At 44.1% G+C, this 130,138-nt stretch overlaps 2 protein-coding genes across 2 annotated transcripts; one reads left to right on the top strand and one right to left on the bottom strand.

The window, feature by feature from the left end:
- Nucleotides 1-44,767: 44,767 nt before the first annotated feature.
- On the bottom strand, nucleotides 44,768-94,449 carry FBXO15 (F-box protein 15; the record flags this gene model as incomplete). The annotated part of the gene is made up of 10 exons (XM_079783967.1): nucleotides 44,768-45,037; nucleotides 48,872-48,996; nucleotides 75,247-75,389; nucleotides 76,611-76,693; nucleotides 78,052-78,178; nucleotides 80,607-80,816; nucleotides 81,349-81,591; nucleotides 84,304-84,408; nucleotides 86,947-87,057; nucleotides 94,343-94,449. 10 exons carry the CDS (start codon nucleotides 94,447-94,449, stop codon nucleotides 44,768-44,770), a joined length of 1,524 nt encoding a protein of 507 aa, XP_079640093.1.
- Nucleotides 94,450-94,547: 98 nt separating this feature from the next.
- TIMM21 (translocase of inner mitochondrial membrane 21) lies at nucleotides 94,548-99,396 on the top strand. The gene is made up of 7 exons (XM_079783312.1): nucleotides 94,548-94,674; nucleotides 94,886-95,662; nucleotides 96,847-96,909; nucleotides 97,007-97,104; nucleotides 98,616-98,689; nucleotides 98,777-98,882; nucleotides 98,981-99,396. The coding sequence occupies exons 2-7, from the start codon at nucleotides 95,368-95,370 to the stop codon at nucleotides 99,074-99,076; spliced, it is 732 nt and encodes a 243-aa protein (XP_079639438.1). The 5' UTR covers nucleotides 94,548-94,674; nucleotides 94,886-95,367; the 3' UTR covers nucleotides 99,077-99,396.
- The last annotated feature ends 30,742 nt before the right edge of the window (nucleotides 99,397-130,138 follow it).

Genomic DNA, 130,138 nt, shown 5'->3' on the forward strand with positions numbered 1-130,138 from the left:
TGAGTCAGGTCTGAGGTGTTGGATAGAGTGCATGGTGGGCTCGCCAGTGCCAGCCCTGGCAACGGGCAAGCTGCACCCGACAGTCTGTGACTGTCTGCGACATTCTCACTGGCCAAAGGGCGTTGCTTTCTCTGGTCCAAATTCCAGAGGAGCCAGTGTGGGCACCTCATCAGGCAGAGCCCTCTTCACCAGGACATTTCAGGAACAGCCAGGAGTGTACTGGACTATGTGGTCAGTGAGGCCCTGCTCACCCACGGCTGGGACTACATTCCCCAGAACCCTATTCTCTGTCCTTCCCGGTTGGTGTGGGGGACAGCTGAAATGGTTCCTCACAACCCCAACTATAGTTACCATGGGACCCAGCAACTCCATTCCTGGGCATGCCCCCAGGAGGACTGAAAACAGGGACTTGGATACCTGTATGCCAATCTTGTCACAGAATTATTCACAGTAGCCAAATGGTGTAAACAACCCACATGTCTATTGACAGGTGAATGGATACACGAAATGTGGTCAATCCACAGAATAAAATGGCATTAGCCACGAAAGGAATGAAGTACTGATAAAGACTAAGCAGTGTGCTAAGAGACAGAGCCACCCACAGAGGTCACACATTATAGGGTTCCACTGGCATGAGAATCTAGAATGGGTGAATTCCTAGAGGATGAAGTAGATTAGAGGTTCCAGGGGCTGAGGGTGGGAGTCATTGCTTCATGGTTAGAGTTTCTATCTGGGGTGAAAGAAGTTTTGGAAACAGTGGTGATGGCTATACAATGGTGTGTGAAGGAGTGTAACTAAGTTGTGCACTAAAAATAGTTGAAGTGGCCACCTTTATGTTTTATTAGTTTACCGCAATCATGAAGACAGAGAAGGGAGAACTCGCATGGGCTGGAAGATGGAAGGTAGGCAGAAACCACCACTGTGGAGATAAGGCCTTGGTGAGACAGAGGGAGAGGTGTGTCCTGGATCCAGAGGGCCTCATTCTCCAGGCAGCGGGTCGCCCTCTCTTCCTGTCTGCTGGTCCCACCACCCAATAGTGCCCTTGGCAATGGAGGCCCTCACAGGCCGTCCTCAGGGAGGCACAGAAGGTCCCCAAACGCCCAGTACTGGCTGCATTCTGGCCACCAGCCTTTGGTGGGTCCCACCAGGTCTGGCCTGTCCATGTGCAGCAGGGGAACTGGGAGCGTGACTTTCTCCGACCCTTCCAGATGGTTCCTCCCTGCCCCTCCGCAGCCAGGTGAGCTGACGCACCTACCTGACTCCTTGTTCCCAGGACATCTGCAGGGGCCCCTTCTGGCCGGTGGAAGGACCTATTCTGAGACTCACTGTCGGTTTCCCTCCATGAAGAGCACCAGACTCTCCATCCCTGACCTGGGCACTGAGCGTGGGGTACCTTCCACCGCTCTCTGCGGAGCACTTGAGTTTAGGAAGCCGTTTCCACGTGCATCTCAGCTCCACAACTGACTGGGCTGCGTTTTCATGGAAGCAAGTTACTCACCGTGCAGCGGCGGGGCGGCCCTGCTCCGGTTCCCCAGGGGTCCACTCGTTTCTCTTGAGACGCTGGGCTCAGCAGTGAGGATGCCTCCAGGTGACCCAATCGTGACTCCGCCCAAATCTCCACGCGCAGGTTTCCTGGGATCTCAGGACGAACCAACCCCCAGGACGCCTGCAAACTTAGGACGTGTTTTACAAGTGATTATTATTGAGCTCATTAGTGTTACCCTGTCTCTCTCCCACTGCTGTGATTGATTTTCAGATTCGCCCATCACGGAGCATCTGGGCACCTGCCCAGGACAGAAGTACGCTTAATTAAACTCCGAGCATCCCCACTCTCTCTCTCATGTCTCCCTGACTAATGAATCAGACGAATGTCCGGGTGGTCAGATGGCCCTGGAATCTCAGGCCATAAAAGTGCCTGAACTCCAATACGTACCTCGGACTTTAAAGTTCGCTGACGCTCCTCTACTGTGCCTTCTGCATCCCGGGACAATGACAGGCGGGGCGGATTCGCAAGGCCCACGCACTAGGGAGGGAGCTGGGTCCCAGCACCAGCTGCTGGAGAGTAGGTGAGAAGGGCTGGTGCATTAAGCCAGCTCCGCGGTGCTCCCATACAGAAGACAGTGTTTATCCTGGAGGCCACTGCCAAGGCTGAGCTGAGCTGGCACTTTGTCATGTTCCAGGTGTCCCCCAGGGCTGGATGCACACCCAGAGCTCTTGAAGGCAGCAGCACAGCCAACTTCTGTCTGAATGAGGAGCTACAGAGGCTATCAATCCGCCTCTTCCACGGCTGCCAATCTCACTGGTGGCCTAAACCTTTTGACTAGAATAGTGTTCTCAACTCGAGCCACTGTGCCCCCCACCCTGACACTGGTAATGTCTGGAGACATTTTGGGATGTCACAACGGGATGGGGGTTGCTACTGGCATCTAGTGGGCTCTGAGAATCATCCTATAGTGCCCAAGACAGCCCCACACACACAAAAAAAATGACCAAGCCAAAATGTCAATGGAACCAAGTTTGAGAAACACTTTGCTAGAAAATTCCTATGCCATACTTATTGTTCTAGAGACCCTTACAGGGTTAAAATAATTATGGTTTACTACATGCCTTCATCTGTTTTGGCTGCTATAACAAAATGTCACAGACTGGGAGGCTTATCAACAACAGAACATTATTTCTCACAGCTCTGGAGGCTCAGGGTCTGAGATCAAGTCACTGGCACATTCCAGGTTTGTGAGGGCCCCTTCCTGCCTCACAGACACTGACCTTGAGCTGTGTCTTCTAAGACTGGGAGCTCTGGGGGGTGGAGGGTATCCTTTCTCAGGACACTAGTCCTATTCATCAGGGCTCCACCCTCATAAGCTAATCACCTCCAAAGGTCCCATTTCCAAATGCCATCACATCAGGGGTTAGAATTACAACATGTGAAGGGAGGGGGGCACAGGGCACAAACATTAAGGTCATACTACTATATATTACAAGTTGACCAGTTTCGTTCTACCTTCAAACTGATTTATTCATCAGCGCAGATATAATCTCCAATGTATTGAAGGTGTTGAACCTATATTTGTCATGCATCTCTTTCATTGACATTAGGTGTTTCTTCCTGGTTTGAATGCTGGGAATCTGCTTACTATTGTGTACACAGTAGACAGAATATACCTTTTCTCCCAATCAAAGAGACCTAGCCCCCACCTTTAGGAGTGTGAAAGCATATTTGCCCATGCTCATGTGGTGTAGACAGTAAGACTATCAGCACATTGAAGTCATGATAGCTAAAGTGAGACTTCTTAGAGATGCTCGCACTTGGGCTGGACCTATAGGAAAAGTTGGGGCTGCGTAGGCAATGAGATGACAATACTGGATAATGCTGGGCACAGAAACTCTGCTAAGTGACCCGGACTCAGAGCCCAGTCCTGAAAAGCAGCAGGGCACAGGGTTCCTACCGGGAGCAAAATTTGGAAAGTGAGTTGGGAACCAGATTACAACCTGCCATGAGGCTTCGACAACTGCAGAAGATTTTTGAGCAACATATTTATAAAATGAAAGAAACATGTCACAAACCTGGCATTTTGATGGCGTGAGATTTAGAGACTAGGAGGTAAATTCAGAGACACTGTGATGCTTTGGGAGCCATGAAAAGGGTGGGATTTTGAAATTAAGTAGCAAATAAATCATACTTTTCTTGCTGTTATTATTAAGAAATGAGAGGTTACTAAAAGAAGACAAGGGAACACGGTAGGAATGAAGGTAACTTCTTTGGGAGAGGACGAAGCAGAGGAGTCTGTTTCCATTTTTGTTTGGAATTCAATAATTCAACTCTATAAAACCTGGTTCTGCCTCACATTAATGAGACTGCTCTTAATATAGTAGCTACAGTGACTTAATGATTGGCCAGTACAGTTGCTTACTCTTTAACCATTATCCTTCTTGATTCATCTATATATATCTTTTTTACCCCGTGAATTTTTTATGTTTTAATATACACTCAATGTGCATTGTTTTTCATCTAATTGTTTTAAGGCACATCGTTTTAAGCACATTCAGGCACTGTGTTAAGCATAGGGGGTAAAATGAACGTGATTTCCTTCTCTCGATAAACTTATAATCTAGTGGGAAGCGTCTATTAAACAAGTAATTATGAACATGCCTCATAGAAATATAACCATGGCAAGTTCTGTAAAGGAAATAGAATGCTCTGGCCTTGGAATAAGGAGAAAACTCCCTGAAGAAATGACATTTTGGCTGGGACTTAAGGATGAGTGGGAGTTTACCAGATTATGGAGGGTGGAGTATGACACTCAGGAAACCACATGCAAATTCCATGGCCCAGGGTGGGTTTGGTGCACTTGGGGACATAAAGAGCTCAATGTGGCCCCATAAGAGTGGGATGCATGATGACTGAGGGATAGTGACAGCAGAGAGAAAGGGCTGGGTAAGTTGGACCTTTCCCCCCACAAACAGGATCCTGAACCCCAGGTCACAACAGGCCCCTGTTGGCCTGTAGCAGGAAGAGACATAATTAGGTCTGCATTTTACAAACCATTTGCTTTCTTCAGTGCCCTTTCCCTCCCTCTGAGTATCCTGCCAGGCTCCTCAGGGACGCTCCTTCCCCTCTGATCTCAGAACCCTGCGCAAGATGCCCCTCTCTGCTGGCTGACCTCTCTCCCCTGGGACCCCCGCCCTAACCTGGCGCCAGTTCTGCCCCAATGCCCAGGCTCCCAATCCCCCTCTGCATTGCCGGCTTACCTGCAGTCCAGACCCACATTGCAACTAACCACCTGCTGCCTCCTCCTCAGTGTCTGGCTGGCACTGTAAGCTTAACACACCCAAATCTAAGCTTATCTAAACTTATCTTCTTGTTTTCCTAAAAAAGAAAAAAGAAGAAGGAAAGAATCCCCCACTCTGTTTCCAACCTCTGCTAATGGCATCACCCTCTACTCGGATGCCCTGCCCCCCCAAATGTGGGAGCCACCATCTTTCTGAGCTCCTGAAACCCATTTATAGGGAACGTGCTGTGAGACCACTCTGCCCCACCCTCTCTGTACCCCTCACCCATCCAGGCCCACAGGAGCACCCTGAGACCCAAGTTTGTCCACCTCCTGCACACATCACCATCCAGCTGTGAAGCCTCCACCTGCCTCTGGTCTTAGGACACATCTGAGCTTGGCACAAGGAACCAGGCACAGGGGGACCCCAATCCAGCTCTGAGAGACTTTCTTCTCACCAAGCCACTGCCCACATCACTGCCCTTGTCCTGCCAGGTTCACTGGTACCTGTGTCTTCTCACCTGCTGCCCCCTCCACCTCGCCGCCTCTCCCAGGGAAAGCCTGGGCTCTTCAATCCCCATCTCCTGGGGCTTCCCTGCCCTCTCCTGGTGAGCTGTGCAGTCCCTCCTCTGGGCTCCACAGTCAGCGCTGACAGAGCTCCAGTCACATCTATCACAGTGCTTTACAACTTATCTGTTTAATTGTCTATATCTATGAATGTCCCATTCCTCCTTTGAATCCTTAGGAAGTAAGAAGCCAAGGGTTTAGCCACCTGTGGGTGCACCTGTCCTGAACCCTGGCTGCACCTTGGAGCCACCTGGGACACATCTGAGACACACACCCTGCCTGGGTGTCATCGTCCCATGCACGGAGACTCTGGCTCACCGCATCAGGCAGGATGTGACTCCGAGAGGACCCCGCAGTTCCCCAGGTGATAAAGTGTCACAGGAGCTGAGACCCAGCGTGAGAAGCAGGAATTCCCACTGGCAGGGCTTCTTCCACTGAAGAACTCAGGGAGTGGAAGTGAGGGGCAGGAGCAGGAGAACACCCCACACTCACCCACTCACAGGGAGGGGGCCGGCAGCATGGGGGCCGGCAGTGTTGCAGGGACACTGGCTGGAGATGCTGCTGAGTGTCTGCAGGCTGGAATTTGCCTCGATGTGCCCAAGTCATATGGAAAAATCAGAGGTAAGAAGATGCTAGAGGTGGAAAGGCGAGGCGTGGGCAGGGGTACCTTAAATCTCCTTACACTTAACCCTTCTCCCAGGACCTACACAGGGAGGCAGGAATCACAGTTTACCCACAAGTAAACTTTTTTTTTACCCTTTGCTTTGTCAGAGGCAGAGGCAGAGGCAGAGGCAGAGAGAATCACGGGAATAAATTCCCAGACCAGGCAAATGGAATGAGGGGCCTGGAAGAGAGCAGGTCATGCAGCCAGCTGCCAGGACCCTCGAATGTGAGCACCATCCAGCCCATGCCTCCCTTCACTCTGTTGGTAATATACTTGCCTTAAAGTGCTTTAAGATCCCTCCAGACATCTGGAAGACAGGGACGGACACCCTGAGAACATCCTTTCCTCTTGTATGTTAGGTGTGGAGCATGGGTAACACACACTGCACCTGCCTGCGTGTAGGTCCTGTGATGGAACAGCCCAGGCCTAAGCTCAGCATCTGCAGCAGGACTGCCCACACGGCCGGCCACAGACACACCAGCCACGGAGACATTTGGGATCCTCACCCGGGGGAAACGTGTATGTGAGGAGAGGGTGACATTTGGGAGAGAACAAAATAGCACAACATGTAGGAAGTTGTGAGGGGAGGATTATTTCATCTCTTCCGAGAGGCTGGCTGGCCTCCAGGAGCAGCAGGCAGACCAGTTTAGAAAAGTGAAAACTAATCTGAATAGCGATGACAGGGGCTGGTATGAGGAGCCGGCCCAGCTCACTCGTTTATAGCCTCGTAAGTGGGGGAATAATTGAATCTTCCTGCAAAAATGAACATGGTGCTTAAAAAGAGATAAAATTGCATTTCTTTCCACGAGTCCTAGAACAACAACTCATATTTATGCCCTATGCGGTAGATAAACAATTATGTAACTAAAGGAAAGTACCTCATTGCTTCAAGGCCTTACAAAAGACATTTCACTCTATTCCGTGTCAGACTCCCTGAACTAGCTCCAGGCTGTGTGATCTGCTACCCCATTTTTTTAAGTCCTGAAATGATGCTGCCTCTAAAGTCAGGTTCCAAAAGGTACATTCTTTCATCAAAGGCAAAACTAGTGGGCCTTGCTTAAAGCTGGCTCGTGGGTAATGAGACACCGCCAGGTGGCCATGCACCCTGGAGGAAGAGGCCAGTAAATGCCCGGGGAGCTCACCTCCCACAGAAGCACCTGCCCATTTGGCCTCCTGTGGGCAGAGATTTGCATCTGGCCACTTTGCTGGGATGCTGTTGAGTGCTGTTCTTAGATGAATGAGAAAGAAGGTGGGTTTGTACTTGAAATTCACCCAGAACCGGACAAGTGAGGGGTCTGAGCTAATGTCCCCATCCGTCTGTCAGGAAGAGCTGTAGGTGACTTCACAGAGAGCAGCAGGCCAGCATGAACCTGTCTAATCTGACTGGCTTCCCTGTTGGAGTAGGTCTCTCCTTTCTTATCCACTGCCATAGATGATGATAGATGATAGATAGATAGATAGATAGATAGATAGATAGATAGATAGATAGATAGAAGATAGATAATTGATTGCTATACATTGGTAAATATAAATACATCTAGACAGGAACTATTTCTCAACTCTGTGTTGAGAAGTGTATCCCTATGTCCAACCATGGTACCCAATATATGTTACATTTGAAAATCTTTAGTGACAGGAAGAAAGGCAGGAAGGAAGGAAGCAAGGAATAAGGGAAGAAGGAAGAATGAATGAAAGGATGCCACTCAAACTTAACAGCATAACTAAATAGGCTGCAGTCCTGTGAAACAAGGCATAAAATCAAGGGGGGAAGTCCAGGAGAGTTCCTTGTCTTAAATAACAGTTTAGCACCATGATTAAAAATGCGCTTTGTGAAGACAGGCTGACTGGGCTTAACTGTTTTCTACATTTACTAGCTACTTATGTTTTCCATGCTTCAGTTTCCTCATCTGAACCATATGAGGTTCAGTAGCAACTTCAGATTATAGTAGCAACTCCCTCCTATAAATTAAATGAGCTAAAGCATACCAGGTAATGAGCACATACTCTTCGCCATATTCCATACAGGTGATAACACATACTGTACTCCATACTCCATACAGGTGATGGCAAGTCCTCTGTACCATACCCCATACAGGTGATGGAAAGTACTCCACACAATACTCCATACAGGTGATGACACACACTCTACACCTTACTCCATACAGATGATGACACTAACCATATTCTGTACCAGGTAATCACACATACCCTACAGCACACTCCATACAGATGATGTGCTAAGTTTGGAGATGCAAATTGATGGTTCCCTGATCTTGCAGATTTTGGTCTTGTGTGGAGTAAAGGTGTTTTGGTCTTGTGTGGAGCACAGCTGTCTGAAGGAAAAGCACAGCTGTGTGAAGCACAATTGACTTGTGTACCCTAAGGAAAGACTCGAACACAGTGAGAGTCTCTAGTCTGGAGGGTCAGAGAAGGTTTTCCTGAAGAGGTGACACATGAGCTGAGAAGAGTGAACGAAGTGAGAAAGGGAAGAGTTTTCCCTCCAGGAGTCAGAGCTAGCACCGGTCCTAAAAGCCAGGCAGCTTTGTGGATGACACTTCAGGACATTGGGGCAACCACCACCCTGGTGGGGGAAGCAGGAAGACAGGGGAAGTAGGCATAGACTATGCAAGCTATGTTGATACTTTTTCCATATTTACAAATAAGGGGAAAGGGCTCCGAAGTTTTAAGCAAGTTGTGACTGTTTCCCTGCACAGAATGGAAAAGAAGAGGGAAAAATTACCTATGTGGCCCAGTGGTGAATGGAGAGGAAACTGGACAGAGGTGCTAGACAACTGTTACCAAGAACCAAAGAATTGTAAATGGAACTCAGATTTAGTGTAAAACTACCGAATAAAGAGAAAAATATTAAGGGGTTTCCTGTCACATTCATCACACTCTTTAGTGCTTCAAGCTTGGATCTCAAGTCTGTCTGAAGGTCAATGTAATGTATAAGGCCTGCCAATCCTGAAGCCCCACTTATCACCTTAATGAGCTTCACTGTGTCCAATTTGGTTTAACTGCTATACAGGGACCATTTTTCTTTTAGGGGCTTCTTGTGTCAGTTATTCCAATCAAATATATCATCTCTTGCTTACTTGGGGGATTATCTCTACGTATTAGAATGTGCTTAGGATTTGTATTAATAAATGCTCACTGTGCGTATTATTTCCTTACTCACATTTAATTAACACTCCCAGGTATCATCAACGTTTGCTCCACTTTCTGTCACTGCTGTTTGCTCTACTTTGGGGAAAGCCATCCATTTGTTTATTTCCTCCATTAGCCACCTGAGAACCCGCTGGAGGGGGACGCCTGAGAGAAAAAAAAGTACCTTCTACATATTATGGTTTCCGTTTTTCTGCCATTTCCTTGCCCTTCATTCATCTCGTATTCTGCCCTTCAAAATACCCATGTCCATTGATCCCAAAAGAGAAAGAACTCATAAACATTCATCTGTTTTCTAAAGCTTCCTCCCCGCACCTATCCTGAAGTCCGTCCTCACACTGATTTCCTGTCAAGAAATCTCCTCCACTACATTTTCAGAACAAATGAAGATACACAGACTTCTTTTTTCCCTTCTTTTCTGTCTTTCTTTTGTTGGCCCTAAATAGAAGTAAAAAAATATATTCATTTAAGAACATCAAAACCAAAATATGCAACTTATAATGTAAGGCTGGCCACTAAAACTAAGGATTTTGTGCCCAGATGGTGTGATTTAGCATTGACCCATGCACCAAGAAGTCACCAGTTTTGTTCTTGGTCAGGGCATATGCCAGGGTTGTGGGCTCAATCCCCATTAGGAGATGTGCAGGAGGCAGCTGATCAATGATTCCCTCTCATCAATGTTTTATCTCTCTATTCCTCTCCCTTACTCTCTCTCTAAAAAAATCAATAAAAACATGTTTGTTTGTTTGTTTTTTAATTTAAATTAGCCACTTGGTCACATGGAGATGATTCTTTTCAGCCAATACCGGTGTAAGAACCCGCAATAAGACTCAGCTTCTGGAATCTCATTCTCTGGCTTGAAGACCCAGCTTCAGCAATCACAAAGTGTTACTTAGCCGATTTGAGCTTTATTTTCTTCATGTGTAAGATGGGAAATGATTAGAGTAGCTTCCTGTGTATTGCAGAACGTATCCTGGCCCTGGGCCAGGTTTGGCCCCTGCCCTCAGCTCCCAGGAGGGATCTCTGGGCTCTCGGGATGTCCTGCCTGGCGGAGCACTCGGTGTGGTATTAGAAAAGCACATGAGTGCTGAAGGAAAAGCAGCTGTGTGAATCATTAGCTAGCTCACAAGTAATGCTACTCCTGAAATCTGTGTATTTGGTGGGGGAAATGCCCCTTAAGTTAAAGACTAAACTTGGAACAACTGCAGGTAGAAAGGTTGGTAATTCCGTAATCACAGACCAGTCACAAGATGTGTGTGATCAAGAGCTCTGGGTAATTGAGTGCCCATCACTGTCACCTATCATCTCCTCGGAAGGCCATTACCCGCGCGGGTCCAGCTCCCTGCTAAAATCCTGTGTGTGACCCTTGGGGCCTGACCAGAGGAAACTGCCAAATGCCCTGAGCTGTAACCCTCCGTTCTCTCTTTTCGGATCCCTGGGGCCCATCACTGCACTGGGCACTATGACACTATGACACTATGAGTGTTTAGGTGGAAGTTGCAGTCCACCCCCTCCCTCCTCCCCTGCCCGGCCTGCATCACAGAGTGTAAAGTCCCAGCAGGGATTCAAAGCACTTTTGCATGAGATGTCTAAATACATGAAAGGGAAGAAGATCACAAAGTACCAACTGAATGGTCCTGACACGAGTTCAAGTTCAGCATGAGCTGAAACTCGTATCTAAAGTAGATTTGTGCCTCTGAGTCTATGGAGAACGGGACCCCACAAGGTGGTGGCAGGAAAGGCATCTGCGTAGTTCTGAAACCCCTCCCAAAGTCAATGCCCCTTCAGGATGCAACAGCCTCTGGTGCGGAGGCAGAACCCCCACCCTTGGAACAGATCCAGACACCCAATCTCCACACCACAGAGCAGACAGCATTTGGAAAGGTGTCAAAGTGTATCATTAAAATGACAGCCTAAGAGGTTTTGTAGCAACCACATAAAAGGCAAGATAAAAGTTTATTGAGACTATTAAACTTCATGGTGAGAATGGAACAAGTGCATAAAACAAGCGAAGTGGAGGAAGGCCTGCCTGCTCAGGGGCTGAGACGAGGACGGAGCGATGGTGGCCAAAGCTCCCTCTCCCATGTTGGAATAGGAAGAAACCAGCAATTATTAGAGAATGACCTGGTAGAATAAGGAACCACTGTCTTAAAGCAACAGATCTCACTACATTTTAAGTCGGAGCACCCTCTGACTTAGTTATCAATGACCTGTTGAGGGCACAGGATGGGCAAGGTGTTGAACTGTCATAAGTGACCTCACAGTGTGGCAGAAAGAGACCACGGTAAATCAGAATACCAACCCTGCATCATTACTCTTTTTCCACCTGATCACTCAGCATAAACTGACTTCACAACACACAGGAACGTAACCTCAGGAGTCTAATTACCACTCATGAATAATCACTGAGTGGTTAATTCATTACAGAATTGAGGTTCTCTTTGATTCTCATCATGTATAAATTATGTTATTGCAGATTTATTAGTAAATCATTCATAGTTCTCCAGGTTGAGCCAAGTAATTACCATCCACGTACTTTGTGGCCCTAAAGTCAAGCACTAGGGTAGTGGTTGTTTTTTTTTTGTACAACATTTAACTTCTACAGTCACATCAGCCCCTGCTGTCTCCTATTTCACAACTAACAAGTTCACAGAATGAAAATAATCATTATTTGACCCAAAAAGTCAATTATAGGACTAACAAAGCATAAACAAAGTCTAAATTTTAAGTGAAATTCTGAATCTGGGGCGGGGGGGGGGGGGTGATATGCAGATGATCTTAACCAAGGCGAAAAGCCCCACTGGACCAGAATTGTTGGGTGTCTTCTTATTCCACCAATGCCTGTGCTGAAGCAATCACATCTACTAGTCCATAAAGAGGTTGATGCACAAGAGTGTGGAAGCCATGCTCAGAAATCAGAAGGGGCTAGATTGAAAAGGTGCCCAAACCCTCCTATCGGTGACAAAGAAGGCGGCTCTCTTATTAACCCTCTAAAGAATAAGAAGGATAGGCCAATAACTCAAGAAGGCCTTTCCAGCCATGACTCTGGAAACTACAATTCCAATAGGTTAATGAGAGAATTTGTCTTTACAAAGTGGGTCACACAGTCCTGGAGTCTGCAACTGAAAGGATCTCCCTGTTGGTAATGTTGTTGTGTATCTCCATTCTGCCTTTTGTCTCTCCTTCTGTCTTACACCCCCTGGTGCAGGTTATTGAGCATCTAATGAGAGTCTAGGGAGAACCAAGTGCTCTGTAACACCCTTGGGTCATTCAGGTCTTTGTGGATTTGCTGTGTACTCTTGCATTTAGACATCTCTTCCTCCCTTACTGTTTGGGTTCTGAGCTCTTAAACCTGTAGATTCCCTTTCCCGAAGTCATTGTCCTCTGAATCCATAAGTTTGACTTCTTTTTTCAGATGTGGGAACTTTTCTAGGCAGAACTCTGTTTCTCCCAGTCTATTCTTTCACTTACAAACAACTCTATTCCTGGACTCTCTCCTTTTCCCAGAATCATTTTCTAGTATCTTCTAATGGTATGTCACTGAGAAGCAAATTTCATTTCAGCCTTGCTGACTATATCTCCAGGGAAACATAGTAGGATTCATTGGGGGTATCATTTGGGGAAATATTTGCAAGTGCCTGGGTGCCATTAGACCAGCCCATGGATGGGTCCTTCTGGCTCAGGCAGACCCCTGAGCCAATCAACTATGGCCACAGTAGCTGCTGGGCTTGCCCATTTAACAAAACATAATTACAAAAATAGCAAAAATAATAATGATGATAATAATCATAACACAATTTTAAAATAAATGAGCCACTACTAAAAAATTCATTGTATGTGTGGCAGGTTCGAAGCTTGGTGCACTCAGCCTTGGCCTGCCCAGCAAACAGGTTATGTGCCAGGCTCCCCAGAAGGAGAATTTTACAGAGAGCATGGTCCCTGCCCTCAGGAGGCTCCACACCCCTGAGTTTACCAATCTAATAATTTTCTATTTATTAATGAGGAGAGATGGCTATAAATTCATATTCATCCACATTCCTAACTTGTAAATGTACCAACAGATGCTGATTAAAACCATCTGTCTTCATTTGTGTCAGGATCCATGAAAATTATAATTAATCTCCCAGTCTTATTTCTCAGAATTTGTCCTAAGAAAGGACATATTATCATTTCTACCAAGATACAGTTTCTTACTACCTAAATGTCCCTTCCTGTTCTTTTATGTGGACCCAGTCTCCAAGGCCCAGACCAAACTTCCTCTTCTCTGAAACCGCCAGTACAGATAGTCTTCTTCTCTAAACTTTGCTAACATGGATTTTCGTGTAATGAATTCACTAGTCATCTTTTCATGTGATTATATCTTACCATGCCTATTGGAGTATAAAATTCTTAATGACAATAAGCATCAAATATATCCTTCCACAGTATACAGCATAATATTTTACTACGCTAATAGCTATGTGTTGAATGTTTGTCTCCAACCCCCACAAAAAAAATCTTATGTTGAAGCCCCTAAACCCAACATGATGGTATTAGGAAATGGGACCTTGGATGAGGTCATGTGGTTGGGCCCCTCTGATGAGATTAATGCCCTTATAAGAGAGCAGAAAGCTTCTCTCTCACCCTACCTCCACCCTCCCACCTTCAATCCAACCCACTCTGGCACCATCTACAAGTCAGGAAGGGGGGCCTCACTAGAACCCAACCACACTGACACCCTCATCTCAACTTCTAGCTTTTCAAACAGTGAGAAATAAATTCCTGCTTCTTAAGCCATACAGGCTATGGTGCTAAATAAATAAATAAATAAATAAATAAATAAATAAATAAATAAGATTGTTAGTTAATTGAATTAATTAAGAGGAATCTAGGGCCATCAGCAGTTGTATATGATGGTTAGTAATAACAGGATAGACCTAGACAGATCAGAGTTCAGTCTTGGCTCTGCAACTTACCAGTTCTGTGACCTTGGGCAACTTAACCCCTTTAATCATTTCTATAATAGTGGAATAATAATGTCTATTTAAAGGGTCGTTTTGAAGATTACAGAGATATTAACATTTTTTAAGATGCTACCAGCTACCTACTCAATATTTATTCTCTATTTTCTTACTGGCAAAGTCCCAATTTTGTTCAGTGAAACTAGACACTCAAGTAAAACACTCATATTTTCACATACTCAGTTCTAGCCAGTAGCTTGCTAGATATTTCTAATTTTTTTTTCTGAAATAGACGGTTCTCATTTCTTCTTTCTCTCATTTCCTCCTCATCCTCCTCCTTCTTTCATCTTTTTCTCAGTCTTCATGTCTTGCTCTTCCTGCTGGAATGTGCATGTGAGATTGGAGGAAGTACAGCTATCTAATCACCATGAAAGGTCATGAAATAATTAATGATAATTATCATTAATTTGTGGAAGGATATATTTGATGCTTATTGTCACCATGCACCAGGTACTGTTCTCAGTGCCTCAGGGAGCACAAGAGACCAACATGGAGCTTACATTCTAGAAGTGGGCGGCAATGATAAAATGGAATAAGTAAATTAGATAGTAAAAAGTTAGATCTGGGAAAATGGGGAGAAAAAGAGTAAGAAAAACATTGGAAGTGGGTATAGGGATAGCAGCAAAAATAGTGAGATAAGGGTGAACCTCACCCAGAAGGTGATTTTAGGTGAAACACTTAGAATAAATGAGGGAGACATGCCAATGTTTGGGTGAAGAGCACAGGCAAGGAGAAGAGCCAGTCATGGCCGTGGGGGTGAGTGGGGGGGGGGGGGACGTGGGGGAGAGGTTGGTGTCCCTAGAGGACATCAAATAGGCCAGTATGCCTGGGAAAGGGCACAGGTAATGGGTTGCAGGGATGCAAGGACCATATCTTACAGGGTGGCAGGCCACTAAAATAACTTTGGCTTTTGTTCTGAATGACATAAAGAGCCATTAGAAAGTTTTGAGCAGGGGAGTGCCATATGCAACTTAGGTTTCTAAAAGATCATTTCAACTACTACATTTTGAATAACAATAGGGAGGCAGAGTAGGGGGGAAGAAAGGGCTCTTGTAATATTCAGGAAAAAATAAATCATGGTTGATTGGACCATTGTGGTGTCAATGGAGTAACTAAAAAGTAGCTTGATACTGGTTATATTTTTAAAATAAAGTCAATAGGATTTCCTGAGATGTTGGATGTATACTGTGAGAGGAGCATCAAGAATAACTCTTCTGAAGGTATAGCCAAAAAAGCTCCAAAGATAAGGCAAACTAAGGGAAGCGGGTTTGCGGGAGACAAAATAGCAAGAATGTAGTTTTGTAAATGTTGGGAAGGAATAATCTATTAGACATCAGAAGGGCAATGTTGTATCGGCACTCAGGTGTTCGGGAAGAGGTATACATTTGGGAGTCACCACACGTAAACTATAATCAGGAAGTTGTCATGGGAGTGGGTCTAAACAGAGGACCTGGGTTGGAAGACAGTATAGAGGAAGGAGAAGAGCAAAGAGGCTGAGGAGGAACCAATGAGGAAGTGGAAAAACCAAGTGTGATGGGTAAAGTATGTCCAGACGAAGGAGGTGAACAGTTGTGTCAAATGCTACTGAGAGGTCAAGTAGGATGGTGCCTCAGAGTCGACCACTACACTTAGCAATGTGGCAGTCACTGTTGCTCCCCACAGGAACAGTTTTGACGGAGTCGTGGATGGGATAAGAGAATGAGAGGGGAGGGGTTGTCAACAGTGAGGATAGACCACTCTTTCAAGTTTTGTTCCAAAGAGAAGAACACAATGGGTCAGTAGTTGGTGGGGGAGTTAGATCAAGAGAAGTTTTCTGGTTTATTGATTTAAGAATGGAGAAATATCATGCTTGTATTTCAATGGGAATGATCAGTTTCAGAAGGAAACTTGGATAATGTTGAAGAGAGGAGAGAATTTCTGGAGTGATGTCGTCTTTGGGTAAATGAGAGGGATGGAACCCCAAACAGGAACTAGATTTTGCTAAAAGCATGAATAATCCATCTACAGAGGTGGTTCTCCACCCTTCCCACAGGCAGAATCACTGAAGGGCATGTAGAAACCCAGATGCTGGCCTCACTTCCAGAGTTTTTGATTCATTCATTCTGGGATGGGGCCCTAGATTTTACTTTTCTGGGTGATGGTGCTGCAGCTGGTCCAAGGACCCCACCTTGAGAAGCACAAATAGTGATAGATTAGGAGACAAAGTGCATGTGTGTGCCTGGGTAGATGTGGAATAGGCAATCTGTGGAGATGATTGTCAGAGTTCTTCAATTTTCTAAGTGAATTAAGAAGCAAAGTCATGATCTAAGAGGGAGTAGGGGCCCAAGGTATCAGAAGTGAAAGGAAAAAGCAAAGGGTGTGAGATAAATCAAAGCCACATGCTGACAGTGCCAGCACAAAAAGTCAGAAGTCTGGACCTTCAATGGCATGGTGTCTCCATACTAGTCTTTAGCTGCCAACTCTAGACTTCTCGTTCATATGAGAAAAGTAAACTCTCATCTGGTAACTTTCCATTGTACGTAGCCTGATGAAACACCTGATATTACAATGAAAGGTTACATCACAGTACCTGGAACAGTAAGTGCTTTACATCTTACTTGCTGTGGTCTGTAATGTTGTTAACATGGACTGCTACAGAGAAGCTGCCCAGCATAGTTCTGAACAAAGACAAGTCACTTCATAATAATTTGGAGGGTCTGAGATTTTTATCCTTCTTAGAAGCAATAAGCTGTCCTGTCACTGTTTCAGGGAAGCTGGCAGAAGATCCAAGACTTCGGGGTCAGAGATAAAGGACTCAGTGCTTACTGCAAAAGCCAGAGCTTCCTGTTCTCATTGGTTGCCCATGCTCTCCCCACCCCCTGTCCCATATGGATGACAAAGCAGGCCCAGATGATTTCCTGCACATAGAATGGTTGCATAACAGGAAAGAAACCCAAGGCTCAGCACTTTTTGACCAAACAGCAAACATTGCAACAAACAGCAGACAAGCCAGTCCCCTGCCCCTGATGCTGTGGTTGCCTACACCTCCCAGGTGATTCACTCCAGAAATGGAGATGAGTCAGCCTTGCAGCCCAGCGTATTCAGCAAAGTACAGGGACTTGGGACTCTTGGCCAACTGCCTCCCCCAACACTCTCTCAAATGTAAATTATTTTAATATTATCACATTATATACTCCAGAAACCACCAGATATTGAGGCCTATCTGGCCAAACTGCAGTTATGGGATTTGTTTATGAACTAAGTTTGGAAGTACAGCAACATTAAGATATTGGCAAGAGATGTACACTTCTTCAAGGGGCTGAGTTCTCACCAATAATCTTCTGCTCACTGAAGCCTAGGACGCAGCTCTACGCTTGACATTGAATTATCTGCAGCATTCACTAAGTTGTATTTCAGCCAAGTGCTGGCCTTTCAGAAAAGACTTCGAAGGCACTTCTGCTGAGTCAGGACACACTAAATGTGCCATTCGATGTTCAACTTGTTCCTGGTTGTTTATGAAGATTTCTGAGAAAAGTACACAGTGCTAAACGATATTATGGCCAGTATAAAATGTCAGTGAGGAAAAAAGTCAGTGAGGCTTAGAAATAAAAGACACCGTCAGCTTTCACACTCAGAGCCAAGCCCAGTAGAATGTGTAGTGCTGAATCATAAGAGAAATCCTATTATTTTTCCCCTAATATTTGTCCCCAGTAAAATGTATAGCAATTTCAAGAAATACCTCCCAAGCCCTATGGAAAAGACTAAACAGTTCCCAGAAATGGGAATAAATGATGTGTTGATAAAGCATAATCTTTCATTCTTGAACCTACTGTGTATGTGAAAAATAAATTAACTTATTAATGATTATCATAAGTATGTAAAAATGAATGGTGACAGAAAAATGGAAGGAGAATAGCATTTGGAGCAAAATTTAAAGAAATGTCATCATGGAAATACAGTAGTGGGTGGATGAGTCAGGATTCAACCAGAGAGCAAAATCAGTAGGATATATACATAACAGAGTGTTGACTTAAGCAATTGTTGGCACTGGCTAAGAAGCCTGAAGCCCAGGGGACAGGGAGGATCACCAATGGGCTGGACCCCATGAGCATGAGCTGAAGTTCTCAGACACAGGCAGGCAGGTGAACAGGAAGTATCAGAGCTATCTGGACCCTGCACCTGCAAACTGACTTTGGGGAGAGCCCGGCTCTTCTTCCATAGGGTTCCCAATGAGATCAGGAGATCTCAATGGACTGGATTTCCCTCTTAAGCACTGGTAAAGGACTTGTATACCTATAATATACAGAAAATGTCAAGAGCGCAATAATAAAAGGAGAAACAACCCAACTTTTTAAATAGCAGACTTGAACAGATATTGTACCAAAAATAAAGATATATGAATGGCCAATATATGACTAGAATCTCACTCATCAGCAAGGAAGTGCAAATTAAAACCACAAGACACCACTGCCAGGCACTACAGTGATTAGAATGAGACACTGACATCATCTGGTGCTGGGAGAATGCGGAGTCACCTGCTCTGATGCACTTCTGGTGGGGGCGGACCACGGGACAACCCCTTTGAAACTATTTCACAGTTTCTTATAAAGTTAAACATACACTTACCATATAGGTCCAACAATTCTACTTCTTGGTATTTACTCAAAAGGAAAAAAAACATATATCCACAAAAAGACTTGTATGTGAATGTTCATAGTAGATGTATTCATCATAGCTCCAAACTGGTAACAAGCCAAAAGTCCATCAACATGTGAGTGCATAAACAATGGCATTCCATTCAGTTATTAAAATATATATTAATATATATATATATATATATATGTATATATATATATATATATATATATATACACACACACACACACACACACACACACACACACACACACACACACTAGTGACCCGGTGCAATGAAATTCGTGCACGGGGGGGGGGGGTGTCCCTCAGCCCAGCCTGCACCCTTTCCAATCTGGGACCCCCTCAGACATCTGCCAGTTTAGGCCCAATCCAGGATCTGGCCTAAACCAGCAGTCGGACATCCCTCTCGCAATCTGGGACTGCTGGCTCCTAACCACTCGCCTACCTGCCTGCCTGCCTGATCACCCCTAACCACTCTGCCTGCAGGCCTGGTCACCCCCAACTGCCACTCCCACCGGCCTTCTTGCCCCCAACTGCCCCCCCACCAGCCTTCTTGCCCCCAACTGGCCCCCCCTGCCAGCCTGCTCGCCCCCAACTCCCCCTCCCACCCCCGGCGGCCTAATCACCCCCAACTGCCCTCCCCTCCTGGCCTGATCACCCCTAACCGCCTCTGACTTGGCCCCACCACCATGGCTTTGTCCGGAAGGTCTCCCAGTCTAATTAGCATATTACCCTTTTATTAGTGTGTGTGTGTGTGTGTGTGTGTGTGTGTGTCTGTGTGTGTATATATATATATATATATATATATATATATATATATATATATATATTACTGATACATGCAACATGGTGAATCTCACAGGCATTGTTAAACGAAGTCATACACAAGTATTACACACAGTGTTAGCAAAGTCACACACACTTGTTAAACAAAATCATGCATACTGTATGTACTATATGATTCCATTTAGATGGAGCTTTATAATTAGACAAACTAAGCTATGGTGATAGAAATGTCAACAGTGGTGGCTTCAGGTTGGGGTATCAGTAGGCTGGAGAGAAACACATGAAAATGTCCTGGGTCAATGGAAATATCTTATTTGCTGATAGAATGATGTCAAAATTTCTCAACCTTACACTTAAAAATCTGTAGTTTTTATTATATACAAATCATACTTTTTATAAAAATGAAAATAGCTGCAGCACTTTTGTATTTTGTAGGTTTGGTTAATGATCTCTGGCTTGCCCACAACTTGACTTAAAATTTTAAAACCACACACAGAAAACATTTACAAGCTCACAAATAAGTGACCTTATTTGGTACTTATAGATTCCTTACTCATTCTCCTGACTGCATCTTTTTTTGTTTTGTTTTGGCTGCTAGTCATATAAGTAGGAAAATGTATTAATGTCAAATTTATGGGGAGGCTGAGTATGTATTAATATGACGCATCCATTATGTATAGATCACATATTATATACCAGGTGGCTTCATAACATTTCTTCTTATGAAATGATGATGCTGTTAATCCACTGCCAGTAGGACGTGTCTCCTCAATAACAGTACACATTAGTCCCTTTCATTTGTATAAAGTTGTGAGTAGACAACCAGGCTGCGTGCAGAGCAAGTAAGAACATAACCAACAAAGAGTGCAACAAAGGTGACCATATACATCCTAACTATTCCTTCTGCCTCAGGGTAGTTAGGCACAAATGATAGTTCACTTCAATGTCTAGAAGGTTTTTCCTCCCACATTTAGCTTCTCAGAATGTAGAGACAGCATCAATATAATCAATTTTCCCTGACAGACCTGTCTTTATGCACACTGGACCACTTTCACTCACACACAGGCAGTACACCTTTGACCCCAATGTCAGTAGGTGTTCAATTGTATTATTTTTGCAAATATTCATATTAAAGTGATACATTAGCTCTACGCATTGAGATAGTTTATTATTCTTTCAATGTGGATTGTATATGCAAAATTTTATTGAGAATTGCTATATCTTTTTTGTATGTATACTTGACCCAGACTTTTCCTTTGGTATAAGTTAATTTTTTTTCCTGTCATGTTTTACCGTCCAACTTATAAGAACTCTGGTTTTTATTCTCTCTCCCTTTTTCTCTGCCATCCTCCAGAATTGTTTGTGTCCTCACCTAAAGACTGTCAAGTATTTCTGAGCTATTCAATCTTGAAAGCTGAAGTAAAATTTCTTGTCAATCTAACCCCTCAGCTCAAGATCTCCTGAAGATTATTTTCCTTTGAGACAAAAAGGAAGAAGATTCCTGACTACCAAAAAGAGTTCCTCATGCTCAACATGAAACATCCTGCAGACAATGTGTGTCAAGGTTGCTGAAAAGTTATCTGAAAAAGGAAGTAGAAAATGTCTTTCCCTTACTGCACACTCTCTGCTAGCCCTGCCCTTCCTCTAAATGGCAGGTACACTGGGTATAATATTCCACTTGTCACTGTATTTGAACAGAAATCCAGAGAGACACCACAAAAAGCCATGTGTCTTATCGATCATCCTGAAGATAGTTATGATAACATGGCCATCATATAAAGTTTCACTCCATTAATGCTGAAATAAATGAGCTTGTCTTCGTTTCAGGCATCTGAAAATCCTCTGCAATAAAGTTCTATTGACTTGAGCTGCATAAATAGTCTGCAATAATAAAAATTAAGCAGGCAAGACCAGTAGACCTGCAGTTTTTCATTCTGGAAGTCCTATTGCCATATTCAGTGAGTGTGTCTGCCTTGTGCTAGTTGACTATTGTAGATATGCACATAAAATACATGCTTTCAAGATTCCACCCAGGTATGTTATATATACACAGTTCGCTGCCATATAAAAATGAGTTTACTGGAAAAGCATTCTTAAGTCCATCACGCATGTCGCAAGGTACAATTATCTCATCTGGCCTCATTACCTAAGCCTTCATGTGCAAGACCAAGAAGTCAATGGTCTAAGATATGCTTTTGTAAGAGAAAGAATTAAAATGTTTTCTCAATATTGAGCATAGAGAAAAAACAAAAGTAAGTAGTGCCCTTCTGAATAGTAATGACTCAAATGAGTGTTGTCAACTTTCGAAGAAAAATCAACTGATTCTTTGTACATTATGCATGTTGTAAGATAAAAATATTCTGAATGCTGAAAACTTGCTATTATCCTCAGATTATCAATTATCTTCAATTATAACTGAATGTGTCAACCATAATTAATTTACTTCATGTGCAACAAGATGTTCCTATGCCAGGAACCATGCTCAGTTGTGGAGAAACAGATAAGGTAGAATTCTGTCCTAATGACTTCACCATCTAACAGTAACAGCAAATGAGCCTGGAGATCATAGCAAAAGCACTCAAGGCTGCACTAGGTCCACTGTGGGCACAGGGGAAGAAGAACCAGCCCTTGGGATGAGAAGTACCACTCGGAGCTTGTCTTGCAGAATTTTATTTGGCAAACTGGGGGGTGGAATGACAGGAAAGGGAAGAACATGGCATAGGCCAGGGAGGTGCCAAAGCTGTTGTCCTTAGGGAATAGCTGAGGGTTCAGAGTGGCTGAAGCTGAGCAGGGGCGGGCCGGGGGCTCTGAGATGGGGAGACAGAAAAAGCCACACTTGCCATCCCTCCATTAAGTAGGATATGAAGTCACTTCCAAGATCTAAAACTATATTCCTGGAACTGCAATTTACATCTCTGTGACTATTCTGTAACTACCAATTTGTACTTCTTAATTATTTCATCTTTTTCACCCACTCTCCAACCTCCAGCCCTCTGGCACCTTCAGTCTGTTCTCTGTATCTGAGTCTATTTCTATTGTGTTTGTTTGTTTGTTTGTTTGTTTGTTTGTTTGTTTTCTTTATATTCCACATATAAGTGAAATCAAAAGGTATTTGTCATTCTCTGGCTGGCTTATTTCACTTAGTATAATACCCTCTAGGTCCATCCAAGCTGTCGAAAATGGTAAGGACTCCTTCTATTTTAAGGCCAAGTAGTATTAGTCAATAATATTATAATAACTATGTATGGGGCCAGGTAGGCACTTGAAATATTGGGGGACCACTCTGTAAAGTAGATGACTATCTAACATTATGCTTCACACCTGAAACTGATACAGAATAATATTGAATGTAAACTGTAATTAAAAAAATTTTAAAAATATCTAAAACTATACAGAGTCGAGAGGAACCAAGATGGCGGCAAAGTTAAACAACTAAACTGCCGCCTCACACAACAATTTCAAAAATACAACTAAAAAACAAAACGTCTACCACCCAGAACCATGGGAAAGCTGGCTGAGTGGTAGATTTATAACTAAGAAGAGAAGGGAGCGCAAACGCTGGAGAGCTGAGGTACGGAGGCATGCGTGAAGCGGGCTGGCGGTGGGCAACTGGGCGCGCGGCTTTTCTACAAACAGAAGGGAGACAAACTCCCAATCACTCTGAACTCCAGTTTCTGGGGACACGCGGGGGACCCAGACACCTACGGGGAGAAGCTGGACTCTCGGCCATCGGTCAGAGAGTGAGAGTGACTTTTCTGCAGAGGTGCGCCCAGCAATCAGGGTTTGCTGCGCTGGAGTGCGGGACACGGGGACTTGGAAACGCGGAAAGGCAGAGACGGCTGAAGGCAGCCATGGCCGTTGGCCACGCCCAGCCTAGTGACGCCCTGAGACCCCACCCCGCACATTCTACAAACCCACCCAGGCTCCACACAGCGGCTTTTACATTTAAATGGCCTGTTCTATGGCAGCTCAACCAAATTAACTGCAGCTCCAGTCAGACTGCTCCAAAACCGCCCAAGCAAAGAGGAGAAAACTGTAGCTCTTGCTGTAGCTCCTGCTGGGAGGCCTCAGACCTGCACCCCATTGGAGATCCAGACACTAGAGTATCTAGTGGTCAGTGTGGACGACACCAGATTTCAACCACTCTCATAAGGGACACATTCAAGAGGCAGACTCAGTGAGCACCAAAGCCCTACTGTGTCTCCAGCACAGCAATTCTTCCATTATAGACACAGCAGGTCCTCACAGCCAATTGGCCTGGAGGTGAATTCCTCCCTGCGTACCAACAGCAATCAGGGCTTTTAACTACACCAAGACTTTCCACTCAGCCCACAAAGGGGTGTACCAAGAGCGACCACCTAGAGTGATTGGGGAAGCTGAGCTACCAGCCCCTATAGGTCACTGACCACACAAAGCCACTCCATCAACACAGGGAGGCAGCCAAAATGAGGAAACACTGAAGTATGTCACGAGTAGGAGAGATGGAGGAAAGCAAACTAATGGACGACACAGTGTTCAGAACCACATTTATAAGGTTACTCAAGAATCTTCTAAAAACCACTGAGAAACTTGAAGAGACCTTCAAGGACCTTAATGAGAATACCAAAAAAATGGAAAAGGACCAGTCAGAAATTATGCATACACTGTCTGAAATAAAGAATATACAGACACTCAACTGTAGACCACCATCCCCGAAGAGTCAAACCAAAGATCTGGAATATGAGGAAGAAAAAAACACCCAACCAGAGAGGCGGAAAGAAAGAAGAATCCAAAAGTGTGAGGATAGCGTAAGGAGCCTCTGGGATGGCTTTAAGCGTACCAATATCCAAATTTTTGGGGTGCCAGAAGAAGAGAGAGAGCAAGATACTGAAAACCTATTTGAAGAAATAATGACAGAAAACTTCCCCCACCTGGTGAAAGAAATAGACTTACAAGTTCAGGAAGCGTACAGAACCCCAAACAAGAGGAATCCAAAGAGGACCACACCAAGACACATCATAATTAAAATGCCAAGGGCAAAAGACAAAGGGAGAATCTTACAAGCAGCAAGAGAAAAACAGTTAGTTACCTACAAGGGAGCACCCATACAACTGTCAGCTAATTTCTCAACAGAAACTATGCAGGCCAGACGGGAATGGCAAGAAATATTCAAAGTGATGAATAGCAAGAACCTACAACCAAGACTACTCTACCCAGCAAAGTTATCATTCAGAATTGAAGGGCAGATAAAGAGCTTCACAGATAAGAAAAAGCTAAAGGAGTTCATCACCACCAAACCAGTATTATATGAAATGCTGAAAGGTATTCTTTAAAAAGAGGAAAAAGAAGAAAAAAGTAAAGATAAAAATTATGAACAACAAATACATATCTATCAATAAGTGATCCTAAAAATCAAGTGAATTAAAAATCTGAGGAACAGAATAAACTGGTGAACATAATAGAAGCAGAGGCATAGAATGGGAGTGGATTGATAATTCTCAGGGGGAAAGGGGTGTCTGTGTGGGGGGTACGGGAAGAGTCTGGACAAAAATCATACACCTATGGATAAGGACAAAGGGGGGGAGGTAAGGGCAGAGGGGGGGTGGGAACCGGGTGGTGGGGAGATATGGGGGGGAAAAAGGAGAAACAATTGTAATAATCTGAACAATAAAGATTTATTAAAAAAAATAAAAAAATAATAATTGAAAAACCAAAAAAATTTTTTAAAAAATAAAACTATACAGAGTCTCCTGGATGAGTAACCACTTAGCACCCTACTTTCAATTAACCATAAAGTAAACATGTGCTCAAGGGTCTAGATCAGTGGTCGGCAAACTGCAGCTCACAAGCCACATGCGGCTCGCGAGCCGCGGTTTGCCGCTCTGTTGACTAATGAGTTTGCCAACCACTGGTAGACTAAATGTTACCGTGTAGTTGGAAGCTGTGAGGATTAGGCAATTGTGTCATATTGTGTGCAAAGAGGTAAAGGGTAGTATATGACAGTGGTCGGCAAACTCATTAGTCAACAAAGCAGCAAACTGCGGCTCGCGAGCCGCAGTTTACCGACCACTGGTCTAGATGAATTGCAGTAACCCAACACCAAAGATACCTTGTAAATGCAACAACTGCTGATCTGCTTTGCTTCCAACCTGTTTCCTGTTAGTCTCTAAGGAATGACCAATTCAGTGGAACAAAGAGGACTAATCAGCAATTAGATTTGGCTCTTTTTGCTTCCTGTTGTCAAACATATCCAGCAGGGAACCTCCAAGGAAATGTAACATCACAAAATCTCACCAAGGTAGTGAATTTGGGAAAAACATTGAATAATATGAATTCTTAAAACTCTGCATTTTTATTTTTAATGGTCTCAGGTACGTAAATCAACTGAAACTAGACCAGCAAAGAACTCAGAAAGTATGAGGCATGCCTACATAACAATTCTGGAGTTGCCATATGGCCCCTCCCTCTTTCCTGCCAAATTCTTCAAGGATGATCCCAAGTGTAGTCCTAGTTCCTTCTCCCACTTACTGCTTTAGTTCACCCCTGTTCCCACTGTGCTGAACCTGCTCAGAACTCACCTGCAAGTGACAAACACCAAGATCAGGGAAGCATAGAGTGCTAAGGGGACACACAGGAGAGACTCATGGGTAGGAAGGTAGTAGATGAGCTTCCAAGGGGGATGAGAGAAGTTCCCCATTGAAAACTCTTTCACTCCAAAGAAAAGAAGTAATAAGCTGAGACCTGAAAGAGAAGGAGTGGACAGATGGAGTGAGTGGTGGAAGGTGGCAGGTGCATATCCAAGGACCTTCCCAATCAAACCCCACCCATCTCTTCCAGCCTCATTTTCTCCTTATGCTCTATGTGCCTTGTAGGAGGGTACAGCTACACACAACTAGGTGTGTGATCATAGGGTTTGTTCAACATGCAAATACTGAATATATATGGGCCTGGGATCACATTGACAGATACAGTCACTTGTGAGAGAGTGAGATGATTTCACCCAAAAGTTCATCTTCATTGTAAACATTTATTTACAGGGAGGATGCAAAGAGAACTCTCTGGCATGTGGGCCCAGAACCCAAGAATCTAAGAAGAGCAGGTTTGAGAAGGCCAGGATTACAAGTGTGGGAGAAGTTGAACTTAAGATAGTTGTAATCATTGGATTAAAGACATACAATTGGCAACTGAAAATCAAGGGTCAAGAAAGCAGTCCAGGCTGAAGATGGAAGTACCCTGGGGATGGTACGGCATGTGGCAGTCTGACACTTTGGCTAAGCACCCACATATTGGCATCAGACTGAACCGGGTTCAAATCCAAGCTCCACCACCTCTTAAAAGCCTCAGTTTCTTCATCTGTAAAATGGGGATGATAGTGGAATCTAACTCAAAGAGCTTCCATAAGAATGAAATGATGATGGCCACTGTAATTTTGGGACTACTCTAGCTGAAGGGTGGAAGGCTGGTGGGAGTAATGTAGACTCGGGAGCTGAGTGGTAGCAAGTTTCCATCCTCAGCACCCCATGCCCAGAGGTCAGAGGAGAAGGTGCCCCCAGACACACTGAGCAGGTAAATGTGGGGACAGAAAATGTGTCTGCTTCACCATCATGACCCAGTACATAATAGGTTCTCAGTAAATGTTTTTCAACTGATTGATTGAAATGAACAGAAACTCCTATGAACAGAAACGTTTTGCATTTTATATGGTCCTTTATAGGCCCCAACAGGCACATGTAGATTTTAAAAAGAAAGACACCGATTTATATTTAAATCCTGGAGTCAGTAAGATAGAAAAAGTTTTGAAAGAATTTTAAAATGGTAAAGAAATTGATGCCAAGACCAAGAGCTACATATCTCTGATCCCTCCATGTGAAATCAGGCCAGAAGTATCTAAAATGAAATGCAAACCTGGTGGCTGGGAATATATCTAACATCTTCTAAGTACAAGCCATTTGGCAACTATGTCCGTGTATACATGCTCTGTGAGGCCTCCAGGACAGGGCCCTACTTACACCATCCTTTTTGGGCGCCAATACAAGATGCCACTATAGCTCTATGTGCTTTTGTTCCTGATCACCGTCACACTCTGACTGGCAGCTGGGGAAGCTCAGAACCAGGATGGACTGCGAGCCACTTATGTGTTTAATGATTGAAAGCATCAAGTAGTTTGTCCCATGCACCCCTTCCTCCAGCTTTTCCAGCACTTTCCATGCTGGTGCTCACCCAGGAGACTGGCAGGTCCAGAACCACACCTGAAGAAATGAATGCAAGGCCAGAGCTCACCCAGCTCTCCCTATTTTGAAGAACCTTATCTTGTTTTAGGTCACAGGTTCCTTTGAGGGAATAGAATGAATGTGATAGACTCTTACTACTGAAAAGTTCGCATTGACATTTATGAATATCCCACACAACACGAGGGCCTTCATGTATATCTCAAGCAAATTCCTGGATTCCCTAGAGGTCCTCAGACCCATTTTAAGGATCCACAATCCAGATTTAACCAACATTAAAAGAATGAAGGAGGGAACAAAACTTCGGGGAGAATCAGTCTAAGATCTGGGAATGAAGGTGTGAGAATTGAAGTGGCCCAGGGGTCAGGAAACCTTGTGTCCACCTCTCGATCTGCCCAGCACACCCTGGGGGGACCATAGGACTTTTAGTGTTTCTTTATCTGTAAAATAAAGCAGTTGGAATAGATGATTCCAACATCCCTTCCAGCTCCAAATCCAATGACACTCCACAGTCATCACTGAAACTTTCCTGTCAAGCCATCATTAAGTTGACAAAGTTCTCTAGGAACCACAAAAAAAAAGCTGATAAATTCTCTTACCCTTTTAGGAAAAAAATTTAACATTTCCAAAAATAAGGTGTCCCCTTAAATAGATCTCTGTCTGTCTCAGTAGGTAGCTGGAGTTGTCACTTGAGAATAAATGTAAAAGAATCAATCAATGAGCCTCATAAATATGCAAGCTCTACCTCCCACCACCTCCAGGCAGCTCTATGCAGGTCCACACAACTGGGACAACTGCTTCCGTCTGTCCATGTTGGGGAGGTGGCTGCACGCCACCAACCGTGCTGCCTGGAGTCCAGCGGTGTCAGCAACTTCAACAACAAATCCTGGCCCAAAAGGGTTCCAACTTGCCTTAAAGAAACTCTGTATGAAGTTGTGCTCCGGTGATAAATCAGAGTGGCGGTTGGGCCGCGTGTGCTGACAAGGTTGACACACTGTGCAGAAGCCACCAGCATTAACCTTTACCTGCACAGGGTCTCCGTGCTCCAGGGAAGCACATTAGGAAGCAGCCCCCTAAGGTTGCCTTTCATGGCAGCTGAACTCCGGGAGGTACCTCTCCTGGGAAAGTCTGCACCGAAGGTTTTGGCCAGCAGGGTGCGCCATACACAGCAAGTGTGAACACTTTTCAAGAATCTCTTTCCTTATACACTCTTATAAGGAAGCAAAAAGCTGTGAGCAATCCATTGTCCTAATCATAAAAGAGTCACTGCCAAATTGCCTCATGTCATGTTCTCCTTTCCTCGCGGATGTTTTGTTCAGACCAGAAGTCTAATGACTTCATTTCCACAAGCCTTCCAGTCCTAAGTCTGTGACCTTCCTTCCACATGGTCCCATCACACCACAGGGCCCGTGAGGAACACAGTTGCCTCTCACAATCACTCAGTTTTATTTCCCAAAGAGAGGGCCCAGGGAGCTGGTTGCTCACAAAACAAGCATTTGTTTTGGGGCTATTAAGGAGTTTCCATTAGAAGAAATAGACCAAGAGAGGCATCATTTTTCTAGGATGAAAGAGGAATCGTCATGCGATGCGGCCTCAGCAGAGCCCGCAGGGAACAGGTGGAGGGGAGCCGGTCCTCCTAGGGCTGCCTTTGCACGGGAAACTATTGCCATACTTAAGGCCAAGGTCAGAGCCCTGAGTCCAGGTCCTGTCTAGTCACACAAATCAAACAGTGCCCTCTCCCCCACCAGCCTTACTCTGGGACACTATGGGACTCAACTGAGTGGGTGACGAATTTTTCAGGCAATATCTATTTGGTGTCCATGGGGTCAGCACTGGGCTGGCCACAGAAGACTTAGAAACAAACTAGACACACAGGTCCTGCTGTGTTCCAGTGGAGAGAGATGGACGATGAAGACTTAAGCACATAAAGAATGAGACCAATCACCTGACAACTAGCTCAGCAAAGCAAGAGATCCTCAGAGTGTCACAGGAGTGGAGACAGACTCCTCAAAGCTGGGGCTCAGGGTCCACCTCCATCGGGTGCTGTTTGTACCAGGACCTGAGCAGCCACCTGAGAAGACCACCTCATGGAGATCTGGAAGGGGAATCCTATGTGAGGATCCATCCATCTCTCACCTCCACTCCCCAAAGGCCTGGCAGAACTGTGAAATTGGAAGAGTGAGACGCCAAACAATGTCACCCTCACCCTGCCAAATGACGGAGCAGGGAGTCCTGGTTTGTGCCTGTGGTTGCAGGACAATGTTAATAATGACACCCTCTCCCGCCCCCCTCTAACCCCACATACACAGACAGTCTTCCAAAGTACAAGTACAGTGTGCCTTGTTCTGGACCTATCTCTACCCTCCTGCCTCACCTAAACCTGCCCTCCAGATGTGACCTCAGAGAGGATCTGGTCCCACTGCTATTATGACTAGTGATGCAATGGACATGGTGTACCAATAATATCTCTTCAAGATCCTGATTCCAATTCTTTTGGATAAGTACCCAGAAGTAAGATTGCTGGATCATATGGTGGTTCATATGGCATCTGAAATGGTCAAATTCATCTAAGCAAAAAGCAGAACAGTGGTGACCAGGGGCAGGGAGAGGGAGAACTTGGGAGGTACTAATCATGGGTATAAAGTCTCAATTAAGGAAAAAGATGAAATTACAGAGATCCACTCAACAACTTTATCCCCAAATTCAACAATCATGTATGTGTTCTTACCAAAACAAAATAAAATTTAAAGAAAAAAAAAAAGGATTTGACAACTAATCCACACAAAGATGTTAAAACTAGTAATGGCAAAGCAATCTACCACTCAGATGCATATACTAAGAAAGGATTCTCAAGTAATGTAACGTGAGGACGTAGGCATGGGCGTGTAGCTTCCTGGCACTCCGCACACCCAATGAAAATACTCCTCCTGCCAGCATACTAGTAAGCATCCCCAGCAGAAGCTCACCCAGTGGGTCATTACCCCTGCTGACATGAAGCTTCTTACCCTGCCTCCTAAAGGAATTTAACCAAAGCCTCCAAAAGTTTGAACATTTTTTAAATGTGTAAGCCAGCTAGTCGATTGGTTTTTGACCAGTAGTACAAACATGGAATCTGCCAAAATTCATGGTGAATTTCAAGATCCCACACTCTTCCTATGTTCTGTGAGTGAAACATCCTTCCATACCATGTAGAAAATCTGGCTAATGTCTTTATCTTTCCTTTAAGCCCAATTATATGGAAATAAAACAAGTGTGGAGGCAGAGGGCTCTGGTGAAGAGGTAATTAATTATTCAGACTTCACCCTCTCTAAGGATAAAAGGCAGTAAATAAATCCTCGACTAAACAGACTCAGTGTCAGGGAGCCTCAAATTTATTCTAGTCTAGATTAGCAATGATTAAATCATAGTATGATCTATTTTAAAATACAGTGATTTTCAGTACTGCACATGTTTAAAACATTCCGTTTTCTCCTTCAGACTAAAACAAAGAATATAATACTTTCATTTTGGTCAAGAATAGTTCTTAGATTTTTCTTCTCCTCCACAGCTGAGAAAGAGCTTTCTTGCCTCATGTGACCTTTATTCTTTAACTCTACTGCAAGAGAATGCACATGATTTCACACACTAGAACCTTCCCATGCATTGAACGAGAATTTAAAGAGCTATCTGCGTAAATAAAGCTCAGAGATGAATTATTAATGTAGCAAACTAGAAAAGTGGGTACAACCTCCTCACCCCTCTCGATTGCTCCTCATTGCCACTTTTCTGTGGGCTGATGCCATCCCCCATGCACAGGCATAAGAGACAATGATGTGGAAAAGGAACCAGAGAGCCTTGTGTCCTGATAGCCCAGCCGTGGATGGAGCAGGATGAGGATGGGTCCTGAAACCAAGAGACAAGGGTGACTAGTAGACATGTTGCCATTGCCTGTCAGCTCCTGATTCCGAGCCTTGCCGTCCTTCACAAGCCCTCCCACCAGGATTCAGTCCCATGATGCTACTGATGTAGACAGCATTTTATATTCAGTTCCAAATATGGCTTCTCAGTAAATATGATTGAAATCATATTCATATCTATCTGATACATATGAACTAAAGAGACTAGCATTCCCCAAAGGTCTTCGTTCTGTAAATTAGAACAATGTGTAAATGCTAAGTGCAGCTCATGTTGGCATGTCCAAATATGACATGTGGCAAGCACTCACACGTGATGCCACACACTTGACATGGCCTGGGACGTCCATTGCTCTCTCCTTTCTAGCACCACAGGACCCCCACACCCCACCCTCCAAGGCTTTATATCCAGTGACCCATCCCCACTCCACATATTTGCTTTAGGCCTAATTTATGGTAAGTAGGGCAATGACATTCTATTTATATCACAACCCCATGGAAATCTCTAGTGATGTTTATATATTTAATACATAGTAAAATTAGATAGTTCATACTTTAGAATATGAATTTAATCATTCTCAACAAAACTTGTGTCCTTTTATTAAAGTCCAATGTGAAGAGCTCTCGTCTTAGTATTGCTAACAAGTAGGTAGATGCCTAGACCAAGTAGGTTCCTACCTGTCTGTCGTAGCAAAGACTTTCAGCCCCCAAAAGAGCAGCAAGTGCTTAACAATGTTATTAACCCCTGGGTTTACTACTCATTAAAGCTGCAAACTATGGCACCACAGAGAGAGAGAGCCCTGCATGGGAGAACTTAATGGGAAGTGTATGGACCGTGAGATTTTCCTCATATCGTCCTAAACATCCTTTATCCTGTGTCCAAAAGACATTCTAAGGAAAGCATATCTTATCAGAAGAAAAGCATTTCACAAAATTTAACATTCACTCAGGATAAAAACTTAATAAAGTAGGCATAGAAGAAATGTATCTCAACATATTAAAGGTCATATATGACAAGTCCACAGCTAACATCATACCCAAAGATGAAAGGATGAAAGCTTTTCCTCTAAGATCAGAAATAAGACAGGGGTGTCCACTCCCACCACTCCTATTCAACATGGTACTGGAAATCCTAGCCACAGCAATCAGGCAAGAAAATAAAAGGTATCAGAATTGGACAAAAAAGAAGTATAATTGTCTCTATTTGCAGATGACATGATTTTATATATAGAAACTCCTAAAGACTCCACCAAAAAATGATGGCTGTGGCTTCCAGAAAATGAGAGTATGGGGAGAGGGAATTGGAGTCAGGTGGTCAAAAGGTACAACTCCCAGTTATAAGATAAGTAAGTACTAAGGATGTAATGTGCAACATGACTATAGCTAACACTGTTCAACATATACTGCTGTGTGATATATAGGAAAGTTAAGAGAGTGAATCCTAAGAGTTCTCATCAACAGAAATTTTTCTTTCCTTTTTTTCTTCCTTCACTTTTTGTTATGTCTATATGAGAAAATGGATTTTAGCTCAACCTATTGTGGTAATACTTTCACAATATATGTACATTATGCTACATGCCTTAAATTATACAGTAATGTATGTCAATTATATCTCAGTAAAACTGGGAAAAACAGAATAATTCCCTACAGTAATATACATAAACCATATCAAATACAAGCATTTTATTTTTTAAATGCCCAACAAAAAAAGATTCTGCATACTTTTCTTATTAGGGTGGGCCCTAATTCAGTGTGACTAGCATTTAACAACCCATCCTGGTTCTACTGGTAGTAGTAATTGTAGTGCTAGTGATGGTGGTAGTAATAACAGTAGTAGCAGTAATAAAAGTAGTATTAGTAATAGTAGTAACAGTAACAGTGGTAGTAACAATAGTAATACTAGTAACAGTAACAGTAGTAGTAATAGTGGTAACAGTACTAGTAATAATAGTAACAGTAGTAATAATGGTAGCAGCAATGGTAGTAGTAATAGTAGAAACAATGGTAGCAATAGCAATAGTAGTAGTAAGAGTAGTAATAATAGTGGTAGAAGTTCTACTTCTAATCTGCAACTGTTTCTTAACTTTTTTGTCATAGACCTTCTTGAGAACCTTTTGAAAGCCATGGACATCCTCCTAAGTGTGGTGGACTGAGGTGCACACATATTTTTATTAAATAAATACAAATAAATATTGATAGCCTGATTATAAAATAAATGTTATAGGTTGAATTGTGTCCTCTCATAATTCCTCTGTTGAAACCCTAATACCCAGGACTTTAGAATGTGACTTTATTTGGAGAGAGGGTCTTCACAGAGATAATCAAGTTAAAATTAGGCCATTAGGGTGGGCCCCAATTCATTATGACTAATGTCCTTATAAAAAAACAATGGACACAGACACAGACAGCGGAAAAACTAAGTGCAGTTATACAGGGAGAAGACGGTCATCTACAAACCAAGGAGAGAGGCTTGGAACACATCCTTCCCTCAGAACCCTCCAGAGGAACCAACCTCATCAGGACCTTGATTTTCGACTTCTGGCCTCCAGAACTGAGACAATAAGTTCCTGTTGTCTGAGCATCCCAGTCTGTGGTACTTTGTTAGAGCAGCCTTAGCAAACAAGCACAATAACTTTGAGATCCCTTCATGTTGATATGTGGATCTGTAGTTCATTTTCACTGCTGTCTGAACATACCAAAATTTATCTGTGCATTGTTTGCTGGTGGATTGTTTCCAAAGATTTGCAGTGTTGAAGGATGCTGCTGTAAACATGGAAACGCATGCCTTTCAGTGTATAGGTACAAGAGTTTCTCTAGAATGCCCAGGACTAGAATTGCTGGATCAAAAACTAAGTGTGCCTATTATGCAGACTGTTTGGGAAATGGATGTACCTGTCTATATAGCAACTGCCAGTATATAAAGGGTTCCCTCTGCTCCTCAAACTTGCCAAAACTTAATATCATCAAATTTTTTTCATTTTTACCAATCTTCCAGGTATCAAATTGTATCACATTAGATGGATGGGTAGGTTGATGGATGGATGGAAGGATGGGTGGGTGGATGGATGGATGGATGGATGGATGGATGGATGGATGGATGGATTTACTTACTTATATTTAATATTATCATCACCATTATTTATCTTTTAATTATTTATTTTTCAACTTGTAAAAATTATGCAATATGGTTTGATGCAAATATCTTGATCTCAAAAGTTGTCAGTTTATGAAATGAGCAGAGTTCCAAATAAGAGAACCTGTTAGCAGCCTTTCCAATATTGTTCACTCCCAATGACTCCCCAAAATGTTTATGTTCATGCAAAATTATGTTTGGAGTAGTAATCACAATTACATGACACAGGCCTGAGTTGGAGATTTTATGGACAAGTACTCTCTGGTGTATTTCTAGGTCAGTGTAGTGAGTGTCCATTCATGTCTATGGCTATAAGTTTTAATTATTTTCCTAGAGATTCTTCATTAACAGTAAAATATCATATGGCCATTAGAAATCTCATTCTTTGGAGATAGTCATCTCATAGCAACCTCTTGAGGGAAGGGAACTGAAGCACACATACAGGCCTTAATTTCCCAGATGTCAATCTGCAGGTCAGTGGTGATATTTAACACAGAACCAAGCATCCATGTCCCTTTGCTGCCCCATCCAATAGATGATGCCAATTCCCTTGGTCAGCACTAGATTCCAATTCTTGATCAGAAGAAACAGCTTTACACTCTTCATCTAGTCTTCTTGATATAAACTTAAACTTATAGAATCAATATTTTAGAAATCACACTAGACCTCTCTCCCATCTTAAATATTTCAAAAACAAAAGAAATAAAATAGTGCCTTGGCCAGTGTTGATAAGTGGTTAGAGCATCAGTTGGCACACCAAAGGGTTGCAAGTTTGATTCTTGGTCAAGGGCACGTACCTGGGTTGCAGATTGGATACCTGGCTCTGGTCAGGGCACGTGCGAGAAACAACCAATCGATGTATCTCTCTCACATTGATGTTTCTCTCTCTCTCCCACTCCCCTTACCTCTGTTCCACTCTCTCTAAAAAAAAAGAAAAGAAAAAACAAAAGAAAAAAATATCCTCAGGTGAGGATTAACAAAAAAGAATAGAGAAGAAAACCACACAGCTATGTAGCAGTAGAACAAGAAACCTCCCATGGGACCACCTGTCCAATTCACACTGTTTACTGAGCAACCCAACACTACACAGTTAACATCTGTGAGAGAAAACCTTGGTTCTCTGGACAGGTCTACACAGATCTCAATAAATAGCACTTAATGATGCAGATTGAAGAATTTCACTCTAGGCAAGAAATATTACATTGCTAAAGAAATGTTTTCTGTTTGAGCAAAGAAACCTAAGAGTATAGGATCCACAGCTAACCACCAGCTAAGCCCAGTCAAGCAACAGAATCATGAGAAATAATGAATAGTTGTTGTTTTCAAGAGATAGATAACTAAGGCTTCATCCTCACACATTTCCTGTATGCATGTTTGTGTCCATATTCATAACTACTTTGTACTCTGCTTCGGCCACTGAAAAGCACTTTTTATTTTCATCAACTAGTCACTCTCCTGTCACATAAATTTTTAGTAATTCTCACCCAAGGATAATTTTTCCATTGACTTTCTTTTAGAGAGAGTGGAAGGGAGGGAGGGAGGGGAGAGAGATGCGAGAGAGATTGGTTGCCTCCTGTGTGTGCCCTGACTGGGGCAGGAGATCAAACCTGAAACCCAGGTATGTGCTCTTGACCTAGAATCGAACCCGTGACCCTTCATTTCCAATGCTCTAACCAGTGAGTAACACCGGCCAGAGGCATCATGTGACTTTTCATGGCCACACGCTCTCCCTATGTGGTTATATCGTAATTCATGTGCTGATCCTCGTATTGCTGGGAAGTTAGATGACTTCCACATCATCACTACTATATCCATAGTGAACATTCTTGTACACAAATCTGTCTGAGAATATTTCTCTACGTTCTTTGCATGAATTCTGAATATGTAATTAGAATACCCAAGGGTTAAATATTTTGTTATGGTTCTGGTCAAATTGCCTTGATCAAAAATTGTCCCAATTCCATGCCAGCTGTGGAAGAGGATGCTTATCCCTGTGCCATGATCCACCAACACCAGGTATTTTTTGTTTATTATTCTCTTCCATTTTGGTAGATGAAAATAGTTTCTCATTGTTGTTTTAATTTGCCTTCCATTATTACAGGGTTAGACCTTTCTCTGGAGTTTGAGAAGCCCATGGTCACCAGGCTCTGCTGCCTCTGCCATGTGATAATGTCATACACAATGTCATCTGACTGTCAAGGTTAAACAGACAATGCTACTGGGAAAACTGCATGGAAAGAATATTTTTAATGCATGGGTGACAGGAATAATATTATAGTGAGGCCTCAAGAGTCGCAATCAATTTTCCCGACAGAAGAACCACACGATCCATTGATTTAAAATCACAGGGATGGATGATGACATGTCCAGAGCATTTGTACCTGCCACTTATACTTGTGACCTATGTTTATAGGAAACTATAAGTCATTTCCTGGGCAAACCATTAATTGGGAAAATACATTTCAACCTGATCAAACTCCTAAAACAATTATTTTATACTATAAACTTTTAGAACAAGAACTAATTCTCAAATTCCTCTTCTACACAAGTTAATTTTTAATTAAATAAAATATGTCTAGCCCTTAACAGATGTTATAAGTGAAAAGTTACTCTTGGCACTAAAGATAAGCAATACTATAAAATCAAGAGCAGATTTGAGCATACCTCATTCATGTGAAATGAGATACAGATTTTTTTTTTAAATTACAACTCCGTCAAAACTATTTCTTCCATTTTACCTCATCTGAAATATAATAAACAGAGCATAAGAAATGTTTTAAAAGATTTAAGTACTTAAATTCAGCTCACAGTTATTATTTAGGAGAATATCACTAATATAACTTTAGAATTAAGTTGCATTTGCACATTTAGAAGAAAAGCAACTGAGTTTTCTTTCACTTTCCTCCTAACTTTCTATTTCCTTTCTTGTATCCTATTAACTATTTCCCGTTGGCTACTATTTGTTATGTATGTGCTATGTGCTGGTTATCAGGCTAAGCTCCTTGCAGACATCAGTCTTTACAGATGTTTAATAATCAGCCTGTGGGTACCATTCGCCTCAGTTGACAAATGAAGAAACTGAAAGTTAAAGAGGTTAAGAAACTTGCCCAAGTCACAAAAATGCTGTCTCCCTGAGTAGCACTATAAACTAGTGTCATCAGCTAATGCTAAATGTATCTTTAGTCCCAAATTCTCTCTGCTCCGGACCCATACATCAAACTACCTAACAGACATTGCCCCCGGAGGTTCCCACAGCACCACCGCCTAAATGACACATCAGAAAGGCAGCCATAGTCTTTTCTCATCAACCTGCCACTCACTCTCCGATCGCTGGCTGCAGATCCTCACGGCAGCTTCCTTTCCTGGCTTTTCACCCATGAACTATTTTTTCAGACACTTCATTAGTTAACCCTCAGGGACAGAGTGTCTCCCTCGGGCACAGAAAGGCCAAGACTCCTGGTGATGCAAGAGCATCACCTTGACTCCTGGCACGGGTTTTGTCCCTGTGTCAAGGCATCCTACTGCTTTGCTGAGGCGTCATGTGATTTTCATGGCCATACACTCTCCCTGTGTGGTTATATCGTAATTCATGTGCTGATCCTCGTATTGCTGGGGAAATGTCCCCAAAGAGCTCCACAAGCCCCGAATGTGTAGAGGCTATCTTAATGCTTGGAGAGGGCCTTGCAGATGAGTCTTCCTAGGAGTGGACCCTAAGGACAGAGCAGAGCGCTCTCCTCCGGCCACGTCCTAGCGGAGCGTGCTCTGTGCCAACAGCTTGGGAGTGAGTATTAACCTAAGTGAGACTTTAGTTGCTCCGGAGAGAGAAAAATGTTCCAGAAGACAGATGCTGGCCTTTGGTGCAGGCAACCTGAGTGTCACAGACCTCTGTTGCTATCAGTGTGCCCTATGTAAACATGGGAACAGCAGTACCTACACTCTGGGGATGTTGTGGAGACAAAGAGAGACAATCAATGGTTTGAAGGCACCTATACACAATCCATGATGGTTCCCACTCTCCGTTAAGCTCTATGTTGTGTATAATAATAAAGAGAATACAGGTTTCTAACGCTGCAGTCATTCCAAGCAGCAAGCTGTAAAGTCTTTACAGAGAACAAAGGGGCAGTTTCTGACTCCTGTATAATTTAAAACCAATTGTTGAAATAAAGGAGTAGGCACATTTTCAAAAGCATCTAATATGTCAGAAATGGAAGAAAACACTGAATCATCTTGAGATCTAGCCTCTGATGCAATTTCTAAGTGTTCTGATGACTCACTTTTATGGAGAAGTCAAGTTATTGTCGATATCGGCGAAGGAAATGACATCCTGTTAATGGCTTATTAATAACAATTACATTCTTCAGAAACTGATGTGGGAGACAGAATTCAATTGGTTCAAAAAGATACAACTTCAACTGTATCATTTGGATGGAAATGTTCTGGTCACACAATGTCCATAATTACTGTAATTCTCTGCCTTGTTTGAGTCTGAAATTACACTGCTGACATCCCTTTAAGTGACAAAAAGCACTTTCAACAGCCAAAGAGTTTTAGATATGGCTTGTAAGTCTCTTTTGATTGGAGGTTTGTTGGATGCAGCTGCAATATGTCTGAGTTAAGCTATGTTCCTCTGTTCTCATTCCGGCTGGAACATTTCAGTCTGTTGCTTTGATTGCAATATTGTCCACCAGGCTGGGCTTATGATTAATTCACGTTATTAAGATGATGAACATTCCTTTCAGATGGCTATTGAAAATCCACAGCAAGAACAGCCTTGAAAGTGATTTGACTGCAGACAGAGTGGAGTTCTGTACTTTTCCTTCTACAATTCAGCAACACTTGAGCAGGATGCATTTCATATCCTGCAGGTGTGTGGTTTCTTGGAGACTCTGCGAGTAGCTCGGGAGAAGAGTCACAATTGCTGAGTCCCCGGGTGGAGCACATCAATGCCCGGACAGTCACCAGCCAGATAAGCGAACTGGAAGCCCAGGTGAAAGTCAGAAGTAGGACTTTTCTAGAAAACACAGCTGAGATGTCTGCTTTGCCCACGGCTTCTTCAGAATACGACCCCCATTCTGTGTTGGGCGTGGCTCTAGGAGACAGCCAGCATTGTGCCAGAGGGGGGCACTAGACCTACGGTGGGCCTATAGGATTGGTTTTACCATTAAGTTTCAATGAAAAGTAAAAAAATAAATAAAATAAAAATTCACCTAGATTAACTTATGCTGGGTATTGACTACATCAGCGCATATAGAGGTGAGGACACACTTCACACCCAGATTCCAGTTGTTTGCCCGTGTTATGAGCGGGCAAGAGCTAAAAAGCCTGTGGGGAAAACAGTCTACAAAGCTGACAAAGCAGATGCACACGAGAAATGAGCTTCTTAGCGACAGAGTTCACAGGACATGGCCCAGCACCCCCAAAGTGCACTTCCTTCTATCATGAGCTATGAGAGAGTTATGTCATTACCATAGATCCTCATTTACCTCAAAGCCAAGAGAACTGTGAAACCCAGGTACCAAAGCCAAAGGCCACCACCATTGCTCCTTCCACCATGGATATAGTGCTGACAGGCCGAGGGGCAGCAGAGGGAGGCCTCCCCTCTCCTGACTCTAAATGACCTCACAAGGCCCTTGGCAGCTTAGGGTGAAACTGAACTAAGGCCTGAATCACATTCTTTTTTAAAAATTGGATGTTCTTTCAAGATCTCAAAATAAAATTCTTTCTTAGAATTGCTTATTCTGGATAACGCAAAAGTACAAAATTTGAAACCAGAAGATGTGGGCTCAGCTCCTGGCTTTATCACTTCCTGTCTGTGTGTGATGGGAAATTACTAAATCCCCAAGTATCTATTTTCTCCTTTAAAGTAATAGAGATGATAGTAGTATGGATCAATTGTTTCTATGTGACCTCCTTCACAAAGCCTTCTCTAATTGCCCAAGATGGAGTTGGTTGAATAGAACTCGGTTACATCTCTACAGTAACAACAGACATTTCAACACCTACTTTCATGTGTCAACTCGTCTGGGCCACGGAGTGCAAAGGCAGTTGGTCCAACAGGATTCTGGGTGTGTCTGGGAGGGTGTTTCTGGGTGAGATGGACATTTGAATCAGTGCATTCAGTAAAGCAGATTGCACTGCCCAAGGGGGTGGGCCCCTTCTAGTTGGACATGCCTTTCCTGCCTTCAAACTCAAACTGAAACATGAGCCTTTCCTGGGTCTTGAGCCTATTGGATCTGGACCAGCACCACATCATCAGTTCCTGCTTGCCAATCACAGATTTTGGGACATCTCAGCCTCCATAATCATGTGAGCCAATTCCTTATCATAAGTCTCTCTATATATTCACATGCTGTTGGTTCTGTTTCTCTGGGAAACCCTACTACAGACATTATTCTCTGTGGATATGGGTTCTCTACATCAGACTATGAGAACTAGAGTTGCAGGAATTGTTTCAAATGAGTCTTTGTAAGCACAACATCTGGCCAGAGTAAGTGCTCAATAAACATCAGATAAATTCACAACTACCTTTCAGACTGGCTTTTGTGGCTGTCAGGGGTATAAATAAAATATGTGTAAGCACTTTGAAAGTGTGTAAATCTATACAGAGATTAGATAGTTCTCCATATAAGTCCCAAAATCCATTTCTACTGGAAAAAAATCAAATCAAACTAGGACTCCAGTATTTCTAACTTCTGTTTCCTATTAATCTTGATTCATTCAAAATATAATTAACAGTTGCATGTGTATGCAGCCTTGTTCTTGGCACTGAGGACAAATGGTGCAGCCGAGGCCCCTGATCCCCTATTCCAATGGGAGGAGGGACTTTAAACAAGTAAACACGTAGACAAGATGGTCACTACTGATATGAACAGGGAGAAAGCAGCCTGGGGTCATCCCGGGAACAGGGGCTACGTGAAATTGTACCAACCTCCCCAGTAGGAGATCCCTCCATTTTTGTATTTATACAGTATCTTCTTAGTTCATTTTCCATTTTTCCCACTTCAGGAAGGAGCTTTAAGCAAACACTGCATTCATTCAAGTTAACTTTCCTAAAACAGAATCATGATGAGATCATTCGCGTGCTTAAAAATCTGTGTTCGCTTTTCCTACAAAGTATGTGCAAACAATGTATTGGCATCCAAGGCCTTCTGGAATGTGGTATGAATCTATCTGCACCTTCCCTTCCTGTTACTCTCTGGATATGCCTGCCCACTTTCTGGCTCATGGACATGCTACATCTTCCCTCAACCCATGATTTTGCTCACTCCACTCTCCAAGCAGTTTCTTCTTACTTCCTCTGACCTTTGTACCCACCCATCAGCACAGAGTCCACCTTTTAAGACCCAGATGATATGGATAATGGGTCTTTAGTACATGTTATCTGCTTAATAAGCATCAGTTCCACCCTTCCCATCTAGAAGAAAATGTCTGCTGCTCCAAGTCTTATAAGTGCTTGGTCCAAAACTCCCTTATGGCTTTTCTCTGGCTCTGCCTTGCATGATCATTTTTTAGGAACATGTCACACCTTCCATCTGGATTATTATTTCCTTGGGAGAACAAATTGTTTTATTCAACTGTGTTTTTCCTGTATTCCAGTACAAAACAGTGTTCAATAAATGTTTGCTGAATGGATGAGTCTGGTGAATAAACAAATGGCCCAGCAAGTAAAAATGAGGCAACACAGCATTTCAAAACTCACTTCTGTGAATAACTTTAAGTTGGAGATAAAAATATAATTTTTAAAAAATCAGTATAACCTAAAACAAATTTGAAACCAAATACTTAAAAACCATCTGCTTATATATATGTTACCTCCATGTGAACCCCAAGCATCCATCAACTCCCTTAAGGCTACCAGACCGCTGTACCGATTTTTCGGTAATTTCCGAATCTGCCGCTGTACTGCTTTACCTAATTTTCTGTACTTTGCCTAGTACCTATTTTCTACAATGTCTCCAAGTTCCATCTTATTCTAACCACTTGTTTGCATGTAACTAACATTTTTCTATATCACGTTGATTTTTTTCTCTTTAATGCTCAGGAGCCCAGGTATAGGGGACAGTTAGGTTCAGGGCCTCAGGTCTGGTAGGGTTAAAACATCTCTGCAGAGGATGTGTTCACAGGTTCATGCATCCAACTCTGTCCCCACTGATGTCAGACTGCATTTGTACCACTTGACTCTTTAAAGCGATAGCATTTCAGGTATTTATTTCCCTGTGAAGTAGGCTATCTGTCTGATTTACATTGTTTTACTAAAATACTATTATGGTTGCCGAATGCCATAAGTACAGCACTTTCTAATTGTAATGAATACCATGGAATTCCCACTTAAATATGTTTTCTCATTTGGGGCTCTAACCAATAAAGAAAAAAATTTATTCATACAACACCCACACACACACACATGCATCACATGCTTAAGTAGAATTACTTGTTTTCATTAAATTACTAGAGGCCCGGTGCACGAAATTTGTGCACGGGATGGGGGGTGTCCCTCAGCCCAGCCTGCACCCTCTCCAATGTGGGATCGGGCCTAAATGGGCAGTCAGACATCCCTCTCACAATCCAGGACTGCTGGCTCCCAACTGCTCACCTGCCTGCCTGCCTGCCTTCCTGATTGCCCTTAACCACTTCTGCCTGCTAGCGTGATCACCCCCTAACCACTCCCCTGCCAGCCTGATTGATGCCTAACTGCTCCCCTGCCAGCCTGTTTGTCCCCAACTGCCCTTTCCTGCAGGCTCGGTCGCCCTCAACTTCCCTCCTCTGCTGGCCTGATCACCCCTAACTGCCCTTCCCTGCAGGCTTGATCACCCCCAACTGCCCTACCTTGCAGGCCAGGTCCTTCCCAACTGCCCTCCCCTGCTGGCCTGATCACCCACAACTGCCCTCCCTTGCAGCCCTGGTCCCTCCCAACTGCCTCCCCTGCTGGCCATCTTGTAGTGGCCATCTTGTGTCCACATGGGGGCAGGATCTTTGACCACATGGGGCAGCCATCTTGTGTGTTGGAGTGATGGTCAATCTGCATATTACTCTTTTATTAGATAGGATAGAGGCCTGGTGCATGGGTGGGGGCCAGCTGGTTTGCCCTGAAGAGCATCCCAGATCAGGGTGTGGGTTCCCTTGGGACATGGGGCGGCCTGGGCGAGGGGCCTGTGGTGGTTTGCAGGCCAGCCACACCCCCTGGCAACCCAAACAGAGGCCCCTGTATCTGGAATTTATTTATCTTCTACAATTGAAACTTTGTAGCCTGGAGCGGAGCCAAGCCTTCTGCTCACTCCATGGAGGCAGCCATTTCTGTTGGGATTTATTTATCTCCTATAATTGAAACTTTGTAGCCTAGAGTGGAGGCCTAGGCCAGCCAGGGCTGCAGAAGCTTGGCTTCCTCCATCACTGGGGGCAACCCTAGCCTCCTGCTCTCTCCAGCTCCGTGGCTGCTGCCATTTTTGATGGGATTTATTTATCTTCTATTATTGAAACTTTGTAGCATTGAGTGGAGGCCTAGGCCGGCAAGGGCAGGCAGAAAGCTTGGCTTCCTCCATTGCCTGGGAAACCCAAGCCTCCCTCCTGCTTTCTGTGGCCGCAGCCATCTTGGTTGGGTTTATTTGCATATTCGCTCCTGATTGGCTTGTGGGCATAGCTTGTGGGTGTGGCTTGTGGGTATAGCAGAGGTACGGTCAATTTGCATATTACTCTTTTATTAGATAGGATAAGAGCAGAATAGAACTAAATATCTTTTCTCTTTATTTTAGATGACTTTTTCATCAAAATGTTCTATTTTCAATCCGTCAAATTTTAACTTAAATCCTTTAAAATGAATCATAATTTCAAATGTGAAATAAGAAGGCATCAAATGGACTACTGTTTTATTTTTACTTTCAATACCAAGAATAAATCTGGTTAATCCAAAATAAACTATAGCAACAATTTCCCACCTAATGCTAATATTTAGTATTGTGTTCCAAACCAGTGGTTTATTTTTGCTATGCTGAGGTAAAGAACCATGCTGACAATGAAGTATTCTTCAGTCTCCTCGATCCATACCAGCTCCATGTGCATCGTTCCTGTCGAGTCCTCATAGTCAATACAGTATGTTGGTCCCACGAAATAAGGACCATCAGAGGGGTTAGCAGAAGATTGTATGCACACTGGGGAGCTGAAACACCAAAAGGGTTTCCCATATTCATCCAAGAGAGTTACATCCATTACAGAACAACTCTACAAAAAAAAAGCACAAATATTTATACGTGTGAGGACAAAACGGCTGATTCCACCTGGCTGTCAGGTCTAATTGATAAATGTATGAAAGTGTAAGTGAAGCATACAAGAGTCAAGTGAAAGAAGAGGGAGAATGGAAAAGAACAAAATCACAGGAAGAGGGCACAGCACACACAAACAGCATGATGGAATGGGACACGTGTGTAGGACTGGAAGCTATGGGGCACGGCTAGGCTCACAGACAGAGTCACGACGACAGGGTGGGTCTGTCCACCACTGCACCTGCTCACATCACTGGTACAATCAAGGCAGGTCTGGTAAAGGAATGAGAGCAGTAAGCGGGGAGCAGGAGACCAGGACGTGGACACTGGTGGTAGTGGGCCATTGGTGGAGAGTTGGTAACAGCCCTCAGTGAGCAGTCTAGTAACTCACAGGAAAGAAGAGATGGGAGAAATATGAGACAAACTGAGCAGAAGTTAGTATCTGGACATGAGGAGGATTTGGGGAGAAGAAAGGTGCCGGGTTCAGACATACTGGATCTAAAGGGCATCACTGAACAGGGACTCAACTCTGGGGCAGGAGACAGAACTGGAGATACTGATAATTATTAATGTTATTTTATTGTCTCTTCATTGAATTTATTGGGGTGACATTGGTTAATAAAATTATACAGGCTTCAGGGATACAATTCTATAATACAACATCTGTATATTATATTGTATGTTCACTACCCCAAGTCAAGTCACCTTCCATCATTACTTATCCCCCTCCTTTACCCTCTTCTACCTCCCCCCGCTTCCCCTCTGGTAATCACCATACTGTTGTCTGTGTCTATCAGTTTGGGAGAATTTTTTGCTTAATTCCTTCACCTTTTTTACCCAGTTCCCCAACTCCCTTCCCCTCTGACAGCTGTCAGTCTATTCTCTATCTACTAATGTTATTAATGAACTAGATTTTAAATTTATTTTTAATTGTGTTAAAATACACATAACATACCCCTTTTTAAGTGTACAGTTCATTGGCATTAAGTGCATTAACACTGTTTTTGCAACCATCACCACCACCCACTTCCAGAACTCTTTTCATCTTGCAAAACTGAAATTCTTGACCAAATTCATTAAACAACTCCCAATCCCTTCCCCCAGCCCCTGACACCCAACCTTCTACTTCCTGTCTTTGTGGATATGACTACACTAGGTTACTCATATAAGTGGAATCCAATAGTATCTCCTCTTTGTGTCTGGCTTATTTCAGTTAACATCATGTCCTCAAGCCACATCCACGCTTAGCAGGTGCCAGAATTTCCTTCCTTTTTAAGGTAGAGTACTATTCCCTTGCGTGGGTATCCACTCACCTGCCAACAGACACCTAGGTTTCTTCTACCTCTTAGCTATTGTGTACAATGCTGCTAAGAACATGTGTGTACAATGTGAGCTGTATTTTTTAACATGTTCTATGTATCGGAGACTGATCCCAGCAGTTTGCATATATATTTTAATTCATTCTCAATAATCAATAATTCAATTCTCAAGACACAATGAACTGATATCAAGGGTAAACTCTTATAACACTAACCTTTTCAGACATGGCTCATTATTTGCCATAATTCATGCCCTATATTAGTGTGTTAATAATTGCAACTTAGACGCTATTATTAGAGATCAGCATGGACTGAGCGTAGATAACAGCATAATTACAATCATAGACATTAGCATATACTTGCTGTCAGAAGTCTGTACACAGCTAAATGGGTTGACAGTGCTGACCACTTGGATCTGAGGATGAGCATATCAAAGGGTCTTGACTCAAAAAAATGTATATCTTAGAGAAATGTAAATAATGCAAACATTCCAAAACTTAGGAAAAATGAGATGTGAACTGGTTCCCACTGTGGCGGAGACCTGAGTGAAGAACGGGCCCCATGAAATACCCCTGACCCCTGACTGCAAAGAAGCAGACCAGAACTGAGAGCCCTATCCATGGCAGAGGGTGCCCATTGATGTGGCCCCAGGAGCCCCTTGGAGCCTGGACCTTGGTCCTAATGCCTGTCCAGGTCCCAGAGCAGCCCCCATCAGCCTGACAGACCACGTCATTGACCCCTCTGCTTCTGGCATGACAGGGACCACAGCTCAGGGACAAGGATAAGGGCTGTCCACACTGCAGCCTCACTGAGCTGAGACCTGGAACCAGAGCCGGTAATGAGAGCTAGAAGATGTCTCTGTCTGATCTCATGGCTGGAGCTGGAATAAGCAACCATCAGCACGGCTGATTGAGGAGGGGACCATGTGTGGCCACAGCAGCTCCCAGGTAATACAGGTGGTGGGTGGTTCTGGAAGCCACCGAACCTGTCTTTACCTTCACCCTTCACAACTGAACTGCTGGTCTGGTGGTCTCTCGGTTTTCTTACTTAAAGCCTCAGCTGAACCCACAGAACAGAGATGTAGTTAGAACCGTGAGCTCAGGGGAGACATCCTGGGCAAGGCAGAGAGAAGGAAACCGGGAAGGAAAGGTCAAGGGCACAAAAGCCCATGCCCTTCAGCAGGTGACTTACTCTCTGTTTTTGCTCCCCAGCCGCCAGCTAAAGACCTGTGAGCTGGCTATCTGTGAAGCCCTGCCCTTCTCAAGCTGAGTATTCTCCAATTCCTCCATGGGCTACATACCGGCCTAGCACACAGGGTGTACATGAAACCTTCAGTAACTTCCCACAGATACGTGAACCAAAACCCAAGCTCTTTACCACGGTGTTATCCCTGCAGGAGCTGCCAACCTGCCCAGTGCCCCTGCTCTGTGCCAGTTCGTTCTGCACACAGCAGGGAGTCTTGTCTCACCCAGGACAGGCACATGCCACCCTGGCACTGGTACCAGAAGTACAATGGACCCATCTAAATCCATTTTTTACAAAATGTGTTAATCCTCTGTATATGTTTTTGGTAAGACTTCCAGACAACAGTAGGCTATGAGTAGTAAGTTTTAGAGAGTCAAAAGTTATATGTGGATTTTCAACTGCACTGGGGACTTAGCACCCTAACTTCTGCATTGTTCAAGGGTCAACTGTATTTAATGATAATTAATCCTTTTAATGTTCATTGATGATAATACTGCTCTTGGTCTCAGTCATCATCACTGATAGTTCCAACAAGGTGTCCACACATGTATGGCAGAATAAAGCTTTGTTACTGGAGGACCTCTGCATTCACAAGAGATCCATCCCACTAAATATGAACATTCTATTCGTTCCCACAAAATAAAGATGAAGAGTAGCACAAACCAGGGGCAGCCACGGGCATAAGGACCACAAAAGGAAATGAACATATGTTGGAGCATCCCTGCTCCTGCTCCTGCTCCTCCTCTCTCTCCTCCCTCTCCTCGCCGCTTCCCTGCCAACTCTCAACCACTAAATCAACTCTCCCATCTATGTGGCTAAGTTTTGATAGAGATTTAAGTTGATTTAACTGTTCAAGGAAATAGCTGTGTCCTGGACGTCATAACTGCAATAAATTTTGAATTGGTGGATGAGTAGTTAAAATGCTTTGAATCTATGTTACTGGCCTGGTCCAACCTGCAGCTCCACTCTTTCTCCTCAGAACAAATAGACCGCTGGGCTTTGAGGGGCACAGGCTGCAACCAGCACTGCGCAGCAGGGCCTCCTCCACCTCTCTCGGGGAACATTGATAAAGGCACGACCGACTGGCAGGGGCTAAAGGACATGCACACACCTTTGGCTACCGGAACAATAAGTCTAGGACTTTAAAAGCAATATCATACACATACATCAACAGACATTTTTCTTATACAGAGACCAGGGCACTTTAAGGAAAAAAAGCAGCCCCTTACCTTTATGCAGCCATCAAAGACATCAGTTCTCCAGGAAAGGCCCACTTTGCCAATCAGAGGCAGATGCTCTGTGCTATTTTGAAAATGTATCACAATGAGCTTCACATATCCATTTTCAATATATCCTGAAAAAAATGTAATGTGTTTTAAGTTACTATATACTGATGCAGGACAAGAAGTCGGGACTCTGCAGGGTTGCTGCTGCATGAAGGTTGCCTCGCAGCTAAGAACCGGAGCCCCTGGTGGAGGAAGCACTGGCATTGCTAACCCAAGTGTCTGGCTGAAAGCCAGGGCAGTGCACCTGCATCCCAGAGACAGAAAAATGTGTGGGTGCTCTGAAAAAGCAGGGAGAGGACTGGGGTGAACCTGGATACCCACCCCATCGCTGATGGAGAGACTGCTAATGAGGCAGATGAAGCTAACAGCAAGGGAAATGGAAAATGAGGATGGTGCGGTCTAAGGAAGGAGAGCCCAGAAATGGCCCAGACAGGACGATAAGTGCTGGGAGCAGAGAGAGATGATGGAGAAGTGAGGGATTGCAGAGCAGGTGAATATGGATGCGCACATAAAGTGAACACTTCTAATCATGCTCTAAATAACTCAAAATGCTTACACGTGCTACCAAGATCATGAATGAGACCAAAGGTCCTGTCCCTCCACTGACCAACTCAAATCCACCTAAGAGCAACCTGGCCACCAAGGGCCCGTCACATGCCGGGCACATGCATGATCTGATTTTCAAGGTGCTTGTGGTCAGAGAGCCTGCAGCACACCTGAGTTCCAGGTACCCACCCATTTCCTCACAGTCTGAAACACGACCGGCACACGTATCAGCACCTTCCCTGGATGAATGACTTCTGCAGAGACAGACGCCTGGACAGAGGTAACATGTGAATCATGGGGCAGAGCACATGTTCTTTGACCCTCGGCTGGTGATGTCACAGGATAAAATAAAACCAAAGCTTGGTTGCCTTGGGAGCCAAAGCCCTATTCTAGCAATTCTATACAGTGTTCTCATGCAGGTATAGCCCAAAGATGCGGACCATACTCTGCCCGCTGCCTCTTCTGTGACACAAGGTGCTCTGAGAAACAGACCCGCTTGAGGCAGGTGTTGGGGGCCCTGTGGGAGGGCGCTGTTAGCCAGGGCAGCAGGCTGCTGTGGCCTAGCCTGCTTTTGTTCCAAGGACAGAGGCTGCAAGTAATTAGCAGGAACCGCGCTTCCTCTCTCCCCCTGCCCGAGGTGTGTAGTGAGAGCCAAATGACACTGCCCTCCCAGGCAAGTCTGCTGTCACCACAGGGCTCGATGCAGCAGGCAGGAACTCTACGAAGAGTGGCCTCAGCGGAGGCACAGTAATGACAATCCGAAAGGACCAGATGTGGCTCTGCCCTGCTCTGTGTTCCTGCATGGCCGTGCGCAGAAGCGAGAGGCCTCCAGCTGGCGCAGCCGGACGTGCCGGACAGAAACGGGACTTCATTTTCCATGTGGCTCGTCCTCAGGACACTGCTGAAAATGGACCCCAACGTATAACAGCCAATAACATCTCAATGGCAATGTTGGAGCTAATGAACGTGAAGTCTGTGCAGGAGGCCAGGACTGCTGTTACTTTATCATCACCAGACACCCTCCCCTTCCCAGCCACAACTGTAATATCCACAGTATCTTAAAGGTCAGCATACTTTCTTCCAACCCTCTGTGACTGCTGTGTCCATCAGAGAAAAGAGGTAAAGCTCGTCCTACATTTAAACAATCTGCTTTGAGCTAGTCAGCAGAGGGGCAGGGCCTCTGGTCTCACTCAAGCTGTCGGTAGCATGCGTAAGGATTCTGACTTATTTAGAACATGAGCAGAGGTGTTCCCTTTATGTGTGCATCTATATTCCCCTGCTCCCCACCCCCTCACTTCTCTGGCATCTCTCTCTTTGCAATGAAGGTGTGTATGAACGTGTGTGCATATAAAGCAGGTAATAATTTTGAGTACTTGCACACCAGGTGTTAAGCACTACACCTACACTAGCATAAAATACTACTTTAAAAGAACACCTTAAAATAACACTATTAAATAGGTATTATAGTTTTCTGAATCCACAGGTGAGAAAACGTTGCAGAGAGAGGTTAACAGTACCTTACCCAAGGTCATACTGCTGGTAAGTGGTAAAGATACAATGCAAACTTGCTCTGTGTCTAGAGCCCATGTTATAATAGATTAAAATACATACAAAAAGGGGAAACAATCACTGATTAGTTTCATACTAGTTGAGTGTTTACAAAGTGGATTAAATTCTCATGAAGTTGTGCTCTTGTATTATTGCCAGGAGAGAAAATCTACAAATTAGCATAAAAATATGCAGGGGAAACATTTATGACTCCCCAAAATGTCTGGTAATTTCTCCATCTGTGAGTCCCATACTCACTCTTGCCCCTTTCCCAAGCTACCTTATCTCTAGGTTGTGAGTGACCTGGGTCCCTTCACTGTGAACTAACATGCCCTCATTGAATTCCTGTGTTCCTGAAACCATTCATAATAAATCCTAACCTTAAGCAATCAATAAGACCATGCCAAATGCAGGGAAATGCCATTCCAGCCTCACCGAAGTGGCTTTCGGTGACATGCATGCCCCAACATCACCCTGGGAGTCACAATGACCTCATTCCAACCCTACCCAGCCATTCACTGACTGTTCAGCCATGGTCAAGCTCCAAGCTGAGTTAAACAGAGATACAAATGGAGAGTACTTTATAAAGCTTTGTTCAGATCAATGGAATTAATAATAAATACTGACATTACAGTATAGATTGGTGTTTTTTTAAAAAATATATTTTATTGATTTTTTACAGAGAGGAAGGGAGAGAGATAGAGAGTTAGAAACATCAATAAGAGAGAAACATCGACCAGCTGCCTCCTGCACACCCCCTACCGGTGATGTGCCCGCAACCAATGTACATGCCCTTGACCAGAATCGAACCTGGGATCTTTCAGTCCGCAGACCGACGCTCTATCCACTGAGCCAAACCAGTTTCGGCTAGATTGTTATATAGGTTAAGTGTGCTAAGTACCTGACATGATTATCTCAACAATAATATTCCATCTAAAGGCCAGTCTACTGCCAAGCAGAAAGTAGAGATGTACCATGTTCAGGGACTATAAGGTCACTATCCTATCTAATAAAAGAGTAATATGCAGATTGACCATCACTCCAATACACAAGATGGCTGTCCCCACGTGGTCAAAGATGGCTGCCCCCATGTGGCCACAAGATGGCCACCACAAGATGGCCAGCAGGGGAGGGCAGTTGGGAGGGACCAGGCCTGCAGGGGAGGGCAGTTAGGGGCAAACAGGCTGGCAGGGGAGGGCAGTTAGGCATCAATCAGGCTGGCAGGGGAGTGGTTAGGGGGTGATCAGGCTGGCAGGCAGAAGTGGTTAGGGGCAATCAGGCAGGCAGGCAGGCGAGCAGTTGGGAGCCAGCAGTCCTGGATTGTGAGAGTGATGTCCGACTGCCCATTTAGGCCCGATCCTACCGGGATTGGGCCTAAATGGGCAGTCAGACATCCCTCGAGGGGTCCCAGATTGGAGAGGGTGCAGGCTGGGCTGAGGGACACAACCCACCCCCCATGCACGAATTTCGTGCACCAGGCCTCTAGTTGCTAAAATATCTACCTATCATCCCTGGCAGGGTAGCTCAGTTAGTTAAAATGTTGCCTCAATGTGCCAAGGTTGCAGGTTCTATCCTCAGTCAGGGTACATACAAGCAACCAATGAATATATAAATAAGTGGAACAACAAATCAATGTTTCTCTCTTTCTTTCTCTCTCTCTAAAATCAATTTTAAAAAAAAGATATCCAATCAACAAATGACAAGTGCTGGCGAGGATTCGGAGAAAAAGGAACCCTTGTACACTGCTGGTGGGAATGCAGACTGATACAGCCACTGTGGAGAACAGTATGGAGTTTCCTCAAAAAACTAAAAATGGAACTCCCATTTGACCCAGTAATCCAGTTTCTAGGAATATATCCCAAGAAACTAGAAACACCAATCAGAAAGAACATTGCACCCCTATGTTCATAGCAGTACAATTCACCATAGCTAAGATTTGGAAATAGCCCAAATGCCCATCAGCAGATGAGTGGATTAGAAAACTATGGTACATCTACACAATGGAATACTATGCTACTATAAAAAATAAGGAATTCTTACCATTTGCAGCAGCATGGATGGACCTGGAGAGCATTATGTTAAGTGAAATAAGCCAGGCAATGAAAGAAAAATACCACATGATCTCACGCATTTATGGAAAATAAAGAACATTATAACCTGATGAACCAAAAAATAGATACAGAGGCAGTAAAGCACCGAACAGACTGTCAAATTACAGCAGGAAGGCAGGGGAGTGTTGGGGAGTAGGGGAAAGAGATCAACCAAAGGAGTTGTATGCATGCATATAAGCACAACAAATGGATTCAAGACACTGGGGGGGTGAGATAAGGGCATGCAACAGGGGATAGGGAAGGCTGGGGGAAGGTCAATAGGGGAAAAACAAAGGAGATATATGTACTACTACATGTAATACTTTAAACAATAAAAAAAGATATCCAGACGAAAAAGATGGCGACCGGCAGGAAGGTAGGGAGAGAGAGAGTGTGAGTGAGGAACCCATAGAGGAGAGTGTAGATGTGTGTGGTGTGTGTGTGTGTATGAGATAGGGTCAGTTAGATTCTGCAGGTCTTCCAAGGGGCTCCCGAACAGGGCAGCCCTAGACGGCGGAGCCCCGCGCACAAAGCGGACACTTCTCGGCGGCTGGTGCGGACGCAGAGACCACGCCATCTTGGGAAACAGAGCTGCCCGAGACTCGGATCCTGGCTTCTGACACAAACCAGGACCCTGCAGCCACTGGGGACAGAGAACTGCTATCACAGCTTCAGACAAACAAACAAGAATCCAGACTTCCCGGCAGATTTCCGTGAGTCAAAGAGCCTATCCCCCTCCTCGCAGGCGCTGATAGCGCCATAGTAACTGATAGACGCGCCCCTCCCCCAAGCTGCTGAGCGCCCACAGGCGTGCGGAAAGCGCCATAGTAACTGATAGACGCGCCCCTCCCCCAAGCTGCTCACAGGCGCGCGCACAGACAGCGTCATAGTAACTGATAGACCCGCCCCTGGCCCAAGCTGCCGAGCTTTGCGCAGGGACGCGCTCCCTCTTAGGGAATTTGGCGCGCGCTCGCGCACGGGACAGAAGCAGCTCCCCGTCGGGGAAATCTGTCAGTGCGCACAGAGGGCTCCCCTTCGGGGAATTTGGGGGAATTTGGCTCGCGGGGCACAGCTCCCCCTTCGGAGATTCTTAAAAGCGTGCACAGAGGGGCTTCCCTTTGGGGAATTTGGCGCGCAGGACGGACTCCGCCCCCCTTCTGGGACTTTGGGAGAGTGCACTGAGCCGGCTCACCTTCAGGTTTTTAAGAATGTGCGCTCTAGCCGGTTTGGCTCAGTAGAGAGAGCACACACAGGACGCAGCCCCACTTCAGGGAATTTGGCACGCCGGACACAGCTGCCTGGGATCCCTGACTCACAGCGCATTCACACTAAGAGCCAGCGACCCCAATTGTTGGTGCGTGCACACACAGGGACCCTGATTCTCAACGAGAAACCGCACAAGGCAACAGAGACTTTGACACTCGAGTCTTGGTGCAGACACAGGGAAACTCTGACTCCTGGCACATGCTAAGGATCTCATTCTCGGCACATACCAACAGTGTGGTGCAGACAGGGCCCCTGATTCTAAATGTGCACACGAGACCACACGGAACACTGGGGACACTGATCCTGGGCAAGTTTGGTTCCCACCAACCAAAGACAGTCACACGTCCTAGTGTCAGAGCACTTCAGTGAAACTAGGGTGGAGCGAAGTCCCCACAGCACACGACCCAGGTCCACGCAAACAGAAGCTTGAGCTTTCTGGTAATAGCCAGAATGGGGAAACGAAATAACTCACAGAGGAAAGAAAATGTGGAGTCGCCAAGAAAGGAAATTAGTGAAAATGAAGCTTGCAACATGACCGAAAAGGAGTTCAGAGTAATGGTCATGGAATTTATACATCGGATGGATGAGAAAATCAACAACTTATGCAAGAATCAGGAAGAAATGAAAAGTGATATAGCTACAATCAAAAACACCATGGAAAGTTTCAACAGTAGATTACAAGAAGCAGAGGACCGAATTAGTGAGTTAGAAGATCAGGTACAGAAACAAGCTCAAGCTGAACAGCAATTGGAGAAAAAAATTAAAAAGCAGGAGGAAAGCCTAAGGGAGCTTTGGGACAACATGAAACGAAGTAACATGCGTATAATAGGGCTGCCAGAAGGACAAGAAGAGCAGCAGGGATTAGAAAATCTATTTGAAGAAATAATGACAGAAAACTTCCCGGATATGGGAAAGATAAAAGTTACGCAAGTAAAGAGAGTCCCAAGCAGGATCAACCCCAAAAGACCCACACCAAGACATGTCATAATTTCAATGGCAAATATAAATGATAAAGAGAGAATCCTAAAGGCGGCAAGAGAGAGACAGAGAGTTACCTACAAAGGAACACCCATCAGATTGTCAAATGATTACTCATCAGAAACACAACAAGCTAGAAGTGAATGGAAGGAGGTATACAAAGTGTTGCAAAGCAAAGGACTGAATCCAAGAATACTATATCCAGCAAGACTATCAATCAAAATTGAAGGGGAAATCAGGAGCTTTGCAGACAAAAAAAGCCTCAGGGAGTTTATCACCACCAAACCAGCAATGCAAGAATTGCTAAAGGGAATACTGTAAAAAGAAGAAATAAACAGGTAAGAAGGAATACAGACACAAAAATAGATATGACTGCAAACAAATACCTTTCAGTAATAACTTTAAATGTAAACGGACTAAATGCTCCAATCAAAAGACATCGAGTAGCTGAATGGATAAAAAAACACGACCCATATATATGCTGTCTACAAGAGACCCACCTCAGAACAAGAGACTCACACAGATTGAAAGTGAAGGGATGGAAAAATATCTTTCAGGCAAATGGAAATGAAAAAAAAGCTGGGGTAGCAATACTTATATCTGACAAAATAGACCTCAAAGTAAATGCCATAACAAGAGATAAGGAAGGCCACTTCATAATACTAAAGGGAGAAATCCAACAAGAAGAAATAATTCTGGTAAACATATACGCTCCCAATATAGGAGCACCCAAATACATAAAAAAACTCCTGGAGGATATCAAGGGAGAGATTAATAGCAACACAATCATAGTAGGAGACTTTAATACCCCACTATCACCACTGGACAAATCCTCTAAACAAAAAATCAGCAAAGAAACAGCAATCCTAAATGACTCACTAGACCAGATGGAATTAATTGACATCTTCAGAACATTTCACCCCAAAGCCACAGAATATACATTCTTCTCAAGTGCACATGGGTCATTTTCAAAGATAGACCATATGCTGGGTCACAGGCAAAGTCTCTTCAAATTCAAGAAGATAGAAATTATATCAAGCATCTTCTCAGATCACAGTGGCATAAAACTGGAAATCAACTACAATAAATACAATCCAAAGAAATCAAACACATGGAGACTAAACAGCATGCTATTAAACAAGGACTGGGTCACCAGAGAGATCAAGGAAGAAATAAAAAACATCATGGCAACAAATGACAATGAAAACACAACAATCCAAAATCTATGGGACACAGCGAAAGCAGTCTTGAGAGGGAAGTTCATAGCTCTACAGGCCTATTGCAAAAAACAAGAAACAATGGTAATAAATTACTTAACCCTACAACTCAAAGAGCTAGAAAAAGAGCAGCAAGAAAAGCCCAGTGTAACCAGAAGGAAGGAAATAACAAAGATCAGAGCGGAGATAAATGACATAGAGACCAAAGAAACAATACATAAGATCAACAAAACCAAGAGCTGGTTCTTTGAAAGGATAAACAAGATTGATGGACCTCTAGCCAGGCTCACCAAGAAGCAAAGAGAGAGGACCCAAATAAACAAAATCAGAAATGAAAGAGGTGAAATAACAACAGACCCCGCTGAGATACAAAGGATTGTTACAAAATACTACGAACAACTCTATTCCAACAAACTGGACAATCTGGAGGAAATGGACATATTCCTAGAAAAATATAACCTTCCAAAAATCAATCAAGAAGAATCTAAACAGCTCAATAGGCCAATAACTATGGACGAAATTGAAGCAGTCATCAAAAAGCTTCCAGCAAACAAAAGCCCGGGGCCAGATGGCTTCACAGGAGAGTTTTACCAAACATTCAAGGAAGAACTAAAACCTATCCTCCTCAGACTATTCCAAAAAATTCAAGTGGAAGGAACACTTCCAAGCTCCTTCTATGAAGCCAGCATCACCCTAATACCAAAACCAGATAAAGACAACACAATGAAAGAGAATTACAGACCAATATCCCTCATGAACATAGATGCCAAAATCCTCAACAAAATTCTAGCAAATCGGCTCCAGCAGTACATCAGAAAGATCATACACCATGACCAAGTAGGATTTATCCCAGGAATGCAAGGATGGTACAATATCCGCAAATCAATAAACGTGATACATCACATAAACAAATTGAAAGATAAAAATCACATAGTCATATCAATTGATGCAGAAAAAGCATTTGACAAAATCCAACACCCTTTCTTGATAAAAGCTCTCAACAAGGTGGGAATAGACGGCTCATACCTCAACATAATAAAAGCTATATATGATAAACCCACAGCAAACATCATACTCAATGGACAAAAACTAAAGACATTTCCCCTAAGAACAGGAACAAGACAGGGATGCCCACTCTCACCACTCCTGTTTGACATAGTACTGGAAGTATTAGCCATTGCAATTAGACAAGAAGAAGAAATAAAAGGCATCCAGATTGGAAAAGAACAAGTAAAGCTGTCTTTATTTGCAGACGACATGATATTGTACATAAAAAATCCGAAAGACTCCGTCAAAAAACTCATAGACTTAATAAATGAATTCGGCAATGTAGCAGGATACAAAATTAACGCCAAGAAATCTATGGCCTTTCTATACACCAATAGTGAACTTACAGACAGAGAGACTAAAAAGGCAATCCCATTTACCATCGCACCAAAAAAATTAAGATACCTAGGAATAAACTTAACTAAGGAGGTAAAAGACCTATACACGGAAAACTACAGGACACTGAAAAAAGAGATAGAGGAAGACGTAAACAGATGGAAGAACATACCATGTTCATGGATTGGTAGAATCAACATCATTAAAATGTCCATACTACCCAAAGCAATCTATAGATTCAATGCACTCCCCATTAAAATACCAACGGCATATTTCACAGACCTTGAAAGAACTCTCCAAAAATTCATCTGGAATAAAAAAAGACCCCGAATAGCCACAGCAATCCTGAGAAAGAAGAATAAAGTAGGAGGGATCTCAATACCAGATTTCAAGCTGTATTACAAAGCCACTGTTCTCAAAACAGCCTGGTACTGGCACAAGAACAGACATATAGATCAATGGAACAGAATAGAGAATCCAGATATTGACCCAAACCACTATGCTCAATTAATATTTGACAAAGGAGGCATGAACATACAATGGAATAAAGACAGTCTCTTCAATAAATGGTGTTGGGAAAATTGGACAGATACATGCAAAAAAATGAAGCTTGATCACCAACTTACGCCATACACAAAAATAAACTCAAAATGGATACAGGACTTAAACATAAGACGGGAAACCATAAAAATACTAGAGCAATCCACAGGCAGCAAAATGTCAGACATATGCCAAAAGAAATTCTTCACTGACACTGCCCCTAGGGCAATGGAAGCTAAAGAGAAAATTAACAAATGGGACTACATCAAAATAAAAAGCTTTTTCACAGCAAAAGAAACCATCAACAAAACAACAAGAAGGCCCACTGCATGGGAGAACATATTTGCAAATGGCATCACTGATAAAGGTTTAATCTCCAACATCTACAGGCAGCTTATACAACTTAATAAAAGGAAGATAAATGATCCAATAAAAAAATGGGCAACAGACCTAAATAGAATCTTTTCAAAAGAAGACAGAAGGAAGGCCAAGAGACACATGAAAACATGCTCAACGTCACTAATTATCCGAGAGATGCAAATCAAAACAACAATGCGGTACCATCTCACACCTGTCAGAATGGCTATCATCAACAAATCAACAAACGACAAGTGTTGGCGAGGATGCGGAGAAAAAGGAACCCTCGTGCACTGCTGGTGGGATTGCAGACTGGTGCAGCCACTGTGGAGAACAGTATGGAGTTTCCTCAAAAAACTGAAAATGGAACTCCCATTTGACCCAGTAATCCCACTCCTGGGAATATATCCGAAGAAACTAGAAACACCAATTAGAAAGGATATATGCACCCCTATGTTCATAGCAGCGCAATTCACCATAGCTAAGATTTGGAAACAGCCTAGGTGCCCGTCAGCAGATGACTGGATCAGAAAACTGTGGTACATCTACACAATGGAATACTATGCTGCCATAAAAAAGAAGGAATTCTCATCATTTGCAGCAACCTGGGAGGAATTGGAGAACATTATGTTAAGTGAAATAAGTCAGTCAATGAAAGAAAAATACCACATGATCTCACTCATTTATGGATAATAAAGAACATTATAAACTTGAACAAAAAGATAGATACAGAGACAGTAAAGCATCAAACAGACTGTCAAATTACAAGGGGAAGGTTAGGGAGAGGTGGGGGAGATAAGAGATCAATCAAAGGACTTGTATGCATGCATATAAGCATAACCAATGGATGCAAAACTCTGGGGGGTGGGGGCATATATGGGAGTGGGGTGTGGGGAGGGCAATGGTAAGATATGTACACATATAATACCTTAATAAAAAAATTGGAAAAAAAAAAAAAAAAAAAGATATCCAGTTATCCAAATTGATCTATAGACTTAATGCAATCCCAATCATAATCCCAGCAGGCATTTTAATAGATAATTTGTAAATAATCAATATATATAAGTAAATAAAATTTGACAAGCTGATTCTAAAATTTATATGGAAATGTTAAGGACCTAAAATAGCCACACAACCTTGAAAATAAGAAAAAACTTGACTTCAAGATTGACTATAGAGCTACAGCAATCAAGGTAGTATGGTGTTGCTATAAAGACACACAAATAGATCAACAGAATAGAAGAGATGGTTCCAGAAATAGACCTAACACTTTATAAGCAATTGATTTCTGACAAAAACATCAAACTAATCCAATGAGAAAAGAAAGTCTTTTCACAAAAAAACAACTTGCTATCCCTCTGAGAAAATAAAATGAACCTTAACCCATACCTCATCTGTTACTCAAAAATTAATTAGGATGGATCATAGCCCTGAATGTAAAAGCTAAAATCAAAATACAGCCAGAAGGAAAGAAAGAATATCTCCATAACCTGACGTATGAAAAGTTTTAAGACAGAAAAAGAAAGCAACAACCACAAAATAAAAAATGGATCAATGAGATTTCATCAAAATAAGAAATTTCTGGTCACTAAAAGATATTAACAAAATAAATAAGCAAGCCATTGATTGGGAGAAAGTATTTGCAAAACATGTATCAGAAAAAGTACTGGTATCCAGAATATGTAAAGAACTCCTACAATTCAGGAATAAAGAAAAAACAACTCATTATTTTTATAAAGGCAAAAGATTTAAGAGATCTTCAAAAAGAAGATATGCAAATGACTAATAAGCACATTAAAAAGTACTTAACACTACTGGCCATCAGAAAATGCAAATCAAAACCACCATGAGCTACCATTACTACCACACAGGAGAACAGCTACAATTTAAAAGACTAATGACATCAAATGTTGGTCAGGATATAGAGCAACCAGAACATTTGATGAGAGGAGTATAAGATAGTGCAATCATTCAAAAAAAAACAAAAAAAAAAAACTTGGCATTCTTATACATAAAATTTTCTTACACATTAAAAAAAAGTCTGGTATCTACACTAATAAAAGAGAAACATGCAAATTAATCATCACTCCCCTACGCCAAGCCATGCCCACCAGCCAGGCAAGAGCGAGTATGCAAATTAACCCAACCAAGATGGTGGCCGGCCACAGAGCTGGAGCAAGCAGGAAGCTTGGGTTGCCCCTGGCGATGGAGGAAGCCAAGCTTCCGGCCCAGCCCTGGCCTCCACTCAAGGCTATAATGTTTCAATTATAGAAGATAAATAAATCCTAGATACTTGCTTCCAGTCAGCCCTGGCCTCCGCTCAAGAAGGCGCTGAAAAAAAAAAAAGAAAAAGAAAAAAAGGAGGGGCTGGGACCTTGGGTCGCTGGGGGGTGATCAGGCCAGGATGGGATGGCAAGGGCCGTTGGAAGTAAGCAGACCAGCAGGAGGGCTAGTTGGGAGTGAGCAGGCCGTCAATGGGGGGCAGTTGGAGGTGATCAGGACAGCAGGGGAGGGGGCAATTTGGAGTGAGCAGGCCAGCAGGGGGGAAGTTGGGGGTGAGCAGGCCAGTGGGGAGGGAAGGTGGAGGCGAGCAGGCCAGCAGGGAGGCAGTTGGGGGCAAGCAGGTCAGCAGGGTGGGCAGTTAGGGGTGATCAGGCTGGCGGCAGGGCATTTGGGGGCAAGCAGGCCGGTGGCGGGGGGCAGTTGGGGGTGAGCAGGCCAGCAGGCAGAGTGGTTAGGGGCAATCAGGCAGGCAGGCAGGCGAGTGGCTGGAGCCAGCAGTCCGTGATTGTGAGTGGGATGTCCGACTGCCGGTTTAGGCCCAAGCCCTGTAAACCGGCAGTAGGACATCCTTCGAGGGGTCCCAGATTGGAGAGGGTGCAGGCCAGGCTGAGGAACACCCCCCTGCCCCGAAACCCCGCCCCCCATGCACGAATTTTGTGCACTGGGCCACTAGTTCTTATACATAAAAAAAATTTGGCAATTTTTAATACATAAATCTACTCTAAGACCCAAAAATTCCAAGCCCTAAGTACTTAACCAAAAGAAATGAAAACATATGTCAAAAGAAAGTCTTCACCAGAATTCTATAGCAGCTTTATTCATAACTAGAGGCCCGATGCACGAAATTCGTGCAAAGGGCTTGGCCCTCGCAGCTGTGGTGGCTTGCCTTGGCCCTCGCAGCCCTGGCTTCATCTGGAAGGTTGTCCGGAATGTTGTCTGGAAGGTCGTTCGGCCATCCAGTCTAGTTAGCATATTACGCTTTTATTATTATAGATAGCCCAAAGCAGAAAACAACCCAAATTTCGTGTCCATCAACAGGAAAACGGGCCCTAGCCAGTTTGGCTCAGTGGACAGAGCGCTGACCTACAGACTGAAGGGTCCCGGATTCAATTATAGTCAAGGGCATATATCCAGGTGGTGGGCTTGATTCCTGGTAGGGGGCGTGCAGCAGGTAGCCAATCAATGATTCTCTCACATTATTGATGTTTCTCTATCTCCCTCTCCCTTCCTCTCTGAAAAATGAATAAAAATATATTTTAAAACAAACAAAAAAAAACACAGGTAAGCAAATTGTGGCACAATCAGTGGACTACTATTCATCAGTAGGCTAATAATACTTGCAACAGCACAGACAAAACTCAAAGGCATTTTGCTGAAAGGAAGAATCTAGATACAAAGGAACATAGTAAAAGAACCCAGAAACAAGAGCACACCCTGTGTGATGCATTTATATGAAGTTCTAGAACAAGCAGAATAATCCAGGGTGAAAAACCAGAAATATGTCTGTGCAAGTTCTTGTACTCTTTTAATTTTTCCTAAATTGGAAATTAGATCAAAATAAAAAGTTACAAAACAAACAGCACTCAATACAAATGAGCTGCTAGCTGTGCTGGCCTTCCTGGGAGGGCCCCTCTGCTCCCTGCACTGGCTGCCCCTTCTGCATCCAAACTGTGACCCTGGCCAAGCCTCAGATCTGGGTCCTCACATCTCAGTCACCCCCGCGGCTGGTAGCACCCTTCCACCTACACTGATCTGGTCCTGTTCTAAACCCCTGCTCGCACTGAAATGTCCTCAATTGTTGCTGTATCTTAGATCTGATTCCTCAAATAACCCACTGTCTTTGGGAATAAAGGTCACGTCTTCTATGGGCATTCATAGAACCTTCTAATATCATTTCTCAACTATAATTAGAGTTCATCTTGCCTCTTAAAAGGTGGAAAGTAAAGAATTTTGGGAAGAGAAACTGGCAGACTTAGTGATTTTCCTAAGGCAAATAGAAAAAATAGATAAGGGAGTTAAGTCAGATCAGAACTCCCTGAGTAGGAAAATCAGAACACGGTTAACTAAGCAGAGAAACCTGATGAGGTAAAAACTAAATGAGATGGGACCCTAGCCCACAACCTCAGGTAAGTATACACAAAGAAATGAAACAGACATCCATAGCAACTCTCCGGGTAAAGATTTATCAGGAGACCCTATAAACTCAAAAATATTTGCCACAGAGTATTAACAATTTAAAGCAGCAGAGACCTGATGCTACAGAGGAACAATGAATAACAAGACAGTATAATCATTACAGTCTAATGATCACACAGAGTTGGCACTAACTCTCAAGGACAGGAAATCTTTAGTGTCCCTGTTCCCTGTTAGGTCTCTAACATAAATCTCCTCAAGGCATGTCCACATCTTCTCTCTCTTTCTCCGCTAATTGTTTTCAGATACCTGTTATTTTCCAAACCCCTGATCCACATGAAATTTAAGTAGCTATTTATAAACATAGATAGTGGAATATCAAAAGAGAGAAGGTCTCTGAACATGAGAAGGATCAGAACTCTCACTCCCTTTTTTGGTTGCTATATAAGTTACAAGAGTCAAATGAATTAAAGAGATTGAAAAAGTAAAACTTATAATTATTTATGAAATTTCCTTCCCCAGCTCAGGCCTGGTAGATATGATGGCATCAATAAATCTCCTATAAACTTTTGAGCCACAGGTCTCTACTACTTTCATATTAAGTAGGGTCCTAACAGGCCACATTTGTCAGTCATATTGTTCCTGATATGGTGACAATTAACTTGATTTTACAAAGAACAAATTATGTACTGAGACTCTTTAAAAATTCACTGTTCATTAATTCAATAGTGTTTGAAAATAGCTTTTTCTAATGATGTATTTAAAGGTTTAGAGTGGTATTTTCAGTTTTATTTCCCTGGCATGCCTTTGGACCAATTTTCTCAGTCCAGTCCATTTGAGTATAAATTACTTTTTTTCTAGACTAGCTTTCCAAAGACATTTAAGGGGAAAGTATATGGTTAGTTGTTTCTGCTTCTCTTCCAATGTTCCTGAGAAACACGTCCAGGTCAGCCTCATGCTTCAGAGGGCAGCTAGAAGCTGGGCTCAGAATAAAGCATCCTGCTCATCTGGCCACAGGGCTGAGTCAGGGCTGAGTTTGTGACCTGACCAAAGCCAAGGAGATGCAGTGAGGCTGGAGATGGTGGGAAAGCTACTCTTGGTAATGGCAGCCCCAATGGACACACATTTGTAATTTTCCCTAAGGAACTGCTGCTCATTTAAAAAGTTAAAAAATCAATGTCAAGGTGAGCAGTGTTGTAGTTATCCATGGAGGGAAGCCCAGGACATCAGGAAAGGGATTCTGTGAGGCTACAAAGGATGAGACGCTGACAGGATAGCCAAGACTGTGTACACAGGAAAGTGAAGCCAAGAAGAGGTCAAAGTCCTGGAACAATAAGAAACCCTAACAGTTCAGTAGAAGTGAGGCACAGGAATCATGGAGGACAAGACATTTGTGATCTGAGAAGCGGCTCTCAGCTCAACATGCTGGGGATCTAGAGTCCTAACACCAAATAATTCACAATGGGGCAAAGATGAGAAGACCCATTACTTATGTTCCTTATTACACTTATCTTTCTCAAACTACTTGTTTTAAGTAAGAGATTCTATTTCCACAATCACCTTAATAAATATCTTTGAAAAAGCAACAAAATCTTATTTCAATCTCTTTGAAAACAAAATAAAAACTCACATTCTTTTAAATGATTAAAAGAACTCAAATCCCCAAAGAGAAAGAGCAAATCAAACTTTGAGGCCAAATCTGAAGCAGAAATCCGAGTCCAGAAATGCAGGGAGATGAAAAGGGCTCCCCTGATGGTTTCCAGAGGCACGAGGCTCCTCCACACACGTCCTGGGTCACAGCAGAGCCAGCTCAGGGCCCAGCCTGTGAGCTGCAAAGGCCCCCAGCCTAATGCTCTGCTGTTGCCATATTGGATTCCTGATGTTGGACATTCTGACAAGGAGTCCACAGCTGCATGTCACACAGGGCTCCGCAAATCATGCCCTCCCTGAGGAGCTCTGACAGAATGCATGGGTAGCTGGGCTCTCCATTCTGTGAGTGGTGATATGTAATGCTGATATTTTATACTGGGTCACCAAATTTACAAAGCAGGGAAAATGTACTAACAACCATTGATGAAGATGCTCTAAGGAATTATCTGTTCTAATTTTTCTAGGTAATCACCACCCAGACAGGACTGTACTACTTCTAATGCCTTCCTGTTATGATAAGTGCTTAGGGAACATAAGCCGACCTAGAAACACAAAAAGTAATTAGTATCAAGGAATAAATGGAACAAAAAATAGTCATCTATTTTGGGAACCAATAAAAATGAGATCGCATAATATATGCAAAAAAATATCTGAAACAAACCTTAAAGAGAGATTTTATGGGCTTATCAGGTTCTGGTGCTAAAGAGTTGAATAACTCCATGTTTTTGGTAGGAAAAAAGAAGTTTCTAGGACCCATAACTTATTTTATCCCCTCAACGTTTCCTGTTATGCCTTAAAGAGTAAGCATTGAATATTTAATCAGTATTTTAATGAGAAACATATTGCAAAAACTCTACAGGATATAGAACAAATTTAACAAACAGCTAATAGAAACATAATCTAAAAGAATTTACTCACAGGGGCAACACGAAAAGGAAGTATCAATGTGCAGAGAAAGGTGCAGGACCTACATAAGGAACATTTCTCCCAACTTAAATAGATAGTCCAAAACCCTAAATAAAAATAGATCAATTCCTTCCAAATTAATGTACACATTTAATACAAATCTGATCAAAATGCAAATGAGATATTTTTTAATCTGCCCAAGTAATTATTAAATACATCTAAAAGAATAAATGGATGGAAATAACTAAGAAGTATTTGATAAAAGCTCATTAGTAAGAAATCTTATGTTTGGGGGGATCATATATTTTCATAACAAAATACACAAGTAAAGCTTGAAACATCTTGCCAAGGAGCGGGGGGAGAGGGGGGCAGGGAGGACACATGCAGAAGGGGCCCTGGTCCTCCACCACAGAAAGAGAGAGAGACCTAAGAGGGGCAGGCATGTGAACCTATAGGCTGGACAAAATTTTTATGTTAATCAAAGGAAGCACAGGTTTACATACAATTCAAAATACCTTTGAGAGATCCAAAACAATATAGACCAAATCAAAAGGCAACAGAAAAAAATGAAGAAAATATTTGCAAAGAACATAACTCATATAAGTCCTGTAAACATTTAAAACAATGGAATTTATCAAACAAAAATTCAGGTAGAAAAGAAATGTAAAAAAGAAAATACTCAGGAATAAACCAAGGAGGTAAAGACCTATACTCAGAAAATTATAAGATACTTAAGAAAGAAATTGAGGAAGAAACAAATAAGTGAAAACATATACCATGTTCATGGGTAGCAAAAATTAACATCATTAAAATGTCCACACTACCCAAAGCAATCTATAGATTCAATGCAATTCCTAGCAAGATACCAATGGTGTATTTCACACAACTAGAACAAATATTCCAAAAATTTATATGGAACCATAAACAACTCCAAATAGCCAAAGCAATCTTGAGAAAGAAGAACAAGTTGGAGATATCACTGATTTGAAAGAATATATGCACCTCCATATTCACCACAGCATTATTTACAACTAGTAGCCCATTTGCAGGAAAAATTCTGCAAGCAGCCGCTGTGGCCGCATGCACTGCTGCTGCCGCCGCTGTTGCGGCCGCCATGCCTGCACCGGCGCGCCTCTACCACCCACCCCACTCCGCCCCACTCCGCCCCCCCCCCCCGCCCGGGCTTTCCCTCTGGCAGCCATCTTGCTTTCCGCTTTTCCTCCGTCTTCCTTCTAAGTTGTCTTCAGTCTTCACTCCTCCCTCCCTCAGCGTATGCAAATTAACCGCCATCTTTGTTGGGTGATTTGCATATGCACCCTGATTGGCTGGTGGGCGTGGCTTTGGATGATGGGCGTGGCTTGGGCATAGCGAAGGTGCGGTTAATTTGCATATTACTATTTTATTAGGTAGGATAGCCAAGATCAGGAAACAGCTCGAATGTCCATTAGGAGATGAGTAGATAAAAAAGCTGTGGTACATTTACACAATGAAATATTACTCAGCTATAAAAAAGGAAATATCACCCTTTGCATGGATAGACCTGGAGAGTATTAAGTGAAGTAAGTCAATCAAAGAAAGATAAATACCATAAGATTTCACTTATATGTGGAATCTAATGAACAAAATAAACTAACAAACAAAATAGAAACAGACTCACAGATACAGAGAACAGACTGACAACTGTCAGAGGGGAGGAGATTTCAGGGCTGGGTTAAGGAGGTGAAGGTATTATGAAAAAAAAAAAACAACTCATAGACACAGCAGTATGGGGATTACTAGAGAGGAAGGGGGGTAGGGGAAGGTAGAAGAGGGTATAGGAGTGGATAAATGATGATGGAATGAAACTTGAATTGGGGTGGTGAACATACAATACAACATACAGATAATGTATTATAGACCAATGTCACCCCAATAAATTCAACAAAATAGAAGAAACATGGGAGAAGAAAAAAGAAAAGAAATGTAACCTGACTGGCATGGCTCAGTGGTTGAGCATCGACCTATGAACCAGGTGGTCAAGGTTCGATTCCCAGTCAGGTCACATGCCTGGGTTTTAGGCTCAATCCCCAGTAGGGGGCATGCAGGAGGCAGCCGATCAATGATTCTCTCTTATCATTGACTAGAGCCGTGGTCGGCAAACTGCGGCTTGTGAGCCACATGCGGCTCTTTGGCCCCTTGAGTGTGGCTCTACCACAAAATACCATGGCCTGGGCGAGTCTATTTTGAAGAAGTGGCGTTAGAAGAAGTTTAAGTTTAAAAATTTTGGCTCTCAAAAGAAATTTCAATCATTGTACTGTTGATATTTGGCTCTGTTGACTAATGAGTTTGCCAACCACTGGACTAGAGGCCCGGTGCATGGGGGTGGAGGGGTCCCTCAGCCCAGTCTGCACCCTCTCGCAATCCGGGACCACTGGCTCCTAACGGCTCACCTGCCTGACTGATCGTGCCTAACCACTCTGCCTGCCTCCCTGATCACCCTTAATTGCTTGCCTGCCTGCTTGATTGCCCCTAATCATTCTGCCTGCCTGCCTGATTGTCCCTAACTGCTCGCCTGTCTGCCTGCCTGATCGCCCCTAACCACTCTGCCTCCCTGCCTGATAACCCCTAAACATTCGCCTGCCTGCATGATCACCCCTAACTGCTCGCCTGCCTGCCTGATCACCCCTAACCGCCTCTGCCTCAGCCCCCGCTGCCGCGGCTTCATCAGGAAGGATGGCTGGAATGATGTCCGGAAGGTCGTTCGGCTGTCTGGTCTAATTAGTATATTATGTTTTTATTATTTTAGATGTTTCTATCTCTCTCACCCTCTCCCTTCCTCTCTGAAATCAATAAAAATATTTTTTAAAGGAAAGAAATGTAAAAATCAGGACAACAGCAGCAACACATGCGAAGCATCCTGGAGGCAACCCTTACTACATCACCCTCTTCCACCAGGAACCTTGTAAGTGAGGTCCTGATGTTACCACATTCTGCAGGCAAGGACACTGAGGACCAGGGCCACACACCCATGAGAGGCAGTACTGAAGCTGGATCCTACAAAGATGCCCCCTAAACAGCCGGCTGATGGCAGCCCATAAACCTCTGCTGTGGTCAATCATTTTTTTAAATAGTCAACCTAATATTCAAGACATGCAAATTTAAATCAGATGTCCCTTTCACCTCTCAAATCATCAAAGATTTTTCAAAGTAATGCTCATGATAATAGCACTATAATCATGAAAAATGGAGACCTAAACGCCCAACATTAGGATAACAGGTCAATCAATCATGATAAAACCAAACAATGGAATGTCATACAACTTTTCAAAATCAAATTTTCAAGGACTATTAGGTGACATGGGAAACTGCTCACAAGGCAATTGCGAGGGGAAGAAGTGGGTTGTTCACACAATGTGGTCCACAAGTACATATCTGAAAATGGACCAAAACATAAACAGTTGCCCTTGGGTGATTTTTATTTGCTTTTTTATAACTCCTATATACAAATTCAAACCACATAGTAAGACATTAGCTGTTAAATGCATTTTTATAGCAATGCAGATAAAAAGTCAAAAGACAGAAGCAGCTCACTTTATTACTTAAAACTCTGTTTCCTTGGCTTCTTGGCATCACTCCCTCTTGGTCCTGATGACAAGAATAAGTACACTGTACTGTGCAACACATTTTTCCTTCAGCTTCTGAGAATTGGTAATCATTAGCTTGACACAAAGATCAAAAAATACACATTCCTTCACACTTGGCATTGCTGATCACACCCTTTTTCAAGCTCTATTTGCACTTCAAAGACACTGGACAGCTTCCTGCCTGCTCTTTCACTGGCTGTGCCATTCCCACATCTGTGTGTTCATGGACCTTATGCAGAAAGGAGTTCACACAGCAGGCCCAAGCTGCCTGTCCTTAGAAAGGCCTGCTTGCCAGGGTGGCCCTTGCTGGTGTCTGGGAACTTGGATCCATTCCTAAGTGGCAAGTGTGGCTCACTGCACCTGACTGGTTTGTACCACAATGTGGTTTATGCTTAATGTCACTTTCCTTCCAGGAGTCTGGAAGTTTGGTAGTGCCAGGCAGAGGGTGCCTACGTGACAAAACCCCAGTAAAAACCCTGGGCCAGGCCTGGCCAGTGTGGCTCAGTGGTTGAGCATTGACTTATGAACCAGGAGGTCACAGTTCAATTCCCAGTCAGGGCACATGCCCAGGTTGTGGGCTTGATCCCCAGTGAGAGGCATGCAGGAGGCAGCCAATCGATGGTTCTTTCTCATCATTGATATTTCTATCTCTCTCTCCCTCTCCCTTCCTCTCTGAAATTAATTCTTTTTAAATTTAAAAACCCTGGGCCAGGCTGAGTCTTCAACGAGCATCTCAGGTGGCTAACATGTCACATGTGTTCTCACATCTCATTCCAGGGAAATAAGCAGATCCTGTGTGAGTCCTCGGGAAGTGGGCTCCTGAGGGCTCACCCGGTTTCCTCTGACATCGCCCCCTGCACCTTCTCTCTCACTGATTTTGCCCAGTGCCCTACTGCTGTAATAAATTGTAGCCAATGACACAACTGTATCCTGAGCCGGGGGCTGGTCTTGGGGACCCAATGCCAACAGTCCATCCACATTTCCAAAAGCACAGAAAACAAAATGTAAACAGACAACCCCACCAGGTGTGTTTGCAAGCTTCCCTTAGTTTTCATTTACAAATTCCTCCTTCAATATTTCCTGTCTGCTTCTCCTCCCCTCCCTCTTGCCCAGGCGTCCTCAAACTATGGCCCGCGGGCCACATGCGGGTGTTTTTGCCGTTTTGTTTTTTTTACTTCAAAATAAGATTATGTGCAGTGTGCATAGGAATTTGTTCACAGTTTTTTTTAAACTATAGTCCGGCCCTCCAACAGTCTGAGGGACAGTGAACTGGCCCCCTGTTTAAAAAGTTTGAGGATCCCTGCTCTTGCCTCTCATTAATTGAATTCAGGTGGCAAATATTTCTTCACCTAAACTTCCTTTCAGCCTCATTTTAGTGGCAACACACAAAGAACAGTTAGCAAAATGCACAGGTTTAGGGATCATAAATTCCCCTTGAAGAGAGATTATTGGGATCCTTCTACAAAGACTCTTCATGCAGCCATAACTGGTCAGGTAGCAGAATACATAGGAGTACAAAGAGGAAACACCCCAGGTCTTGGGGGAGGACTAAGCAAAGGTGCAAGGACAAACAGTCAAATGAATCTTAGGGGAGAGAAGAAAGGACAGGGAACCTTTTTATCCACCATCAGAGGTAGAAAAGCCTGTTCCTGGACACAGTGGCCGGCTGAGGGGGACACTGTCAGGTGGTCAGGAGATCTGTTAGGAAATGAGGACCTGACACACACACACACACACACACACACACACACACACACATGCGGGTCGTGCAGGTGGTCCCCAGCCGGGGAACTGAACCCACTAGCCCAATGCTGAAGTCTAAGGCAAGAGCCTCAGTTACAGGCTCAGGTGTACAAGGACAGCACCGGCCACAGGGATGCTGGCCTCTGAGTGTCTCCCACTGGGTCAGATCAACGCCATTCACCACTTCCCTCAGAACTGTCCAGGAATCCTGAGAGCCACTTCCCCACCCATGTGCCTGGCACCTGGCTCAGCAGGCTCCCTTGCCCCTGCCTTGTGGAGGGCAAGCAGGCTGTGTCTGCCACACATCTGTCCCCCTGAGCTGTGCACAGTCCCTGCATTCAATAGCTGGTTGTTGATGAATGATTTCCTGCCATTCCCTGCAGACAGCTACCTTGGAGCCAGCCAGGTTTCTCACAGCTCACTGGTGACAAACAACAGACAGTGCCACCTCAATTCCAGAAACATGATGCTAAACTGTTTCTCCTTGACAGAGAGAAAGTGTTCTTTAAAAACAGGGGCAAAGTGCTGTCGTGCCCAACTGCGCTGGCAGAGCCAGGGTTTGCTAAATATGCCACATGGAACTACAAAAGACTGCCGAAGACACTCCAGTTGTACTTTTCTAACCATGGAAGTGACTCTGATGACAACAGCGCCCTCTGCTGGAGCCTGACCATAAAACCACATGCCAAGAAAACACACCTCAATCTCCTGTCAAGTCTTAGGGTGAAAAAGTGTTTTTATTGTGAAGACAGCAGACAAAGGTGAATTATCCCCATCTTGGTTTCCATTGTACTTCATTTTGCTTAGCACCCTGTGTGTCATAACAACATCTAACATTCTCAGAGGTTTATCAGCATTAACAGAAAGACTGCCAGTTCAATTATCCAGTCAGGGCACATGCCCGAGATTGAGGGCTTGATCCCCAGTGGGGCGATCAATGTTTTGCTCCCACGTCTGTATTTCTCTCTTTCTCTCCCTCTCCTTTCCTCCCTCTCTAGAAATCAACAGAAATATTTCTTTTGATTTTTTAAAAAAACTAATCTAGAAATAGAAACACCTTAACTTTTAAGAATATATTTCAAAAACCTAGAACATACTTAGGAATAAAACATTTTATTAACGTAATATCCCCATTAAGTTGGGAATACAAAATAGTGCAACCTTATCAAGGGGGATTTACAAGTGTCTCTCAAAAATATATGTGCATTCACCCTTTGACCTAGCATCCTATTTCTAAGAAAGGCTCCCCAAGGCAAGCTGGCAGACTATGAAGGGAAGTGTGAACAAGGCCGGTCCCTATACCACTATGTGTAACAGCAACAACTGGGGACCACCGAGAGAAACAATCAGCACAACCCTACACTGCTGTTTCATTTTATTCTCAATGTACCTGTTTTAAAAGAGCACAAGAAAGATCTCTCTCTCGTGCTGAAGAATAATCTGCAGAATATATTATTAATTGGGGGGAAAGCAAGGAACTTAAAAGGGAGTAAGGTGCTCCATTTTTTAAAAAACTGGGAGAAATATGGATGTATTTATGTACAGCATTATATATTCAAGAGAAACATTTAAAGAATAAGCCAAAAACTACTATAAAGGATCACCTCTGGAGGGAGAGAAAGAATAGGGGTCAAGGGGCAAGGTACCTGTAAACCTTACTGAACCACCTTGTTTTAGACTTTCAACTTTGGAACCATGTAAATGTGGTAATTTTTTTCATGTAGAAAAATAGCAAAACAATTTTGAAAAATAAAAAAATCAACTGAAACAAATCACTAATTGCATATCAAAGTGGTAGCACACCAATGCAGAGAAAGATTACTTTAGGTGACTTAATTTTATATCTCTAGCATAATATATCTTAAGCATATGAAGGACCGACCACAAGGAAATCCTTAATTTAGAGAGTATTCAATAGGTTCATTATTAACAACATCAGTTTTGTTCTCTTGAAATTATTATATATTGTGATGTTGTTTATAACAGACTTTCAGCCTAAGAAAAAATATGCAAATATATAATCTAAGAAGTTCATTAAAAGCTTCTAAGATATTTAATTTAAATAAATGTGTAACTTATTTCTTCACATTATAAAATCTACAAACTTCTTAGCTCTGTCTATTGAAAACCCTAAAAGGAATGAAAACCCCAGAGTACCATGCAGCTCTAGGATCCAGACTATGGTCTCTAAATACCAGTGTAGCATGACTAAAAGGAACCAGGGCACCTACTCATTCCAGACTGGGCAAGAAACAGATGAGATGAGCCTGAGCAATCTTGTCATATTAGAATGCAATCAATGCCGAAACCGGTTTGGCTCGGTGGATAGAGCGTCGGCCTGCAGACTGAAGGGTCCCAGGTTCGATTCTGGTCAAGGGCATGTACCTTGGTTGCAGGCACATCCCCAGTGGGGAGTGTGCAGGAGGCAGCTGATCGATGTTTCTAACTCTCTATCCCTCTCCCTTCCTCTCTGTAAAAAATCAATAAAATATATATATATATATATATATATATATATATATATATATATATATATATATAAAAGAATGCAATCAAGCTGTCAAGGATGACCAGAGCCATGTTTAAAAAAAAAAAAAAAAAAACAGGATCAGAGCACAGTAATAATTAAAAGAATAATGACTGCAAGTAGATTAAAATACATAAATGACATTTTTTAACAATTCCTCCAAAAAAAACCTTACAAGTCATCTTTGAAGACTACTGGAACATTAACTCACTATTCCGTAAATTAATAAGGAGAAAGAATCAAGCATGTTCCCTGCCTTTCCTATATTAACATATATCATGTTAACTAAGTGGTTGATAAGAGAAAATTCTCCTTTACAGAAGAATCCTAGCTAATAGATATAGAAAGAACACTACAAGTAGGGAATCATCATTTTACAATCACTAATATAAGTAAGTGAATATAGGTTCCCATTACTTGGTAAACCATTTGGTAACTATCATGGAGAAAGTCATAATAAAAAGACTAGTCTGAGAATTCCCTGAACCCACTGATTATTCTTAATATAATTAATATTTAGAAAAGCAGATACTACATCCTTCTGATAAATTCAATATGAAGTACAGAGCATCATCTAGGAAGGATTCTTGCAAAAAAAAAGAAAAAAGAAAGAAAAACCTAAATCTTACCAGATAGAGAAACGTGTTAATACTAGAAGCAACCATCCAAAATGCAGAAATTGTATAGACAAACAATAGATTCCATTTCTTCAACAAATAAATGGCATGAAAAGGGGGATGGATTGCCATATATCATAAGGGACTGAAGAAGCACAGTGACCAAATGCGTAGATATAAATGGGTTTAAGGAGGGAAAACACATCACACTAGCACTAGTCAAAATAAAGCTGGAATGTTTGTGTTTATCAGGTGCAATAGATTTCAGAACAAAACTATCGCCCAGAATAAAGAAGTTTGCCTCATAAATGATAAAAAGGCCCATTAGTCAAGAGGACATAACAGTCTTCAATGCCTATGAATGAAATAACAGAGCTTCAGATTAGAAGTAGCCAGAATGGAGAGAGCATCAATGAGAAATACACAAATCACAATTATAGTTGGAGATTTCAATATTCCTTTCTCCATAACTGCAAGACCAGCAGGCAGAAAATCAGCAAGGATGCAGTAGACTTCAGCACTCTCGACAACCTTTTCCTGATCCTGACACTGATGACATACCACCCAACCAGAACATACATTCTCCCTCAGGACAAGTGGAGCGTGTGCCAACATAGTCTGTATTCTGAGCCATAAAATAAGTCTCATTGAAGTTAAAAGAGGGAATGCGGTGAGGCAAACGATAAGGAAACTACCAGCAGAGAGGATGAGTGGAGGATGTTCAGGAGGAAGAGGAAAAGGAAGGTGGAGACAGAGCCAGAGCTAAAGAGATCAGATCTGCCTGGGCCATTCACCAGTCCTCAGGTGACACAGGGGTCTGGAAGGGTGAAGTGGCCAGGTAGGATACAAAACTGGGTCCCATGTACTCCCCAACCTTTTCTTTTCAAACTGCAACAGAAACTCAGTGTCACCTTGCTTGGTAAAGAGATTGCGAAATGTGCTGCACAGGTAGAAGGTCCCGCTGCTGTGTAAGTCCACGTGGAGCTGATAGCCATGCAGCCCGTACTCAGGACTGTCATCCAAAATGGGGATGTGAGGAGGCAGCTCATAGGGGCTAAAAAGCAAAACAAAACACACACAAATTTGTCAATACCAGAGAGAAAGTGCTTGAATTGAAAATACTCTTTAAAAAACTAGCATACATTCAAAGCACCAGTCCTATCAATTCCCTGCAGGAACCCCAATAACCTCCAACACCAGGAACTCCATGCCCCCTACTCCTCCTACCAACTTCTATAAGGGCAGACAGAGCCCTAGCCAGTTTGGGTCAATAGACAGAGCATCGGCCCCTGGACTAAAGGGTCCTTGGGCAGGAGGCAGCCACTCTGATGTATCTCTCTCATATCAATGTTTTTCTGTCTGTGTCTCTCCCCTTCCTGTCCACTCTCTAAAAATCAATGGGAAAAAAAATAATAATAAAAAATAAAAAAATCAATGGGAACATATCCTTGGGTGAGGATTAACACACACACACACACACACCACACACACACACACACACACACACACACACACACACACACACACACACACACACACACACACACACGCGCGCGCAGACAAAGACAGGCAGAGATGTGATCTCCATAGGGATCCACAGACCACCCATGGCAACAACTCTGCTCCTCAGTGGCTCAGCACTGTGCTCACGCCCCGTGTTAAAGCACCTGCGCACCTACAACTACACCTACAACAGCCCCACAGGTTAGGGACCTGGGCAGAAGACCCAGAGCCACAATGAGCAAAGTTTTCTTCAATACGAGAAACAGTACTACATAGGTAACAAAAGCACTCGGAAGCTTTTCAGGGAATACTTGGAAGTGAGACATCTGTAGCGAAATGGAAAACATGTTCCCTACCTGAACACCCTCACATGCATTGAAAGGCCTGCATTGCAGAGACCAAGCAAGCACCTGCACGCCGGACTCAGCCAGCAACCCTGGGTCTACGAGCCTCCCAAGGTATGAGAGCTCACGTTAGTGCAGAGTATGAGGCACCAGGACATACTGCGTCTTTCAGCAGTGTAGGTACCTGCCCTATAAATAATGTTCTACAAGGCGCAAAATCCTTAACCCAGAACAGATAAAGCAAATGTGCACTCATGAATAATCCAATTATCTCAGTAACAGCTCAGTAATTATGCCTGTGGGCTTATGTCTGCTGATTAAGAACAGAATATCTTTGTAGCTATTCTCAGAATACTAAGATGGTATCAACTTGTAAATTGTTTGTGTTGACTTTACAAAAACTAAATGCACAATGGACGGATACGTACAGGGTGGCCGAGCCCAATGTGCTCTTCTCCACGAGGTGATGGAAATGCAGATTTGCCATGACGAACGCCAGTTCTTCTGCTCTCTGAAACATTAATTAGTAAGATCACACTTTCAGCTAAAATGTTTTAATCTTTCCCAAGGTCATGGTGAAGTTCACAGCGCATCACCTTGCAGACAAAGGTAGACCCTCAACTGTAAGCTGACCTCGGGCTGAGGCTCTGTTAGTGCTACCATCTAGTAAGAGGAATGTGTCACATGGACAGCAGGACCACGACTCACCCAGACACACAGAGCATGCAGTAAAAGGAGGCTCATCCTTATATTTGTGAAATAGCAAAATACTGTACTATACATGGTAACTGTGGAAACAGGTCTTGTTAGTTCCAGGTTGTCTCAAGCTCTTTGCAAAAATAAAGACGATTCCAGGAATCACAAGATCAATTCCACAAATACCTAACGTTCATGGCATGGCCTTCCTCTCTCTAGTACCTGCTTAGCTGGACAAACCTAGTGGGGATGGTTAGATTCCAGCTCTTCACTTGTCCATCAGGTTAGGGACCCAGAAAATGGGACTGTACAAGGAACTGACACCCATTCCTCCCCAAACTCACAGGTGTCACTGCCTGGTGAAGGTGACCCAGTGGCCAGACAGAGGCCAGACAGAGGCCAATTGGATCAACCAGAGTCCTGTAACTCCACAGGCCCACAGAGATAGGTGGATTCCAGTCAGGAAAACTGCAGCCCTGCCCCCAGGTGCCTCACCCAGAGTCAGGGAGGGAGAGACTCTGAAGCCAGGCAGGTTGGGAAGAGAAAGAGGTAGCAGAGAGAGACACTGGAGGCAGGTCCTGGTGAATCTGCCTAAATGGACACACACTGAGTTCTCTGAAATAAAATTTAGGACCTGCTACCTTAAAATATCCATGGGCCAAAGCCACCAAGGAACCCATGGTGAACAGGGGAACATCGCACAGATGCTTCTCATGGAAGTGAAAACAAGCCCCAAGGAGGGAGCTGGCCTTTGACCTGACTGGTGAATGAAGAAACCTCACCTAGTGGGAGGAAAGAGCCTACACCTTTCCCAGGAGGGCAGATGCACTCACTGCCACATCCACTGGGTCAGGAACACGTGGGAGTGACTCCCGGGAAAACGCACAGAGACTGACAAGAAAGGACACAGAAAAAGAGAAAGGGACGTGGATTGCCTGGAGAGGACAGGACATCCCATGATAGTAAAGGTAGTCTATTGTCTGTGAGAGAACAGAAAGGACCCTCCACAGAATCGAGGACCATTTGCTACAAAATGAAGCTGGTAAGATAGTAAAATGGAATGCAGCTCATGAGAAGTCTGAAAGGACTACACACTTGATGTCCCGCCTGTGCGAGTGAACGTGGGGTTGAGAGGGAGGGATGTCACAGCCCATGAGGCTGCTCAAGTCTTACCTTCCACAGCCCCACCAGGAGGCCTGGGTTGAGATGGAAGATCCTAACAAATCTGTCACAGCCAACCAAGGTGGAGTCGGTTAAATTACTCAGACTGTACTTTGCAACTAGAGAAGGCCATCGAGGTCTTTGGAATGCATGTCAAAGAAAGGAAAGAGAGAAGTGAGCTCTCATGTCCACGGTTTGTGATTGTTATTAGTGTACCTAAAACTGATTTGGAAGAGCATGCTAATAATGTGCATATTGCTAATTAGTGGCATGTTGAGGAGCAAGGGACACAAACAATATTATAAATCAAAAGCAAAATGGCTACACTCAAATATCTGCCCCACCCATGTTTTCCTTTCCCTCCCCCTGGCTCCTGCTGGCAGCTCCTTGGCCCCAGCAGAAGCTGAAGAATCAAGAAAGTGAGGAGAGGAAGAACCCTTTACCCAGCACTCTCACACCCAGCACATGGCCACAATCAAGTGGATTCTCAGTGCATGTTCCATCATCCAGGAAATTTTGTTAACTACAATGTCATTTCCTAACTGTTTTAGGTAACCAAGAGAAGAGGAACCTAATTTAGACCTAATCACACTGTGATAATCCTATTCTTTTCCTATCCTATAATGACCCAGGATAAAAGAGAAGTCTTAGGACATAATCAAATTAAAATACACTGGTGGTGTTTTTAAATTACAAAGTGATGCCACCTAGTATCCTAATATATAAAAAGCCAGGGGCCCGGGTCCGGGCGAGGACGTGGGCCCCTGGATCCGGGTGAGCCTGGCCCCGGGTCCGGGTGAGGACGTGGGCCCCTGGATCCAGGTGAGCCTGGCCCCGGGCCCGGGCGAGGCCGTGGGCCCCTGGACCCGGGTGAGCCTGGCCCCGGGCCCGGGCGAGGCCGTGGGCCCCTGGACCCGGGTGAGCCTGGCCCCGGGCCCGGGCGAGGCCGTGGGCCCCTGGACCCGGGTGAGCCTGGCCCCGGGCCCGGGCGAGGCCGTGGGCCCCTGGACCCGGGTGAGCCTGGCCCCGGGCCCGGGCGAGGCCGTGGGCCCCTGGACCCGGGTGAGCCTGGCCCCGGGCCCGGGCGAGGCCGTGGGCCCCTGGATCCGGGTGAGCCTGGCCCCGGGTCCGGGTGAGGCCGTGGGCCCCTGGATCCAGGTGAAGCCGTGCCCCTGGGTCCGGCCGAGACCAAACCAGAGGGAGTCGGACCTGCATTACCACCATTTGTCCACCATCCAGAGCTGAGGGGTCAGTGCCGACATGTACTCATAAGGAACTGGTGGACATTGATATTGGGTCTCAAAAGAACTGTTGGTCCAGAAAGAAACTCACTACAGACTGATTCATTTGCCTGTCAGCATAACTATTATTGCTCGTCGCACATTCAATTCTTATAAGTATATCTCTACTGACACATGATTTCGCTCATCTAGGGGAAATGATGAACAACATGGACTGATGAACAAGAACAGAACCAGAAACAAGGAGGCATCGATGGGACTATCGGGCCTCAGAGGGAGGATAGGGGAGGGTGGGGGGAGAAGGGAGAGATCAACCAAAGGTCTTGTGTGCATGCATAAGAGCCTAACCAATGGTTAAGTTCAACAGGGGGTTGGGGCAGCCATGGGGAGGGGTGTGGGATGGGAATGGGGGGATGAGGACAAATATGTGACACCTTAATCAATAAAGAAATTTAAAAAATAAAATAAAAAATAAATAAAATAAAAAAAAGCCAGGGGCCATCATGACCGAAACAACTGGACAGACAACCAAACAGCAGGCTGCTTGGGGCGACAAGGTTGGCAGGAGCGTTAGTGAGGGACGACCAAACGACTGAACAGCAGGCTGCATGGGGTGACCAGACAGGCAGGGGGGCCAGTAAAGGGTGACCAGACTGGCAGGGGGGGAAGTTGGGGGCAACCAGGCCAGTGCGGGGAGGGGGAGGGCATTGAGGGGCGACCAGACTGGCATGGGGGACAGTTAGGGGTGACCAGGCCGGCGGGGGGGGGGGGCAGTAAGGAGCGACCAAGCCAGTGGGGGGGGGAGTTGGGGGTGACCAGGCTGGTGTGGGGGGCAGTTGGGGGCAACCAGGCTGGTGAGGGGGGCAGTAAGGGGTGACCAGGCCAGCGGGGGGGGGCAGTTGGGGGTGACCCAGCTGGCGGGGGGGCGGGCAGTAAGGGGCAACCAGGCCAGCGGGGGTCAGTTGGAGGTGACCAGGCCAGCAGGGGTACAGTAAGGGATGATCAGGCCAGCAGGCAGAGGTGGTTAGGGGTTATCAGGCTGGCGGGGGGGGGGGGCAGTTAGGGGCAATCAGGCAGGCAGGCAGGTGAGCAGTTAGGAGCCAGTGGTCCCGGATTATGAGAGGGATGTCTAACTTCTGGTTTAGGCCCAATCCATGGGGTTGGGCCTAAACTGGAAGTCGGACATCCCCCGAGTGGTCCCAGATTGGAGAGGGTGCAGGCTGGGCTGAGGGGACTCCCCTCACTCGTGCACAAACTTTGTGCACCGGTCTTCTAGTTTCCATATAAGATGTTCTCACCCAAAAGTTGTGCTGAATTAGTACTTACCCATTTTTGGTGGGGGGTTTGTGCCAGTCCATCAAGACTGGTGTCACACCGCATAAGTCTAAGGTTGATAGTGTGGCCAGACTGGGCCAATTTTTGCTGTACCACACAACCATGACAGAGGAGTGGTTTATGAAAAGGTCAGCGTGCTCCATGACATGTTCTTTCCCACTTTTTTCTTTCAATATGATTACCCAACCAAGACCGGATATTCTGGAAAATAAAAGCAAGCTAACAATGTTGGCCTCATTGGAAAAAAAAAAAAATGCTAGTCTATTTCACTTATCATCTCTAAAGCATCCACTTCCCTAACACCAACATCAAAGTTCTCAGAATGTGCCCGACGTGAGTTTTCCTTGCCCCAACAGTTCTCCCTTTAAACATTTTCTCTTCACCTAAGGAATATCTGTGTTCTCAGTACTGGCGATACATAGATAAGTAATGAAATAAATAAATAAAAATCCTGCCCAGGAGAAATACCTCAGATACCTTTGCTTTACCAGAGCATAGTACTGGGTTATTTCTGCTCTTCGTAAAAACTCGAGGCCACTTGCATGGAGTAGGAAAATACTATATATTTTATACATGCACATAAACACACACAAATATCAAGAGACAGGTTCTCACAATATAAAGTGCACATATGTCCCAGGCACACAATCGTCTGCGCTCACACCATCGTTCTTCTTCAAGGTCAGCGGTGCTCATGAAAGCGCAGTGCCCGGAGCGGGAGAAGCATGCGTACCTGAGGGCCTCCTTGGTTTTGGCAGGGAGGCCCGTGTAGGGGTTGACAAGTTTGAGGACCTGAGCTAGAGCTGCTTTCACAGAGGCTATCCGTTTTGCGATATATTCCTTCTTCCAATATCCAGCTTCTTTGTCCTCAACTGACAATAAGTTCATAGACGCTACTGTCTTCTCTACTGGATCAATTCTCCAGTTACATCTCTTAGGTGAAAAGGCAGTTGAATAGATTCTGATCCAAATAAAACTGGGGGAAAGAGGGAAGAAGTGAACAGGCTAAAAGACACTGCCATTAACTGTCCTTATAATATATTAATTTGGAGATGCACAGTAATTTTTAACTTGTCTAATTCCAGCAACGTGTCCAGCTGAACACTTAAGAGTTCTGCATGTGTCGAGGTGAACTGCAGTCTGAGATAAGTGTTCTAGATTCACTAACCCAAGAAACACTTATAAAAGGCAAAGCTTGTTTCCCGGGGACAGGTTAAAATGAGTGAGTGCATGAAACTGGGATCATCCACACCACGGCCTTCCTATACCAATAACTGAGTAGGAGATTGATTAGGGAAAAATGGCAAGAAGTGTATACAGAGAGGAGATATGTATATACATACAGACACACACAGAGAAATATCAACAACAACTGTCCTGCATGTTCTTTTTGTTTTCTAAGTCTTAATTTTTCAGCAGTGAATATGTGCCGCTTGCACAGAGAAAAATGAAGAGTACTGATAACTAACAATGACAGTTACCATTTCAGAGCACTTGTGTAAGCACTGTTTCAGCACTCTATACATAAATTCATTTAATCCTTACAACAAATCCATGGGACAGCTGCTACTACTGTCCCCATTAAACAGACAGTGCAACTGAGGCCCAGACGAGCAGGGATCTGGCCCGGGTCTGTGAACGGGAGTCAGTGTGGAACCAGGACTGAATCCACGGAGCTTCCACCTGAGCTCACACTCTCAGCCCCCCGCTTCATGGCCTCTTCAATAACACCACAAAGGCACTCAAAGAAATGAAATAACTGATCCAAATACAGAAAGCTGATTAGCTGCAACACTGGAATTTAAACTCAGCTGTGACCCAGAGTCTGTGGTCCTTCGACCCCAATGGAGGCCACGAGAAGCCACAGGAGCAGCGCTGTTAGCCGGGGCCAAAGCCAGGCCAGGCAACTCTCTCCCAGCCAATGCTCTGCTTCAGGGAAGAGAAGTAAACTGCTCTTAGGGGAGACTGAGACAGAGGTTAAAATCTCTTTTTTAATGTTAAAGGTGACATTCACATCAATATTTAATTATTTGCTGATTTATGTCTCCACATTCTATTTAGTGCAGAAAGGGATGAAAAGGCTGGTAGCCAAGAGGCAGCGGGCAGAAGGCAATTCTCCTATAGACCGGAAGACCCTGGATGGCAGGAGGGCTGCAGGACACACGGGCCCAGAGGGGAATGACTGCTTCGGGCACTCAGTGACAACCACAGCAGACAGGAGCACTTCTCAGACATCTGACTTGGGAACTCGCCTCCTGGATCCAGGCATTGCATGGACATCGCAACACACTCACACAGTCAGACTCCTCCTTACACCTCTTTCTAGTTGGGGCTTTTCAGATAACTTCTCACCCCACAAAATCATTTCATGCCAAGCTTTTTGCCTTGAAGTATTTTTGTTTTCAACTCAGAAGTTTGACTCTGTTTTGTACCTGCCCTGGCACTAACACCTACAAAAATAAACACCGGCACAAAGAGGGGAAGCAGAGGGTGGAGCTCTCACACCTCCAGTGACAATGTCTACGCCTGACACTCATAGGATGGACCACTGTCCCACGCTATCTTACTCAATTTATCATCAGAGGAGCCTGAAGAGAATAAAAGCATCTTCTAGAATTAAAGTATTGTGTAGACTGATTATTTATAAAATACAAAGGTCGAGTTTAAGATGCTTTTATCAGTCTACATTCACCTCTTGATTGCAAACACTCCATCCTAATAAAATGCTATGGAGAATTTGAGGCCAAAACTTGTTTATCTAACCTCACTCCCAGTCAGACACATAAACCTTCAAATGAGTTGTTCAGAAAAGGGGGCCAATTGAATGTCAGTGTTTCCCAGAGTACTGGAAAACAAAACCCCGAGTGACGAGGCAGAGGCAGCTGATCCACGTTTCAGGGAACCATGGGGATACCGTTGTTCATGCTGTGGGCTCAATACATGAGGCAGGGAAGCAGCCCCATGGATGTTACAGGCTCTAAGAAGACCTCCTTCAAATGTGTCCCCCAGGAGTCACCAGTGTAAATGGCTACAGTATGTGCTCCTGTCCTCTCTTCAGAAGCAATGCTTGGAAAATACCCTTAACTTTCCAAAAGCATTTATTGTTTACCCATTCAATTCTTAATATATCCTTTTAATGAAGACTGACCATGACACTTATAAATATAAGTCAACTTACACAATTAAGATTATCCTTTGGAACAGAAAAATATATGAGAGTAATTTCATCAGAAGCTCATATTTTTAAAGGACAACTTCCAAGAAAGTGGTAAGGGCCCCTCCCTCTTCCTTATTCAAGATCTGCTTGCTGGCCAACAGAGCACACTACCACCATCCTGCAAACCCAGGCAGGACCAGTCAGACCCAGCCTGAAACTGTGGGAAGTCTGTGTTCTTCTCAGGACACAGCAGGTGCTCCTGGCCAGCACACCAAACGCCACCTGCTCCAATGGCCACACCAATACCAAGGTTGAGCTTTTTCAGTTCATGCAAAGAATAGTCCTTTCTTTAAGCACAGAAATGCAAATCTTTGAAAAGTATCATACAAGTACGTAAAGCATCTGAAATAGTATGCCTAAAAATACTCTTGAAATTAATATTTTTAAGTTTTAAAAAACTGGTTAAAACGACCTTACTAGTTCTCAGGACCTCCATCAAAACATAACAGAGATGGTTGGCTTTCTCCTTACTTGTCATTGGCCAGGTGATAAAAGCGCCTGTTCACACATCCTGTGCACAGCAGGGTCGTGGCATCCAGGTAGGACAGAATCTTCAGCAAGATTTCTGAAGGCAAGCTGAGAGGGTGGGAGATCAGAGAGATGGGTGTGGTACCTGAACACTACTGGCTGTTCACCTCCACAGAGAAGGCGGTAACAGACCCGTCCTGCACACAAAGCCACCCGCTTCCTCACCTTCAGTTATGTTCTCCATGGAAATGCTCTGGTTGGTACAATTCTTATGACAGACACCAACACCAAGACCCCAGGTACAAAGAGTTAATTTCCCCAGCCTTTTCATCACATTCCCACACTGGGTCACACAGCAGGATTTCACTACCTCCCCAATGAAAGCATTACTACATGGAGAGATAAATGGAAATAAAAGAAGAGACAGAATGGATGCTCAGCTATCAATAAGAAAAATACATAATTCCTACTTCTCAAAAAGAAATCTATTATAATAAAAGTATAATATGCAAATCGACTGAATGGCTGAACAGGGGAATGACCGTCCAGACACCACACTATGACACCCACTGGCACCAGGCCAGCCAAGGCAGGTGCTATGTGATTAGTCTCCACAGAGGGAGGCCCAGGCCACCAACCGGAGGGCTGTGGCAGGTGGGCAGGGCCTCCCTCTGTGGGGCGATGGATCACGGGACTCCCAGACTATGAGAGAGCACAGGCTGGGCTGAGGGACAGCACCCCCATCGCCCCGCCGAGGGCACAAATTTTGTGCACCGGGCCTCTAGTAAATAAATGAAACAAAACAAAAATTGTAAATGGAATAGGAAATATCAACGCATTTCCAACTGAGCTCTGCTGCTCAGAGCATCCCCCTTCTCTGTGGGTCCTCAGCTTGCAACTGCTTGCTCTGGGCTTCAGGGAAACACCAAGTCCCCTAAGGTTTTCTCAAGTGTCTTTTTTTTATATTTATTTATGTGCCCTATAAATATGACACTGAGATGCATCCTCAATATCCCCTGTGTTTCTATGACCTTAAGGTTCTGCAAACTCCTGTAAGCACTGGTCATGACCTTCAGCAAAGGGAGCAACAGAAGGAAGCTACAGAAGATTGTACTGGCAGATGGGCAGGGGGTGTCTCGGGATAAAGAATTGGAGGGAACAAAACGCTCTGGAAAGTTTAAAAGGGCTTGCCCATACTCTCTAATTGTGATTTTAACTATTTTAAACACTTAAATTATGATGAAAGCCAGGTTTCCAAATGTTTTATAGGGAAACAATCCCTCCTAAAATTTTGATAACACTGAGAAAGAATGATGTAGATCCTCAGAGAAAAGAGGAGTAACTGAATGAATCTTTGCTCTATTACTACATCAGATGTAGTATGACAGATTCTATTCCCAGAGTGTAGGGTTTAAAGCTAGAATTGATATCCTTAATGCTTTTTTACTTTTTGGCTTTTCATTTCTTTTTAAAAACACACTAAAAGTATATACCCTGTTAGCTGAGCTAGTTATGATAATAGTACTAACAATCAAAACTTGAAATCAGGCAACTTATGTTTTAATCTGAATTTTGCCATTTGTAGACTATGTGAGCTTCACTCCCTCCACTGTAAAATGTCTGTGATAATTCCAAGCCTTCAGGGCTCCACAATACACTTAGCATATAGCTAGCATTCTACAAATCTCAGAACAGCATGAATCCACAGGCATCTCAGCATCAATTTCAAACTGCAATTTAAAAAAAAAAAAAAAGGTTCCACAGATCTCGTTGCTGAGGCCACAGTATAGAATCCTGCTGTGGCAAAATAGGTTCCCAAAATCCTGAAAGCTAAAAAACTCAGAGACTTCCTGAACATTTAGAGCAGGGGTACAGAACCTTTTTTCTGCCAAGGCACATTTGGATATTTATTTATTTATTAATACATTTTTATTGATTTCAGAAAGGAAGGGAGAGGGAGGGAAAGAGAAACATCATCGATGAGAAAGAATCATGGATTGGCTGCCTCCTGCACGCCCCCTAATGGGGATCAAGCCTGCGACCAGCATTTGCCCTTGACCGGAATCGAACCCGGGACTCTTCGGTCCACAGGCTGACGCTCTATCCACTGAGCCAAACCGGCCAGGGCTGGATATTTATAACATCATTTGCAAATTTATCAAAATTATCAACTTAAAAATTACCCGGCTATATTTGGTCCAACATTCAATTAACTCACTCCTAATGCCTTGGCAGGGCCAGACCAAATGATTTCGTGGGCCTTATACGATCCTCAGGCCAAACATTCCCCACCCGTGAGTTAGAGGATGACACTTTAATCTTCTTCTTTTTCAAGGGTCTGTATCAATTGGAAAGTGAATAATTTTAAAGAACAGGCTTCCTTTTCAGAAGTTCCGAAAATGTTTTTTAAAAGGAAAATTAAATCAACTTATCACTTTTGGAAGTTTAGTTTCATAAAACTAGTCTAATAATGGTGGTGGAGACAGGCTGCTGACTCATATCAAACTCTCCGGGTTATAGATTCTTCCTACACAGTTCTATTGTTAGAGAGCTCAAAATAACAGCTTGGTGTGTGCAGCTTATAACTTGCTCTAATAACTCCATCCCGACAGCCTCCCAAAAAAGTGGCAGACGACTCCTCCTCACCTGTCCAGAAGCACAGGGCAGTGAGGGGAGGCCCTCCTGCGGTGCCTCTCGCACGGGGCATGCTGCCTCAGAGGGGTACTGGCTGCAGAGGGCTGGACACCTGGCCCCTTCCTGAAAGTAAACATGGAAAATTCAAATCACTACAATGCAAAGTGAACTGCCCATTCCCCACAATAGCATTTTAACGGATTCTTAAACTCCAAAGATTACTAACTGTGAAACTTCATCTCTGCAAAGAAAGGAGCGGGAAGGGGGGTGCGGGGTGGGGGGGCAGCCTTGAAGACAACCTGAGTCCTGAGTCAGGAGCCTGAAAACTGGACTTAGTCTGATGGGTCCTAAAACTAACATCGCACACTCACTCTCCTTACAGGCTGCCAGCGGCAAAGAGGTTCTATAAAATGTACTCAGTGGAAATAAAAAGGAAAAAGATAAAATGTACTAGCTGTCCAATTTCAATACTACAACAACAGAACCTGATAAAGGAAAAGAACATTAGATTTGTGCCCCAGCCCCGCCAACACCAACAGGTGCCGCAGCTCCGCTGGCCTGTGAGGGGCGATGACCGGTTCCCTCTCCAGCTTTGGCAGTCACGGCCGCAGGCAGAAGCACCACACACTCACCCACAAATGTTTTCTCACTTTAACCCCTCACATGCAATGGAATATACTTTCATTGTCCATTTTTTTATTATTTTAGTGGTAAGTAAAATAATAGTGAACTTTACCATCAATGGCTTTTAAGATTTGATGAAGTAGGGTACAATATTTTAAGCAATTAGTCCTTTTCAGAAGTTCCCAAAATGTTTTTTTAATTAAAATCAGTCCTCAAAAGCAGTAGTACTCAGTGGCAGCTGGGCAGGGATCTGAAAAGCCCAGAAAGTCTCTGAGCCCACGGCCTCCTGTTTCTAGGCAGCAGCTGGCAGAGGCCGCTCCCTGCGAATAGGCTGTTTCTCTTGGAGAGATTTGGAAGCAGCTGCTTTACCACATGCACTCCAGCTACTGACTCAGCCCCTGCCCAGCCTGCTCATTAGGAAAGGACGGAGGCCTGGAGCGTACTTACCCGTATGCTCAGTTCATCCGCATCATCACTCTGAGTCTGTACTTTGTTCACCAGCTGACCAACAGCTTAACCAACATCAGTTCTTTCCACCAAGCAGGTTGCCTGATATATTTGGACTACCGTTCAAAGAGGACATGGGCAATAATTGGGGGCAAAATGAGGGATCACAAGAACTTGGAAAGAAGGTCGGCAATGTCTATGGAAGCTGAAGAATGGAATCCACATGGACAGGTGTGAACAGAGTAAGGCCTCAACCCCCAGCACAAGCAGCACTTAGGAAGCACGGGGAGGGCACCGCCCAGGGACTCAGCATAGCCTGATGCTGAATGTGGAGACAACACACGAGATGTACACATGTCAGCAAGCACACAGATCACCTGGCCTTGCCTGTGTGCTTCTGAGCAGCACCTAGCAAGTCCTCAGTAAACATTAGCTATCATCTACATGCTGGCATCCAACTCAAGAGAGGTGGAATACCCGCCAGAATCCTTTCCAGATCCCGGAGGGTAACAGATTCACCAAGGGAAAAAATGCTGACTACCCTGCCTCTCCATTCCAGCTCCAGCGAAAATCTCCATGTGCCTTTGTCCTATGACTCTTAACCAGTGTGTGCAGGGGAAACAGGAAGCAATTAGGCTGATGCAGTGGTTCTTCACCTGTGCTCTGCAGAATAGGAAGCAGAGGGACAGAAGGCAGGGAGATGCTAATCTGGAAAGTTTAGCAATGCTTTAATCAGAGGATTCCACCTGTGCCATATATTTTTGTACTTCTGCTGAAAATTTTGTTTAAGCAAAGATTTTCACAGCAGAAAAGTTTCAACTCCACTGCCCTGGCTCTAACCCAGTAGTCAAGACGTAAAATACAATTTTCTAACTGTATTAGAAAATTCATGCACTGGAGGGTGGGTCCCTCAGCCCGGCCTGTCCCCTCTCACAGTCCGGGAGCCCTCAGGGGCGGGAGGCAACCTGGCGATCAGGGGAAGGTGACACCCTCATCACACTTCTGCTGCTGCCACTGCCAGCAGTGCAAGCCTCGACCAGCCCTGGTTACCTGAGCCTTGGGCGGCCCTGGGCGGCTGGGCAGCCGCCATCTGAGACTTGCCTGTGCCTCGGGCATCAGCTGGGCAGCCGCCATCCGAGGCTTGCCTGTGCCTCAGGCATTGGCTGGGCAATGACCATCCAAGGCTTCCCTGCGCCTCGGGCCGGCCCTGAGCAGCTGGGGCGCTGAAGGCGGGACCAGCCACACCACGCACCTGCCACCCCCGCAGCGGGGCTGAAAGGACTGGGGTACTCCGGCGGGGCCTAGGGGAGTGGGTGCCGCCATCTTTGTGATGGCATGACAGTCAATTTATATATTCCCTCTTTATTAGATAGGATTAGTTTCCTAAGGCTGCCTTAACAAAGGACCTCAAACTAGGTGGCTTAAAACAACAGAAATATATTGTCTCACAGTCCTAGAGACCAAAAGTCCAAAGTCAAGGTGCTGGGAGGGCATGCTCCCTCCAAAGGTCCTAGGGAAGAACCCTTCCTGGCCTCTTCCAGCTTCTGGTGGTTCCCTTGGCCTGTGGCAACATTCCTCCAATTCTGCTCCACCTGTACATGGCCATCTTCCGTGTGTGTGTGTGTGTGTGTGTGTGTGTGTGTGTGTTTTCTCACGTACCTTCTTACAAGGACATCACACATATTTGATTTAGGACCTATTGTCATCCAGCATGACCTCATCTTAATTAATTATGTCTGTAAAGACCCTCATATCAAATAAAGTCACATTTGAGGCTCTGGGTGGGCAAAATTTGGGGGGTGGGGCACATTATTCAACACAATATACAATTTTTTAAACTATACACTTTTTAAAATTTTTTAATTTAAGTAGTTAGTATATAATATTAGTTTCAGGTGTGATATGACATTTCTATGCCTTACAGTGTGATCATCCACCAACTCTAGTAATCACCTGTCACTATGCAAACTGATCACAATATTACCCTTTCCTTTCTTCACTCATCCCCTCACCCCCTTCCTTCTGCTAACCACCACTTTGGTTTCTCTTTCCATGAGTCTTTTTTTGTTTTGTTCATTTGTTTTCTTAGATTCCACATATAAGTGCAACATTATGGTACATTTTTAAATGATTGAAAGCATTTCTTAAGTGATTTACTATTCTTCAAAGTTCTACGTTGACCTGTATCACATATTCAAAGATAAAATACTTTCAGTCGACAAAAGTTTCTGACACCCAAGTTTCAAGTGAGAAGAACCTCTGTTGCTCCTCCGTCAAATAACACCATCTCTCAGGAGTTCCCCGCCAATGACCCATGGATCCTGCAGTGCGAAGGTGTGCCATAAAGTCTGTACACACACGCTATACGAAGACTGAGGAATGTCTCTCATTAGATTTTTTTTTTTACTTAATATTTCTGTGGTTAATAAAAAATTAAATGTATTTAAAAGCATTAATAAATTGATAACAGCTTCCTGTCATTACAGATTTCTTCATTCAAAAGATGCCAAAAGAAATAAAAACTATTCCCCTAGGCCCGTGGTCGGCAAACTGAGGCTCGCGAGCCACATGCGGCTCTTTGGCCCGTTGAGTGTGGCTCTTCCACAAAATACCACGGCCTGGGTGAGTCTATTTTGAAGAAGTGCTGTTAGAAGTTTAAGTTTAAAAAATTTGGCTCTCAAAAGAAATTTCAATCGTTGTACTGTTGATATTTGGCTCTGTTGACTAATGAGTTTGCCGACCACTACCCTAGGCCTTTCCAAGGGAACTAGAGAAAAGTAAATTAATATGATGTATTGATCCATTTCAACCTAGCAAATTAGCGAAGACCAAATATATGATGAGGGCTGGCTATGGCAGATAAGTAGGCATGCTCACTCAGGGCCTGGAGAAGAAACTGGTGCACACAGTGAGGAAAGCCAAATCTGGAAGTGTCTGTTAAGACCATTAATGGCACACACACTTTTTAAGACAGGAATTTCATTTCTAGAAATATAGCCTAAGGCAAAACAATGTGCCCTATGACTTCACTCAAGAACGTCCATCTCAAAGTTGTCTGCTGGGGAAAAATACAGGGGTTGGTTAAACTGCATGGCCTCCGTACAAGGAGCAATGTTCAGTCAGCGAAAGGGTACGTTTCCAGCACAGGTGAAAGCCTGTGAGACAGAAACAAGTTCATGATGTCCTTCCAAGTGTCCTCTCGCTCCCTCACCTCCTTCAGGCGTCTCACTGAAAACTTTAGCCAAGCTCTAAAACTCCAACCCATCCCTACACACGCACACTACACACACACACACACACACACACACTACACACACTCATACTCATATACACTCACACACATACCACACATACACACACACTTATATGTACTTACATATACACATACACTCACACTCACACACACCACACACAAACACTTTATGCCCCTTCCCTACTCTTCTCCTTAGCACATATCACCATCAAACACTATACATTTTATTTATCTCCTTGTTTACTATCCCTGGAAGGTGAGCTCCATATTGGCAAGGTGTTTTGTGTGAGTTTTATTCACTGCTGATTCTTCAGCACCCACAACATGACCAGCATGCAGAAGGCATTCAATAACTGTGTGCTTAATTAAGAACATATCAACTGAAAATACATGTTATAAGTATAAATTTTATATAATCTTATTTTTTTATTTCTCTCTTAAGAGAAAAGGTGAACACCGGTGTTAGCCAGTAATATCTGATTAACAGGATTACAAAGTTACAAAGGTTTTTGGTGATGGTTGCTTTTAAATGGGGGCTGGAGGACTGAAAGGACAGAACTCAATGTACTTTCTAACATTTCTTAATATATTGAGTGTGTAATAAATTGTGGGGTTTTTTGTTGTTTTGATTTCAAATTTGAGACACACACACACACACACACACACACACACACAAGCAGTTATGGAATCAGTCTCATAGCACAACCCTTCAGGCTGGGGCAGTGGTTCTCAAAACCTTTAACAGCATCCTGGGTACCCGGTCCCCAAGATCTAGGGCAGTGGTAGGAAAACTTATTAGTCAACAGAGCCAAATATCAACAGTACAATGATTGAAATTTGAGAGCCAAATTTTTTAAACTTAAACTTCTTCTAACACCACTTCTTCAAAATAGACTCACCCAGGCCGTGGTATTTTGTGGAAGAGCCACACTCAAGCGGCCAAAGAGCCGCATGTGGCTCGTGAGCTGCAGTTTGCCGACCACGGATCTAGGGGCATAGCTTGCAGACAGCTCAAAACTTCTTTGAAGTCTCTTATTTGATCTTAAAAATTAATGCAAATGTTGTATTCAAGTAGATAACATATCTGTGTGTGTCTTGTTATAAAAATGGGTTATACTATTTACCAGTTAAATTATTTAACACTTCCCCCCAAAGCTGCTGCATTTATTTTACATGCAGGGAAGACACTCCATGTGTTCCCCTACCCACTGGCACTTATCCACTTGAAAGTACAGCCTATTTCTTGATGTTTTCCCACAATTAAAACAGATCTCATAAGTCCCTCATTTCACAAATTAGAAAACTAAGGCATTAACTAGGCAATCACAGTGACTTGTTTGAGATACAAGCTAGAGGCCCAGAGCACTATATATAAAGACTATCTTCTCTTTTTTCCCTAAAGTGAATTTCAGATTATTTACAACCTCTAGAAATTATAATTTCATTAAATCAAACTAGGGAAATTCAAGGTCCTATAAGTTAAATTGGTCAAGAAACTCATCAATTAAAACAACTATTTTAAATAAATAAATAAAACATCGTGGGGGGGGGAACTAATTTTAGTAATAGTGGCGAAATGATTTAAAGTTCAAGCTCCCTATTTAAATCCCAGCCTTTCTCTCCTACTTCCAAGAATTTTTGCAAGCATTGTCACCATGACATTTGTCTCAAGGGTTGCGGTGTATCTACCATTACAGATATTCACTCAAGAACCAACTATTGCCATAACACTGAGGGACAGGTCCCTGCTTCAGAAACCAGAGAAAGTGAGGTGCTGGAACCCTAGGGTGGACATGGGACATAGTCCTGGAGAATCGGGAAAACAAAACTGACAAGTAGTGGAACCGGTAAGTAACAACCCTTTTTTAATGCTTAAGGGTAGACATCTGGTGTATTAGAAGGCATACATGCACAACTTTTTATATCTGTAAATCAAGAAGACTTAAAAGCAAAAAGATAATTCTCAAGAATGCAAACTGGGGGACCCTTTCCCCCTCCCCACCTGGGAGTCATTTGTTCTTCAATAAATCTCCACACCTTTGCTATACCAAAAAAAAAAAAAAAAAAAAAAAGAATGCAAACTGTCCTTAGCATTATCCTTACCCCTGGTAAACTAACTGGGATGATGGGTACAGAGCTAGGAACGCTCGGGATGAAATGAAAGGGCGTTAATACAGTACCGTGATAGCACGTTGGTACTTCTGACATACTGGCTGGCTCGTTCGCATTGGGAAAGAGCCATTACCCCTGGGCGTTAAGATCGGTAAAGCAGCTGCAGCCTTCTGCTCCCTGCCCCTTCCCCATCTCACTCCTCAAAGTTGCCTTTTCTCGGTGTGGAATAGGACCCCCCTTCAGTTCCTGGGTTCCCCAAGAGAAATGGAGGGGGACGAGTCTTTAGACGCCAGAAGGAGACCACCACAGGCCCCAGCAGGAAAACCAGCAGGATACCGTCAGGAGCTGAGCCCTGCGGGCTGACCTCTAGAAGACATCCCTGGTTAAAGACTCAGACTTGGCCTAGAGTCCGACGAGCAGAAAGTGTTGGAAATGCAAGAAAGTGCTGCACTGGAGGGCGCACTCCGAGACCAACCTGCCTACCGGGGGATCTGCTTAGGGGTCCTGTGTCCTCGAGTATCCAGGAATCGTGGTCGGTACAGAAAATCCTAACGTTTCTACTTCTCTAAGTTATAAAGTCATAAAAAGACGAAAGGCGACTCCTGCTCTCCGAATAAGGACGAACTCTGGGGGCGCGTTGCGGAGCGGTGCCCTTTCAGGACCTGCAGGTGGGCACCTGTGACGTGCACCTGTCTGGGCAGGTGTAGCTCCTGCGCGCCGCGAGGCGCTGCTCAGGGGTTGAGGGGCTTACTGCGCTCGCAGTACCCACTAACCGACTTAACGGAAAGGGAAGCAAGGTTTCCTGGGGCTCCTCTACTGATACCATGACTTGAGGTGACCCCACGCTCCCAAGTTGAAGACACTCCCTCCCGCCGTTCTTCCAGACCTTTCCTTAACAGGAGCCGCCAGCGACGCGCCAGAGAGGGACCAAAGAACAGAAATGGGAAGGGGCGGCAGGGAGGGGACCATCACCTGAACCCGCCGCTCCCTGGGATGGCGCCAAGGCCGCCAAGAGGCAGGCGCAGCGCCTGGACTCCCAGCCAGTGCTGGTGCAGGAGCCGAGCGCGTCCGGTCGCCATGGCGACCTGGCGGTAAAGCGTGGGCGGCGCGAAGTCGCGAAGGTTCTGCGCCGCTCACGCTCAGCCACGCCCACCCGACTCGGGCACGCTCCCCGAGGCGCGCGCGCGCAGAAGCGTCTTTCCACCCGCTCCCAGAGGATTCTAGAAACTTCTTAGCGCTCGGAGTTTTTAACACCCGTGTTGCAACTGTGGCGGCCTCGTTCCTCCCCACTTTTCGGCTCTAGGGTAGTTCGCGCTACTTCTGTCTCATTTGGGGCGGGCGAAACGGGGGGGGGGGGGGGGGAGAAGAATTGAAATTCAGAGGCTACATTAATTTTCCCATAAGGGAGGGAAAAGCCACCATAAGACCCGAGGATTTTTCAGTTTATGCAGTCCTCTATAGAGAATCGAGGAACACACAGTTTGCAAACGTTAACTTGACTTTTGTGCGTTCTAGAACTACTTTGCTCCAACTGCGGCGCGAATCCTGCCAAAACCAATTAAGTGCCGCGCAGGCGTAGGCCATCCGCGCAAGGTCGTCTGGGAGACGGCGAGAGTACCGCCTGCTTCTGGCCACCTTGCACTGTGGGAGATGTAGTCTTTGTGTCTTCCCCGCTGCAGCAACTCGGTGAGGAGTGAAGTTTTCAAACTACTATTCCCAGGATTCATAGTGGTTTCCCAGGATACTTTGCAAAGGCATGGCGGGCAGAGTGTGAATGTCAGCCTGGAAGGTAAGCCAAGCACATTTATTCAAGTAAAAAGAGGACCAAAGAGAAGGGAAGGTGGACAGCAACTTCTTTCGGGAGACCTTTCGTCTTTACGCTGCTGGAGCTAACGTTTTTGTCGTGCACGCAGTGCTGCCTTACCGGCGTGAATGTGTGCACTTGAAGCTTTGCTGGTGCAAGTTATCTTCCCTAAACGGAGCGGGTTTCTGTGAACATGATTTGTTCTTTTCTACGAGCTGCACAGTATACGGAGAAGCTGCACAGGTCCTCGGGGAAGCGCTTGTATTTGCCACACTTTGTACTTAACAAAGCTTGCTTGAAGACTGAGCCCAGTTTGAGATGGGGGCTGCACGAGCACAAAACGGTGCGACCTGGATGTATCCTTGGAGTCACCCCGAGGACCATCTGGACACAGGGACAGGGCCCCCAGAGGGCAAAGGAGGACAGCAGCAAGCAAGTATCTGTGCACAGTCAGAGAGGGGAAACCGCCATCTCAACAGCACAGAAAGGTAAAGGGAAATCTCCAGTGAGGACCAGACTTTCAACAAACATGACAACAGTTGCCCATACCCTTTTGTAGAAGTTCAATGCAAAAGCTGGAAAGACAACTCACACAAATTAAAAGGTAGAACCGCTAAACACAGTTTAGCATCAGAGAATATAAGCCTATATAATATTCTCCATAGATTTGAACTCAAATTTGAAAGTTGATTTTGATATAACTTTGTTGAATTATGTCTAGAAAATTTTTCTCAACTTTTAGTTCTGATGTGGAGAGAGCTATTTAAAACTTAACCATTGTTTAATACTTTAAAGTAGCCAAGTAGATTGTCCAGATGTTATTTCATCCATTTGACTCTGACATTCAATCTTTCCAACATTAGTATTGTAATGTAGGAGGCACACTTCCCCAGTTTCACATAACTGAATATTAACCGCAGATTTCCCTAATCTCGGTTTTCTAATAGCCAGGCCAGTGCTCTTTAGGACAACCATTCACAAGGATTTCATGAGCTTCCATTTTGTCTATGCTCAGTCCGGAGCATGGTTATTCAATTAAAACTGATGGAAATGTTCTGTATGTGGGCTGCCCCAGTATTGTGGCCACTAGCCACCTGTGGCTGTTGAGCACTCGAAATGTTGCTAGTATGAGGAACTCAATTATTATTTAATTTTAAGTTAAAGTTAGGTTAATTTTTAAATTAAATAGCCCTGGGGGCATGTTGCTGCTGTATCAGACATCCCAGGCCCAGAATGTCCAGGTTACGTAAACTATATTATCACAGTGAGAAACGTAACAAATCCTGGGCATGACTATAATATCCACTGTTACTGTTTGTTGCTCCTTGTCAATAGAGGTGGAAAATAATGCGTTCTCTGGACCACGGTCATCCTCTAGTATCTGTGGATTCTGTAAGAGGAAGACTGGTGAATGACATGGGAATATGATGGGAACCACCACCCTTGTACATTTCAGTCTCTAAGAATAGCACCATCTCTACCATCCCCCTCTCAGATGTGATTTGGTTTACATGTTTTTTTATTGGTTCTGATTCACAGGGACAGTTGAGAACAGCTGCTTCAGAACACAGACCCATTCATTAGGTCCTAAGTCCACACCTCACCTAGAAATACTGAAGGTTCCTGCTTGTGTCTGGCACACTTGTGACTCAGTGCTTTTTTCTCTTTGCAGTTAAAGAAGCTGGAAGAGATTTTACCTATTTAATAGTGGTGATTATTGGAATCAGCATTACAGGTTGAAAACACCGCAAGTATAAAACCCCGAATATCTGTTTCACTTACTAATTGTATCGCCCTGGCTTTGCTTGATCTTTTTTTTCTGTGACTTTCAGGTGGCCTGTTTTATGTGATTTTCAAAGAACTTTTTTCTTCATCCAGTCCTAATAAGATATATGGGAAAGCCTTAGAAAAGTGCAGATCACATCCCGAGGTGAGTCCTCAAGGTAGAGTTACACAAACTCTGATAATAGGAAGAGAGAGTAGGCAGAACTCACATACTGGTTATAAGACTAGTGAAATTTATATAATAATAATGTTTGAGTTGTTTATGCTTTTAGCTCTTTATTCTATACTTACACCAAAACATCCATGGACAGTGTTTTCATCTTAATTATATAAGACAAAGTCATTTCACTAGTTATCATAGATAATAAATGCTTAGAATATACCAGAGTCTAAAACAGCTACACAGTTCTTAAGTGTCTCTCACATCATTCCTTTTTATAAGACTCTTATGTGACTCCATGATCACAGTAGTAATTCTTATTGAGAGCATAGTATGAGCTAAGGACTGTGCTTAGCATTTCAGTGCATTGTCCTTATCAAATCGCACATAAACCATTGTGTCGAGTTCTGTTATTATCCCATTTGCAGAAGGGGAAACTGACAGAGAGATGGAAATAAATAGGAGTAGCATAATAAAATGTTAGGATGCATCTCTAAAAAGATGTCATTCACAAACTCAGCCTTTCCTAGATCTTCAGCCTTTTGAACAAAACAAAATACAGAGAATAAACAGAGTAGGATAGTGTGAAGTCATAACTTAATTTGCTGCCTACAAGAGCTCTACAGATAATTAAATTTCAACAGTCAGTGTTGTCAGCATTTGTAAAGGTCCTGTTCTTTGCCAGGCACTATGCCTGGTTGAAGACTAGAAAACTCATGTTTGGTACTGATGTGTTTACTAGTATTACGTTGTTTGAACAGTTGTGCCATTCGTTTCAGCTCCACAGTTCTTAAATTTATTTCTCATCTTACACTTTATTTCTTTTTACTTTTGCAAGAAAAATGTGATGCTGAAGATGCCCAACACAAAATAAGACAAATTTTATAGACTTGAGGCAACATTTGTTTTAGTTTGATACCATTTTTTTAAGGTCCCAAAGTGTTTGCATTTTAAATTCAATAAAAATTATATTTCCATTTCATTGCCATTAGTAATTGATTCACACCTATAGATCTGGTTTGTTTTAAATAGGTCGTTATTAAATGTTTAATGTTCATTAAATATTTAAATACGTGAGGTTTTTTCCCACTGGGCTTAATGACTTAAAAAAACATTTTGTCTCATAGCTTTTAGTATTAGACCCCATTAGATAAATATCACTACCAATGTTCAGGCATTTAAATATAGGAGCACTGGTGGTGCTTCTGTTTGTGAAGAGTGGGAATAGCTTCACTTCACCAGTGCAGTTCTAAAACTGCAAGCAGCACCATAAAGTTACCTGGATCAGTCTCTGCACAGGAAATATTGAAGTTAGTTATGGGGTGATTTTTGCATGATAACTTTTCTTTTTTCATTATTGGAGTTGTCATTTTGAAAGGGTCCTAGTCTTACTGATTTTTTTTCCTAAAATAAATCACTTGGTTGTCAAAATATTTTCCTAAGAAACTTAAAAAAAAACACAAAACACTAAATAAAACATTGTCTTTATTCTGCAGGTAATAAGTATCTTTGGTGAGCCTGTTAAAGGATATGGGGAGATGACAAGACGTGGTCGAAGGCAGCACGTCAGGTACTGCACCTGGCTTGCATTTGGAAGGCTCGGGATTGTTTTTAAATGAAAGGGATTTAGGTCTTTGTTCTTTCCTTTTCTTGACAGTTTTATTGAATATGTAAAGGATGGGCTGAAACACGTGCGTGTGAAGTTCTACATCCAGGGTTCCGAGCCTGGGAAGCAGGGGACAGTGCATGCGGAAGTGAAGGAGGTGAGGAGGGGGTGGAGACATGGTCTAAGTGCGAGGTTGTGGAATGCACTGGAAGGAAAAATGCCACCTCTAAACCTTTTTTTTTTTTTTTTTTCCAGAACCCAGAAAGTGGTGAATATGAATTCCGGTATATATTTGTAGACCTTGAAGCTTATCCTAGAAGAACTATTGTCATTGAAGATAACCGATCCTGAGATATTGAAAGGCTCAGCACCCAGGCCATTTCCTCGTGGGTGTTGCATGGTGCAGACTTTCAGCTCTGATCTGCATGGCTCTCCCAGAGTCAGTTTTGAATAGGTCGGGAGAGAGTACAGTTCATCAAAGTGAATGGAACTGGGTAGTTGTTGCATTTAGACTAACTGAATCAGATTTTCCTGTAGAGTAAAAATCTTGAAATAGTGCATATTTTAGGTGATTCTGGGCATCATGTAAATAAGAAAATAGAATTCATTATTTTGTGCTTTTTTATGTAATATAGCTATATAAAATCTGTGGAATAAAAATTAACATGCCATAACCAGCTACCTTCCATATACTTTGGTATCTGATGAGATAAACATCTGAAAATACTTGAAAACTGTAGGAACCAGATGATAAGTACATTCTCTTCAAAGTGGTCATAGGAAGGTTGTGCACATTGTATGAGTTGTGGTGATCTAGTATGTCTCCTATGTTCCCTCCGTGAATCAGGGCCATTGCACACAGTGGGAAAGTGACTGCTCTAAAGTCGAGTGGACTTGCCCAGGTTCTCACCAGCTGTGTGGGCCTGTGCAGGTACCTTAGCCTCCTTCAGCCTCACTGGCTGGCTTGTGAGGATGACTGAAAGGTGGTAGGTGCAAATGCCTGGACCATAGAAAGTCCCCGTGAAGTGCCCCAGCCCTTTAGAACCCGCACCGAGACATCACTGCTGGGAGCAGCAGGGAAGTGAGTCACTTAAGTCTGTGTGGAAGCCTGTTTGGATGTTGACACCTGTTTTATCTGAAGTAGTTACAGGGCACATATATCTGTATAAAGTTCTCTATGTGCTGGGACACGTCTAAAAATGTCCTTGTCTATGGTAGCTTCAGTTTTGAGGCATCCCCATAAAATGCTTTTTCCTTCGCCCTCAGAACTATCTGCAGAAATTTCTTATGGGTACTTGAACTTGTAGGATATTTGGGATAGATGAGCCCCTAGGCAAGAAATCACCAGTATTTAGACCATCTCCCTGCTTATTTTAGCTCATACTTCAGTTTAACTGCTTGTTTTATTTTTTTATTTTTTTAAATGGTGCCAGCACCCCAGGACAGGGAATCAGAGGTTTTTTTAAATATATGTTTTATTGATTCTTTACAGAGAAGAAAGGAGAGGGATAGAAAGTTAGAAACATAGATCAGCTGCCTCCTGCACACCTCCTACTGGGATGTGCCCACAACCAAGGTATATGCCCTTGACAGGAATCGAACCTGGGACCTTTCAATCTTCAGGCTGATGCTCTATCTACTGAGCCATACAGGTTAGGGCTTAACTATTTGTTTTAAATATTTTCTAATTTTAATTATGAAAAATCTCAAACATTTATAAAGTATAGAAAGTATCGCCATCGCCGGTTTGGCTCAGTGGATAGAGCGTCAGTCTGCGGACTGAAGGGTCCCAGGTTCGATTCCGGCCAAGGGCACATGCCTGGGTTGCAGGCTTGATCCCCAGTGGGGGGCATGCAGGAGGCAGCCAGTCAATGATTCTCTCTCATCATTGATGTTTCTCTCTCTCCTTCTCCCTTACTCTCTGAAATCAATAAAGAAATACATTTAATTAAAAAAAAAAAAGTATCACAGCAGACACCTTATCTCTCTGACGTAACACATTTGAATTGTCTGGATGAACTCCTAATTTGGGCTTTGTCTCAACCATTTTTTCCTTTCCTTTCCAATAGAATGTCCCAATTCAGTACCCTTATCCTTGATTGACATGGCAACATTTAACAGGCTGGGATGTCTGCTTGCTGTCCTCCACCTTTTCATAGGACCTGCTCAAACCATAGCGTCCCAGAAACCTGGCCTCAGTTGCCTGGCATTTAGCCTACCTCCTAACCCTATTTTTAAGGTTTAGGACATATTTTTTCCTGTATTCATCTTTCTGTACCTCCCATTTTGTGGTATACCATGCCCCTTTAAAATACGAGCTTATCATTAAGTTACTTTTATAATCAGAATTATTTTTTCAAAAGAAAAAATATCTGTACTCAGGTTCTAAATAACCATGGGACAATGTAATAATAATCTATATTTTAGATAGCTCTGTTTTCTTCTATAGTTTAATACATCATGTTAAAATTTCTGCTCTTGAAAGAGCTGCTTTAATCAGCTAACATCTCCGATTCTGATTCTGGCATCTGTCCACAGGCTTACTCCCATCTTCGAAATGTTTTCTAAAGTTGACTACATGCAGTATCCCCTTATGTCATTTATATGAAATAGAAAGTGGTTCCGTCATTTTTCTCCAAGGCTTTTGTTACTTCTTCATCCCCAATCAGGGATCCCTTTTGTCAGAATTAAGTCTGACACATGCTCGCTCTCTCCTTAATAAAGAAATCTTTGGCAAGACAATAGATCTAACTCCCCTGCTCAAGCCAGAGAGAATAAAATCAACATGAAATTATTTAGCATCGCTACGTATGTTCTTCATGGGTGACTATTTGAGAGTTGGTCCAGTCAGCAAAAATGTAGGACTGTCCATAAAATAACCCATTTTCCATCTGCTCCTGAGACAGTTCTCATGACATGTCCTGGGGTTTGGACAGTAAATTCATTGTGATCCACTGATGAATTTTGAAATCATACTTAGTTGGTCTCCAAAATGAAGAATATATCTGCTGTGGTCAGGCTTCTTTCATTTTACATGTGCACATTTGTGCATTTGTGTGTGTATTTATGTTTCCATTTTGTGGCAGACAATATTGGTGCCCATGCATATGCCCTCTATCACCAATTTATTGTTATCTCGTATTAACTATCAGCACCTGTAGATGTTGGCAAGCCACAGGTATGGTTCCAAGCACCTCCCCAGCTTCTGCCATCTGGAAACTTCATTTTCTATGGCTGCCATAACAAATGGCCACACACTTAATGACTTAAAACAACCCAAATGTATTATTGCTCAATTCTGTGAGTAATTGGTCCAACATGGGTCTCACCTGGCTAAAATCAGAGTTAGCAGGGCTCTGATCCTTTCTTTAGGCTCTCGGGGAGGACCTGTTTTCTTGGTCATTGGGTTTTAGGCAAATTCAGTTCTTTGCAGTTGTAGGAACAAGGGCCCTATGTGGGGCCGTTCTCAGTTTCTAGGGGCCACTGCCATTCCTGGGTTCTTGGTCCCTTCCTCCACCTTCAAAGCCAACAACAATGGGTGGGCAAGTCCCTCCCACACTTTGAATCTCTGCCTTCCTGGGTCAGACCCAGCCAGGGATGAGTCTCCACTATAAGGAGTCACATGAGGTAAGTGATGAACTTTGCCAAGTGTTGGCACCTGGTAAAGTCACAGTATCTGGCTTGAAACCCAGGGATTTCAGCTACCTAGACTGGGTGGGCTCTAACACACTGCTTTCCTAACAAAACTCATTTGGGGAGAAGAGAAAACTGCCTTACCAGGCCGCACTGGAGACTGAGGTGAAAAGAAAAATCAGTACTACTGATCCTATCTTTACCTAAAATGTTAGTATGTTGTTTATCATAGTATTAATTTTTATTTTAAAAAATATTTCTTAACTATTCTATTTATCTCAATTACTGTTTCAGGCACCCTCCCCCAGGGTGCTGAGAGAGAAGAGCACGTTGTCTTTACTCGAATCTGGGGGCGCAAACCACACTCCCAGATCTAGACTGACAAGCTGCTTAAAGCAATAAAATGAGTCCATAGTTCAGAAATGGCCCCCAAAACTGTTTATAATTCTCTGAAACGTGCAGAGTAGTAAGTCAGAAGAGTGAGCTCTGGATTCTGTTTTCGCAGCACCGAAGTTTTGGGGGTCTTGGTTTTTGCTGCCTGAAACAAGTGTCTTTTGCCATTTTTCTGTCCCTCTCCAAACCCTTGGCTCTGTTCAGCAGAGGATGCTTCTCAGGCTCTCAGGCAGAGCAGCCATCTTGAGAGAATCTCGGTGTTTCTAACCTAAAACTAATGCTTTAATCCCTCGGGGCCACTAGGGGGCCACTGACACCCACTGTAATGAATGTCAGATTCATGGAATTTCCTAAATTGGTAATTAATTGCTCTATAGAGGAATTCTTTTAAGACAACTGTTTCTTTAGGATAGCTTTTATAAAATATATCTGTTTCTTTAGTATCCATATTATATGTTATCCTTTAAATTACAAGATCCCTGGTAAGTGCAATTAAAACTAAGTTATTTACATAGCCTCCCTGTGTTCAACAAATATTTATATATTGCAGCCTACAGTTCTGTAACAGTCTGTGCTAGCCACAGACTGGAGAAAGACTCCATCCTTATCCTCAACTATAGACTAATTAGTGGGATAAATAATTATACAATACTAGAGGCCCAGTGCACAAAATTCGTGCATGAGTAGGGTCCCTAGCCGCCCGGCCCATCCTCCACACCCCCACCCGGCCCCTCCTGCTGGCCCCTGGGTGTCTGCCTCCTCTGTCTGCCAGCAGCCCTGCTCCTACCGCCACCACTCCCTCGTGCTGATGGCACTGGCCCTGCTTGCACCCGCTGATAGCATGGAGCAATTGGGGCTGGTGCCAGCAGCGGGTACAAGTGGGGGCTACTTCCCCGATCACCCCTCAGGAGCAGGGGGAGGTGGAGAAACCCTGAGGGGCAATCGGGGCTGGTGCCAGCAGCAGGTGTGAGCACTAGGCGGGACTGTGGCACACGGGAGCAAAGAATTTTCAGTAACCACCAGAGGCTCGCCCTGATGACAGCCACCAGCACCCCGCCTTGGTCTGCCCCCACCCCCCGCACCTGCTCCACCATCCCACAGCAGCCCACGCCCACCATGTTCTGCACTCTGCTGCCTACTGCTGAGGCCTGCCATGTTCTGCACGTCATAGCAAGCGGTTGAGCAGCCTTAGCATATCATTAGCATATTATGCTTCGATTGGTTGTTCAGTTGTTCTGCCATTCAGTCTATTTGCATATTGCCTTTTTATTATATAGGATTGGAGGGTGCGGGTCAGAGTAGACCTCTGCACAGGAAAAGGTAGGGCTGGTGAGATGTCATCAGTAAACCTAAAGTGACTTACTAAGCACCATCATGATGTTTTAAATAAGAAACAACTTTTTATAGGCTTTTAAAAGGTATTTTCAATTTTAGAAAAGGTAAAAACAAAAGCCATTTTCTCTAGAAGCCTGGTCGGGGACTATCCCTGCCCTCCCCCTCAAGATTAGCAGCCAGTGCAGTGTGAGCAGGTGTGGCTGCCACTATCCCACTGGGTGAAGTGGGATATGTCCTCTCTTCTATTTTACATACAGGAGCTGAAGGAGTCAGTCCTCCAACCGACAAGGGCAGAGCGTGAGCCCTGAAATTCCTGCCAGTGCAAAGGTCTGAACACCACCCTTTGTCCCACTTCCCTCTGGCTCAGGCTCGGGCAGCTCATATCAGAGAGCAGTCGAGGGAATCCTGGAGGCCTTGGTTCAGCCCCTCCCCACTAGCTCCCAGGGCTGTAAATTGGGGGTACAAGTCAACTGGATATAGAGTCCAGCTTGGAAAAAAGATGCCGGACAGCCATCTACTTCTTGTTCTCAGCAGCCACAGGCTGAGGCATCAGGCTCAATGGGACTACCCCACCACTCCAACTCCTGACCCGGGCCATCGGGGAATCACTGGCAGAGGGAGAGAAGGGCCAGCCAGGCCCAGGAGGGTGACAGCAGGCAGCATGCTCAGGAATGCTGGGGAATAGGGCAGATACACCCATCCAGAGTGTTCAGACTCTTGAAGGGTGGAGGCTGCCAAGCTTCCAGGCAGGAAGGGCCCCTGGTCAGAAAAGTGCTGTTGATGGAACTCAGAGCCGAAGAGGATGACCAGATAGAGAGAAGAAGGGAGGCTGCCTGGATGACAGCCAGGGTGACCTTAGGGCCCTAAGTGCTGACGCCTAAACCCTGGGGTCCTGGGGAACTGGGTCCCCCAGACATTTGAGCAGAGCAGCTTTAGTGCTCAGATAACAGAAGTGGCACAGACACAGGGACACCTTCTGCCCCACGTTGAACACAATTGAACCAACACAGCTGTGGTGCACGGAGACCACAGAGAACAGGAGGTGGCCCAGATGGCCCAGGTGGCTCATCTGGGAAAGCTGACCCAGCCACAGCGGAGTGACTGCCTGGCAGGAAGTGGCTTCTGTGCTGGAGACACAGGTGACATTTGGCCAACAGACCCTGCCAGGAGGGAAAGAGCCAGAAAGGAAGTCAACAGTGGGCTCCCATGACATATCCCAGACTTTCTGAGACCACAGGTTCCCACCAGGGCCTGCAGATACAATTACAGGTGCTGTGATGGGAGCTGGAGGGCCTACATTAGTGGGGTATGAGGACAGGAAGATGCTGTAGGGAGGTTTCTCTGGCCACACTGTAATGGATGAGCTGAAACTATGAGCTCCTCAAAGGGGAGATACACATATTTTCATTTTGGTCCCCTTTGACACTTCCTGTAGTTGTCACTGGGCTGTGCAAAGGGGAGGAAGGGTGCTTTCCTTCAGATGAGGTCGGACAGGAGACTGGGTAGGACACAGTGGCAAAGGTCCAGGTGAGACGCTGGGTCAGCAGGGGCTGAGCTAGAGCCACAGAGCAGAGATCTGCAACCAAGACTAGACATGCTGGGAAGTAAAATCAATAGGACTTGGTTTCTGAATGACCTGGATGCTGGAGGTAAAAGTCGATTTGAACATGTCGGTGAGGTTTTGAACTTGAAGGACAAGAGACAAGTTGCCAAAGAAGAGCTTGGTTTGAAAGATCCTGAATGTGAGGGGCTAAGAAACAAGCTAATAGGAACTAGTCAAAAGTCTGAAAATAATAGAGGTCAAGTACAAGTCAAATGAGTTTACAATCAGTTACATCTAATAACTAAAATTAGACCATGCTTCCCATCTTAGGGGATGTGAGCTGATGAATTCATACGAATGATCAGTAAATGGCATACCAATGCTAAATTTATGCTTCTGGCACACTCTGGGCATTAAATATGTTCCATTTGTCACTTCAGTGTTTAGAGACACCTTTGAAACTGTATTTACATCATTAACCCGTCTGTCAAGCAGAGAAATTGTCCTCAAGAAAGCTGTTTTGCTGACCCACAGTTGACAAGTTCATGATGGCTGAGACGTGACAGTCTGACAATTGACAGGCACCTCAATAAAGGGCCACCTGACAATCACTTGGTCATGGAACTAGCAGCCCAAAAGATTAAATGGCAATTTTTTTATTTTATGTTCCCAGGTTAAAACTAGTATCCTTATTCCTCTAAAGATGGGATCTTTGTTCCTGGGATATTTTTTCCTTTAATTTTGAATTTCATGTCTATTTCTTCTCCATTTTGGTACAGTGAAGTCCCTAGAAGAGGCTGCAGCATCTTGACCTTGGTCTCCACAGGGCAGCTGGCACCCCGGTACCCCAGCACCCTGGTGTGGCTGCTTCCACTGACCAGCATTGACACTTGGTATCAGCACCTTTTTTAGAGCAAATTGCTGTGATACTACCTGGGTGGGTTATAGGAACATTTAGGCACATGCTGCAGGTGCAGAAGGGATTGCAGGGGTGATGCCTGGCCAGCAAGAGGGGCACTGGCTCTACCCTGGACAAAAGCAGCTTTGAATCCTGGCTTTGCACCTCTTACAAACTAAAACCTGAGAAGTGACTTCACTGCTCTCAACTTCAGCTCACTCACCTGTAAAATGATGGTAATTGGTGGGGGTTAGATGTGGCCTTATCCTATCTAATAAAGAGGGAATATGCTAATTGACCCTCATGCCATCGCAAAGGTGGCAGCGCCCACAGCCAAGAAGGAGGGAATATGCTAATTAACTGCCCTGCCCTCAAAGATGGAGGCTCCCACAGCCACAAGATGGCGGCACCCAGTTCCCTCAGCCCCACCGGGGTGGCAGGTGCAAGGCATGGCTGGGCCTGCCCCCAGGCGGGTCTGGTCGCTCCGCACGACTGCCTCCGGTGTCCACCAGTCCCCTCAGTCCCCGCCACCCAGCTGTCCAGGGCCGGCCCAAGGTGCAGGCAAGCCTTGGATGGGCTCAGATAGCCAGGGCCGGCTGAGGCTTGTGCAGCCGGCAGTGGCAGCAGCAGAGGTGTGATGGGGTGTCGCCTTCCCCTGATTGCTGGGTCGCATCCCGCCCCTGAGGGCTCCTGGACTGTGAGAGGGGGCAGGCCGGGCTGAGGGGACCCCCCCTCCAGTGCATGAATTTTCATGCACCGGGCCTCTAGTTTAGAAATAAGAGCCTTTGCTATGTGAATTAAGGTAGGTCTTACTGGATTCAGGTGGGCCTTAAATCCAATGACCTTCTCCTTATAAGAGGAGAAAAGACACAGAGACAACAGGAGAGATGGAGGAAAAGCTTGGAAACCCTCCCACTGAAGGTGGTTCTGCTGACACTTTGCTCTTGGACTTCTGGCCTCCAGAACTGTGAGCAAATAAAGCTCTATCACTTTAAGCTGCCCAGTCTGGGGTATTTTGTTCTGCAACCCAAGAAACTCATACAGTAATAGACCTTGTTCACTGGCTGCTTATGAGGATTAAATGAGATTATGTAAGTGAAGGCTGATTAAGTGTTAGATAGGGTCCCTTTTCTTTCCTCTTCCCCAGGGACTGGGAATGCCAATAAATCCAGGAAGGGCTTGTTACCTGAGAACTCAAAGGTGAGAGCTCCTGGGCATTGATGAGTCTGACTTAAAGCAAGCAGCCAAATGACACACAGCATTGGCCTGCCCCTCTCCACATCTTGTCCCATGAGACAGATTCTTGGTCTGAGCTAGTGACTAAAGGTTTCTATTGACCCAAATCCCAGCCAGCTTGGTGTGGGAAGTTTGATGATGAGCAGAAAGGAGCTGCTGAGCTGATTGTCCTCATCGGTGATGGCAGAGGACCTGTGGCCAGTCCCCTCCCAGGCTTCCATGACAGATTCCCTGGCCTGTGTCTTATAGACGAGACACAGGCCAGGGAATCTCCAAGTTCCCTTCCATCTCTGGCTTCCATGGCAGTGTGAGTACCACAGTTATTAGAAGACACACCCCTCAGAGCACCCAGGTCCCTTCTCCCTGACACCTGCTCACCTTCTCCTCTGAGTTCAGTTTCTCGGGTCAACCACAGCAGATATGCGTGTCTGTATGCTATTTGGGAATAAACTGACATTGTGTCTAACAAATTAATTTGTGTAAGTCAGGTTTTTGTAGCTTCAAGTATCAGAAACCAGCTCAAGCAAGTTTAGGCATAAAAGAAATTTAACAGCCCCTGGAATCAAAGATAGACTTAAAGAGCCAGATACTAGGAAAGTCACAGCTGCAGCTGGGCTACAAGGACATCTGGGGCTGGGCCTTGACACCAGCAGGAATCTCCTCTCTGAACTCTTTGCTCTCAGCAGCTGGCTCCCTTCACTGCCTGGAGATAGCTGGCTGCTCTGGCCTCGGGGCCTGGCTCCTCCTCCAGGAAGTCCTGGGAGATAACCACCCTCCACACACAACTGTGTCTTGGAGAGAGCTCAAAAATTCCACCCACGCCACAAAGACCCATCCCCCAAAGAAGTGGCAGGTGGGGTGGGGTTGGAGAGGAGGGGCGCTGGCTGTCACCAAGCAACCCATAGATTAGACATGCATCCCAGGGGTGCAGGTGGCGGGAGACACTCAGCAAGGTCTGCTCACCTCCCCAGAGACCTATTAGTGAAGTCACAGGTCTTAAGTACTGAAAATTCGGACCCCAGGTAAGGATAAAATTGTCAGGGACTCTTTATCACAAATTCTGTCTGAACAGCTTGAGTCTTGCCTGGTAAGCGGTGACCCAAATCAAATCCTGTTTGAGAATCATTTTTTTATTCAATATCCAAATGATAAGCAAGCAATTTAGGGGTGCTTATATTTTTTATGACAATTTACTGAGGTTAGAACATACGTAACTCAGTTTCCTATATGTTTTTATTCCAGAGTCTCAATGCTGAGACCGCTATTGAGAAACATGGTTATCAACAGGTATTGAAGGCATATTTCAGGTATTAAGTACTGAGGACCCCGTGATCAGAAAGACCTGTCCCTCTTAGGGGGCCTTCTAAACTCATTGGCTAAGTCACTGGGTGAGTTAGCCTCTCAAGTCCATAGAGTCTTCATCAGAATAATTGAGATCATTAACACCCACCTTTCCCCCTGAATTAAAGAAACATATACCCTGGTTCCCATCACTCTCTAAACCATACAGGCTTGGATACGTTCTATTAACTTTTATTTTTTAATGTTCTATGATTTTTTTTAATATATTTTATTGATTTTTTACAGAGAGGAAGGGAGAGGGACAGAGAGTCAGAAACATTGATCAGCTGCCTCCTGCACACTCCCCACTTGGGGATGTGCCCGCAACCAAGGTACATGCCCTTGACCGGAATCGAACCTGGGACCCTTCAGTCCGCAGGCCGACGCTCCATCCACTGAGCCAAACCGGTTTCGGCTGTTCTATTAACTTTTTTATGTTAAACATGTATTATTCTGATTTTTCATTTTGGAGATCCAATTATGGCAAATATTGTTTACCTTCTGTTTTCCACAATATTAAATTTGTAATAATCCTATATAATAAAAGTAGTGATATGCAAATTGACCCTCACACCATTGTACAAGATGGCCGCCCCCACGTGGTCAATGATGGCCACCACAAGGTGGCTGGTAGGGAAGGGTAGTTGTAGGTGATCAGGTCAGCAGGGGAGGGCAGTTAGGGGCAACCAGGCTGGCGGGGGAGGGCAGTTAGGCATGACTGGGCCGGCAAGGGAGGGCAGTTGGGGGCAACCAGGCCTGCAGGGGTGGGCAGTTAGGGTCAATCGGGCCAGCAGGGGAGTAGTTAGGCATCTATCAGGCTGGCAGGGGAGTGGTTTGGGGTGATCAGGCAGGCAGGCAGGTGAATAGTTGAAAGTCAGCAGTCCCGGATATTGAGAGGGATGTCCAACTGCTGGGTTAGGCCCGATGTGGGATCTCACATCGGGCCTAACCCAGCAGTCTGATATCCCCTGAGGGGTCCCAGATTGGAGAGGGTGCAGGCTGGGCTGAGGGACAACCCCCCTCCCGAGTGCACGAATTTCATGCACCGGGCTTCTAGTAACTATTTTAAATTATAATAATATTTGAAATGTAACTGACCATTTGGGACAGTTTCAGTTATCTCATTAAATAAATTGATCATTAACCAAAAATATCATGCCTCATTTATTCTGAATAGAAACTTATAGTAATAATAGCAGAAGGAAAACAATTAAATCTTTGGAAATTAAGTTAAAGGAGAGGAATTTTTACATTTTTTAAAAAATATTTTCAAATATCCTAATGTGAATAATGTCACTCAAATATAAGAAACTCTACAGGAGGTTCAAAGGGGCAGACTTTGAGCTCGTTGACATGTTATTTTTCAGTCAAAACTTACTGAGAAGTAATTGGTCATGATCTTCAGGTTTAAAGAGCACTTTTGAACTTCCTGGAAATTAAAAGCTCCCATACTAGCCTGGGCATGAGTAGCTCACTTTATCTCAGATCTCTGAGATTAGAAGGAATTTTGTCTTTCATGAGCTATGACTGAGCACCCAGGAATCCCTTCTAGAAAAATCAGCAGCATAAAGGCAGCCGTGATGGGGGGGTGGGGTGGGAGGCAGCACAGTAGCTTTTTGTGCTCACATTGATGCCAGAACTGAAGCAGCACAGGTCAGGTTGTGTGACATTTCATTTTTCTCTTCTAAAGAGCAAATGTTTTAGGATCCTGAGTGTTGTCAACCAAAAAAAAAAAAAAAAATCAGTATGGAAAAAGGAGAAATGGCATTCAACCAGGAAAACTATACCAGGAAAAGTATAATAACATGGGGATATTATTTCTAAGCCCATGATACATATAACCATGTCATGATAGCCGTAGAAATTAAAAATCCCAGGAAGTGCAAGCTCCGTCAGTGTTTTGTGCGGTAAACAGTGGACAGAGAAATTGTTCCTGTTTATCCTGCTCAGTTCAACTCAGTGCTGGGAGCCAAGGCAGCTTAAGAAAATAAGTACCCACATTTAATTTTTTTCACTAGTTCCTCATAAACACTGATCAGTGAGGTGAAAGACTTTTATTATGCTGCATGCACTCAGAATTAAAGATCTTCCTTGGAGAGATATACGTCAAAGTAAAAGAAGTATTACAAAATGTTTCATTGGAGCTTGTGCCTACTGTGTAACACAGATTACTTTGGAAAATGCAAGTACCAGTATATATTGAAATAACCAGACACAGTGCTAACTGTGGGAGATGATGTACAAAGAAAATTCTATTTTTAGATTTGCATGTCCACGGTCTTATTATTTCAATCTAGGCCAGAATTCCAGATTTAGAATATTTTCCACTCTCAAAATAGAGCATGTATTGGTATGTGAAATATATCTCAATAAAACTGTTAAAAAACAAAATAGGGCATATATAATCGCAGATAAAACAGCTATACCTTCAAGGACTGTGCCTTAAATTATGGCTCATGCCCTACCTGGTTTGGCTCAGTGGATAGACCATCAGTCTGTGGACTGAAAGGTCCCAGGTTCAACCCTGGTTAAGGGCACATGCCCAGGTTGTGGGCTCGATCCCCAGTGGGGTCATGCAGGAGGCAGCCAATCAATGACTCTCTCTCATCATTGATGTTTCTATCTCTCTCTCCCTCTTCCTTCCTCTCTGAAATCAATAAAAAAAATATTTTTTTAAAATTATGGCTCATTATTTAGGTTTCATCAGTCTAAAAATGCTAAAATTCCAGCACAGAGTATGTGCCTAAACATCAACTTACCAGCAAAACTCTGAGAATAGCTCACAACCATGATACTTTTGACCCTCAAAGAACAAGGGATGAAATTCTAGGGCAAGGGAAGGGTTTTCCTGCCAGGGTAGGGAAAGAAGGGATGGAAGAAGGAGTGTTTGTATTCCAGCAACGGAAAGATGGTGTGCGGTCCAATGAACTGGGCTTCCAGGGGAGGCGGCCGCCTGGGGCTGTTTCTCGCACTGGCCACCAGGTGGTGGGACGGCCTGAATAAGTGGCTGCTATGGCATGTGGGTGCGGGCAAAAGTGGCCTTGCCCCAGGAATGGAGAATGTGAGGAGATGAAATATTCAGAAGCTACATTTCCACACCAGGAAGTGAATGTCTCATAGCCTAGAGCAGTGATTACGAACCTATGACCCACGTGTCAGCACTGACACGCGTAGCCATTTCTGATTGACACGCGGCCGCTGAGGCGGCCGCATGCCGAGGATGAAACATTTGCTGCTCCTGAGGATGAAACATTTGCAAAATAATGTTTTTTCCTCAAAGTGACACACTACCCGAGTTATGCTCAGTTTTTTGGCAAAGTTTGACACACCAAGCTCAAAAGGTTGCCCATCACTGGCCTAGTCACTTCATTGTTCCTTAAGACCTTTTCAAAAATATGCATTCAAAGTTGCCCTTAACTGATAAGGAGGGTGGGAATCAAAAATCTATCTAAAACAATCTGCTTTCTACATTTTTCCCAATTTGATTTTTAAAAATCATGCTACTCCTCTAAACCAATCTACTTGGACTCCTGATATTATGGGAAAATGTGAGTGTTGAATGGTCCGTGTTCAGCTTTCAATTGTATTGGACTTGAGGTGAGCTGGTCTCTGGGTATCTCTGGCATTGGGGTCTGAAGACCTGGGTTTGGCCCTCACACCTTGAATTTGCGACATGGTCTCTGCCTCCATTTCCTCGATGATAGAATGAAGGTGTAAGACCCACTGCATCAGCCAGGGCTGAATCAGAGAACGGAAACCATGCTGGTATTTCAGAGTGAACTCAATGCAGGAAGTTTTGCCAAGCAGGTGATGGCACTCAGAAGTGACACAAGGGTCAGGAAGGCCAACCACAGCACGCAAGCCAACAGAGGGAAGGACAGAAGGACAGAGGAGAGCATGGAGGGACAGAGGGGAGGAGAGTGGAATCAGCCTACCTGTACTCACTGCAGGCCTGGCCAGCAGAGTTAGAGCCACAGTCATGCCCCTGGTGCTGAATCTGGGCAGCATGCCTGCCTGTCCCCTGCTCTTCTGCCTGGTGCCTCCTGCTAGCTGAGCTGGGCCAGAGCAGCCACCTGGGAAGCCTGGGAAGCACACTCAGTATGGAGCCTATGAAGGTAACCCTCAAGTGACACAGAGCCCAACAGGGACAAGTGAGGACTAGATTCAATAGCAAAACTGCCAAGGGTCCGCACCCTGCACCGCAGGCTGGAGATGAGCAGAACCCATAGGAGTGAGGCAGGTTGTGCTCCCAAAGCTGAGTTCTGGGTGAGTGTCCTTAGGACTCGGAGCGATGCTTTTTTTAATATTTTTATTGATTTCAGAGAGGAAGGGAGAAGGAGAGAGAGATAGAAACATCAATGATGAGAATCATTGATCGGCTGCCTCCTGCACGCCCCCTACTGGGGATCAAGCCCTCAACCCAGGCATGTGCCCTGGACTGGAATCGAACCTGGGACTCTTCAGTCCGCAGGCCGTCGCTCTATCCACTGAGCCAAACCCGCCAGGGCGGAGCGATGCTTTTGAATGAACTCTGTGACTTGTAAATAGAACTTCAGATGTGAATAAACAGCAGGAGGAAAGAAAATGTGATGTAGGCACAATCAAACAAGCAAATATTTATGTCAGATAAGATGTTCATCAACAAAAATAGATCCAGAGACTAAGAAACACTGGACAGTCCAACCTCAGAGAGAAGGTGGGGTTGGGGGGGGGGGGCGGTGTGTGGAGAGGAGGGTAAGAAATCAACCAAAGGACTTGTATGCATGCATATTAGCATAACCAATGGACACGGACTCTGGGGCGGTGGGGGCTTGTCCTGGGGGGAGGGAATAGTGGGGGGGGGGGGTCAATCGGGGAAAAGGAGACAAATGTAATACTTTAAACAAACAAACAAACAAACAAACAAAAAAGATGTTCATCAATCCTCATGTGATGTTCTGGGCACAGTGGACCTCAATGTTGGGGACCATGGACTGGCTCTGGGTAGAGTTGGATAGGTCAGCAGCCTAGCTCCTCCCCCTCATGTGTACCCTGATCCCCAAGACAACTCCCAGCTCACAAGTGGATTCAGCACTGAACAAAGGTAAGCACATGTAAAACCTCTTTTGCAACCCTTACATGTCATTTTCAAGACAAATTAAGGATTTCAAAAGATGTCACATTCAACCCTAGCTGCAACCTGAGGCAGAGCAGCAGCCTGGGGACTTCCAAGGCTGCACGAGGTCCAAGGCGAACTCTGCTCATTAACTGCTGCCATCAACACACACTCTATCATTTCCAGAGAATGAAATCACAAATATTGCATCCAAAGGCAGATAGAGTATTACAATTCCTGATTTTAAGAGTTACCATCCCTCATTTTGTAAAGGAAACTGATCAACCAGGTCTTTCTTTCTCTTATTCCATTTTAAAATTTTTGTTATGGAATTTTCAAATATATTCAAAAACACAGAAAACAGTATAATAAGCTCCCATGTTTATTTACCAATTCAACAATTATCAAAATTTTGAGTGATTATCCGAAAGAAAATCTCAGGGTCATATAATTTCACCTATAAATATGCACCTTTAACCTTTATATAGCAATGTCACTATTACAACTAAGAAAATTAACAGTAATTGCTCAATATCATTCAGAACCTACCCATATTTAAAGTTTTATAACTATCTCATGTTCCAGTTACTGCTTAAAAAGCCTTATCTCTGTGCCTCTGCTCCAGTCCAGCGGGATGGATTCCCAGTAGGATAAAGCACATCCTCCTCCTTCAGTCTCAGGCATTGCAGAAAGGAAGGCAAAGGCAGCTTCCTCCTAATCCTGGGTCTGTGCTACCAAGGAACTCCTCCAGCTCCAAAGCATCAGAACTAGAGGGGGGGAGGGGGTGGGGAAGAGAGACTTAGTACAGGATAGAAGGAAGGGAGGGAGAGAGGGAGGAAGGGAGGGAGAAAGGAAGAGAGGGAGGGAGGGAGGGAGGGAAGGAGGGAGGGAGGGAGGGAGGGAGGGGGGGAGGGAGGGAGGGAGGGAGGGAGGAAGGAAGGAAGGAAGGAAGGAAGGAAGGAAGGAAGGAAGGAAGGAAGGAAGGAAGGAAGGAAGGAAGGAAGGAAGGAAGGAAGGAAGGAAGGGAAGGAAAAGAAAGAGAGAGGAAAGTTCTAAATTCCTCGGTAGATAGATGGTTAAAATGTGCTAATGTAGATAAACTAAACTACAATTTACCAAAATTCTCCGGGATCTGAAAATCAGAATAAAGGTGATCATTTGTTTAACTATTTTAAAAAAGAAAATCATGTTAAAAAAAAAAAAAAAAAGACGATACAAGCTACTCTAAAGTTCATTTGGAAAAATAAACATCCAAGAATAACCAGGAAAATTCTGAAAAAAGAACCCAAATGAAGCAGGAACTAGCCTTCCCAGACATTAAAACATGTTATGAAACTAGAGTATTTAAAATAGTTTGGTACTGGTACATGAAGAGACAGACCAAAGTAACTGAATCCAAACATGAAGAACCAGACCCCTGTACATACAAGAATTCAGGATATAATAGAGGTGGGATTCCTAACAGAAAGGAAAGGTCACTAGTCAGTCAGTGGTGCTGAGACAACTGCACAGCCACCACCCGGACCAAAGCAAAGCGGGCTTCCTAACTCACCTCCTATGTGCAAAATACTATTTCATCCTCAGATGGGTGAAAAATCTGAGAGCCAAAGAAAATCCCAAAGCATAAAAATACTAGGTGAATACTTGCCTATTAAAAAACAATTTTGTCCTAGTCAATATTGGTGGATCAGTGTTCGGACTGAAGGGTCCTGGGTTCACTTCTAGTCAAGGGCACAAATCTGGTTGAAGGCTCAATTCCTGGCCCTTGTCAGGGTGCATGTGGGAGGCAACCAATCGATGTGTCTCTCTCACATCAATCTTTCTCTCTCTGTATCTCACCCCTCCTTTCCACTCTCTAAAAATCAATGGAAAAAATACCCTCAGGTGAGGATTAACAAAATATTTTAAACATCTTGATGTAAGATGGCCTGTAGGTTTGTGCTCTCACATTGATGTTTCTCTCTTCTCCCTCTCTTTCTAAAAATCAATAAATCATTGTTTTTAAAACTTATTTTAAAAAGTGGTGTGTGCAATGCAATATACAGAGGATGTATAACAGAATAGTATACTTGAAACTCACATAATCTTATTAACAATGTCACCCCAATAAATTTATTAATTTTTAAATGTGATGTGTGTGTGTGTTTAGGGCAATATACAAAATACATTTACAAATGCACAGAATAACTTTGGAAAAATACCAGAACTTAACAGAAGGACTGGAGGCTAAGGATGACAAAACTCACTTTTTACAGCCTTGGGAGCTATTTGAGTCTTTTGGCTACGTGCTTGCATGTTAAAAGCAAATTACATAATGGACATGCTACTCAGCTCAATACAGCCATACTTTACAGAAACAAAGTATGGCAGCCAGGCACTGGGGAAAAGGGAAAAAGAGTTGTTTAATGGGTATAGAGTTTGGCAAGTGAAAAAAATTCTGAAGATTGCTTGCACAATAATGCACTGAACTATACACTTAAAATGGTTAAGATGGCAAATTTTGTTGTGTATTTTACCACAATTAAAAATCTTTTTGCCCTGGCCAGTGTGGCTCAGTTGGTTCAGTGTCATCCCATGCACAAAGAGGTGGCTGTTTCAATTCCTGGTCAGGGCACATGCCCAGGTTTCGGGCTCCATTCCCAGTAGGAGGCATGCAGGAGGCAGCTGACTAATATTTCTCTCTCATCAATGTTTCTCTCTCTCTCTCCCCCTCTACCTTCCTCACGCTCTCTCAAATCAATAAAAAAGAAATGTTTTAAAAAATTAAAATCAAATTTTAAAATATTTTAAAGTGAAAAAAACTCCCTCACAAATACTCATACTTTAAGATTTTACTTACTACTAATTTGAAAATCACTTTTAAAATATTCCATTATTTTCTTATTCCAGAACTGAGCATTCAGGGCAGGAGGACGTTCATTAGGTGCACACGTGTTCCAGCAACCTTTCCCCTAGAACTTTTGCGCCTTCAGCAAGACACGCAGCTATTGTTCAACCCAAGATGGCTGGCCTTACAGGCAGCAGGGCCACCCACTCTGGACCCTTTACCTGTAGAAGAGGTTTGTGTATAGCTCCCACCCTGGAGTACACAACTCTGGGTTACTTTGCAGGACTTACTATAATTCTGGGAACACTGCGCCGCACAGACCAGCATCCCGGCGCCTGCAGCTTCATCAACCTGGCCCCACCTGGCACACACCGAGCTTCCTCTTTCCTCAGTGCCCCCATCCCCTTAGCCAGTATTGGGTAACATGGTCAGAATCTATGGTGACCATGTTTTCCTTAAACTGCCTCTTGTGCAACAAAATATGCTCATCACTGTTCCATTAATCCATGATTGAAGAAACTTGGACCCAAAGAAGTTGTACCACTTATTGCCCAAGGTCACAGTCAGTTACAGGCCAAACCCAATTTATTTTTATTTATTTATTTATTTATTTATTTATTTATTTATTTTTCAATTTTTTTATTAAGGTATTATATGTGTACATATCTTACCATTGCCCTCCCCACACCCCACTCCCATATATGCCCCCACCCCCCAGAGTTTTGCATCCATTGGTTATGCTTATATGCATGCATACAAGTCCTTTGATTGATCTCTTATCTCCCCCACCTCTCCCTAACCTTCCCCTTGTAATTTGACAGTCTGTTTGATGCTTTACTGTCTCTGTATCTATCTTTTTGTTCAAGATTATAATGTTCTTTACCAAACCCAAACTTTTCTCAGCTCCTAATCCAATGCCCTTTCTGTTTTATCCCACGATGCATGCCAAAGGCTACAGGCGTGCTCTCACAGACTGATGGTTTGGGAGATGACAATGAGGCAATAGCACAGGCCTTCCAGAGTGTCCCCTGAGGGCAGTCAGTCCCGCAGAGCCATCCAGCCGGTGTTGCAAGATGGCTTGAAATGTCCATTGAAATTGCAACATGCCGGACTCCGAATGAAAATTTTGTTTGATGGGAGGCCAGGCTTTGAACAACCCCAGCTCTTTTTGGGTGGGGAAAGCATGTTATATCTCAGATTCTACATGTCAAGTATATTTAGTTTATCTCTGGTCTGCCTCTCACTCTGGGCTCTCCTGGAATGTGCTGGGCCCACCTCTGTCCCAGCACACAGCCCACCCGGTCCCCTTCCTTTATGCATGTGCCTCTGGCCTGCACTGGGTGCATGCAGGTCTGTGTTCCTAGTAAAAACTGTCTCCAACGCATGGTCATACTTGATGAATATTTTCTCAGTAAAAGGAAGCATAAATGATAAAATGTAATGAGTGATCATTGCACATTCTAGAGAGTGACAGGTCTCTAGTTGTAAGATGACATGACAGTGACATGTTTTGCTGATCTATTCCATCAAGCAGGCAGTATATGTGAATCAGTAACAAAATTAGATCAATAGTCCTTAGTATAGATTTCTAATAAACTAAGAGCTGACAGGTATGATGCTTAAAATATCTGTTGGAAGAATATTAACGGATGGTTTGCTATTATTACATAACATTTTATCTATGCTATTGGAGTGCTAATGTATTTCTTGCTTTTAACTCAGAAATTGTCTTAAGTATGTTAAAATGCCCTTCGATATCTTGTTTTTAACTTAATATTTTATTAAGAGTGATTTATTTACTAGTATCTGACCTCCCTACCCTTTGCAGGGTCAGCCACAATCCCAGGCAGAGTCAAGAGAATGCTGTCAGGCAGAGATGCAGCAACCCAAGAGCTCCCACCAGAACTGACCCAAATTAGATCAATAGTAGGCTGCAAGGACACAGGTGGGGTACAGACAGTATCTCCTGCCCCAGTGAGGCTTGGGAACTCAGGAACCCTCAAGCCCCTGAAGGGGAATAGCAGCTGCAGAAGGCTCTAGCCAGTAGGTAGCCAAGCCCAAGAAGCTAGCTTCTGCCAGCATCTGCACCAGACAATGCAAAGAGGAGAGGAAGAAGCAAAACACCTGCTGAGAAGTGAGGCTACCAGAAACAGATAGGAAGACCCTCATCCCTGGAGCTGGCGTGGTCCTCCTGCACACTCCTACCTTTTCTCTGTGACGTCCTGACTCAATTCTGTGCCCGAGAATCACATGGTCAACATTTTGCAGAGAAAGGAAGTTTTTTTTTTTAATTTCTTTATTGATTAAGGTGCTACATATGTATCCTTATTCCCCCATTACCCCCCATACCCCCCCACTCATGCCCTTACCCCCCTGTTGTCTGTGTCCATTGGTTAGGCTTATATGCATGCATACAAGTCCTTTGGTTGATCTCTCCCCCTTACCCCCACCCTCCCCTACCTTCCCTCTGAGGTTTGATGGTCTGATCGATGTTTCTCTGTCTCTGGAACTGTTTTTGTTCATCAGTTTATATTGTTCATTATAAAAGGAAGTTTTGATGAGATTTTTTTTAATCTTTACCCAAAGATATGATTTTTTTTTTTTTTTTTTTTTAGACAGAGGAAGGGAGAGAGAAATATTGATCGGCTATCTCCCAAATGCACACCTACTGGGAATCAAACCCTCAACTTTTTGGTGTATGGGACAACACTCCAAACAATTGAGCCCCCCAGCCAGGGTGAGGTTCTTTTTTTAAGCTAACAGAAGGCCCACTCCATTGCTGGCTTGAGAAGGATGTTCATGGGTAAGTGAGCACTAGCTGTCACTTTTAATTATTTCAGTCACAAACTCAATACAGAGCTTTAGGCAAAAATATACAACACTGCATCCATTTCAAATGCCCCTCTTCCCATTCAAGACTGAAAATCTGAGTTCAGTTGACTGCTAGTGACCTCAGTGGTGGAGCTGAATACCAGCCACAGACAAGGTGCCTGGGGCAGGCCTGGCTTGACAGCACCTTTGGGCAAAGCTCTGCTCCCAGCTAGATGCTAAGTCACCCGCATGGGAAGTGCCAAGCAGGTGAGAGGTTTTTCATTTGGAAAGAGCAACAGAGCCTGGTGAAACCACCTGGGGCCCAAACCACCTGTGACTCAAAGACTCAACGAGGTGGAGATGTGGGTTTTGGTTCTAGGTTCCACTTGCAAACATGCATAGGGCACGCTTGGCCTCATGGCTGTGTTCCCCAGCACAGCCCAGGTTCATTTCACTCACTTCACCTTCCTACCTGTCCTGCTCTTGGCTCACCTGGTTTCTCTAGAAATAACCCTGGCACGCCCAATATGCCATTCCGTGTGTTCTGAACAGAAGTGATGGAGAAGTGCCCCTTAGCAGCTGTCTTGTAGAAAATACCGCCCCAACTCTGACTTGTTATAACCAGTGCGACAGGAGTTAGTGCCAGCTAACTGCCTGGTGTCTGCATCAATACAGACCATGTCGGTGCTTCCCTCTCGCTCACCCTGTGTTCATGGACCTTTCCAAGGAAGTTGACTATAACACAGGTCAGCCTCACATCAGCCCCCAAAATCTCTAGCCAAGTGAACTCGTTGGGTTTGTAGCACAGGTTTCATTATCTATTAGTTATTTTAGCATCATATATTTCATTGTACTGGAGATTCATTGTTAAAATATTAGGTTCCAGGTTGCCATGATTTTAGAGGTTTACCAAAAGGACTTTCTAGCATATTTCTTCTTCAAAAGACCTCCTGATAGCAACAGGTGAGAAGTTTATGTCATAGGAAATCATAATATTTGGGTGGTGTCGTGAGCAAAATCAATCTTGCTTATTATTTAATGGTTTCGCTATCCTTAAGACTAACCTTAAAAGCAGGCATACTTGGCATTCAATATCTTATCTTGCTTTTCAAAGACAGATTAAGAAGAGTGAGGCCAGGTATTGGCTCACGCCTTTAGTCTCTAAGGGGAAGCCGTGACAATGAGCATAACTTTCTCATCTGAATATCAAACCCTGCACAGCCATGAGGCAACAAAGCCCCACATCAGAAAAGCAAACGCTAAGAGTTTCTCCACACCTGACTCTCACTATATTAAAACCGTAAGTGATTCTTCATTGTGCAGCCCTTAGAATGAATGCACATGGACTTTAGAGCTACTTGAACTCTGGCCCTGGCAATGAGAGTGATTACCTAACTGGGTATGTACAAAAAATTATGCTGTCCTGTGTATGTCTGGGCTCATAAGGAGCTTGTGACTTTTCCTAGGGACAGAGCTTAAAAACAGGCAAATCGGTCAGTAGGAGCGACAGAAATGTGACCATGTTTTACTAATAAACAGAGCATCATTACATCTCCCTGCCCTGAGAGCAGGCACTTTGATTTGAAAGATTTGGCTCTGAACTTTGGTCAGCATCGGGTTTCACCATAATTTCAAGTCCAAGTTACTGGGTTTTTGTTTGTTTTTAAAAAATACATTTTTATTGATTTCAGAGGGAGAGAGAGAGAGAGAGAGATAGAAACATCAATGATGAGACAGAATCATTGATCGGCTGCCTCTGCACACCCCCTACTGGGGATCGAGCCTGCAACCCAGACATTTACCCTGACTGAGAATTGAACTGTAACCTTCTGGTTCATAGGTCAATGCTCAACCACTGAGCCATGACAGCCAGGCCAAATTACTGTTTGAAGATGGGGAAACCAAGAAGCACGAGATGCCTCTGCTGACCTTCACGGGACTACGCAAAGCCCAGGTTTTGCTTTCTTTGGCTTATGAAGCAGTTGTTCCTGCTGGGGACGAGCTCTCATCTCAGCAAGGCCAGGGTAGCAGAGGGGTGAACAGGCACGAGGGCCTGCTCGCTCCAAGCACACTCGTCCCACCTGCCCCTGCACTGCAGCAGCTCTGCCAGGAAAGGAGAGCAGTTGGAAAAAAAACGAGGAAACGGGCATCTTTGGCATAGGAATGGCATATATGCAAACTGACTTACGATTCCTTTTCCCCCAAAGAAGCACATGACTGGTAGGTGGTGAAAGGTGATGGGTTATTCTAAGTAGCTATGGCTTCACGTTTACTCTGCAGCTTATGGAGCAAGATGAGCAGGAAAAACCAACAGTATAAACCATTCATAGCCTAACCTGGAAAGCCTTCTTTCAGCCTGCAACACAGGTATTGCTGGCTTACCTGGCCACACCCAAACCCCTTCTGGCTATTCCCAAATAGTCACGTAAAGGGGAAAAATTCAAACACCTGTGTGTAGCTTGCGTCCTCCTCGTCCATTCTCAACACGTGTGTGAAGGCACACATTCCCCTCATGCTGATGTTAGGGTGAGGGACCATCCACATCAGGGGCAGCCACTCCCCACAGACAGGTTTCCATCCTTACACCCCCCTATGGATGTCCCTACAGGAAGAGGGGTTCCTGAATGGTAACTCACCTCCACTGGCTGATCTGGGCCCCACTTCAGCTGGGCCAGAAGTGACCAGAAAGGTCTTTCCTTTGGGTTTCTCTCACCGAGGGGCAGATGACTCTCTCATACAATGACACTTGCTTACAAGAAGACGCCCACACAAACTGCAAACGGAAATGCACAAGTTGAGCTTGAGATGGGCAAGAATGAAACAATGGTTAAGCTTCAGCAGAACAATCTATACTAGGCACCCTGTCAACCCAACTCTGCCTAATCCTGTCACCGGTGACTCGCCTGTCTTCCTGTCCTCTGACACACACAAGACCCGAGGCCCACGGTCACCAAGACTCTGCCTCCTTGAGTGCCCACAGCCCTACTCCAACTAGGTGAGGGTATTCTTATCACTTGTACTGGTTCCCAGGCTGCTTATTTTACCCACATCTATAATCGCAATTACACTATTTTATTAAGTATGACACAACTTGAAAAAAATGTTTGTGCAAAAGATGTTCCCATACAGATGGCAAAGGCTAAGTTGGATACTTTTGAAAGCTCTACTAAAGGGGCTGTTAGGTGGGTGTGAACAGATCAGGTAGAAAATTCTGAAACTCTAGGGATGCCAGAAGCTTCTCTAGGTTCTCATTCTACTTTGAAGTAAGGGAAATTTAAAATGGCGCCTTAGTGATGCAATCAGTGGGCCCACACTCAGAGAAAAGCTCTTGGCGAATGAATGAACACTTGAATGACTTAAAATAAGTGAAAATAAAATGATGACATTTCACTTTCCCGGACTTTGATCATCCAAACATCTGAAATAGGGAGAGGAGACAGCTGCCTAAAATCATAAAGGAAAGGAGGGAAGTTCTGTGAGCATTTGGAATGAGCTTTTTATAAAGAGGTCATGCATCACACTCCCATCTTCCGCCTGCGCGACTCAGCAGGGCATGCTGGTGAAGAAGGACTCCTCTATGGTCCAGAAGGAGAGCCCTGTAAACCGAGGCCACACAGGTAAAGAGACACTTGATTAGAATTTACCTCGGCGAAGAGACCTTCACAGGAAGAGAAAAGTTCTGGGATCCAGATAAACTTGAAAAATACAGGGAACCAGCCAAGAAAGGGCATACGGCTCCATAGCAATGATTGTGAAAAATAAATCTGCTCCATGATTTCCCTACAAGCATTGCTTTCTGTAACATGGAAACTTCAACCAGAAACATTGCGTTGCTCTAAATCGTATCTTCCAGAAATTCTGCACATTCCTCAGGTAAATCAGTGACGGAGCTCACAATAAGAGAGAGACGCTGTCTCTAGTGATTGCTAGGCCTCTGTATCGAGTCTGGAATGCTGAAATAAACACTATTTTCCCAGCAGGAAAGTGTCACTTGGAGCCCCCCAAATCAACGGGTTTTAGTTAAAAGGAAGGCTTTTAGGTACGGGGCTTACTGCCACGTAAATTTAGCAGCTTGTTAGAGCCTCCAGACCCAGGTCTGAGGCGTATTTGCTGAAGTCACAAGATACTGCGGCTTGGCAGAGATAAAGAGTAATTTAGCAGAAATTAATCAAACTCACAGAACTTCCCTGACCTTTGGGCACGCAGCCCGCCCTGCCCTCCATCTGTTTGCTACTGATAACCCTGTGCTCTCCCTGGCCCTCGCTCTTCTGGACGGGCTCCCAGATGGAGGCACTCACAGAGCCTCCACAGGGCTTCACCAGCCAACAGCATCTGTCACACAGAGACTATCAGAGCTCTGTCAGATAACATCTTTGTCAGCCTCCCGCCGGGCTCAGAAAGCACTGGAGTCTAAAGACACGTGGGCTCCGGGCTCCGATGTAAGGAAGTCAGAGTCAGCCTCCTGCCTGCAGCTGTTCAAACTCACTGTCCTTAAAGGCTGAGCAGCAGTTTGCTGAGCACCTGGGGCACTGCCGTGGACTTGGTGGCAAGAGTGATGTCAAAGTGGTATTTTAGTAAAAATAACCTGATGGTGATGGGAGTAAGACACAGAGATGGGAGGGGGGGAAGCAGCTAAGGGACTTTGGTCATTGATTCGTTTATTCAGTTATTCAGTCAACCAACACCAGCTATGTCCCAGGAATTGGACAAGGCTTTAAGCAATGTTATTTCCAGAGTTCCCTCATGGCTCCAAGAATATTAAAACACACCAGCAAACTTTCTTACCTAAAAAGGACTTGGACTGGAGGTGAAATGTCTGCCTTTGTACGTTCTGCCTTGGTTTTCTGGGGCACCTAAGGCATAGACACAGCAAATTGGTTTCAGTTGCTTCTTTAAAGGGAACAGGGATACCAGAGAGCCCCACAGCCCCACCCTGGATGTATAATTGTTTCTAGGCCAACCCCTGAGGCAGCTTCAGCCTGGTTCTTGGGATACCAAATACCAGCAGCTGCCAGGGACCAGACCACCTGTGGCATCAGAAAGGTCTGCCCCCACCCACCCTCCTTAACATAACTGCCTTTTGCCTCAGAAGTCCTTTGGTTCACACTGACTTTCCTGACTCAGGGGGTCTTTGTCATCTGCCTCAGTAAGAAGAGGTGACCAGGAAGACACCCAGGCCTGAGACAAGAGCGGAGGGAAGCAGGGCAGCGCCGTATTTCTCCATTTTCTAGGACACTTCATCTGAGAGAGTTTCCCGCCCGTGACTTGGGACTTGCTTTCCCTCTTGACTGTAATTTTCACATTGGACAACCCAAAACAAATAAGACTGTGATTTATGTTTCAGAATTTACATAAGGATTTCGTGATCTCTCTCAGATGCTCAAAATATTTGTTGGTTGACCACCAAGTATATCTCCAGATAGCACCCTCTCACCACCACCCCCATTGCCATGGGAACACCTGTGCCCTTTTCTATAGTTTCTCCTTTTCTATAGTTTCTGAGATTGACATAAAACATCCTCCTGTCCTGCTGCTCCTCCCACAGTCTTCCTCTGCCTCTGAGCAGCTGACTGGGCAGATACGGAAGTCCAGCCCCGTGGATGCCATTTGTCTTCACTCACATGGCCCCCCTCCCACAGACACAGCAGAGACCAGGCCAAGGGCAGGGACCATCCATTCCTCTTCACCCACAGGAAAGCTGATGCTGATAGCTAGGAGTCGACCTCATTTCTCAAGGGCGACTCTACTATCCCAAGGACCAGAGTTCCCCACCCTGATAGGGAGCCAAACCCAGTGGCGCCTCCGGATAAGGTGACAGAGAGAAGACACACGTAGTCAGAGAAGAGCAGACATGGGAGTCTGAAGACTGGGTGGCCCAGCCTCAGATTCCTATACCCGGACAATGACATGGCTATAAACTGTAAATATCACAATTGCAATTCGTTTTGTTCAAATTTAAGACACCGTAGACCTCGTCCCGCTTTAGAGCAGCCTCGGATCTAAGAAACCCAGTTGGGAGAGTGCGAACATTCATGCATGTGGCCAGGCAGAGGGGGCAGGCCTGCCAGTCACTTCAGTCCCCACAGTAACCCTGAGAGCCTCTGGTCCCTCATATCTGTGGGGCAGGGACAGATGTAGGAGCGCACACAGCAGGTCTCAGTATTTAATGCTATACATCTGATAACAAGTCTGCCCAGGAAAATGTGTCTCCTCCTATCTTGACAAATGCCTAGGCTTGAATTTAGGATTTTCAGATTCCTCTCAGTTCTGTGGCGAAGTGGTGCCTGGAGAACCAGCTCATCCATCCTTCCCTTCGGATGCCAGGTACACCCACATTGCAAAGGAGCCCCAGCGCATGCAGGACACCACCACCTGTGGGCTCCCAGACTGTTCACCTGAGTTGTCCGAGCTCCCTGGAAACCATAACCCTTTAGCCACCCTTCAGGCCAAGATGTGGGCATAATCCTGGTCGGTCCTTGGGAGGATGGACTGGGAGAAGAGACTCACACAGGCCCATGGGCAGGCTGGGTCCATGGTGCAGGTACCCTGGGGTCAGGGCAACAAGTGTAGCTTGGAAAGTGCCTGGCCCCACAGGGAGGGGCACAGCCAGAGATCAGAGTGGGACCCTCTGACATGGGTGAGGCCCCTCCTATTGAAGGCAAGAGCAGCACTGCTCACAAATGATGAACTTGGAAAGTAAGATTTGTGGTGGGGGGTGGGGTGAGGATAAGGAACATACTCCAAATCAGGCAACTGGTTTCCACCTGAGGTCTTAGGCCAAGCCTTCCTCTCTCCTGGATCCTGACCTGGATTTAGTAGGGCAGATGCCTTCCTGAAAGAGTGGGTGGTTTCCATTGTAGCACCCTCAGAGATGCCCGCCTTACCTTCACCTAAAAACAATGTTGTTAGATGTAGTGTTTCCAATGAAGCAGTCCCCAGTTCAGGAACAGGAAGGGTTTTAAAAACCAACCAAAGACTTGTAAGCCATGGAAAATTCAATACAACTCACAATGTAGTTTCAACTCAAATCTTCAAATGCTTTCTGTGAGCCAGGCTGTTTAGTTTACAGAACTAAAGCAATACTTGTTACTGACACAATCCAATTGAGTATTTTGAAAGAAACAAGAAAAATCAGGCAGCCTGATGTTAAAATTAAGCAAGCAGTCCTGGCCAGTGTGCTCAGTTGTTAGAGCATGAGCACTAGCACCAAAGGGTTGAGCGTTCGATTCCCGGTCAAGGGCACGTACCTGGGTTGCAGGTTCGATCCCCAGCCCTGGTGGGGGACAAGCAGGACGCAACCAATCGATATCTCTCTCACATAGATATTTCTCTCTCTCTCCCTCCCTCCCTCCCTCCATTCCTCTCTCTCTAAAAATCAATGGAAAAAATATCCTCAGGTGAGGATAAATAAATAAATAAATAAATAAATAAAATTAAGCATGCAGCATGAACATCGCTCAACATATACCATTCCTATTTTAAAATCATGTTTTGAATTCTTATTGTGGCCGAACAGTGGACGAGCACATAGCGACCACAGTCTTCACACACCTGTGTAGATCATACCGTAAGAGAATTAAAACAAAATGTTCACTTTTCCTTTATAATTCTTCATCATGAATTTAAATATCTGCAAAGGGCATAATGTTGGTCTATTTTAAATATTGCCATTTTAAAAGAAAGCTGAAACATCACTTAAATGTGCTCAGTACAATTTAAATCTCAGAGCAATTTGCCATCATCATTCCCCTTCTGTAAAATAGGCTTTGCCACTCGTCCTTCACCGACAGAAATTTCACCAAGTCCCTCTTTCTCCTTGACCTCATGTTTCCACTTCTTTTCCCCAGAATGTTATCCAAAGAAAAGATACAGTTATGGCTGAAAGTCTTTGTCACCCTATCATACTTCTCTATAACAGAAATATATACCTACCAGTAAGATTAAAACCTTTTATTTGGATTTCATGTGGACCCATATCATATACACTCAAAGAGGAAGAAATTCATACTATGACCTGTCTGACAGTAGTCTTCCCAGATCATTTCTCCGAAGGGAGGCATTTTTCAAGATAGTGAGGAGATACCATTAAATTTAATTTATTACCTCCACTACCGATTACATGTTATATCTGAACTCACAACAGGCCCAACTGCCCTCACCAGAGATACACATCAGAAGAGGCAAGCATAGAGCCCTCCCTGAACTTATAGCATCTTGATTAGAGAAGTGTCTCGATGAAAGGCTTCATAGACCTAATATTTCCAACCAAACTTTGCTTGATACTAATCATCAGAGGTGCAAATTAAAACCATGATGAGGTATCACCTCACACCTGTCAGGATGGCTATCATCAATAAGTTAACAAACAACTAGTGCTGGTGAGGGTGTGGAGAAAAGGGAACTCTTGTGCACTGTTGGTGGGAATGCAGAATGCAGCCACTGTGGAAAGCAGTATGCAGTTTAAGCCTCAAAAATTAAACATGGAACTGCCTTATGACCCAGCGATTACACTTCTATATTCTAAGAAACCCGAAACACTAATTCAAAATAATATGTACAGCCCTGTGTTCACTGTAGCATTAGTTACAGTAGCCACGATCTGGAAACAGCCCAAGTGCTCATCAGTATGAGTGAATAAAAAAGCTATGATACATTTACACAATGGAATACCTCTGGGACTGCAGCATCCTAGGACTTGCTCTATAGTCTCTTGGTACACCTCCTGTCACAGTGGTTGGTGCAGGCATTTACCTCCGTGATGAGATAGAAGCTCCTAGCATCCAGTTCCTGTGCATCCTTCACAGCGCATAGCATGGAGCCCACCCTGGTAGAAGTCTTTCAATATGCATGTAAACCTGCAGCGAGTCTTGTAGTCAAAGGAAATGTATTTGGAGCCACACAGACTTAGGTTGCAATCCTAGCTGTGCTATTGCAAAACAAGATTTGGCAGTAATTACAAAGACAGAAGGATGTGATTCATGTCAATTACTCAGGGCAGTGTCTGGCATCCAGGAAGTGCTCAAAAGAAAAACGACAGTAATATTACATATAAACACATAACCTTATAAATTGTAATTATAGTATGTGAAATTCTATTCATCTAAATTTTCATTAACACAGTAATAATACAAGATGAACAATAAAATTACCATTATGACCTCTAGTATTAATGAAGTTCCTGAGTGTATCCTTTAGAGAACTAAAGCAAAGCCATAACTAAACTTATACATACATACATATATATATGGAAATACCTCACCTGGCATAACTTTAAAACTTGAACATACTCAAGAAAAGGTTTTTAAGCCCCCCACCAGCTTTCCTTTCCCCAATGGCGATGCTGTGTGGTCTCCGTTAGCAACAGTTCCTTAGGAGTGTGTTCTGAGATTACAGAAAGCCCTGGTGGCGAGCACTCATTTCTTGTTTTAATCCCTTTGGTTTTACTACTCCTTTTGCAGACACATCCACAATAATAATGCTGAAAAACACATCTTGAGCAGTTAACCAACCTCTCTCCACTCCTAGAGGAAAAACTGAGGAACTGGGCACGGGAATCTTCGCTATATGAGTGTCAAAAAGAGGAATGCAGGTCCTAACAGTCATTCTAGTTCGCTCCTTAGCTACCCATGATTAAGCCAAGGCAGCACGTGTGGACCAGAGTCCACGGACTCTGATGTCGATGATGTCCCGGAACTCAGAGGGAACGTCAGCACCACAAGGCCATCACAGGAGGCGTGATTTTGTTCCAGGCATGCGTTTATTGAAATCTGAGTAAAGGATTCCCACATGATACAGCATCCTTCCCCACCCCCTAGATTTGCTCCAACTTTAACTTTCAGTGACAGAAGAGGCAAAGGGTGATACATGTCAATGGTTATAAAAATTTATGCTCTGTAGTAAAAAAAAAAATAAAAAATAAATTCCTTTCAATGTGTCAGTGGTTTCTGAAGAACCCTCACCTCTGTAGTCAGCTTGCATGCCCATGTAAACTTGCACAGTCACAGCTAACTAGAGTACTGAGTGGCTACAGATTCATCCCCCAGCTTCCACTTTGAAAGACAAAAGGCATGGGGCGGAGAAAATAATCAAAGATGAGCCCCTCAGTCCTCGGAGCCCTGCTAGATCCCCCAAGGCTCATCTCCAACAGCTCAATGCCTTTAGACATCAGATTCCAAATGTCCCACAATCTCTTTCAAATGTGTGTTTTTATGGATTAGAAAATCAGCATTTCCTTACAAGAATACATAAACAGTTTTTACCTTGAAAACCTATATAACCGAAAACTTTGGACTGATGTTTTG

Source organism: Cnephaeus nilssonii (genome assembly GCF_951640355.1).
Source record: "Cnephaeus nilssonii genome assembly, chromosome: 11".
NCBI classification, from domain to species: Eukaryota; Metazoa; Chordata; class Mammalia; order Chiroptera; family Vespertilionidae; genus Cnephaeus; species Cnephaeus nilssonii.

Bases quoted from the DNA above. Each gene is read 5' to 3' on its own strand.
- TIMM21 (XM_079783312.1), top strand. From the start codon at position 95,368: ATGATTTGTTCTTTTCTACGAGCTGCACAGTATACGGAGAAGCTGCAC. The intron at 97,105-98,615 runs GTGAGTCCTCAA...TTTATTCTGCAG, and splicing joins AGTGCAGATCACATCCCGAG to GTAATAAGTATCTTTGGTGA. The intron at 98,690-98,776 runs GTACTGCACCTG...TTTTCTTGACAG, and splicing joins GGTCGAAGGCAGCACGTCAG to TTTTATTGAATATGTAAAGG.